Here is a 144,179-nt window from a genome sequence, read left to right as displayed (position 1 = left end):
CTTCAATACAAAACCACGAGCGGCTGCTACGGTCGCAGGTTCGAATCCTCCTTCTGGCATGGATGTGTGTGAAGTCCATAGGTTTAAGTAGTTCTAAGTCTAGGGGACTGATGATCTCAGATGTTGCCTCCCCCGACCCCTGCACAGACACACACACACACACACACACACACACACACACACACACACACACACACACACATCGTCAACTCGTTTGTAGACTGGTGCAAAGAGGCTTCTAGACGACAAATAATCTGAGCGAAACAAATATAGGCTTTGGGAAACTAAAACTGTGGAAACAAAAGGTAGGTCTGCCAGATTAGTTGATGAGAAGGAAAACAAGCTTAAGTTCCTCATATACTGTGAATGGTTCCATGTTCGGTTTGCTAAAGTAATTACAAACAAAAACCTGTACAGCTGCAAGGTTGACACTGTTAAGAAGTCAAAATGAAGCGTAATATTTTAAACATGAGTGTGTATTAAAAGTTCAAATTTGTTTTAAGAGTAAAATGAATATTGGTACACACTACCTTCTGTATTTCTTACTGTAGTTGAGGAAATTTTTAGTGATACAGTTAATGATACGATTGGTACAATTTAGAACTCCTGCTTACAAATGATATCGCTTTAAACCTTCCAACCTTTTGTGATATATATATATATATATATATATATATATATATTCCAAATTTCTGTACAGGCCGACAGCCAAACAGTTCCAGTCATTCTACCAGGAAGGAGGTACATGGCTTTTGTTGCCTGTAGTTCAACATTGTGTAGACGGTCAATACCGCGGTTCAGTTGGGTCCGCAGGGAGGGCTCTCAACAAGGGAAGTGTCCGAGCGTCTAGGAGAGAACCAAAGCGATGTTGTGCGTACATGGAGGAGATGAAGACAGACAGGAAATGTCAATGACATGTCACACTCAGGCCGCCCAAGGGCTACTACTGCAGTGTATGACCACTACCTACGGATTGTGGCTCGGAGGAACCCTGTAGGAAACGCCACCACGTTGAAAACGATTTTCATGTAGCCACAGGACTCCATGTTACGACTCAAACTGTGCGCAATAGGCTGCATGATGCACAACTTCACTCCTGACGACCATGGCGAGGTCCATCTGTCCATCTTTGCGACAACGACACCATGCAGAGCGGTACAGATGGGCCCAACAGTATGCCGAATGGACCGCTCAGGATTAGCATCACGTTCTCTTCACCGACGAATGTCCTTATACCTTCAACCAGACAATCGTCAGAGACGTGTTTGGAGGCAACCCAGGTCAGGCTGAACTCCTTACACACACTGTCCAGCTAATGCAGCAAGGTGGAGGTTCCCTGCTGTTTTGGGGTATCATTATGTGGGACCGACGAACGCAGCTGGTGGTCATGGAAGGCACCGTAAAGGATGTACGATACGTGAATGCCATCCTCCGACCGATAGTGCATCCATATCGTCAACATATTGGCGAGGCAATGGACGACGATTCGCCTCCCAGTCGTGCACGTCTTTTGAATGGCGTCCTTCAGGATAACGACGTCTCTCGACTGGAGTGGACAGTGTGTTCTCCAGACATTAACCCTATCGAATATGCCTGGAATAGATTAAAAAGGACTGTTTATGGACGACGTGACCAAGCTGGACCAACAGTGTCTTCATGAACTTGTGGATAGTTTGCCACGACGAAAACAGGCATGTATCAATGCAAGAAGACGTGCTACTGAGTATTAGAGGTACAGGTAAGTACTGCAATCAGGACCACCGCCTCTGAAGATCTCGCTGTATGATGGTACAACATCCAATGTGTTTTTCATGAGCAATAAAAAGAGCGGAAATGATGTTTATGTGATTACTATTTCAATTTTTTGTACAAGTTCCCGAACTTTCGCGGCCGAGGTGATGCAAAACTTTTTTGGTGTGTGTATTTTAAAGTGAGGACAATTTACTTTGGAAACTTTCGGTGTATAAGTGTGATAGAATAGACTAGAAATTATTGGTATCACATTCAATAAAAATATAAAAATTCCAGAAATGTTTACGAGATATTATGCTACTTCATTTCCGCATTATATGGAATCCAGAGTCTTGTAGTAGTTTTCGCTGCGCTGTTCGTGGTTTGTGCTGATGGAGCTGTCTGGCAGGTGCCGAGGCGGGCAGCGAGTGACAGCCGGGTGTCGGCGTGGGCAGCAGAGGCGAGTCCCTGCCGGCTTCTTGTGGGCGCTGCGTGTCAGCAGCCGAGGGCCGAGAACTGAGCCGTGTGGGCGGAGCGGCTGGCGCGTCACGTGGCGCCTGCAGAGCAGGCCGCACAGGCCGCTACAGTAAGAGTCGTCACACGCTGACGTGGTGGGGAAAGGAGAACTATATACCTCGTCGCACCATTTTAATAGTGCAACATCGCCTCCGATTCAGTTGTGGATTTACCGGACTCTACACGTTTTGGAGTGCGTGTGCCATCATCAGCTACTAAGCTTTGTTCCTAGCTCGCCTGCATTACCCTTCTCTGAATTTCTTTGCTTGTTGTGTGAAACTGGTAAAACTTATGTTCGAAAAATTCATTATAATTAGAGCGAGGTAACAGACGACAATGTTCCGTACCTGGGAAGGAAGTAACAAGGAAGAGACTTCTCTCTGACTGGGTTCAAGTGCGGAGTGCCACAGCGTTCTGTTTCCTGTGCGTTGTGTAACGTCTCCTGGCAAAACACATATGTGGTAAGAAAAAGGAAAAAAATAATTGAACTGTATAATTGCAATTTTATTTCTGCATGTATAATAATTGTGTGAACTATATGTAATAAAGAGAAACCATTATGTGTCATGTTTTATACTTGTACAGAAGTATGAATCGATTTTTTAACGATAATATCTGTGTCGTCGAGAACAGAAACCGCCACAGACGATAATTATTAAATATCAAACAACGATGTAAATGTAGTAAACCGAGTATAAATAGCACTGACCGATCATTAATTTCTCTATAGTCTTTTTTGAGTTACGTGAGTAGGAAGAGCCTGTGACACTATATTGTATGCTTCCGTAACATTCTTTTGTCAAGACTGAGACAAGGACGCCATTAGGCATTTATTTGTAAAGGTGTATAAGAATTTAATCTGTCTAAATGTTATGAATAGAGTTAGTTAGTGAAAACTTGAATTATGATTTGAAATAAGCTTGTCTGGTATTTTATCCCATCCTTTTAAGACATTTTCAGCTCTTTAAATATTATTCGTGGTGCAGAGTGGCTCAACGAACGAACGAGCCGCTGCCGTGGCGCATTCAGACTGCATTAAATAAAACCAATCACACCGCAATGAAGCGGACAGGTAATAGTAAACTAAAATTATTTCTTTCAGCTTTCGGGATTGAAGGGCAGAGCAGCAGATTTTATTATGTGTTTCACAGGTGGACACGGACTGCGGATGATGTTATATTATTAACGGTGCAAAAAGATGATTTACCTTCATGACATAAAAGGAATCTTGCTGTGCGTAGTTCTGGTCTGGCAAACATTATAGTAAAAACATTTTTTCTTTGACAATAGTCTAATGTCCTCGTGTTAGTCGTGCTGCTTATTGTGTTTTAATGTTAACAAAAATCAACTGCAAAATTTTGATGTTCAACAAACATCTCGTACTGTAACAATTGTATTGACAACGAAATAATTTTCAGTACCTTCTCAGTAACTGTAAAGTAAGGAAGATATGTTGAACTTTATAGCGAGTTATAGTAGCGAAACAATGTTCCTTTTACAGAAAGCTAGAACCAGAATAATAAGAACATAATACATTTTGTTTTGTTGAAAAGTAGTGATCCAAGGAAAGTCACAGCACAGCATTCCTAAAAAGTATTTCAGGGCTCTTTTCGTAACAACATATTTTATCTGATCCATGTATCAATATCAATAACAAAGAGGGCGAAAGTTGTTATTGTTGGTCATCAGTTCAGAGACGACAAAAGACGGGTCACAACAGCTGAAAGGAATGAGGAGTTGTTCAGAAAGAAGATATGCGGTGAATATCAAGCAAAATAATACCACCGGTAAGAACTAAAGCTAACGAAGTACAAAGTAGGAGAAGAAAGTACCGCAAGTGAAAATAACTAAGGATATCGAATGAAGAGATTGCAATTGCCATAGGAGATTAAAAAAATATGATTATCTACAAGCATGCGATCAAGCAAGCACGGATAAATTATGTGAAGTCACAACGTAAGGAGGATAGCCAACTCACCTAGTAAAAGTACTAAGTGAATGTAACAGTCATCGTGCATGTCTCAAAGGCCTGGTAAAGCAAAAAGACAAATATGAATGAAGGTATAAGGCAGAGTTGCAGCTAATCTTTAATGTTGTGTTCAATTTATACGAAAAGTCAGATTAGAGAATGAATGTATAAAATTTACGCATGCATTTGTATTCATCTACTTCTAGATTACTACCCCGATTTTCACTTTTAAATGCCGGGAAGAGCGTTCGCTGAACCACTTTCACACAATTACCTTATCGTTTCAGACTCGAAGACCGCGTGGGGAAATCAAGCATCTACAAGATGCCGTAATAGCTCAAATTTGTCGTATTTTATTATGATTGTCACTTCATCCTATGTAGGTGAACGTCAATATTTTCATATTTTGAGAGCAAGTTCGAGATTGAAATTTCGGGGAAATATCTGGTAGCAACGAAACCGACTTTGTCTCGATGACTGCCACCCGACCTCACGTTACATATCCGTGACACTGTATGATGTATCATGCAGCGTAACTTGCTGTGACAGTGCGAGAGAGAGAGAGAGAGACAGAGAGAGACAGAAATATATTGTTTATTACTCTGTGGCGGTCAGCGCTCACATAATTATTCTTAGCAGATAGAGCTTTTGTTCTTCTGAACAGTAAAAAATTTGGGGAAAGGAGAGCCATTCTTGTGATGTAAAAATCAATGCTATTGCGAGTTTTTGATTCACATTGTAAAATATAAGTGTATATGGAAGGAAATCAGTTAATAGAACAATAAAATATTGTTCATTTCAAGAAGGTACGTGTTGTTATAAACCCAGCGATATACTTCTATTGTGATTTACTAATAAACACCAGCATGAGAACAGTTCCGACGGGAGCGTTCAGAACTAGTGAAATAGTTCGATGTTTTCTTCGGAAAAGAAGTCACTTCATGGATCATTCAAATCCACAATAGTATCTGGACATTTCTCAGAACTGAAAGCAATCTGATTGCTATGCAACAGAGTCCCGAAGAATATTTCTCCGTACTGTGGTTACCAATTTTCAGCTCAACACGGTATCTGCAGCATGTGGATCAGATTTCTACAACAGCGGAAGCGTGTATTCGCTATCAGTTTCACACATCGCCCTGTGTACGCTGTATGTATTTACCCACAACAGTGAACATAAAATTTTTTTTACATATGTCTACCGTTAGACAGGACAGGATGCTGATACAACACTCATAGTGAATCTGCAACATAACTATGTTAGTAATTTAGTAATCAATGTTCCATTGTGTGTATATATGTCTAGTTTTATAGAGTAACTACATTATGGTCCTTTGTATGTTTCATGCTAACGGAACGTGCGGGAGTATCTTGTGAAGAAAACGAGTATGCCGTCCCAGCAGCTGAGCAGAAACTTCAAAAATGCCAGAACGCTTGAATTACTAGCTTTCTTGAGCATTTATGCATTGTAGTGACCTTCCATGTATTAATTTTCTAAGTATAAATAGTGTCGCTAGATTACTTTTACTAGAATTCCCGTATTTCAGTAGATATAGTAAGACAATATTTTATGTGTGATCTATGTACTGTGTTTGTGTCACATTGTAAAGTGTATATTAACAGCATTAGGACATTAACGTTTTTTTACGTGTGTAAAATTTAATAGTCACTTTGTAGGACTTATTTAGAGGAGAAACTGTCAATTGCTTATTTACATGATGATAAGTAGACCTATGTTCAAAGCCAATAAGGAAGCACGCATCACAATGCCAAAAATTGAATTAAATAGTGTGAATGCATCGTCAACTAGTGCCACAGAATTTAATACCGCTGTAGTTAGCGATATGTCGATTACGGCTGAACAATCAGCAGTAATTAATGGGCTCATGCTGTCGACACAAACGGTTGCTAGTTCCGACATTCATATGTCGAAAGAAGTCCAGAGAAATATGCAGCAACCAACAAACAACATGAATTTCATATCTGATACAGACGCGTGCGAAAACGAAATGACTGTACCGAAAATTGTGTCGGTACAATCCTCATTAAGCCCAGTGCAATCGTCAATTGCTGAGAATACCGATTTGTTATCCCAGCTGATGTCAAGTTTGACTGTCATAACACAAGGGATTAAAGTATTGGAAACCACACAATCCACGTTTGCAAAGGATATGAATCGCAGATTCCAGGCATTGGAAACCACGCAATCCACGTTTGCAAATGACATGAATCATAGATTCCAAATATTGGAGAGTGCGCAATTTAATTTGGCTCAGGAGCAATCTAATAAACTAAAAGAAATAAATGATAAGATTATTGAAAAATTCCAGAGTTTGGAAACAAAGCAGAGTCACTTGATGGCCAGTCAAGCACAACTCATAGTTACACAAGAACAGCAGTATCAAGAATTAACAAACAAATACAAAGACATCTTATGTCGTCAAAATACACTAAATCATGAAGTGCAAGAAGTTATTCATGTACAGAACACTATTGTGCAAGACGTGAATACAATTAAGCACGATAACGAGCAAGCTGTCACTGAGCTTACTCGGAGGATAGACACTCTCAGTCTCGAAGGCGAGAAACACATAGAGAAACTGAGAATGCAGGCTTTCTCGGCGAATCTTGAAGATAAATTCTTCTCGGGTTGACAGCCGAGTCAATGCGTTGTTCTCCAGCAACGTTTCAGCAAGTTTCTTACTTGCCATTTCAGGCGAAGTGTCGGGTTCACGTCTCGTACGGGTCTTTATAGCCGCTGGACCACGGGCATCTCTGCATCCTTGGCGCGGGTGGGCCAATCAGGCGCGAGCGGAATCGGCGCGGCGGCGCGTGGTGGTGGGGGGGGGGGGGGGGGGGGGGGGAGCCGCGGGCGCCGGGTCCTGGCGTCTCGTCTCGGTGCGGCCTGTTTATTCCATACGCCGCCACCGACCTACCTCCATCGGAGCGCTCTCGTCTCATTCTTGATAATGTTGTCAAACTCTTAACATTAATTCAGTAAAGACCAGAGAGATAGACGATTTATACTTGGATAACATTTCTTTATGCAATGTACAGAAAGTTGTGCTTTTCCCACAGACTTAGTTTCCATCGGCATCCAACAGAACTGAAAATTAAGTAAGTAATAACCGTAGGCCTTCAGGTCAACGTAGAAAGGTGCTGTTATGTATAGGACTTTATCACAGGAGAAAACTTATCAACAGGATGAGTTATTCTTATACTCTCACGATAGTTGACTGACACAATGCGGTGAATTATATACACCACTGGCCATTAAAATTGCTACACCAAGAAGATGACGTGCTACAGACGCGGAATTTAACCGACAGGAAGAAGATGCTGTGATATGCAGATGATTAGCTATTCAGAGCATTCACACAAGGTTGGCGCCGGTGGCGACACCTACAACGTGCTGACATGAGGAAAGTTTCCAACCGATTTCTCATACACAAACAGCTATTCACCGGCGTTGCCTGGTGAAATGTTGTTGTGATTACTCGTGTAAGGAGGAGAAATGCGTACCATCACGTTTCTGACGTTGATAAAGGTCGGATTGTAGCGTATCGCGATTGCGGTTTATCGTATTGCGACATTGCTGATCGCGTTAGTCGAGATCCAATGACTGTTTGCAGAATATGGAATCGGTGGGTTCAGGAGGGTAATACGGAACGCCGTGCTCGATCCCAACGGCCTCGTATCACTAGCAGTCGAGATGACAGGCATCTTATCCGCATGGCTGGAACGGATCATGCAGCCACGTCTCGATCCCTGAATCAACAGATGGGGACGTTTGCAAGACAACAACCATCTGCACGAACAGTTCGACGACGGTTGCAACAGCATGGACTATCAGCTGCCATGGTTGCAGTCACCCTTGACGCTGCATCACAGACAGGAGCGCCTGCGATGGTGTACTCGACGACGAACCTGGGTGCACGAGTGGCAAAACGTCATTTTTTCGGATGAATCCAGTTTCTGTTTACAGCATCATGATGGTCGCATCCGTGTTTGGCGACATCGCGGTGAACGCACATTGGATGCGTGTATTCGTCATCGCCATACTGGCGTATCACCCGGTGTGATGGTATGGGGTGACATTGGTTACACGTCTCGGTCACCTCTTGTTGGCACTGACGGCTCTTTGAACAGTGGACGTTATATCTCAGATCAGTTACAACCCGTGGCTCTACCCTTCATTCGATCCCTGCGAAACCCTACATATCAGCAAGATAATGCACGACCGAATGTTGCCGGACCTGTACGGGCCTTTCTGGATAGAGAAAATGCTCGACTGCTGCCCTGGCCAGGAAATTCTCCACATCTCTCACAAATTGAAAACGTCTTGTCAGTGGTGGCCGAGCAAACGGCTCATCACAATACGCCAGTCACTACTCTTGATGAACTGTGGAATCGTGTTGAAGCTGCATGGGCTGAATCTGTACCTGTACATGCCATCCAAGCTCTGTTTGACTCAATGCCCCGGCGTATCAAGGCCGTTATTAAGGTCAGAGGTGGTTGTTCTGGGGACTGATTTCTCAGGATCTATGCACCGAAATTGCGTGAAAATATAATCAGATGTCAGTTATAGTATAATATATTTGTCCAATGAATACCCGTTTGTCATTTATATTTCTTCTTGGTGTAGCAATTTTAATGGCCAGTAGAGTATGAACTTTCCAGAAAAGCGAAAGTAATATCCAAAGGAATCGCAGCAGGATCTCAGATATTCTCAATATGTATAAATGATTTATCAGGTAGGATAAGCAGTAATGTGAGTTTGCACGCTGACCTTGGTCGTTGGGCGATAGTAAGGACACAGTAATTAAATTCCCACTTTGTTTAATGAATAGCTGATCTCTATCAAACGTGATTGTAGTTTGCTTACCCTGCTGCACACACACACACACACACACACACACACACACTAAGGAACGGTCCAAACCTACATGTCGAAACGGACCTTGAAATATTTCACTTAGAAAGAACACTCCAAAAGAAATGCACTGTCAAAATGTTTGTTCTTCAAGTGCGCTGCAAGTACTTTAAAAAAAATGTTAAGACAGTTTTTCAACATGGAGAACCGCTTATAAAAGCGGTTTGTACAATCCTTCTTGCCTAGTGTCCAAGTCGGCGAATAAGCAGACGCACACGTAGCAAGAGAACGTAGCACCACGTAGCGCGAAGTCCAAAATTGCACACAAGCGGATTTTAAGCACTTAAACCATAGCAAAAATGTGTCAAATCACTAATTTTTTAACAACTTGCAGTTCATATCGACAGCTAATTTGTTGTATATGTAATTGTTAGACACGTGAATGTCAGAGGAAAGAAAATCAAGACAGTATACGTTACACTAGCGACTACGACCATTAAGCGGGACTATAATTTGAGCACATTAAATATTTTATAACAGTTCCTGTAGCACAGGTTTTATGATAATTTTTGAAGAATGTAAATTTTACTAACAATGAAACAGTTCCTTATTTATTCCCTGTAGTATTTATAAAACGCGAAGTGTTTATTGGATGGTGAAAACAAGCATGTAATTAGTAGGCTCTCCTGATAAAAGAAAAATTAATGCATTCAGGCACTTCACAGTTATTGTTGGTTTCACTTAGATACAACTGGAATGGAGTAAGTTATGGTCATGGGTCGTTGTTCTGCATATTACGATGCATACCAGGCAGACTTGACTAAATTCGTAAAATGGGATAATCCAGACTGACAATACAGAAATTACTAATTTTAACTATTCTGTACCACTCATAAACCTAAAACGACAATGAGCCATCTAGAATTATATTGTCTAACAGTGTTCTGAAAACTGATTTACTCTGTTCAAATATTTTTATTAAGAGGCTGGATCACACAGCAAAAGGTAAGAAGTCGTTTTAGATGTGACATTGAAAATTAGTCTTTCCAGATTTTGCGATATCACTTACAAGATTTTTGAAAGAAAACAGTCCTTTTCCTAATCTTTGGTCCTAATTGACCTTGGTATTACTGAAGATAGATATGAAGCTGTGAAAACAGTAATCTACTGATATCGCTAGCATTGTTGTAGACAAATGTGTCACGACATTCATCGATAGCGGTTCTGTCCTTTTTTCGTACGAAATAATGAAGTGTGGTTTCCACGCTGTTCTTGCACAAAATCTGACTGAATTTACACAAACGTTTTGTGGAATAACACGAAGCTTCGTGTTCACGTCAGCTATAAATTCCTCTACAGTATTATCCATTAATGACACCTCATCTAGACGTTTACTTGAGAGAAACTTCCTAATTCAGAGACATTCTTACATGTATTATGTTCTCAATCTGTTTAACCAGGTTGAAAAAACAGGAAATCTCAATGTTCATCTCACTTGCCATTCAGAGAGCCCAGTCTCGTAGATCGCGCTTGATATGGTACACTGAGTGCCACAAGGAATTCTAAATCCTTCGAATAGTTTTTCTTTCTCGCTTTTGTAGATTTCATTTTGGTGCATATTTCGTACTTAATGTAAATCTTTCCCGCTTTTATACAGTTCATGTTCAGATTTCATGAAACATAACCGACTTTATACACTGATAAGCATTTCCTCCATCTTCCGTTAACCAAAAGATTTGCAGACTCTTCTATGTCGCTGAAAGCTGTTATTGTGCGGTGGTGCGGTGGGCATGTTTTATTTGAGACTGGAAGGTACTATATTTTAGTTTTGAACTTTTTTTAGGACAGCAATCGTCGTTTTAACCATGATTGACAGTATTAACCATTTTATTTCGTCTTCCCGTTGTTTCCACAATTTCTAAAAGAATGGCGACATATTCTAATGAATGACAACGTAAGTATTAAGTAATGGACATGAAGGTCTTCTGGAGGAGAAGATGATTTCGATTGCATACAATGTTCTTAATATTTCATGTTTGCAGGATTTTAAACGTTACCTGGATTCCACATTTCTGTGAAACTTTGGCACCTACAAAAAGACAGATGCTAGTAGCAAGCATATTCGAAGAAACCACAAATAAAATTAACTCAGTTTTATCTCCATTGTTAACACTTTACTGATACTGCAAAGGCAATAAATAATTACTATGGATATAAATGAGTTGCAAATTCGAGCGCATATCATCTGTGAACAACTGTCAGTGAAGTCATCAACGGAAACTGAAATTCGCTTTATAAATTACGATCGTGTTGTGCCGTTATCTGTTCAAGGCTGTGCCGTCAACCAAGGACATGTGCCCACCATGTTGCGCTGTCTGTACAGCTAAGGCAGGGGTGTACATTTCTCCAGCCGCCTGGAAAGCTATGGATTTGACATTTTTCAATATTTTTAAGCACTTACAGTGTCTCAGCAGCTAAAATTTTGACCCTGTATTTCTTTTGGTGTAGAAAAAAAGAAAAAAAGGAGGAGGGCAGTTATCGATATTTCGGATTGGAATATTCTCTTGTCAGTAATGGTTATTATTTAGTAAATTACGTGAAAAAGTTTCTGTCTTTGTACAGTTACGTATCTAATCATGACAAAATACATGAGCTAGGGAAGGGTTAACGAAACTTAAAATTGGAGTTGTAATTGCTGGATAGAATTCCAGTTGAAACCTGTTCACATAAGACCGAAGTGCTTATAAAATTTCGGTACACAGCACCCTTTACCATTACCTAATTGCAGCAGAGAAGTATGGTTAGTCTCCGCACATTTCTAAGTACTGAAAGTTCATATGTGATTCTCCAAAACAATATAATGTCGTCTTACAGGGTAGGTGTCTTCAGAACGACGTAAATTACATGCGTCAGAATGAGAGCAGCGACATTCCGACGTACTCAGGCGTCGGCTGGTTATCAATGGCGAATAATTTACTTCTTGGCCAGCCGACCACTTTCCACATCATTGAGAACATGTGCTACACGCAAGTTCGACCTCCACCACACAGTAGTATTCCCGAGAACACGTTCGTCTTCCAACTATGTCAGTTGCCGAGACGTTGTTTCTCGCGACCATGAAAGTTTGCTGTACTTCTTCAGTGTGGCTATTTTGATTGCATCTTTGCCTTTATTTCTTCTCTAACTGCATTACCCAAACCGAAAGGAAAGAGTATTAGAGTTTGACGTCATGTCGACGACGTGCTCATTGGAGACGTACCACGAGCCGCGGCTGGGGAATGGTGACGATGAAAATTCCCGATGTTCTTTTCAATTGAACCTCCCGGTACTTTCTTTAAGCGATTTAGCGAACCATGGGAAACCTAATGTGGCTGACGAAGCGGTAATTGAACCGCCTCCTCCTCAGTGAGAATCCAAAGATTTACAACTGCTCCACCTCACTATGTAACCATGGTGGGACTTCTATGGGCAGTAACCAAAGTTCTTTCTTTTAACATAATGTCTGTTTCTTATAAGTTCTTTTAAAGATTCTACTTACAGTATTCGCAATAACAATATCTGAGTGCAGAAAATTTAAAAAAAATGTGCGTTAAGAAATTTTTTGTACGTGACTGCAGCCATTTTCAGCAATTGTTTCTGCCAAGGAGTACATTACGAATTCGGGGCATCTCGAGATAACTGAAGAAAATGAGGTAAACTATTACATGTATTTAACAAAAATACACTGACAGAAAAAAGAGAAGTTTAAAGACCAAAACATATTTAATGTAGAGTAATGAAATTTGCAGAACACGTTGATCTAGGTAACATATTTAAGCGATTAAGATTGCAAAATCACAGGTTTTAATGTAACCGCGAGATCAGCCACTGCAAATGTGAAATGCTGGTACATTCACAACCGCCATAATGTTGAATGCAAGTCTGCGAACGTGCATGCAATGTGTTGTGCAGCTGCCGGATGTCAGTTTGTGAGATCGAGTTCCTTGTTTCTTGCACTTGTTCAGTCAACACAGGGACACTTAATGTTGTTTGCGAATGATACTGGAGTTCTCATTCGTTTGTGTCCCATACATGATCGAGTGGAGACAGATCTTATGATCAAGGAGGCCAAGTAAAAATTGCGTCACTCTAAAGAACGTGTTAGATTACAATAGCGTTATCCTGTTGGAAAATATCCTCTGGAATGTAGTTCATGAAATGCGGCACAACAGGTCGAATCACCAGACTGATAACCACGGCAGTCTGCTACTGTCGTATGAAACGGCTTCCCTTACCATAACACCAGCTGTAGGTCCCTGGTGTCTAGCACACAGACAGGTTGGCTGAAGGTCCTCAACTGGCATCCTTATTACCATCAAACGGCTGTCACTGGATGTTAATTGTTGAGCCTAAAATACCCTAATTGACCTGCTACTGTTCTATTACGTCACTGAGGAACAGTATCAAAAGCCATCTGGAAATATAGAATAAATTTGACATCCTCTGTCATTAGCACACATTACACTATGCACGTGCATACTACCATGAGGATGCACTCTGTTCTAGACGGAATGCGGTAACATGGTCAGTCCACTCCAGAAGAGCGTCTGAGGGTGAAAATGAACCCTAGGTGATTAAAGGTGATTAAACCCCGTTTCTTTCCTTACTCTTGCAGTAGCTGTGAATTGTGCATTGAGTTGCGAGGCTGTTGCACCATCATAAATGATTCACTGGATGTGTTTGAAGCTCTGTGATACTGCTAGATTTCTATTACAGAGATATATGGAGATATATCCTAATTCAGATCATTCTCATGAAACACAATTCTGTCGACTGAGACTCTGATACCATTATGCCTTCGCATATCTGGCGTCGTGGTCTTTGAAATATGACAGTCATTCTACATCGATGAATTACAGACATATCGGATTTTCTACGTGCAGTCCTCCTATAGTAAAAGTGCAGCTGCAAGGCCTCCTTGGCCATTAAAAACCTGTATCAGGGGTAGCCATGATAGAAGGTATTATATAGATGCATAAAGATATTTATTTCTACTCGATCATTACATATGTGACTGTAAAAAGAACAGAGAAACTGATAATAGTGCTACGGCATAGTTTTCATTGTACAGTGCTTTGCGGAATACGTACTTACATGTAGGCTCCTGCCTATAGCAGGGTAGTGACGCCGGTAACCTACAGCGATTTGCAGAGGACTGTGGACTGACAGGAGTTGGAGCTGAATGTAGATGAATGTTAACTGTTGAATGCCGAATACCCGAAGAGTCCTGCTACAGTTCAATTGCGTCATTGACTACAAATTATTACAAGCAGTATCAGTCGTAAAAAATATCTGGGCGCGAGCATCCGCATAGTGGTGAACTTCTCCCTGAACGTTTGTGTAGTTATTTTTCTCGTTGTGATAGTACTCTACATAATCAGTGACGGGTAGAGGGCTTGACAGTCTCCTAACTAATGGAACAGTGCTGTCGCAACGTGATGGGATTTCGAGAGAATTAACAAGGGTCTGTGAGGATGCCTGTGGTTTTCACGAGTAACAGATCTCCTTGGCGGAGGACATCTCCCTCTTGGCGAGGGACATCTCTTACCCGCGAAATCCAGATTGATTCAAAGGATATATGTCAAAGACAGTATTCGCGAGAATATGGCAGGGAAGCGATATTCTGACAAAAGGTGAGCTCTATATCTCTTCGTTTAAATGTTGTAGGCAAACATATTACAGCCTCTCACATACGTCTCGCGAACTGACTGTAGTGAGAAAATTAGAGGCCAAATCGGAGGTTTTACTGAGAAACATTCTTTTTTTTTTTGGTAAGTGACACCTTAATGGGTAGAGTTAATTTACATCTACATCTGTATACATACTTCGCAAGCCATCGTACGGAGCGTGGCGGAGGGTATCATTTATTAATCATTTCCTTTGCTAACCCACTCGCAAATAGAGCGAGGGGAAAAGCTGTCTATAGACCTCCGTATGACCGCTAATTTCAAGTTTCTTCTGGGTCCTTACGCGCAATGTGTGTTGACGGCCGTAGAATCCTTTTGCTGCCAGCTTCAAATGTCAATTCTCTAAATTTTCGCAATAGTGTTCCTCGGAAAGGACATTGAGTTCCCTCCAGGCACTCCCATTTGATTTACCTGGCTGATTTAAGCAGACTGCATGAAAAATATTACTCACTATGCAAAGTAACTCTCACAATCAATCTAATTTATAAGTTAATGAATTTGATATCAGTGACGTACCGTCAGGCGAGTGGGAGCGTGGGCGAGATTGACATGGATATGATTCGCAAGTTGGTGCAGTAATCAGGCTATTTCTGATTGTGGCGAGGTGTTTGAACAAAATTTCGATATCCCACCTACACAGGAAGATATCTCGGTCGTAATAAAATCACCTATATTACGGAATTTATAAAGTGATATATAGTATGAAATTGATATTTACTACTCGTCTGTGCTGCTATTTGGCTTCATAGGTGATGAGGCATTTAACTACCTTAAGAGAGTTCGAAAGTGAGGAGGCAACCTGTGACAGAGGTGTTATTAGTACTCTGTCATGAGCCATGAGTGTAATATTCCAGTCCTGTTATGCAGGACGAAACAAATATTAAGTTGATATAAATATATTTTTTTACCAGGGAAGAAATACTGCATATGCCATTCTGTTATACAGGATTTTCACTCTAAGAATCAACAAGAAACGATTCTTTAGTAACGAGAAAACGCGTGTATGCTCCTATTTCCTTTGTCTTCGAAAATAACTCGTATATGATGGAGGAATTCACATTGTAATTGAGAAGTTGGAGATATGTGGACAATAACGTCTCTATTTTGTATTGGGTAAAGCAGTTTTTAAAGCTGGGAGTTTATGCTGTGGGTGGAATTACAGTTAAAGCTCTATGTCCAAGCCACGCCTGATTCTCTCACAGTGTTCTAGGAGTTCATGATGCCATTCCACAGTCAGCAGAAGACGTGGTTACGAAGGCCTGGCCGACCAGAAGCTGCGGATTAGCCTGTCATGACCTGGCAGGTACAAGCAAAGGCAATAGCCGGTCGCCTTCACACTCGGAATATGGCTCTGGACCAGACTGGAGGTGACTGGCTAGGTTTTTCGTCTGGAGATGTCACGTTCAAGTAAAATAATGAGCATTACACTCGTACAAAGCATCATACAGTGTATATGCCATTTTTCTGTGTGCTACTATGCGACTTGTGACTCGTAAATATAAGTGTCTTCCATTCCCTAGCGCTATTGCTACATGACTCCTGCATATAGAGAACAATGATTTGTAGCAGCATTGGGACAGTGGGTCGGTGTCCTAACATTTTTACCCTTCCTTTTGTCCCTCCTAACAGCAACTATTTGCTCGTAGATTGGCAGGCCACTCTTCCCATACTTCAGCCATAGCTTGCTGTACTTATTATGGCCCTCTCTTTCCACATACTGTACTGGCAGTACTGGCTGGAGCAATTCTCCAGTGATAGGCTAATAGCGAAAATAACCTCTTTGTAACCAGCACTTACTGACAAGAGTTTTTCTCCAGAGCTCAATCAATGTTAACTACCCCTCTCCAACACCCAGTTTCAAAGCCACAGCAAAAAATAGAATTTTCCCTCTTCTTTTTGAATTTCCCGCAAATTTTTGAATATTCCGCTAATAGGAGGAGGGAAGTTAGACTATCCAGAGCTCTAGGTCGAACATCTTGGACTGTAACATCACAGACTGTGTCAGTACTCCAAAGATGATGAAACAAAGGGAGCTCCCCAGATCCTTCCACATCAGAGATATGCAAGTAGAAACTTTATAAATAGTGGATATATTATTTACTATGGTTGTTATTATTATTACGTGCTATGCAGTGCACAACAATTATTTGAATTTACTGCAATATTTGCCACAGAAATTTTAATTTACAGCCGATTTTGAGTTTATGCAGATTTTACCAGATGGGAAGGGAAGCAGTAATTAACTGATCACTTTTATTAATTTTGCCACATCTGCATCAAGAGGCAGGAGGAAAGGTGGGGGAGGTTCAACCGTCTTGAATTAGTTATAAATGTGCTTCTAAAGACATTGCCTCAATATTGCTGATGTCATGATCCTGGGACATTATGACATACTGACATGCGTGAACTACAGTTGACTCTAGCCGCCAAGGAAGTGTTAATGCAGCAACTACATTGTCTATACACTAGAGTGAAGGGGGGCTCAGGGTGGGGGATGCTTCATGCAATATTTGCAAAAGTGTGGCAGGGGTCCTGCCCTCCTCTCTTCGACCTTGACAAATGACAGGATGCCATGATCTGTGGAATGGCCTTGAGTATGAGAAGTGCAATGTTGCTGTCACTAAAACATAACATGTGCAGTTGTCTCAGGTGTAATATGACCCCTTCGATAAGACAGCACTGATGATGACGTCAGCACTTTTCTGCCCAGAACAAACACAGATACCCTACTCCCCCTTTGTGTTGTTTTCGTAGTGACAGGGTTAGTGAGTGTGACATTCAGATCTGCAGTGTGTCTTTTGCAATTGTCTTCCTCTTCTTTTGTCATGAACATTCAACACACACTTCATTCAAGTTGTAATCTAACAATGACCTTTTTCTGCTTTCCATACATGCAGCGATAAACTTCGATAGGCTACCTCTTGAAACACCAAACACTTTTGCTCCCTTGGCTAAGGCAGCACCAATCATACGATTAAAAACATGTTCGAATTCACTTAGCTCCAGCATACAGTATTCACAGTTACACAGAATACTGTGACTTGCAATCCATTGAAGATACTGTGCAGGAGCCGTTCATGGTGAGATACAATAGCGCAACCTGTAGACTTGGTAATCATCTACGTGGGTGTCCAGTCCGTCCCTTATCGTAGGGCCTTCTAGCTTAACACGGTTGTGATCTCGGCTTCTGTTCTCGTTTCTCCCTCGGAGCAGCGTCTGTCTCATAGTGGGAAGGTATGACATGCATTTAGGTATCCTTGTGTTAGTCTGTGGTATTCCATTTGCTCACTCGTTACTCGTATTACTTAGGTTAATTTAATGTCACGATTTATTCCGAGCTATGTGACATACTACTAGATTTGCTTATCATGTCAGGGTTTTCATGGAAGGTGTTGGATTTGCCTGACACCTTACATATCACCACCCTTCAAACTTCATTTTTGCAGTGAATTTAGGCAATGATTGAATCGTTGTCTAAGTCAGTCATAAATTTTCTAATTTATCTAAAATTTTTTGTGTACTGTTCAGCCACGTTATTCTGTTCTATGCTAGTTTGTATTACTAATTTATATTTTCATATTCTTCCACATTATAATGAAAAATGACAAGAGAAGAGTATTTTTATGCTATTATAAATTTTTAATTATTTTCTTTCTTTATTTAAGTGTGGAGTTTGTCTTTTAAGAAGTTTGTTATCGAAAGTGAGGAGTGTTTCACATCGATTTTCTTAGAAATATTGTTTTTATAAATGTAGTAATTAAGTATCTATTCCTAACACATTTTCTAAATATCATGTACAAGTAAAATGTTTTTGTTTCTAGACACTCATTTCAACATTGTTACACTAACAAATAAGAATTATTTCCAAGAATTGCTTTGAAAAATAAATATACATACACAAGTATTGAGATATTATCCTAACAAATGGTACAAATGTTAAAAAAAAGGGAAAACATGCAACAAGATAATTTTTTATTCTTTGTTTTTATAAGGAGAAAATAAGTAAAATATGGTTATTCTTTTATTTTTATGAGGAGAAAATAGGTGGCATACTGTTTCTTTATATACTGTCAATTTCAGAACTAATGACTTATTTTTATCGATAGTCTATTTTTTACTCAAGTCTATAGTCAATGACTGTTATTTTGTAGTTTATTAGCTGTCTGGTGTGCTTAACTTATTTAGTTTTTCACATGTTTCTTTTGCACAATTCCTACATCAAATAATTTGATTTCACACATTCACACAATCCTATGAATGTTTAAGCATGAGGATGGCGAATGTTTTTGCATGAAGGTGATGGACTTGGGCGAGATGGATGTTGGCAAGTATTTGATGTATAGCTTCGTTCATCGTTCCTTGTTGGCTTTGCAAGTGTGTGTTGCTGTTGTGGAGGTCCCATGATGGAAAGGATCTGTAAGTGCAGAATCTTGTGGTTTATTGGATTTGTATACGTGAAAGTCATCGTTATGTGTCGCTGAAAGCGGTCGGTTTTCGTTGTAATACTTCGCAGACGACTAGTTTACAATAGGATAGGGATTTGGGAAGGTATGTCGTCTATTCTTCACCCATCTTCTTTCTTGGTCTCAATCTTGCGAATCTTCAAGTTCTGTTCTTCCTGCTTCTTATTTGCTTCTTGGTTCTTCTCTGGGCAGGATATGGAAATATTTATTGATAACTAGTCGATTTGAAGTTCTGCCCCTATTAACAGTTTGATAAATTGTTTGGGCGCGTCATTTGTACTTTGTGGAAGTTCTTCTTCAGTTTTGTGCATCAGCGTGCTGTTTAATAACAGTAATGTGACTTTTACACATATTTTTTGCCAGCGGTGGCTTGCCCAAGCGGTTTCCTCGTCGGGTCGTTTTTTGCTCGCTCCGCTGAGTGGGTTTACGAGCGGTGAAAATCCTGTGTCCCTGCAACGGTCCCTTCTGGCATATATCTGCAGGGTTCCCCCTAGCGGGCAAACTTATTGTCCACTTTCGCTACAAGAAGGTCACTCTGTTGGTCTCGCTGTCCTCGTGTCTTGCTAATTGCGTCCTTTTCTTTCTTGATACTTCTTGCGTTGCAACTTGTGGGTCGTTGCATCTCTTCCTTGCTGGAGTTTTTACATTGGTTCTTACAAAAAGTTTTACTTAACGTACTTGTTTTACGCCTTCTTAAAAAGCTTTACAAATTTCAGCGCCCTTTCCATGTTACAATTCTAAGATATTTGGAGTCTTAACGTCTACTCAAGAATCCTCAAATTCGTTTTTTATTTTTGTGTAGTGTCGTGGTGTGGTGTGGTATTTCAGGTTGTTAGACTATCTACGCTTTATTCCTTCACCTTAATCTATGGTACTATTGGTGTTATTATTGAAACTACTTTATTTTTCCCACCTTCCTCTCTCTTCATTCTTCTTTCTCCTGACGATCTTAGCTGCAACATAATCTTGAAATATTGTGCTGATTATTTACCAGTAATAAAATTAATCTTCAAACTTTTTGATACGGCTCACATGGCGAAGTCCTAAGGTTTTGCCTGTTTTTGGGTTCATTAGTTCCACAGCATTATCATCAGAAATTCGGCTAATTATGACAGGTCCTTTGTATGCAGCGAAAAACTTATGTATTTTGTGTTTCTGTTTGCTGGAGAGATGGTGTGTTTTTACAAATACTTTCTGGCCTACTGAGAATGTTCTTTTAATTGCTGTTATATCTCCTCTTTCTTTTGTTTTAATGGCTGCCTTTCTGATGTTGGAGAGTGCTATTGCTACGATTTGTTTGTGCTGTCTACGTGGTACAATAGGAAATCTAAAGTTTCCTCTGGTTATGTTTGGGGGTTCAATATTTTTAAGTATAGTAACTGGATGTAGTAGTGTAGTGCTATGTGGCATTTCATTTATTACCTCTCGAAAATCTTTAAGGTATATATCCCAAGTGTTGTGTCTTTTGCCTGCATATAATCGGAATAAAGTGCCTATGTCCTTCATAGATCGTTCTGCTCGATTTACGCTAGGTTTGTACTTAGATATGTAGACGGGTTTTATTTTGTGTTGTTTTAACATGTTCTGCCATTGCAGTGATTTGTATTGTGGGCCATTATCAGAAATTATTCGTTCCACTCGACCTACTTGTCTGAGAAAATCTTGTCTAAATGCTTTACTTATTGCAAGACCTGTTGCCCATTTTAATGGTGCCAAGGTAACATATTTAGAAGTAAGTTCCAAAACGACAAATATGAAAATATATACATTTTTTGTGCGTGGGAGGGGCCCCATCAAATCTGTTGCAGCTATTTGTTTTAATCGTTTAGGGATTATTCGAAACATAGGTGGTTTGGTTTGGAAAGTGACGTGTTTAGCCCTCATACATTTTTTGCGTTTGACTAATACTGTTCTAATTCGTCTTTCCATATTAGGAAAATGGCTTGTTTGTTTTATTTCTAAGAAGCATTTCTTTGGTCCAAAGTGGCCATTAAATAATGTGTATACCATATGTACTTATTAATTAGTTCATCTGGGATATAAATTAACCATTCATTCGTTGCAACATTTCGTCTAAAAAATAAAACATTGTTTCTTACGAGATAGTGCTGTCGAATGTCTGGAAAATCCTTACTTCTCCACTTGTGTTTGATTCCTAGCATTTCGGGATCCTTGTCCTGTTCTTTGCCTACTTTTTTCAATGCTGTCGTAATGTGGTTTTCGAAAGGTACTTGTTTCATATAGAACATAGTAAACTGATCTTCTGCTGCTTCCAAACCTATGTGATCGGATGCACCCTGTGGACATTGCGATAAAGTATCTGCTAATACATTCGCTGGTCCTGGTATGTGTGTAATAGTGAAGTCAAATTCTTGTAGTATTAACATCCATCTGGCTAACCTCCCATGAATTAGTTTGGCGGATAACAGATATTCTAATGCTTTGTGGTCAGTGTATACTTTTGTTTTTCTTCCGAATATGAAGTATCGAAAACGTTGGAAGCCCCATACAATGGCCAATGCTCCCAGTTCCGTGACTGAATAGTTTTTCTCGCTTTTTGTAAGTACCCGACTGGCAACGGCAATTGTCCTATATGATCTTAGCCCTGCCTGTTCGTATTCTTGGAATAAAACAACTCCTAAACCTGTTTTTGCGCTATCAGTGGCCATACAAAATTTTTGTGTTAGATGAGGATGTGCTAAAATCGGTGCTGTTGTTAGCGCGTTATTCACTTTTAAAAATTCTTCATTGGCTTGTTGATCCCATACCCATAGCGTGTTTTTTGCAGTCAATGCACATAGGCGTGGTGTTGCGAGGGAGTCGATCCAAATAAATTTTTTATAGAATCCAGTGAGACCTAGAAATCCTCTGAGAGTTTTCTTATTATATGGAGTACAGAATTCTTTGACTGCTTTTAGTTTTTCTGGGTCTGGCATTACCCCTTTCTCGGAAATTATGTGTCCTAGAAATTTGACCTCTCGCCTTCCGCATTTGGATTTTGTTATATTTACTGTGACCCCATGCTCTTTCATGATCTGTAAAAACTGATTTAATTTGTCGTTGTGATGTTTCCAAGAGGGTTATGCTATAATCACATCCTCAACATAACAAGTAATTTTTTGTAAAATTTCAGGACTGAGTATAGTATTAAATCCCCTAATAAACGCTGCTGATGATATGTTTAAACCAAATGGCAATCGCTTAAACTAGTAACATCTACCGAATACGATAAATGCTGTAAATTTTCTACATTCTGGGGCCAATTCTATTTGCCAGAAACTACTTCGTAAATCAATTGATGAAAATACCTTAGCACCGTGGAAGTTTTGTACCAATTGCTCTAATTTTTCTGGGCGATCTGTCTCAGTGATTATGATTGTGTTGATCTGTCTGGAATCAAGCACTAACCTGATGTTCCCATCTTGTTTTTGTACAATATGGAGTGGGCTGTTATATGTGGAGATGGCTGGTTCAATAATATCGTCATCTAACATTTTAGATATCTCCTGGAATACTTTATTCCTGTAGCTTAATGGGATTGTATAGGGTGGCACTCTAAATGGTTTGTGGAGTTTTACTTCAAACTTGTACTGAAAGTGTTTAATACTGCCAGTCTTAGGTAAAAATACCTCTGCTTTACCTCGTAAAATGCCCTCTAATTCTCTTTTACTGTGTTCCGAAATACCTTGAACTTCTTGCAATTTTTCGTCGATTTCTTTATGGACTTCTAACATGAGTTGAGGCGAATCCTTCTTTTGTGCATGCCATTCTAATTCTTCATCCTCTTTATCTCGCGTCATTCTTAATTGTTCGTTTATAACTGGTATTTCTTCTAATTTTAGCTTTTGCTCAAAGAGAAGTGTGACATTCCCGAATGTTACGCTATCTTTCCCCATATCTGTTATTGCACGTCTCTCATTTAAAAAATCTGCACCTATAATCAAATCTACAGTTAGTTTAGGTATAATCACGAAGTTGGCTTCGATCCTTTGACCTTGGCACGAAAGAGTTAACCTTGTTTGTCTCGTAACTTCAGCAGCATTTTTTCTAATAGGACCTCCTACTTTAATCTTACGTCTTTTCAGAACTGGCAATTCTTCATTGGCATTACACCGCATGAATAAATTTTCTGAGATCGCAGTCAATTCACTTCCGCTATCAATTACAATATTGACTGGGATATGCTTTACCATGGCCTTCACAATTGGTTGAATTTGAAAGGGTTGGTTCTGTTCTTCTTCTTCTTGCATCAACGAATACTCCACCGAATCATACATGAGTCTTTTTAGGAATTTCCCTTGTGAATTCGAGCTTTCTGTAGGATAAGCTTCGACTGTTACTTCTCTCTCTTTTATTTCCTCTTCTCTATTTCTTCTTTCATTTACGCTTTCTTCTACATCCTCTACTTTTTCCTCATCCTCGTCTATCTTCTCCTTCTTCGTCGCTACTTCCACATAATCGCATCTAAATGCTCTAATTATCGCTTCATAACTTCCTTCATTATATACATTGGGTTGTGTGCCCACTTGTAACTTATTTTCAACTTCTGTCGACTGCGTATTATCCTCATTGAATTCGCTTTCCCTGGTTTCCATCTCAAAAAGTTCTGCAATACTCATTACTTCGTCCTTTCCTCCTACATTCGTTGTGCATACCTCTGGTATTTCATCTTCTCGTCAGTATTCTCCCAATTAATTTCGTCCCAACACGATATTGTTATTTCCTTGTCTTCGGGTTCATCTGGTCCCTGCGGATTTGTTTCTTCCTTCTTCTCTTCTCGTGATAAGATTTTTACTTCTCTGTTCAAGGTGCTGCAGTTGTCCTGGATCGGTGCGTCATTCTCTTTGGCGTGGGCACTTAGCTATCAATTCGAACGTTTATCGGGGTTTGGCGGTTTTACCTCCACTTCTTCTATCTGTATTCGCTTTTCTTGTTCAGCTTGTTGATAGTGGTTTCTTTGTTGGTAATTTGTCGGTCTATTGGTTCTCCAGTACCCGTTCCAGTTGTCGTTATTCCCTCTGTAATAGTTTTTGCCGTTCCTAGGTGAATTATAGTTATTGCCATATTCTCTTCTAAATCCATTACCGGTTCTGTGTTGAAATCTATTGTCGTTTCTTGGTGCGAAGTTATCACGTGGTTCGTAATTATTGTTTCTTCGTACTGTGTCTTGTGGATTCCACTGCTTTTTGCTTTCGTTTTCACGTGCGGTTCGTCTTTTTCTTGCGTCATCTTCCGAAAATATGAACTCTAGTTACCTTAGAATACCTTTAAATGCTTCGACGTCATTGCCTCCGCGACCTACTAATGATTGCTGGTATTTGAATGGTAGCTTCATAGAGCATAATTTAATCAACTCTCCGTCACTGTATGGTACATCTAAACATTGATTTTTCTTTGCCATTAATTCGAAAAATTTCACGGGACTCTTCTCTCCTGAATTTTCACAATATGGGTTCTGTAATAATCCGTATTTCACTCTGTTCTGTGCTTCGCTGGACCAATATCGTGAGAGAAACTTCTCTCTGAACTCTTCGTACGATCGGCATGTCGCTAAAACATTCTGCATGGTTTCTGCGACTGTTCCTGACATGTGTGCACATATAAAGTCTAATTTGTGTGCTAGCGTCCAGTGTTCTGGTAATCCTACTCGGAATTGATCAATAAAAGTTCGTGGATGTAATGAGTTTCCTTCGCGAAAGTGTTGAAATTTTCTGACTGTGAGGAAATGATCGTTGTCGTACTGCGTCATAGTTCCATATGAAATTCGCGATTCTTCGCCACTTTTGTTTCTGATCATTTCTCCCGTCATTCTTTCCGGTTTTGTTAGATCCATTGGATACTATCCACTGTAACTTTCGCGTACCCGTGGTGCAGGCTGTCTGATTTCACATATGCTACTTTCCGCCTGTGACTGGAATCGCAAATGCGTAATATCTTCGTTAATTGCTTGTTTTTCCGGTGCTGTTACAGACACGGATGTGGTTGCAGACTCTGTGCTTGTTCGATCCTGTTCACTACGCTCTTCAATGGTTTGCAACAACTCTGTTCACAATTTCTGAAATTGTCACTTCGTTTGGGCTTCTATTCTGACTATGTGGTTATCATATTTTTTCAGCGCTGCTTTTGTGATACGTTTGTGTAACACACTGTTTTCAACAATCTCACGCGCTGTACCTGCTTCTTGTCTAGCAATTAAGTTTATCTGTTTCTCTAGTTTCTTGACTTCTCCCTGGATGTTGTTACGTAATGTTTTGATCTCGTCCTGAATGTCATTACGTAATGTTTGCACGTCCGCTTGTACCCTGTCAATGTCTGTTCTCAATTGGTTGTGACCTGTTATTAAGTTTCCTATCACTTCTCGAGATTCTTTTGCCTCGTCTTCAATATGACTTAGGTGTAACTGAATTTTTTTTGTTTTGTTCTTTAATCTCACGCATTTGTCTCGTGGTTTCTGCATTTTGTTTCGTCATTTCTGCATTCTGAATTCTAATTTGGTTCGAAATTTCTTTATTTTGTCTTTTCATGCTTTCCGTCACTAATTGTAATAATTCTGCCAGATTGGTGGGTCCTATTGCGTTTTCTTCCGACGTCCTACGCTCTGTGTTTTCGCCCGATTGTTGGTTTATAACCGATTGCATTGAACTGTGGTGTGACACGTTTCTGCCCGCATTCCTTGTACTCTGTGGTGAGGGTGCTCTGATTACATGTACTATGGGTTCTACGTATTCAAGACGCAAGTTAGAATCCTCATCGACTGTCTCACTACTTTCCTGCTCCTCTGTCGTATGCTGAACTAGGTTTTCTGTGCCTTGGCGTACATTGTCCTCGTTATAGTGCGTTATCTGTACTATTTCTTGCGATACTGAATCGTCTGCTGTACTGTCCTCTATTCTCTGTCCATTTTCATGCTGGGTCTCTACCTCAATTCGGTCAAGGTCTCGATCTGCCACTGCTAATCTTTCCGAATCCCTTATTTTCTGTTTTAAAAGCAATTCACGCGCCCTACTTCGCGTCTACATGCTCTCATACGATCTCACGCGTTTCATAAACTTTTTGCTCACACGACTTCACAAACCATTCACTTACTTGGTGTGTCAGAACCAACTTGTCAACGATGTATCCGCCACTTGCGCGCTTGCATTGGAGAGAAAACTAAATTCTAACAATATTAAAATTCATAACTTAATTATGCTACTGTTTCTGCTAGACTGTCTATCTATTGAATACTTTCTTACTATCTATCGCTGCAGCTACTGTTTTCGACTATGTATAACTTGGGAAAAAAAATTTTACTACGAAACTTTTTCAGCAGGATATTTTTCTGACCTAGTTAGGCATGTGGTCGACCTTCAATCATGGTATTTTACCACCCTGGCAGGGTCGCCATTTTCTAAACATTCATGGTGGTGTCTGTTTGTTCTATATCGTGTCTCCCTACCACTTTCGCGCAACGATGCTCTGAGCGTGTTTTTTAGGGAATTGACTAGTTTGAAACTGGGACCTATTGCTGGTAAGGAGACGCCAGACCACACATGACATGTAGAATTCAGAAGAGATCAGTGAGACTAGCGATGATATAACCAAATACTTAATGTTTTCAGCGTCATCTCCACTGCACTCCCTGTAAAAGAATCTTACTACTAACTAAATTTCGTGGGAGGGGTTCAAGGCTTTCCTATTTTTAGTTAGCTGGTAAAATAACGTCGAAATAGCAGTTAAGTTTACCATTGGAAATTTTATTCTACTCACAAAACATTGTTTATAAGTTGCACTATTGATAAAAGGAAGTGTTTTAATACAGGATGGTAAAAATGTGAACGAATGTTCCCTGAGTGGGTTTCCAAGTTCTACAATGGATCGAAGGATGACCTATGCCATATCACATCTATAATCAAGGTTTAAATTAAGTTTCACAAAAGAGAAAACTATCAAAATGGTCTACAGTGACCCCCAATTATCTTTAATTACTTATCTAACTTGTCGTAAATTACAGTGGATGATGTGGCTTCTCAATAACTATATAAAAGAAAAATCATCGCCTTTCAGGTCTGTTCTTCAAGTGGCAAATGTGAACACCATGAGTTTTAATTAATGATCGACACTAGTATTACGCAAAAAGGGGGTGTAAGAGATGAGACTTCTGCAGTTCTGAGTGAAGCTTTATGCGCTCAAAAATGTGGCATCGCGTGCGTTCATTACCTTGTCGGTGTTAGGCAGCGTCAGGGCGACAGCGGCCGGCGCACCAGCCATCCAGCTCGCCGTCTCGGAACTAAGTCTTCTCCTAATATCTCCTTACTACCATTTACCGGAGTTGGTTTAAAAAAACTATCTGACTGTGTTTTCATCTGACCAATCAGGGTCTCAATGTTAACCTTAAGCTCTACCTACAAAAATTCTGTCCATCCAATGAGAAACGTTATACTTTTCGTGGTGGCGCAATGTTTTTAAGGTTTGTAACGTAGCAGAGACACGAAAAAGTCTCACGCTAAAACTTGCAGCTGGTGTGGTCCTTTTAGCGTTATCGTAAGATCTATACTGTTTTCTGGAGGGCTCTAGCTTTTAACATGGGCTGGGGGGAGGGTGGGGTGGTCCTTGAAGTGACAGAGACGCGAAAAAGTCTCACGCTAAAACGTGCGGGTGGTGTGGTCTTAGCGGTAGGCTGGCGACGTGGGTGCCCAGTCCGTCCCTTGTCGTAGGGCCTTCTAGCTTAACACGGTTCTGCTCTCGGCTTCTGTTCTCGTTTCTCCCCTCGGAACTGCGTCTGTCTCACGGTGGGAAGGTATGACATGCCTTTAGGCATTCTTGTGTTAGTCTGTGGTATTCCACTTGCTCACTCGTTACTCGTATTACTTTGGTTAATTTAATGTCACTATTTATTCCGAGCTATGTGACATACTACTGGATTTGCTTATCATGTCAGGGTTTTCATGGAAGGTGTTGGATTTGCCTGACACCTTACAGTGTTTTCGTAATTTTCCCCAACCTCTGCGTTTCTCTCATTTTTGGGGTAATCTGATACACTTTTGTGGTTAGTTGACTTATTTTCTCTTCTCGAGATACAGTGGAATTTCGATTACCAAACAACATGTATTTTATGTTATGAACAAATGTTGGGGGAGCATATTCAATTTCAGAGGAGAATTACATAGGCAGAATTATGCCAACGACTCTACAAGTTCTTCTTTACAGATGTGTGTGTGTGTGTGTGTGTGTGTGTGTGTGTGTGTGTGTGCGCGCATATGTGCGTGTGTACTCTGAGCTTACAATGTCGTTGAAAATAAAATGAACATCATTGTTAAAAATGTAATATTAAATAGGTAACTGTTCTACAACAGTGATCGGACACAGGAGATGGAGACAACTGAATTTGACTATCGGCTTGGCGTAATACGATATGCGTGCTAGTTAGATGTTGTTGTTGTTGTAGTCTTCAGTCCTGAGACTGGTTTGATGCAGCTCTCCATTCTACTCTATCCTGTGCAAGCTGCTTCATCTCCAAGTACTTACTGCAACCTACATCCTTCTGAATCTGTTTAGTGTACTCATCTCTCGGTCTCCCTCTACGATTTTTACCCTCCACGCTGCCCTCCAATGCTAAATTTGTGATCCCTTGATGCCTCAAAACATGTCCTACCAACCGATCCCTTCTTCTAGTCAAGTTGTGCCACAAACTTCTCTTCTCCCCAATCCTATTCAATACCTCCTCATTAGTTACGTGATCTATCCACCTTATCTTCAGTATTCTTCTGTAGCACCACATTTCGAAAGCTTCTATTCTCTTCTTGTCCAAACTAGTTATCGTCCATGTTTCACTTCCATACATGGCTACACTCCAAACAAATACTTTCAGAAACGACTTCCTAATACATAAATCTATATTCGATGTTAACAAATTTCTCTTCTTCAGAAACGCTTTCCTTGCCATTGCCAGTCTACATTTTATATCCTCTCTACTTCGACCATCATCAGTTATTTTACTTCCTAAATAGCAAAACTCCTTTACTACTTTAAGTGTCTCATTTCCTAATCTAATTCCCTCAGCATCACCCGATTTAATTTGACTACATTCCATTATCCTCGTTTTGCTTTTGTTAATGTTCATCTTATATCCTCCTTTCAAGACATGTATGTTTGCAAACCTCAGCTCATTCTCAGAAAAGCAAAGGTGCATTTTGTTGAGTCTGCGATGCATAGCTTGCGTTCACATTGTGAAAGCATTGACTCACTGGATTATTACTTTTGATCCTTAGAATTTGCTGATCATTATTAACTCGGCTGTATATAAAGATAATATGACCACTAGTCCAAATAAGTCATTGCTGCTGTTGCTACCGGTGCTGTGTCTGCTGCTGCTGTCCCCTATACATGCAACATCACATTAGGAAAAGTGTGATATGGACAACTATAAAATAATTTCAGTTTTCCTCGTCAATTGCTTGTTATAATTCAAGAAAACAGTTATTCTTGCGCTCCATGTTATGTAACAGCAAAGGGCAAGCGTCACCAAATCTTCAGTATGAGATGTGTCTGCACGAAATTCTAAATGGCAGTGCCGGTCTGTTTGAAAGACTGCAAGATATATGCACCATCAAGATTCTTAGCTATCAGCAAATATAAACTTCACTGTTTCAACAGCAGTTTGATGCACATGGTTTGTGATCGAAGAGTTAAGAATTTGGACGAAGTTGATTTGTGAATTAGTGACATGAACAAACGTTTGTGCCTAGTAGAAAACTGTGTATATAAAAATGTAAGCTCCTAAACTAATGGTATAACAAAGCTGAAATGTAGGAGATATTAATGTTCATTCTCTAAAAGAAGATTATTGTGTAGCTGTGTCTAATTCAAAAGAGTTTTTAGTTCTCACATATAAAGGCACTGGATTTGAGTATGATGCAAACTTTTTTTTTAGAAGTGAACGTGAAAATAACACAATTGCTTGGAAGGAGCTGTTTTACAAACTCTGAACACTTTATACCTTTTGGAGTGTATGATAAGTCCAAATGTAGTTTTTTCACTAAAGTGTACCTGTTTCAGTACCACAATCTGATATACAATTTGTCCAAAAAATGTAATTCAATACCATTTCGATTTTATTAAGGCTGGTACAGCTGTCAAAACCTGATTAATTTGTGGAGACATGAAATACTCCTACTGTTTAGAATGAATGATTTTCTAAAGATGCTGAAGCTTAACTAGAGTGTGTATTAAATTCTTATTTTTCCACTGTCTCTGGTAACATAAAAGATGATTCTGATACAGTAGCCAGCCGCTGTGGCCAAGCGGTTCTAGGCCCTTCAGTCCGGAACCACGTGGCTACTATGGTCGCAGGTTCGAATCCTTGTGTGTGATGTCCTTAGGTTAGTTAGGTTAAAGTAGTTCTAAGCCTAGGGGACTGATGACCTCAGATGTTGAGTCCCATAGTACTCAGAGCCATTTGAACCATTTGATACAGTAAAGAAACTGATCGTAAAGATGGTAGAGTATTTGTTTATTACGAAAAAAATGGAGAAAAATTTACAGTCAACCAAGTGCGCAAGGAACTTTCTTTTAAATGTCATACCTTTTATAACAGAATTTGTGACTAGATAACTTTTGGCTTGAATGTTTCTCTTTCCCATTCTCTCCGTTAACATATTACAGAAACAAAGAAGGAAGTTACTGATGATCAGGCAGTACTATGGTTGTCATAAAGAGAGAGACATGAAGTAATCTGATGATGGGGCAGTTCAGTATTTGGAATAAACACCAGTGGAGAATGAAGATAAAGAGAGAGAGGGGGAGGGAGTGAGAGAGAGAAATTAAGTATGACATAACAATATTAGTGAAGTATAATACAAGGATATGAACTTTACTTATGAAGCAGTAAAGTATTTGGCTTAAATTTTTTAATGAACTATAAAAAAGGTGGCAGACAGAAATTTACTGATGCTTACATAATACAAAGACAAATATCTTTTACTTTACCGAAGGGATAGGGACATAGGTACGTGCGTGCATGTGCATGTGTGCATGTGTGTGCTCTGGATAGGAACAATTTCCACAATCACAGTTTTGTAATGCTGTCTCTCCAACTTCATCCGATTTTTACCCAAATGACTGCCTCATTACAGTCTACACTGTGACTGTCTAGAGATTTGGGGGAGACAAATGTGGAGGAAAGGATGTAGGGAGAGCAAACGGGGTTAAGTGACACTTGATGATGATGATGATGACGTCAAGGGTAAGAAGGAGAGTCGCTTGTGACATAATGACTTAGCCCCTGGTATGCTGTCTACCCACACTATCAGTTGCACAGCACTTGTATCACAAGAATTAATACCACTTGTAAGTTCAAAGTCACTGCCCTCTTGTATAATGTCATTCCTCCTGCACCCAGGCAGTCTGCAAAAACTGGCCAAACTTCCCTCACTGGGCTCTGAAGCCAAGACCTTTAGATCTGAACATATGTTCAAGTGGTGCACTGGAACATACCCTGCTAATCAGAAACTTAAAATCTACATGATTTTTTTACCACTCTGCAACACCAGGAATGTATTTTCAGATTCATGTCTCCAACCCAATTTCTCTTGCTTTCATTAAGTGGGTTCTAATTTGACAGTGCCAGAAACAGATATAGACTGTGTTGATAGTTCAGTGCAACATAAAAAAACAGAAAAAACACGAGACAGAAAGTTTACCTTCGAGACTTCTGTTGAACTGAACTAATTTTTAACTGTGACCCTGCTTGGAACAAGAAATTTGTATGTGTTCCTGGTAAAAATTATGGTGATGGAAGGCGCATCATTGAATCTTTGGTAAGGGCCGCCCTAAAATACATTTCACGAAACATACACCCACATACCACTTCTGAGTAGAATGGTTGGTTCGGAAAGTCTGAGACACCCGGTATACCGGAGAATTTAAGGCAATGGATAATGCTTAATCTGAAGAACTGTTGATAAGAAAAGCATTGATGCTGATGACTTACAGACTGTATACATGGTGTACGTCAGTGTCTCGGACAGTGTCAGCAACACTTTGGAACAGAGTGAAATGGCATTTCTGACTCCCTCAACAGTCGTAGCACTTTATACAACAAACATCAGTGCAATCACTGATCAGTCATTAAATTATAACTTTTCTTATCCGATTTGAGCAGACTAATAATCTGAGAAGGCGTAGAATGCCAGCAAACAGTACTTACCAAATATTAGTACAGAGTGTTATCCAATGATTTTAGTTATTCATTTTCTTTCCGTACAACGGCTGATACAAAATCATCTAATAAATATTTATAATGGCGTACCCAGCGGGCTAGGGAGGATCAGTTACTGCAATCCGCCTTTCCTCCCTTCCTCCTTACCCATCGATACTGAGGGGAAAATTTCTCTTCTCATCATACATACAGATATAGCATTTTCAAAAACTCCAGAACGTGTAGTAGGTATTGACTTTTAACAAGTGCAGCCAGAGTCAACTGCAGTGAAATCTCAAAACCACATCCTCGTTTGCCACTATTATCCCAGCAACTGAAAATATTAGTGGACTGTACCTTATAAAAGCTTCCTGTACCGATATATGTTTATTCGCTGTGTTGTTTCTCGTGTTATCTGCTAGTGTCAAGTGAGAGTGACATCTGAATACAGAAATTGTGTGTCTGAAAATACCTGCCTGACAATAAAACAACACGCTAGAAAATGCCTTTAATAGAAAAGTCAAACACGGTCTTGTCTAAAATAAAGAACATATTAGCAAATGGAATCGTTAGTCATTAATGCCGCACCCAGATGTGGAGGGCGGCGCTATCAACACCTCGAGAAATGAACAATTATTACGGTTTCTGATAAATAAAGATTATTCGAAAGTTTTAGTTTTATTTCGTAAGAAATTGTGTTTTGTTCCTTCCACTCTTTGGAAACCGACAGAACAAATATAAGGAGCGCAGATCGCGGATACTCTCTTGCATCTTTACAACTCAAAGGTTCTATGAAGTAAAGGCACAAATACTGTAGGTAGCCGTGAAGTACGTAGTGCCGAGATGAAAATGTCACGACTTCCTTCGTACCGACAACGATTAACAGTCACATTAAATTTCAGACAGTAGTTGCTGCCTAGAATTTCCAGAAAGACAGGACGTATCTAGTCTTCATCCATATTTCAACGCTCGACGACAGCGTCTCGATGTCGCGGCTCCCTCTCTCTCGGAGCGCTCAGCAAAGCTCTCCAAACCCGTCGTACGCCGTTTGACTTGGAAAGCCAGTGGTCGTAAAAAGCTCATTAAAAATCCACTTCATCCCGACAAAGACATTCCAGCGACGGAGTCGTCCTGCCGCTGTTGGCGGCCTGAGCGATGAGGTTTAGTTAATAGCCGTTCCTCGCAAGCCACGTGCCGTGAATGCAGATCCAGAAGAGCGACGAGGCAACAGACCCGCGAGCAGCCAGCTGAGCAGCTTCTTTGGCAGCCAGCGACGGCACACGGCTGCCGCGGAACGCTCTGCTTGACAGAGGCAGCAAGTCCGACAGCGCGCCTGATCAACCACCGTTTTTCCAAGCGACTCGTCAGCTGTCAAGCGCCAAGCGTCACACGATGCAACGAATTTCTGGTAATCATTAGCTCACAAAGGACCAACCGTTGTTCGTTTAACATTCCGGGTAGACGTATATTTTCTTTTCTTAAATGATTCGAAAGATACGGAACTCATCCCTTGGTTCTCAGGCACACATAGCGAGAGAGGCAACTAACCAAAATAGAGTGATGCAGATTCTGTTAAAGTTGAAAATAAAGAGTCACTACAACAAAATTTACACTACTGGCCACTGAAATTCCTACATCAAGAAGAAATGCAGATGATAAACGGGTATTCATTGGACAAATACACTCCTGGAAATGGAAAAAAGAACACATTGACACCGGTGTGTCAGACCCACCAAACTTGCTCCGGACACTGCGAGAGGGCTGTACAAGAAATGATCACACGCACGGCACAGCGGACACGCCAGGAACCGCGGTGTTGGCCGTCGAATGGCGCTAGCTGCGCAGCATTCGTGCACCGCCGCCGTCAGTGTCAGCCAGTTTGCCGTGGCATACGGAGCTCCATCGCAGTCTTTAACACTGGTAGCATGCCGCGACAGCGAGGACGTGAACCGTATGTGCAGTTGACGGACTTAGAGCGAGGGCGTATAGTGGGCATGCGGGAGGCCGGGTGGACGTACCGCCGAATTGCTCAACACGTGGGGCGTGAAGTCTCCACAGAACATCGATGTTGTCGCCAGTGGTCGGCGGAAGGTGCACTTGCCCGTCGACCTGGGACCGGACCGCAGCGACGCACGGATGCACGCCAAGACCGTAGGATCCTACGCAGTGCCGTAGGGGACCGCACCGCCACTTCCCAGCAAATTAGGGACACTGTTGCTCCTGGGGTATCGGCGAGGACCATTCGCAACCGTCTCCATGAAGCTGGGCTACGGTCCCGCACACCGTTAGGCCGTCTTCCGCTCACGCCCTAACATCGTGCAGCCCGCCTCCAGTGGTGTCGCGACAGGCGTGAATGGAGGGACGAATGGAGACGTGTCGTCTTCAGCGATTAGTGTCGCTTCGGCCTTGGTGCCAATGATGGTCGTATGCGTGTTTGGCGCCGTGCAGGTGAGTGCCACAATCAGGACTGCATACGACCGAGGCACACAGGGCCAACACCCGGCATCATGGTGTGGGGAGCGATCTCCTACACTGGCCGTACACCTCTGGTGATCGTCCAGGGGACACTTAATAGTGCACGGTACATGCAAACCGTCATCGAACCCATCGTTCTACCATTCCTAGACCGGCAAGGGAAATTGCTGTTCCAACAGGACAATGCACGTCCGCATGTATCCCATGCCCCCAACGTGCTCTAGAAGGTGTAAGTCAACTACCGTGGCCAGCAAGATCTCCGGATCTGTCCCCCATTGAGCATGTTTGGGACTGGATGAAGCGTCGTCTCACGCGGTCTGCACGTCCAGCACGAACGCTGGTCCAACTGAGGCGCCAGGTGGAAATGGCATGGCAAGCCGTTCCACAGGACTACATCCAGCATCTCTACGATCGTCTCCATGGGAGAATAGCAGCCTGCATTGCTGTGAAAGGTGGATATACACTGTACTAGTGCCGACATTGTGCATGCTGTGTTGCTTGTGTCTATGTGCCTGTGGTTCTGTCAGTGTGATCATGTGATGTATCTGACCCCAGGAATGTGTCAATAAAGTTTCCCCTTCCTGGGACAATGAATTCACGGTGTTCTTATTTCAATTTCCAGGAGTGTATATTACACTAGAACTGAACACGTGATTACATTTTCACGCAGTCTGGATGCATTGATCATGAGAAATCGGTACCCAGATCAACCACCCTTGGCCGTAATAACGACCTTGTTACGCCTGGGCATTGGGTCAAACAGAGCTTGGATGGCGTGTACAGGTACAGCTGCCCATGCAGCTTCAACACGTTACCACAGTTAATTAAGATTAGTGACTGGCATATTGTGACGAACCAGTTGCTCGTCCACCATTGACCAGACATTTTTAATTGGTGAGAGATCTGGAGAATGTGCTGGCCAGGGCAGCAGTCGAACATTTTCTGTATCCAGAAAGGCCCGTACAGGACCTGCAACATGCGGTCGTGCATTATCTTGCTGAAATGTAGCGTTTCGCAGGGATGGAATGAAGGGTAGAGCCACGGGTCGTAACACATCTGAAATGTAACGTCCACTGTTCAAAGCGAACAAGAGGTGACCGAGATGTTTAACCAATGGCACCCCATACCATCACGCCAGGTGATACATCCATATGGCGATGACGAATACACGATTCCAGTGTGCGTACACCGCGATGTCGCCAAACACGGATGAGACCATCATGATGCTGTAAACAAAACCTGGATTCATCCGAGAAAATGAGGTTTTGCCATTCGTGCACCCAGGTTAGTCGTTGAGTACACCATCGCGGGCGCTCATGTCTGTGATGCAGAGTCAAGGGTAACTGTAGCCATGGTCTCCGAGCTGGTAGTCCATGCTGCTGCAAACGTAGTCGAACTGTTCGTGCAGATGGTTGTTGTTTTGCAAACGTCCCCATCTGTTGACTCAGGGATCGAGACGTGGCTGCACGATCCGTTACAGCCATGCAGATAGGATGCCTGTCATTTCGACTGCTAGTGATAAGAGGCCGTTGGGATACGGCACGGCGTTCCATATTAACCTCCTGAAGCCACCGATTCCATATTCTGCTAACAGTCATTGGATGTCGACCAACGCGAGCAGCAATGTCGCGATACGATAAACCACAATCGCGATAGGCTACCAGGCAACGCCGGTCAACTGGTGTTTATGAATGAGAAATCGGTTGGAAACTTTCCTCATATCAGCAAGTTGTAGGTGTCGCCACTGGCGCCAACCTTGTGTGAATGCTCTGAAAAGTTAATCACTTGCATATCACAGCATCTTCCTACTGTCGGTTAAATTTCACGTCTGTAGCACGTCATCTTCGCGGTGTAGCAGTTTTAATGGCCAGTAATGTACTTCTGTTCTACTTGTAATGATAGTTCGTAACAGTAATTTGCTGACTGAAAGATTATTGATTCGAGTTCCTCTCTGGCATCTTACTGACACTATCATTGAAATGACTCTGTGCAATTGTTATGAGCCACTCTCAAGGAACCTCTTGACTTACCCCACCGTTCAGTAATTATAACGACTGTTAATCTGGATAGTAAATTGGCTCTACAGTTATTCATTGTGCTTTCTCGTGTGCATCATCATGCGAGGGCAGAAGGGAATATTTCCATCACAGGAAGCAACAGTGGGAAAACGGGCGTAAGAGAACAACAGATGTGGTATGAGCGCTGCTTTTGGCCAATAGCTGGTCAAACTAACTCGCTTTTGCTTGATTCCTGGTCTGCGTACAAAAATCACACTCCTTTAGAGCAAACTATAAAGTGTATGACATTGCAGTTCACACCACCTTGAACCACTGGATTTTTTTTCCATACCTATAAAACATTGCACGATCTGCAGGTACACTTTAAAGGATAGCCAGTTTCACGATAAGATCCTCGACGGAGTGTTTCGCATTCACTTGCATGCCATCGCAATCCATCACCTTTCATGACCCCGTAACACCTATATGATTCTATATAGATTTTCTAAGAGTGGATACCTATATGAAGCTTCGGCACGATTTATAACTCCCAAGGAGTTCGCCTTAGATCTTGATGGTGCGAACCTTTTTTATTACTTTGTGATCGTTGTGTTCATGGTGCAAATTAATGGTTTCTTTTGAGCTTTTCTTCACTGTCGACGATGTCCATTTTGTGAAGTGTAATGCGTGCATCCCATTGAAGGTTGATATCTGCACCTCCCTACACTCATTTTCTGTCGCCCTTTATAAAGAAAGCTAATAATTTTTGCTTGTTGATAAACGCATAGATAATTATTTGGCGCTTATAGCAAAGCTTAATTTGTAAAGTATTTATCACTGACGGACAAAAGAAAATTTACGCACTTCGTTTATTAGTTTTAGTAAAAGTCACCTTTTTTTATTCTTATGTCCTGGTGATTAGACGTATAATCGAAGTGCTCTATATATTCAAGGGACAGTGTCCTAAATAATGAAAGCAGCTTCTGAAACAATACGATTTTCTCATTTTACAATACCATGGATCCCAGCTCCTGTAGCTCTTGGACATTACAATTTTGGATGGAGAATTTAGTTGAAGGTACGATCTTCACGACGGCGCCCTTCAACAATAGAGGTGCGTGACTGTGTTCATCCCTTTCACTTCGTGGCCGCCAATGTCAATTTCACTATTTATGTCATATTTTGCAAAAACAGACATAATGTCTGCAGGGATACCGCAATCACATTTTATATAATGATATTTATAATCGGTCTTGATTGCAAAATGTTTATTCACATGACCGGTTTCGGTTGCTCTAGAACCATCTGCAGATCTGCGGTTTCGGTTACAGGAGTAACCCGTCCACACTCAGCAACCTTCACATGCTGCGTCACATTGGCGGGTTACTCCTGTAACCGAAATTGCACATCTGAAGATGGTTCTAGAGGAACCGAAACCGGTCATGTGAATAAACATTTTGCATCAAGACGGACTATAAGTAACATTATATTTAGGTCATATTTGCCGCGGCATTCAGAACCTACAATCTTTCTTTTCATTAAATTACGAAGTCCGAATACTTTCTTTTCAGGTGAATAAATGCATTTTCAACATAATTCTTTTTACCCAGGCCACGGGGAAAGATGTTAGAATGTACGTACCTCTATCCCGATCGTACGTTCGCATACAGTTAGTTATGTATACCGACGTAATTATACTTATGACCCATTTCCTTTACAGTATTAATTCTTATATTGAACCACTCATTCGAGAAAGTACGTGTCCTCTTATTTTATGTAGTCAGTCAGGTATACTCCTTAATAATGTTATTTTTAATATTCAGTGGCTTAGTTTCGACATTGCCATTGTCGCAACGGCGCTCCACGCGAAATATTTACTACGCGACATTCTTACTAACTCTCATTTCAAAATAACGACAGCGGCTGACTAAGTTTCTCACAATTCAACAGGACGGTTACAATGGCGACCGAATGCCATGACCTTCGTTTCACAAAAAAAATGTACAAATTTGAGGGTCAAATATTTAAATAATTTTTCCCATCCATTATTGTGGCAGTTGTTTCTGTTACATGTCACGCCAACTGCATAATAGATTAGAAAATTATTGCCGAAATCAGTCCATAAAATTTACAAACTCTTATCCTAAAAATTTGGAAAAGAAGAAAACTACCAAGAACACCGACCGTCAAAAGAAAATATGTAACGTTCACTTTGTCAGCCAAGGAAAACAGCAACAAAGGAGAGACAATCTATTCATGTTTTTGTAATCTATAATGTAAACAGATCGCTTCCTCATGTCCATGGAGCATCTACGCGTAAAGACACCATAACCTGTACACATAATAAAGTATTATTTCGCAGAGTAAAAGAAATTAAGATGAACAGCAAATCCAATCACGCAAAAAATAGTAGGCGTCTCTTATTAACCTTACTGTTGTTATTATCGTTTGATGTGATGGTGATTGCTCGTACAGGAATTCCATTCCTTTACATTTGGAAAATTTGCAGGAACTCTTTGATTGAAGTCAGGAATTCCTAAAATGGAATCTCAGTCAACATGTGCCGATACTTTCCATTAGATTAGATTAGATTTACTTTTCATTCCATAGACCCAAAAAATGAGATATGTTTCTAATGGGTGTGGAACGTGTCAGAAAGTATAACATAAAAACTTAAAACATTTGAATATTATACTTAATACCCTAATCATTTGTCAGGAGATTGTCGAAATAGGTGAATATAATGCAGTAAACAGGACCAGCTTATATTTACAGAATTGAAACGCTATCATAGTGAAACGTTCTTGTACACTATTAATAAATTTAACATGCACAAAATACCTCATCTTGGCTGTTGTGACCTAGTGCTGTCAAATTAACATGCACAAAATACCTAATCTTGGCTGTTGTGACCAAGTGGTGTCAAAACTGAAATCTAAAAGACATTTTTATTTCAGTGGCTTAACAGTCTCTGTTAAGATATTCATCTATAGCGTAGAAGGAGTTGTCTATAAAAAGTCTTATAAACTCTGTTTGAACCGTGCTTTATTTGAAACCAAGTTTTTAGCACGGCGTCAGCATCAGAAGGATTTCATGCATTTCAGAGATGGAAAACAACGTTCTACTCCTGACGTGGTCACTGTAATTGTAATTATCGCTGTCAAGAATTCCACATATTCACTCAGTGTATCAAAAGGATTACTATCTGTTATGTAATCCAGCACGTCTTCCCTAACGTTTCTAATTTCATGCTCTCAAGCTATCATCCGATGCGCATAAGTTCGCTCAGTATCACTTTTTTGCAGCTATGTATATAAAATATCCTCACAGATCACGATTTTATGAAAAACGAGAACCAGAAAATGAACCTTTTATCCTTCAAATTATAACTAAGCCCCAGGCTTGTAGGACTGTATTTTAGTTATGCAGTATACCCACATTGTTCATATTATTCATTTACTCGATAATATCTTCTCTACATTTGAAAACAGTATTGACATTCTTCGAGTGGAAACTGCAACGAGTATGCACTAAATGTGGCAGCCGTTTTCGTACTATTTCATCGAAGATTGCTGTTCCTTACTGAAAAGGAGCTGTAAAATCCATGAAGTCTGATGAAAAATATTCGCACATTTTTATCACTCGAGGCGGCTTTAAGCATAATCAGATTCAAACAGTGCCCATAACACTGAATGTATGAAGCATTGTAAAGTTTTTCCTTAGCAAGAGTGTGGACGCTGCGTGACGTGCCACTCACGATTGCTGTATCATCGTATGTTTGTGCAACTAGTTTGTGTGGGCAATTCCCGAAATAGTGATTTATCTACTCTATGAAGTACATTGCCAAAGTCTTGGCATCATCATACTTTTCCGGATCTTTGGCGTCCTAAAATCTTTAACCTGGCCTTCTTTAATGATGTACCTATGTGCTACAACCGTCTGAAAAACACGTGCTACATCACTGGTTTCGTCAGCTATTACAACCAAAGTCTTTCTAATTTCCTCTTGGCACACTTGAAACACACACTGAAGGAGCTATTTCTGAATGGTTTTAGAGGTGACTTTGAAAACTTATGCTTTTTATGAATGCGATTTTAATACAAAATCTAATTCTGAACTAGAATTAATCAAGTCACGAAAACTGCCAGGATTTGAAAATGATTCCATCTCATCGTGTCATTTGAGAGCGAATTCCAAAAATGTTCAAATGTGTGTGAAATCTTATGGGACTTACCAGCTATGGTCATCAGTCCCTAACCTTACACACTACTTAACCTAAATTATCCTAAGGACAAACACACAAACTCATACCCGAGGGAGGAGTCGAACCTCCGCCGGGACCAGTCGCACAGTCCATGACTGCAGCGCATCAGACCGAACGGCTAAACCCGCGCGGCCGCGACTTCAACTCACTACAGAACTGAATACAGTTAATATTTAGATTTAGTGTTTATCTACTCATATTATCGGTGACTTTTTGGTTGGTCATGCAGGTGTCGAATTTCACTGTCTCCGTGCTTAGTCCACAAAATCTCTCCAAATAATAAACAAGGAAGAAAATAAGACGTTCTCGAAATCACAACTACACAGGTATTCATGATTGCTGTATAGTTCGGAGTTCAATTTTCTACGGTATTGACGACATTTAGTTCTCACTGTACGTGAAACTGTTGAAGTATAAGATGGCGTATCTAGCGTCTTGATTTCTATTGTTCTTCAAAAATGCGTAAGTTGATGGGTTTAGAAAGCAAGGGCATTACACGTCATTATTTCTCGTATTCAACTGTTGCCTCAAAATTTTGTATAGCACACGCTGAAACAACTGACATAACGCAAGGGAGATAGGTTCGCCTGTAGCTACACGTGAACTGGTAAGGAGGCACGAGAATTCCGTCGTGTTCTAAGATCTGACAGCTCCGGTTCTTTTCGAAAGAAGAGCGGCGGGCGAGCCACTGAGACAGAGCGCTCCGTCGGGGCTAAGGGACCAGCTACGTTACACTGGTCTGACACTGTTTATTTTTTGTGGTAGAACCGCCACGTTAGCCGAGAGCGCTAATGCGTTGCTTCATGGAATCGGGTAAACGCTCCGGCCCCGGATCAAATCCGCCTGGTGCATTAACGACGACGGTCGCTGTGCCGGCCAGCCTGGATGTGGTTTTTAGGTGGTTTTCCACATCCTCCTAGGTGAATACCGGGCTGGTCCTCACGTCCCGCCTCAGTTACATAGTCCGCAGATATCATATTCCATGGATTACAGTAGTCGCAGACAGTTGGGGTACACTTATTCCGTCCTGGGGGGGGGGGGGGGGGTTGGTACAGGGAGGCAGCAGGAACAGCATCCGGCCACCCCTTACTCTAACACTGCCGAATCCGATTAACCGTGCCGACCCTGCGTACCTGCGGGGAAAAAGGCACAAGCGAAACAAGAAGAAGATTTATTTCTTGTGGTAAAAGTTGGCGTTTTATTTTGTAACTCCAAATTGTTTTTTGGAGGGTTTTAGAGTGGACACATCAAACATTCGCCTCACAACTAAGGGAAACCTCCAAAAATATCGATTGGAGCTGCTGGCATCAACACCGTTTCTTGCTGCCTGACTGCACCGAGCGCAGTCACTATAGCGCCGGAAGTTGCGACCACAAAGTGCTTCCCACTGCCAGGTGGCTGTGGTGAGTGGTTTACATACCGAAAGAAAACCACTATACGAATACAGTTTGCGAAGCACTGATCCGCATCCCTCCCCCCCAAAACTCCGCCGCCCTTCTCCCAGAGACAAACGCCTACCTAGTGCAAACCTTTTTGCTGTCAGCATATTTTCGTCCCAGTTGGCTGTTTTCGGGGCTTACAGCCCGTCCATTTCAAAAGTGATAAATGGTGCGCTACTATTTCACTTGTATAGAAAGCTCAAAAAGCAACCACATAATGACAAACGAATTCCTGGTGCTAGAGCGAACCTGAAAAACCGTGCAGGAACAGCCCCTGGTGAATAGCCCAGTCCTTTCTAGACGTCTCTTGGTACGATTTCACAAACTGCAGCATCATCAGCACAACGAGCCAGTGAACTGTGCTGCCTACTGCGACGGAGGGCAACCACTTACAGATGATTCTAGCTAAGAGCTCGTGTAGATATATTTTATGCGAAGTATAACGGACTTGCACACTTTCAACAGCAATCTCCTGTGTACGGTCAGTCTAGCACAAATAGACACTCTAGCACGTCCTAACAACCTACAGGAAGCTTGCATGCGGCATCATTCATGAGAGTCACGATATGATCATCATTCCTAATGATGATGACTGTCAATGCGTAAAATATCGGAAAGGTGAACTTAGAACTTGGTAGGGAAGTGACTGTGGACCACATTATGGAGCGTATCTAACGAGAACATGTAGGATAGAGACGGTAGAGAACATTAAATGCAGGGAGGGCAATTAATTGAAAAAAAACGATTCTAAGCAACGTTGGGAAATTTCTTCTGATGTAATCACGCCATGCTCAAGTCACTTGAGTAGCTCTGTCGAGTGCCTTATGTAGCGGTGAACGGTGACAATGGCGGGCTCTTCCGAATAAATCCTGACATTAAATTAACCAAAGTAATACGATCAACGAGTGAGCAAATGGAAAACCAAAGACTAACACAAGAACGCCTAAATGCATGTCATACCTTCCCACCGTGAAACAGACGCAGTTCCGAGGGGAGAAACGAGAACAGAAGCCGAGAGCAGAATCGTGTAGGCTAGGAGTCCCTACGATAAGGGACGGACACCCATGTTGTCAGCTGACCGCCAAAACCACCCATGTTAAAAGATAGAGCCCTCCAGAAGAACAGTATAGATCTTACGATAACACTAAAAGGGCCACACCAGCTGCAAGTTTTAGAGTGAGACTTTTTCGCGTCTCTGTTATGTTGCAAACGTTAAAAACGTTGCCCCACCACGAAAAGTATAACGTTTCTTAATGGACAGACAGAATTTTGTAGGCGGAGCTTTACGTTAACATTGAGACCCTGATTGGTCAGATGAAAACACAGCCAGATAGCTTTTTTTAAACCAACTTCGGTAAATTGTAGTAAGGAGAAGTTAAGAGAAGAGAGTTGCTTCTGAGACGGCGAGGGGGGTGGAGCTGTGCCGCCCGCCGCCCCCTGACGCTGCCTAAACATCGACAAGGTAACGAACGCACGCGATGCCGCATTTTTGAGCGCATAAGGCTTCAGTCAGAAATGCAGTAGTCTCATCTGTTACGTAATACTAGTGTCGATCGTCAATTAAATCTCATGGTTTTCACATTTGCTACGTAAGTTAAAATCTGAAATGCGATGATTTTTCTGTTATATAATTATTGAGAAGCCACATCAGCCACTGTAATTTATGACAAGTTAAATAAGTAATTAAAAATAATTGAGGGTCACTGTAGACCATTTTGATAGTGTTCTCTTTTATGAAACTTAACTTAAATCTAGATTATAGATGTGATATGGCACAGGTCATCCTTCGATCCATTGTAGAATTTGGAAACCCGTTCAAGAAATATTCGTTCACATTTTTGTTGAACGAGGTTTGTTTTTACCATCCTGTATTAAAATATTTCCTTTTATCAATAGTGCAACTTATAAACAATGTTTTGTGAGTAGAATAAAATTTCCAATGGTAAACTTAAATGCTTTTTCGATGTTATTTTACCAGCTAATTAAAAATAGGAAAGCCTTGAACCCCTTCCACTAAATTAGTATTAAGATTCTTTTACAGGAAGTGCAGTGGAGCTGACGCTGAAATCATGAAGTATTTGATTATATCATCGCTAGTCTCACTGAACTCTTCTGAACTCTACATGTCATGTGTGGTGTGGCGTCTCCTTACCAGCAACAGGTCCCAGGTTCAAACTAGTCAATTCCCTAAAGAACACGCTCAGAGCGTCGTTGCGCGAAAGTGGTACGGAGACACGACTTAGAACAAACAGACACCACGCAGAATGTTAGAACGGTACTTACCGATCATAGCTCTTCCTAAGGAACGAGGCAGGGTGGCAGAGCAGCGCCACAATGCAGCCGAATGGCCGAGTTCTGAATTACCTTTGAATAAGTAATTTTAAGTAAACTAGAATAGTCAATATCACAGTCAGAATGGGTGAGGATGACAAAGTGTTAATTTTACGGTGTAGAGAAGTTCGTTACTACTCACAAGCATATGGTAAAGAAACCGAGGATCCATCAGATGAAACTAACGAAGTGCCAGATTCGAATACACTTAAGTTTAATGAGAGTTATTTAGGAAAGCTAAATGTTGCAGTAAATATTACAGAAGTGGGATATTCAGATGTGCTAGGTCATTCTGAATGGGGAAATGCACTATTGCATCTTCACAGGTGCACTCAGAAGAATATAAATCTGGTGTGGGTGAACCAAGTGCAGCTCATCTCACGGGATCAGGAGACATTGTAACGGTTAACAGTAATAATTGCTCAGACAGCGAGGGTACCATAGCAGATGTCACAAATAGAGAGAAGGTAGTAAATGTCGCTGACAGACGGGACATTATACTGAAGTATCTAAAAATATTGAGTTATTTTCAAAAAACCATGAATAAAGAACTAAAACAATCTCAAAAGGCTATAAGTAAAATGTTTGATAAAATACTTGATGAAACAAATCGTAATATTAAAAAAAACAGATGGGATTCATGTAGAAACTCCTAACACCTTAAAAGAATATAAAAAAGACCTGGTAACAAGCTTTGTCCGCCAAACTAGACAAAAGTAACACTATTCTTGAAGGACGGGAACCTACGCTATCGACTTTAGAATCAAATCGAGTAAGAATAGTAGCCCATACAAATAATAAACCGTGAAACTGCGCTCAAGCAGCAGAACAATCAAATCGAAAAAAATGAGATAATTTATGTGGGGAGATGGAAAAAGCAACACCAACAGGTGAGCAAGAAACAGGCACTTTGCATGTGAAATTAGGAGAAAATAGCGATAGGTTGGACAATAGGCATGAATCTGAAATAAAGACAGGATATTAATCAAGTAGAAAAGGAAATCAAACAGATATTACAAGCATCGTACGATCAGAAAAAGGCTAAGGTCAAGAGTAAGGATTATATTATATCTGACGATCAGTATCTTCGCATATCAAAAGTCCATAGTTTCTCATCAGTTCCGCAATATTCAAAAAACAAATCGAGGGAGTTTCTGTGGAGAAATGGGATGACAGAAAGCAAACGGGATGTGTTATTAGCACATTAGAAGGTGGAGATGAACCAATGTTGGTCCAGTAACGTTCAGAACTGCGTAAGCCATGATATATTTGAGGAAAATAATTTCAGTGCCGTTGACTGCGAAAGCTACAAGGAAATTTTACATGATTTGTTGAAGAGAATCTGTATTTGTGCGATCCCCTTAAGGAATCGGACCTGATATCAGTCATCATAATTAAATTCCTAATGTCAGTACAGGAAAAATAAAATGGAATTTCAAAATCAGATGTCGATGCAGTTAGATTCTGTGGCAGGGAATAATCAAAATTATGAAGGTTGGCGCAGAAACTGTTGGAGAATCAAGAGATCAAACGATAAAGTAACTTTTCGTAGAAATAATGGAATGCAAGTTCCAGGATACAGACGAGAAAAGGAAGACAGGGCACTATAGGACTATGAAGATCTACGCAATTATCGTAATAATGATATTCCACGTAAAGGAGCGGTGGATTTAACAATGGAATTGGCACAGATAGAGGAAATTATAGTGGAAGCTCAAGAGAGTATAGGAGTTGTCTTGGTGAAGATGAAGAGGAGGGTACTTCAAATGAGGGAAACTCAAAGGACGCTCAGATGAGGTCTGATCGTGAACATTAGGGAAAAAGGGCTAGTAGTGAATTTCGAGGTTATGAGATCAGGGACTATATTAAAGAGGCGTTAATGAAGAAATAGCATGAAGAAGTAATTGAAGCATTTTAACCAATATTTATTTCTAAATAAATGGCGTGAACGTTATAGTAGTGGTAGATGCAGGATCAAAGATTAGGACCATGTCACAAAATTATTATAAAAATCGAGATAAGTAATAACGTATCAGAATTACCACAGATGGTACGACATGAAAATGAAGCAAAACAGGTACATTACTTAAGAGACCACAGGAGGCAAGGCGAAAATGAAGTGAACAGTGAAGGGAGAGTACGATATGAGATGGCCACGTCCCAATAAATGAACAGCAATTCCTTTGGGGAGGGCGGGGAGAGTTTCACTTAACATTTATGTATTAGAAATAAGAAAGGCTGACGTGTGAAGAAAAATCCCACGACGAAGGCAAGTGATTACAAGGAAGTTTAGACGGGATTAAAAGATAGGGAACTACTTCTTTAGGTCCCCCATTGAATAAAACTACACTTACAACGGGAAAACCATTAGCATCGCGACAGTGACCAGGTTACAATGCTATTACAAAGTCGACGAAAACACGTCATATTTCTGGTGAAACTTCAATCGGGAGCGCAAAATAATACGGCAAAGGTAAATTCAGGGATCTTGCACCATGAAAGATATGTGCCTGACGAACACAGGTCCCTGACTCGTTAATCATATTATTCCCGTTTCGTTTAATATGTAGTTAAGCCATGTTTTACTACCAATTACCTGTAATCCCTTCTGCTATCTCCACCATTGCTATCTCGTGGTATTGAACTTATCTCCTGAATTGTGACTGAAAATGTGCAGAACTAACAACACATATAATTATAAGAGAAACATCACTAGAGGTATGATAGGACGTGATGATAAAAGGTACACAACAAGACAGAAAATTTATCGTAGAATAAATGAGACAGCTACAGACTCTAAAGGTCCTTTGCTGCTATTAAACATAAAACACTAAATGCATGGAAACAGGTTATAAGGCAGAGAACAACAATATGTTGATTTATATCATGGTTAAAAGCTGGCAAGCAAAACAGGTAAGTGAACACAAGCTGGAAAGATGCTTAGAACAGCGACTAAAAGTAAACCAGGAAAGAAATGTAGCTCATAACATTAGAATAAATATAAAGGTAGGTAGCCAACGAAAGGTCTAATTTGTAATAGTATTTATGGAAAAAAGCGACAAAAATACTGAATAAAGGGTAGGCAACCAGAGAATGTTCACCAAATAATATGACAAAGTAGAATGAGTAGAGAATAAGAGGCAGTCTGGTGTCTACAGATGTACTCGTAAATATTCTGATAACATTAGAATTTCAAGTTAAAGGGGAAGTATTGCTTCAAGTGTTTCTACCAACTCCATTTTTCGATTTTCCAGTCGAGAAAGTGTTATTTTTATTATTATTTTGAAGGCCCATAAAACGATAATTAATGGGCTAGGTTAGCTTTCCACAGCAAGGGGACAAGAGATAGCGAAGTCAAAGTCCTCATCAATAGTGTGTGTTCCAGTGACCTTTGTTAAATCCCAAACACGAGTGGCACTGCTCTTGGAGATGTGTGACTTGGATGGCACAAGTTCGAATGACACGTAGTTGGTTTTCAAAAAAGCGTACTGTAGACTTTCGTCCTTTACATTCTGTCATTCTAACCACCGACAATTACAGACTCAGAACTACCGCTATATTGTGACATTATGAGTGGTTGGCTCGCAGGTTGGAAAGCGGTAGTGTTTTGCCAACTGAGACTTGCTGGCCAAGCAGGGCCGGCTACAAGCGACAGGCTCGGTGGCGGTAAGTGACGGCTAAAGCTTCTTCCCAAGCTATGGGTCGATCTAGATATCATGTAAGGTGAAGCGGCAGTATGGAAGCTACTGATGGTTGACATGAGGAAACGGGTATTAATTTTATATGAAAATTACGTTGCATAACGTAGAGACTAGCTACAGAAAAGTTAAATACGGTAGAGATATGAAGGCGGTGAGACGATTGAATTGTAGCTTTAATGCAATTCCGAAACTGATATTTTAAAACTTATGTGTTAGCTCCAATAGTTTAATAAAATCAACAACAAACGAACCCACGAAGGTCTGCCATATAAAAGATGATGGCATCAGTGGAGATCATGGCATTTTATATGAAAATTACGTGACATAACGTAGAGACCAGATACAGAAAAGTTAAATACGGTAGAGATATGAGGGCGGTGAGACGATTGAATTGTAGCTTTAATGGAATTCCGAAACTGGTATTTTAAAACTTATGTGTTAGCTCCAATAGTTTAATAAAATTAACAACAAACGAACCCACGAAGGTCTGCCATATAAAAGATGATGGCATCAGTGGAGATCATGGCATTTTATATGAAAATTACGTGACATAACGTAGAGACCAGATACAGAAAAGTTAAATACGGTAGAGATATGAGGGCGGTGAGACGATTGAATTGTAGCTTTAATGGAATTCCGAAACTGGTATTTTAAAACTTATGTGTTAGCTCCAACAGTTTAATAAAATTAACAACAAACGAACCCACGAAGGTCTGCCATATAAAAGATGATGGCATCAGTGGAGATCATGGCATTTTATATGAAAATTACGTGACATAACGTAGAGACCAGATACAGAAAAGTTAAATACGGTAGAGATATGAGGGCGGTGAGACGATTGAATTGTAGCTTTAATGCAATTCCGAAACTGATATTTTAAAACTTATGTGTTAGCTCCAACAGTTTAATAAAATTAACAACAAACGAACCCACGAAGGTCTGCCATATAAAAGATGATGGCATCAGTGGAGATCATGGCATTTTATATGAAAATTACGTGACATAACGTAGAGACCAGATACAGAAAAGTTAAATACGGTAGAGATATGAGGGCGGTGAGACGATTGAATTGTAGCTTTAATGGAATTCCGAAACTGGTATTTTAAAACTTATGTGTTAGCTCCAACAGTTTAATAAAATTAACAACAAACGAACCCACGAAGGTCTGCCATATAAAAGATGATGGCATCAGTGGAGATCATGGCATTTTATATGAAAATTACGTGACATAACGTAGAGACCAGATACAGAAAAGTTAAATACGGTAGAGATATGAGGGCGGTGAGACGATTGAATTGTAGCTTTAATGGAATTCCGAAACTGGTATTTTAAAACTTATGTGTTAGCTCCAACAGTTTAATAAAATTAACAACAAACGAACCCACGAAGGTCTGCCATATAAAAGATGATGGCATCAGTGGAGATCATGGCATTTTATATGAAAATTACGTGACATAACGTAGAGACCAGATACAGAAAAGTTAAATACGGTAGAGATATGAGGGCGGTGAGACGATTGAATTGTAGCTTTAATGCAATTCCGAAACTGGTATTTTAAAACTTATGTGTTTGCTCCAACAGTTTAATAAAATTAACAACAAACGAACCCACGAAGGGCTGCCATATAAAAGATGATGGCATCAGTAATCACCACAATAAACTACATTTGAAATCAGAGACATGTGAAACAAATATAGAAGAGTTACTAAATTGATATGCAAATTGTGTTATTATTAGAAAGTTCTCCAGAGAAATGCGGTATATCAAAGCAGGATAAGTAACGCAGACGCTTGTACAATGCTCTTAGTCAATGGCCAACGACAATCTCTTATTTGATACGTATTTGTACTGATTCATAGATCAAAACATGTTGAAAGGCTGCTTGCAGGTGTGCATTCATGAACTGTATTGATAGCTTATTGAATACTTTGTCGACGTTTTAATGAGAGCTCGCAAAGTGACCACAGTGCATGGTGTGACGCTGATACTGGGTGGTACTTCATAGTGTGAGCAATGGAGTGATGGGCTGGTGGGGCGGTGGAGAGAATTATTTTAATAGACTTCAGTTAGATATCTCGTCATTGACAGGTAGTTACACCCCAGTCAGTCGGTGCGAATCAGTGATGGCCAGTGGACAGCTGGCTTCCGCCCTAATGTAGAGGTCCACATTTCAGTACCCCCCAATGTGGATGTCAGGTCGACAGCAACCCAGTGGTCGATAAGTCTGCCAAGGCCCTGTTGTCTGCGGCTCCTCTTATTGGTAAGTAGCCACTGCATTCTGCAGCAGAATGCTCACACTTAAGCGACTCAGACCCTGTCTGTGTCCACTGTGGTGATGAGGAAAGACTGTCACGCACAGTACAAGTCCTGCTGCTCTCTGGCAGGAGTCCAGCGGCGAGAAGCATAGACAGAATGTAGGCAGTACTTTGGCACTTAGGTGCAAGGGGCGGCTGCCCTCACCCAGTTTCGAACCCATAGATACAGCAGGCAGTTCCCAATTGTTTTAGCGTGTGGCAGAGCCCTGGAATTTTTATGATGCTGCCAAACTCCAAATGAATCTCCCTCAACATTCACAGTTACTCATACGCATCTGGTGTCCATTGGTTGCACTATTATTTAGCCCCAGTCACATGGCTCATATCAGGGTTCTTGCCCTGATGTCGTCACATTATACTGGTAGCTCTGGTTATTACTGCTGTGAGGTGCAGGTTTCGCCGAGTACAGCTCGTCCATATTATATTCCATTAGTGTACAAGCTGCTGCAACATATATGTAGCCACGCATACGAGGGTAATCCCAAAAGTAAGGTCTCCTATTTTTTATAAGCACATATACCTGTTTATTTCTACAATGGTTTACATCAGTTTACAGCTTGAACATTTAGCTATATTTCGACAAAATCGACATTTCCGTCGATGTATTTTTCTAGACGCTGTGGCAGTTTTGGTATGCCCATGTCATACCAGCTCGCCGCCATGCTGTTCAGAAAGTTATGAACCTCTTCCTTCACCTCGTCGTCGGAGCTGAATCGGTTGCCGGCCAAACGATCTTTTAACCGGTCGAGAAAGTTGTCCTGTTCGGCTGCAACGCGGTGAAGAAATGCGCGGGAAGCATCAACTCGTTGCTGCATGTGGTCTTCAGTCAGCAAGCGTGGCAGCCATCTTGCGCACACCTTCCGGTAGTTCAATGTCTCCGTTAAAATTCTGTGAGCGTTGCTTCGGGAAACCTTAGGAACCAACGTGCAGAGATTACCCAAGGTGATCCGCCGATCTTCACGCATGCTTTGCTCAAACTTCAACACTGTCTCCTCAGAAGTTGACGGTCTCCTGCTCCTTTGTTCGTCGCGAATTTCGGTCCGACCGGCTGCAAAATCTCTACACCACTTACGGAAATTTTGGACATTCGTGCACGACTCACCATACAGTTCCGTCAATTGGCGGTGGGTTTCAATAGGCGCAGTGCTCTTTGCGTTCAAAAACAGAATAACTGCGCGCAATTCTCACTTGGTGGTAACATCGAACGGGAGCTCCATTCTCAATGGCTGGCAAGCCAAGACTGAGCGCCTATGAGCGGCCTGCACGTGGTTACACACAGCGGGTGAAGCACGCTTCATAACAGTGTGACCAACTGCCATACAAACAGAGTTCTGTACTTACAAAAAAAAAAAAAATTCGGAGGCTTTACTTTAGGGATTACCTCGTATCTTGCCATCCAGTTGAATGACGCAATACTCGGCAGAGTGTTTCTTACAAATTCCCACAAGTTTCATTTAAAACCACATAGTGACACTACATTACCCCCTTCACAGGGAAGACTTAGAGCTTTACGTCATGCTCAGGACCAGTTCATCAGACTGTGACTACATTCACCATTTATTTACAATGTAAGTGACATAATCTCAAGATCATACAACATACAACATATTCTACATTACATTAAACTTTACGGCTACTGCCTTGCCATCTCCAATCTCTTCAGCACATTTGTCATCTACCTGTCTGTGACTTGCTTCTACAAGGCTTCCTCCATGTTGCCATTGCTCCTTAAGCTCTTACATATTTACTCTCCATCTCTCTCTGGAGTCTTTATGAACTGCTTGTCGTCTCAGATAATTGAAAGCTACACAATACAAAACCATTGTCACTATGGCGCAAAGAACTGTGATCCACTATGTTACCATTACTCGTTGTCTACTATCTCAACACTGTTCAACAAGCTGCTGCTCTAGCTGCTCCATAGTAATCCAACATACCTGTCTGGCTATTATCCGACTCAGAGAATGAACTACACTTGGTTCCGAGGTATCACTCTACAAGATAAGGTTTTGTTTAGGTAAAAGTCTCTTATGGTTCATCCAGCCAATGCAGCTATTGATTATGTTGATTAAAAAACCTCCTATTACTGGAGCTCGTAAATGGAACATTGATCCCGCAATATCACACGTTTCCATTAATTAACAACCCATGGCCCCTTAATGCCAGGCATTTTGCTCCCACGATGTTATCTTGTTCATTGCAACTTGCTACCACTATTATATGGTCATATACTGGTATGCCCAGACCCGTTCAATGGAAGCACGACTTTCATTCTATCATTTCCTTTCGACATGGTCGACCCTCTCCCTTCCCCATCAACAATTATATAGCACATGCTTTTCTTCCCACCTATATCTCTCGAGATGACCATTCGTGACTATCTCAGTTTCATATTCCAGTAGCTCTCCCTCGATCATTACTACATACTGATCTCCATCTTTTGCTATCAGTAACACACCATCATTTTTTTATCTGAAGGAACTTCTCGTTTCCAGTGTCAAAGGATATTGTTTATACAATGTGTGCTTCGCCACCACCAGTACTGTCACTGACACATACAACTATGTGCTAAACATTTCTATTTCTGTAGTTGGTCCATGGTAGTGGAAAAGCAGGTTCTGCTAGGTCTGCTACTAACTGTAATTAAGATGGTAATCCCTTCTGCACCTTCCTCAAACACTACATAGGTTATATTGCTCAGGTAACAATGGTGTCTTTGTAATGCCTAGTGATCCACTTTCTGTCAAACCTGTTAACTCCACGTTTGCATCTCAGTTACTATCTCCAGGTAACTGCAACACTCTTGTTAGCGTTATCCTTGCATGCCATACTCTCATGCATGCTTGACTTACATCTAAATTCTGGTACAGAGTCCTAGCTGATGCTCTGGTATAATCCGTTACCTCCGAAGTGAGTTTCTGGAGCCTGTGTATGTTTTATAAATAGTGACTGACTGAAGGTCTATTTCTAGCCAAAGCTGAGGCCGAGTAACTGGCTATCACCTTGACTGTTGGCCGAGGCTGAAGGCGAACGTTTAATAACCCCAAGAAATTCTGTTCAAGACTGGCCAAATGTAAATGAAATTATGTTTAAATATAATATAAGCAATTTAATAGGATGATTAAAATGATCTTGAAACTTGTCAGAAGGAACAACACTTTGAAGTAAAGTCAGTCAAGAATTAGTAATCAAACTGAAACACTCTTGTGTCATTAGCTAACATAATAATTTGTTCACATTTTCACCAATTAAATTAGATCGCTTGTTCGCATATATCTGCCCACTGAGCTAATTTTTCACTAAGAACACTAGTAGGAGGAGCAGATAAATATTTGATTACAATTGGGTGTAGATAAGTGTATGGACTATAAGCCCAATATTCACAAACCTCAGGAGTCCTCAGAAGTTTCTATTAAAAAACGTGTTAGAGGTTCTTCAAAAGGACGATAGTGATGTTCCAAATTCAATTCATTACTGCTTGCGACAGGTAATGCAAGTTTATCATGTGAATCCCATAAATCATCATCATCTTTGAGGATGCATTTTCGGTATCAGCATCTGACGTTGAACAGTAAGGTCTACGCTCATCAACATTCACGTCCACGTGGGCTATTTGACTCGACTGAGACCCATCCTATCGTAGAACTGCTGTGTTCATTAATGTTATTATTACCTTTGGTACTAAATTTACAAATACCTATTTTTATGCTCGTATGGTGAACATGTTTAGGAAAGTAATCTAGGCTGCCATACTCGGTGCAACTGCTGAGTGGCTCAAAGACGTCCATTTAAAGTTTAAGGAAACTACTTGTGTGTAACTGATTATAAGATAAATTTATTTACAGTATTCCTCCTGACTGCTGTAAACAGTGGTAGTTTCCATGAAATTAGAAACACTAATTAAAGCGATGATTACTTGTTACATAATTGCTAAGAATTTCTTCATTAAAATTTCAAGAATACAACAACAACAGCAAGATGCTTCAGTCACATCCTCCTCATTACAAACATGACTCGCCTGTCGACTGCACATCTTCTTCAGCGCTCCCATTACATCCTGCTGTGAAGCATATAAACAAATACAGGAAACTGAATGCTTAGCAGTAAGATGCGAGAATGGCAGACATTTTTTCCCCAAATACCTGCAGTGTACATCCTCACAAATGTTATAACTGTCAAGATGCAAACACGGCAAGAGAGCACTGTGCACACACTGTGATTGTTGTGTTCGGATGAGGGCTGAGGTGGCATCCCTTCGCTCACAGCTGCAGGCGGCGCTGACTTCGGTCACACAGCTTGAGACTGTTGCCAATGGGCACCACTGTGAGGAGCCGGACCTGGGTATCACGGGGACGTCAACCTCGTCCGTCTGTCCCTAGATCGGTCTGCCGCTGTGGTAGCTCCAGTTGCTGCCCGCAGTGGGGCTGAGCCCTCGCGTGTGGTTGATTGGGAGGTCATTCCAAGGCAAGGCAGACAGCGAAAGACGTCCCCGGAGACTAATCAGAAAGCCTTCCCAGTGCGTCTGACAAACAGGTTTGAGGTACTATCTCTGGCTGAGCCAGCTGCAGCTACCTGCCCTGTTTCAGAGGATGATTCTCAGCCTTTGAGGTCCAGGCAGTCACAGAGGGTGGGCTTATTGGTAGTTGGTAGCTCCAATGTTAGGCGCGTAATGGGGCCCCTTACAGATATGGCGGCTAAGGAGAGGAAGAAATCCAGTGTGCACTCCGGGTGGAGTCATTCCTGATGTGGAAAGGGTCCTTCCAGATATCATGAAGAGCACAGGGTGCAGCCAGCTGCAGGTGGTGGCACATGTCGGCACTAATGATTTGTGTCGTTTTGGATCTGAGGAAATTCTCTCTGGATTCCAGCGGCTATCGGATTTGGTGAAGGCTTACGAGATGAAGGCAGAGGTCACCATCTGCAGCATCATTGGCAGAAATGACTGCGGACCTTAAGTGAAGAGCCGGGTGGAAGGTCTGAATCAGAGGTTCAGACGGTTTTGCGGCGGTGTTGGCTGCGGATTCCTTGACTTGCGCCATAGGGTGGTGGGGTTTCGGGTTCCGCTGAATAGGTCAGGAGTTCACTACACTCAGCTGGCGGCTACACGGGTAGCGGAGGCTGTGTGGAGTGGACTGAGCGGTTTTTTTGGTTAGAAGGCCTCGGGAAAGAACAGGGTGGGCTGCAATCTCAAAGGGTGCATGGAAAATACAGGACATGGTTGGATCAAGGAACAGCCGAAATTGTAGTTGTAAATTGTTGCAGTTGTGCTGGGAAAGTCCCTGAGCTTCAAGCGCTAATAGGAAGCACAGAAGCTGAAATCGTTATAGGTACAGAAAGCTAAAGCCTGAAATACGTTCTGCAGAAATTTCTACGAATTCTCAGACGGTGTTCAGGAAAGATAGATTAGACAGAATTGGTGGTGGATTGTTTGTGTCTGTCAGTAGAGGTTTATCTTGTGAAGCCGAAGTAGATACTCCATGCGAATTGGTATGGGTGGAGGTTATGCTTAACAGCCAAACTATGTTAATAATAGGATCCTTCTACCGACCCCCAGACCCCGATGATATAGTCGCTGAACAGTTCAGAGAAAATTTGAGTCTCGTAACAAATAAATACCCCACTCATACGGTTATAGTTGGTGGGAACTTCAACCTTCCCTCGATATGTTGGCAAAAATACTTGTTCAAAACCGGTGGTAGGCAGACAACATCTTTCTAGATTGTTTTAATTGCTTTCTCCGAACATTATTTCGAGCAGTTAGTACACGAACCCACGCGATTTTAAATGGTTGCGAAAACACACTTTACCTCTTAGCCACAAACAATCCAGAGCTAACAGAGAGCATCATGACTGATACAGGGATTAGTGATCACAAGGTCGTTGTAGCTAGGCTCAATACCGTTTATTCCAAATCCACCAGAAACAAACGCAAAATAATTTTATTTAAAAAGGCGGATAAAGTGTCACTAGAAGCCTTCCTAAGAGACAATCCCCATTCCTTCCCAACTGATTATGCAAAAGTAGACGAGATGTGGCTCAAATTCAAAGATATAGTAGCAACAGCAAATGAGAGATTCATACCTCATAAATTGGTAAGAGATGGGACTGATCCCCCATGGTACACAAAACAGGTCCGAACGCTGTTGCAGAGGCAACGGAAAAATCATGCAAAGTTCAGAAGAACGCGAAATCCCTAAGATTGGCTAAAATTTACAGACGCGCGAAATTTGGCCCGGACTTCAATGCGAGATGGCTTTAATAGGTTCCACAACGAAACATTGCCTCGAAATTTGGTAGAAAATTCGAAGAAATTCTGGTCACATGTAAAGTACACAAACGGCCAGACGCAGTCAATACCCTCGCTGCGCAGTGCCGATGGTACTGTTACCAACGACTGCGCCGCTAAAGCGGAGTTATTGAACGCAGTTTACCGAAATTCCTTCACCAAGGAAGACGAATGGAATATTCCAGAATTTGAAACACGAACAGCTGCTAGCATGAGTTTCTTAGAAGTAGCTTCCTTAGGAGTTGCGAAGCAACTCAAATCGCTTGATACGGGCAAGTCTTCAGGTCCAGATTGTATACCGATTATGTTCGTTTTAGATTACGCTGATACAATAGCTCCCTACTAAGCAATCATATACAACCGCTCGCTCACCGATAGATCTGTACCTACAGATTGGAAAATTTCGCAGGTCGCACCAGTGTTTAAGAAGGGTAGTAGGAGTAATCCATCGAACTACAGACCTATATTATTTACGTTGGTTTCCAGTAGCGTTTTGGAGCATATACTGTATTCAAACATTATGAATCACCTCGAATGGAACGATCTATTGATGCGTAATCAGCATGGTTTCAGAAACATCTTTCTTGTGCAACGCAGCTAGCTCTTTATTCGCACGAAGTAATGGCCGCTATCGACAGGGGATCTCAAGTTGACTCCGTATTTCTAGATTTCCGGAAAGCTTTAGAAACCGTTCCTCACAAGCGACTTCTAATGAAGCTGCGGGCCTATGGGGTATCGTCTCAGTTGTGCGACTGGATTCGTGATTTCCTGTCAGGAAGGTCTCAGTTCGTAGTAATAGACGGCAAATCATCGAGTAAAACTGAAGCCATATCTGATGTTCTCCAGGGAAGCGTCCTGGGACCTCTGCTGTTCCTGATCTATATAAATGGCATGGGTGACAATCTGAGCAGTTCTCTTAGGTTGTTCGCAGATGATGCTGTAATTTACCGTCTAGTAAGGTCATCCGAAGACCAGTATCAGTTGCAAATCGATTTAGAAAAGATTGCTGTGTGGTGTGGCAGGTGGCGCTAAATAACGAAAGGTGTGAGGTGATCCACATGAGTTCCTAAAGAAATCGGTTGGAATTTGATTACTCGATAAATAGTACAATTCTCAAGGCAGTCAATTCAACTAAGTACCAGGGTGTTAAAATTACGAACAACTTCAGTTGGAAAGACCACATAGATAATATTGTGGGGAAGGTGAGTCAAAGGTTGCGTTTCATTTGCAGGACACTTAGAAGATGCAAGAAGTCCACTAAAGAGACAGGTTACACTACACTCATTTGTCCTCTGTTAGAATATTGCTGCGCGGTGTGGGATCCTTACCAGGTGGGATTGACGGAGGACATCGAAAGGGTGCAAAAAACTGCAGCTTGTTTTGTATTATCACGTAGTAGGGGAGAGAGTGTGGCAGATATGATACGCGATCTTGGATGGAAGTCATTAAAGCAAAAACGTTTTTCGTCGCGGCAGAATCTATTTACGAAATTTTAGTCGCCAACTTTCTCTTCCGAATGCGAAAATATTTTGTTGAGCGCAACCTACATAAGTACGAATGATCATCAAAATAAGCTCGAAGAGAAAGGTTTAGGTGTTCGTTTTTCCCGCGCGCTGTTCGGGAGTCTAATAGTAGAGAGATAGTATGATTGTGGTTCGATGAACCCTCTGCCAAGCACTTAAATGTGAATTGCAGAGTAATCATGTAGATGTAGATGTAGATATTTAGAACCTATAACCTGTTGCTGCTGTGAACACATCTACTTGACCTTCAATACCAACCAAAAAATAAATTGTTTGCTTAACGTCATACAGTCAAAACAATGATATTAATTATATATAGATGTATACTTACTGCATTAGTTGGTGTTTTTTGATTGGTGAGAGACCAGATAAGCATTTTAAGAAGGGTACACAATTCCAACTAATGCAGCATGCCATACTGGCTGGCACTATCAAGTAATGCATCTTCCTGTCGTTTTGTTGCGTTGCCATTATTTCTTGAAGAATATTCCTCCGTCCACAGTCACATACTTGTCTGTTATTATGACTTTCCATTCTTGATGCACAATGCTGTGAGTACATTTCTCTCACAGATTTTCACAACAAGTAGACTTCTCAAATACTTCTTTGCTCACCACAAGCGTCTCCTCAATTCAATGGAACTCAGAGGTTCCTACTGGCAGTTTAAAAATGATAGTGCTTACATTGGCGTAATGCATTTTTATGTATTAAATAATCTCGTGATGTCACAATCACAGACTTCTCTGCTGCACCATATGAGAATTATAAAATTTGCTCAAAAGATGGGGAACCTGCTCACACCCCAAGTGAGATCGCGTGGTGGTCAAGGTGACACTCCCCTCGCATTAAATATACTTGGCGTATGATTGGATGTGATGATGCTATTGTCATTATTCCTTATGGCTTCAGGGTAAGAAAGTGATGATTATGATGTCAGTGGACTATGACATGCACAGTTATATCAGTCGTTACATGACATCACAGATAAGAAAGAGTTGATGCTGATATCAGCGAAATTCCTGTCAGAAACTACAATTCCCCATTACCCCAGTCAACTTCCGTTGCATTGAAAACTGTCTGTAATAGATGCCTCTCATACTATGTATGTACATCATGCAGCACTTGCTTGTCTGCTAGAGAAGCCTTATCTTTAGTTCAGAACCATAGGGGCACGTCTTAACCAAGTCACTTAAACTCTGACAGTGGCCAGACAGTTAACGAGGCCTTGCGTGGCTTTGTAAGCGAAGGGGGGACCTGTTTGATTCCACCTGCTGCCATGAACACGCTCACATTTGATCCTTGACCATTTAATATGAACACCTGTGCTGTGGTACTGCAATGGACACATTAAAACAGCATCATTCAGGTATATTGTGAAATGATTGGTTGACACCATAGCCTTTATGTAAATATCTGTTACATGGTTTTTCAAATTTATTCACATGAAATACTTCGAATTTGTATTTGTGTCAGCCATGTTAACTTCCTTATATGAATTTTTTTATTGCTTTTGTGAGTGCATTGCCTGTGGAGTCACATGAGTAGAGGTTCACTACCAGCACAAGGCTAGAAACAGCATTAGCATTCCTTGAACTGATGAAAAAATCATGGACTTTTCCTATAATCCCTGATGCCATTATCCACCACTCATTAAATGACATTACTCCCAGAATTCCCACCTCTCTCCCATTCTCTCCCTCCTCCTCTTGTCAACGGCGTTATGCTATTTGTGAAACCATGAAGGAGCCCAAGGGCACCAATGGCATCCAAGGTCAGGCCACCACCCCTATAGCAATTTCATTTTTAGCTAGATTAGGCAGGTGTTGTAATTTCTCATCTTTACATCTGTCCAGTATGAAGCGCCCCCAGCAGCAGCAGAAGCAGCAGCAGTTGGAGTGATCAGGTGTTAAGAAGAAGCCAATCAGCAAGTACTTGTCAGTTTGTTTTGTTGTAACAACATGGTTATTATTAGCAAAACCCACTAATTAGGATGTGCACATTAAGCTCTACAATACACTGTGACTCCAGAAGGTAACGTTATATTGCTTCCATGTATGCATAACTTACAAATGCAGTGACATGTTTTGTTGAATTAATAAATTTTTACAATTTTTTTTTTACTATAACAGATCAAGACGCACAGACGTTCCTGTGTCAATCACAGCAGCAGCACCAGCGACTGACCACAGGATGTCTTCCCAAATTTTGCACCTGGTACCATTTGATTAAGTCATAGCTAGTCACCAGAGCAACACTCACTGTCCACAGGATTTCTTCCAGACCTTTTGGACCTGGTTTCTTTTAACTACTCAGCACCACAGCCACAGCTGGAATTACAACAGCTCACGGAGCTGCAGGCAGACCTCACAGGTGTACTGCTGCTGGCAAGTGTCTCCAAGAGGATCTAGGTGTGTGAATGTAGGCCTAGAAACTCAGAAACACGTCGATGTGATGACTGAGAGAAAGAATGTTCAAAATCATCGCACTAGAGAGCAGTATTCATGGTGTGAATGGGACTATGTGTGTAGAATGCTAGATCATACAGAGAAAGATGACGACTGAACGCTTTATATCGCATAATACTATCAACATTAGCTTGTTGAAGGGTGAAACATCATTTATCGGTAAGTGGTTGAAGTGAAATCCGAAGGTTTGGTCTCATACATTAAACACTGAAATGTGGTGAATTTGGACAACTTGTCCAGTGCTTTACTGACAGCAGCACACAGACAGAGCTGTTGGCGTCCTTATATGAGAGTGCATGTTGTGACTTTGTGGATTATTTGCGTGTGCACAGCGTAAATTTAAACCACTTACAAATAATTGGCTAGTTTCATCCAACACAGAGGTATGCATCTGAAAACCCTTATTTGCATACAGAGAGTTTCATATATTGGGTGAAAGGCTGCATTCCATATGTTGTAATTACGTACAATCCCAAGGAATTCAACATGTCTGCATATATGACCAATAATCTCTGCAGCGTAACACATTGAACGTGGTTATTGGGTTGATGGTAGATGATAGAAAGTCATTGCAAATTGTGAAGTTGGTGGGGCTCAGATCAAAGATGTAATCATACCATATAGATGCAGGTGTCACCCAAGCATGGACACTGTGAAACCTCACAGGCTCTAGTTAATTGAAGATTATAAGCAGTGCCTGCAAGATGTTAATGCAGTTCCACATTGGTATGCCAAATAGACTTTCAGCTGCAAGAACATGAAGCACATACTGTACTGTAACTGAAAGCTGGATTGTTGCACCATATCAAACCCTTTATCTGTGCAAATGGAATTGAGACACTCTCATTCTCACACTGTTTGCTCAAGAATGATTGGGTGGGTCTGTGTATAATCCTGTGTACTTGCATTCATGTCTGTAGAATAGATAGATGTAGCATTTCTCATAGTTGTGTGTATGTGTACATTCATATGAATAGTGACACTATATTCAGGCCAAATTCAAGGCATTATACGAGGGTCGGTCAAAAAGTAATGCCTCCCATTTTTTTTCTACTTAAAAAAATTAAGTTAAGTGAAAAATTTGAATTTGGCGCCATTCCTCAAACCTTCTTCTGCAATCCACTGCAGTAGTAACTTTCTGTGTCAACAGGTGGCAGCACAGCAGAAGTTTGTAAGATGGCCGACATCGATGTTCGTTTGAGACAGCGTTGTGTGATTGAATTCTTGAATGCAGAAGGTGAAACGCCCATACGCATTCATGAAAGACTGAAGAAGGTGTATGGTGTTGTGACAGTGGATGTCAGCACTGTTAGACGATGGGTTCGTCGTTGTAAGGAAGCTGAAGGGCAAACACCGTTGACTGACGAAAAGCGGAGTGGCAGGCCGGTGAGTGCAGTGACTCCACACAACATTCAGCAAGTTGATGACATCATTCGTGGTGACCGTCGGGTGACTGCAGATGAAGTGTGTCGCATTATTTCTCTTAGTAAAGGCAGTGTGATCACGATTATTAAACAATTGGGGTACTCAAAAGTTTGTGCACGGTGGGTTCCAAGAATGTTAACCGATCAGAATAAAGAGGCAAGGAAAACAATAGCCTCCCAACACTTGCAGCGCTTCCGTTTGGAGGGAGATGAGGTTCTGAAAGAAATTGTGACCGGGGACGAAACATGGGTGCATTTTTTTGAACCCGAATCAAAGAGGCAGTCAATGGAGTGGCGTCACACAAGCTCGCCGAGGAAGAAAAAATTCAAAACTGTGCGATCGGCAGGGAAAGTTATGGCAACAGTTTTCTGGGATACAGAGGGTGTGATTCTGGTTGATTTTTTGGAGCAGGGATGCACAATAAATTCTGTTCAATACGTCACAACCCTCAGAAAACTTAAAGCACGTCTTCAGCGAGTTCGCCCAACAAAATCAATGGCAGATGTTCTTCTTTTGCATGACAATGCAAGACCACACACCAGTCGTCACACCTCTGACGAGATTGTCAAAATTGGATGGGAAGTTTTGCCTCATCCCCCATACAGCCCTGACTTGGCACCATCAGACTTCCATCTGTTCGGGCCACTAAAAGAAGCTCATCATGGGATTCATTTTGACGATGAGGAGGCCGTCAAAACATCCGTGTGTCAATGGCTTAGGAAGCAGAGCTGTGATGTTTACAGTGCTGGGATACATGCCCTTGTTCAAAGATGGACCAAAACTGTAGAGATGGGCGGAGATTACATTGAAAAATGATCCTCAATGTTGTGGTTTTCAACGTATGTAATTGCATTTAAATTTCCTGACAATTAAACGTAGAAAAAAAAATAGGAGGCATTACTTTTTGACTGACCCTCGTATATATATATATATATATATATATATATATATATATATATATATATATATATATACTCCTGGAAATTGAAATAACAACACGTGAATTCATTGTCCCAGGAAGGGGAAACTTTATTGACACATTCCTGGGGTCAGATACCTCACATGATCACACTGACAGAACCACAGGCACATAGACACAGGCAACAGAGCATGCACAATGTCGGCACTAGTACAGTGTATATCCACCTTTCGCAGCAATGCAGGCTGCTATTCTCCCATGGAGACGATCGTAGAGATGCTGGATGTAGTCCTGTGGAACGGCTTGCCATGCCATTTCCACCTGGCACCTCAGTTGGACCAGTGTTCGTGCTGGACGTGCAGACCGCGTGAGAAGACGCTTCATCCAGTCCCAAACATGCTCAATGGGGGACAGATCTGGAGATCTTGCTGGCCAGGGTAGTTGACTTACACCTTCTAGAGCACGTTGGGTGGCACGGGATACATGCGGACGTGCATTGTCCTGTTGGAACAGCAAGTTCCCTTGCCGTCTAGGAATGGTAGAATGATGGGTTCGATGACGCTTTGGATGTACCGTGCACTATTCAGTGTCCCCTCGACGATCACCAGAGGTGTACGGCCAGTGTAGGAGATCGCTCCCCACACCATGATGCCGGGTGTTGGCCCTGTGTGCCTCAGTCGTATGCAGTCTTGATTGTGGCGCTCACCTGCACGGTGCCAAACACGCATACGACCATCATTGGCACCAAGGCAGAAGCGACTCTCATCACTGAAGACAACACGTCTCCATTCGTCCCTCCATCCACGCCTGCCGCGACACCACTGAAGGCGGGCTGCACGATGTTGGGGCGTGAGCGGAAGACGGCCTAACGGTGTGCGGGACCGTAGCCAAGCTTCATGGAGACGGTTGCGAATGGTCCTCGCCGATACCCCAGGAGCAACAGTGTCCCTAATTTGCTGGGAAGTGGCGGTGCGGTCCCCTATGGCACTGCGTACCATCCTACGGTCTTGGCGTGCATCCGTGCGTCACCGCGGTCCGGTCCCAGGTTGACGGGCACGTGCACCTTCCGCCGACCACTGGCGACAACATCGATGTACTGTGGAGACCTCACGCCCCACGTGTTGAGCAATTCGGCGGTACGTCCACCCGGCAACCCGCATGCCCACTATACACCCTTGCTCAAAGTCCGTCACCTGCACATACGGTTCACGTCCACACTGTCGCGGCATGCTACCAGTGTTAAAGACTGCGATGGAGCTCCGTATGCCACGGCAAACTGGCTGACACTGACGGCGGCGGTGCACGAATGCTGCGCAGCTAGCGTTATTCGACAGCCAATACCATGGTTCCTGGTATGTCCGCTGTGCCGTGCATGTGATCATTGCTTGTACAGCCCTCTCGCAGTGTCCAGAGCAAGTATGGTGGGTCTGACACACCAATGTCTATGTGTTCTTTTTTCCATTTCCAGGAGTGTATATATATATATATATATATATATATATATATATATATATATATATATATATATATATAATGCCTAGGATTTGGCCTGAATATATCCACATATCCAGACCTATAAGTACAGTTACAAGTGTAGACATTACTTTACTACATGCAGCCTCCACAGATTTTATACTGACAGAGTTTTCAGACACATAACTTGGTGTTGGATACAAATAGCCATTTATATACTGTCCTAAGTGATTTATGTTTATGTTGTGCACACACAAATAGTCAATAAAGTCACGACATGCACTGTAATGTAAGAACGCCAGCAGCTCTGTCTGTGTGCTGCCATCAGTAAAGCACTGGGCAGTTAGTTCACATTCACCACACTTAAATTTTAATGTACAAGACCACATATTCAGATTTCAGTTCAAACACTATATCTCCATACCTATCTATAAATGATGCCTCACCCTTTAACAAGCTAATGTTGATAGTATTATGCGATATGAAGTGATCAGTGTCACCTTTTCCTCTACGAGCTTTATCATTCTATACAGATAGTCCCATTCACTCTATGAACACTGGTTCCTAGTTCCAATATTTTGAATATTCTCCCTCCCATTCACCACAGCAAAGTGTATGTCAGGTTTTAGGCCTACATTCACACGCTTAGATCCAGTAGGAGGCACTTGTCAAGAGCAGTACACATGTGAGGATTCCCTGCAGCTCGGTGAGCTGTTGTATTTCCAGCTGTGGCTTTGGTGCTGAATAGTGTAACAAAACCAGGTTAAAACGTTTGGAAGAAATCCTGTGGACAGCGACTGCTCCTGTGGAGACTGTGCTGTGACTTAATTGAATGACACTAGGTCCAAAATTTGGGAATACATCCTGTGGTCAGTCACAGTTGCTGCTGCTGCTGTTGTGGTTTACACAGAAACTTCTGTGTGTCTTCAACTGTTACAGTAACAAAAAATAAAAATAAAATATAAATGAAAAAACAAGTTTCAAAAGTTATTAATTCATCACAGTAAGTCAGCACATTTGTAACTTATGCACACATGGAAGCAATATAAGTTTAAGTGCTGGGTGCACAGCGTGTTATAGTGCTTAATGTGCACACCCAAATTAATAGGTTTTGCTAATAATAGCAATGTTGTTACAACAAAATGAACTGACAGATACTTAGTGATAGCCTTCTTCTTCCAGTCGACCACTCCCACTGTAGCTGCTGTTTGTAGTGCATTATACTGGACAGATGTACCGATAGTAAGTGACATTACTTGCATAATCTGACTATAAAGATGAAAATTTCTCAAGGGGTGGTGGTCTGACCTTGCACACCATTGGGGTCCTGGTGTTCCTCCATTGTTCCACAAAATGTATAACGCCATTGATCACAAGGGGAAGAAGAGAGGGGAAGTGGGAGGGAATTATGGGAATAATGTCACTGCCTGAATGCTTGATGCTGGCGTGAGCGATTCTAGGAAAGGCTGATGCTGATGTCATCAGTTCAGATATGCTGATGCTGATGTCAGCGATTTTTGGCGTGGAGCTGGCAGTGACCCTCTACTCATCTAACTATATGGGCAAACGATTCACAAAAGGCAGAAAGAAATCATATATCAAAGTTAGCTTTGCTGACACAAATATAATATCGAAGTATTTCATATGAATAAATTTGAAAAACCATGTAACAGATAATTGTACAAAGGCCACGCTGTTAACCAACTATTTCACAATATACCTGAATGCTGTTTCAGTGTGCCGATTTCAGTATCACAATATAGGCGTTCATATTAAATGGTCAAGCAGTGAATGTGAGTGTGTTCATGGCAGCAGGTGGAATGAAAGAGGTTCGCCTTTGTCTACAAGCCATTCAAGGCCTCGTAATCTGTTTCTCAGTAGCTAACGGTCTGGCCACTCTCATAGTTAATGTGACTTGTGATTGTGAACTAAAGATAAGTTTTCTCTAGCAGATGGAAGATTGATTACATGCCCTTTGGGACAAGCAGCTGCTGATTGATACACATACATAGTATGAGAGGCGTCTACAGCAGCCAGTTTTTTGAAGTTGGCGGGAGTAATGGGGCAGTGCTGTTTCTGTCAGGAATTTCTCTGATACCAGCATCAGCACTTTCTTGTCTGTGGTGACGTATTACAATTGAGTCAGTTGTGCATCTCGTATTCCGCTGGCATCAGAATCAACACTTTGTTACCTAGAAGGCAATTCTGGGAATAATGACAATTGCATCATCGCATTCAGTCATATAACAGGTACATTTAAGGGGAGGTGATTGTCATCCTGGCCACCACGGCCTCAGCCAACACGCGACCACAATTGGGGTGCTATCAGGCACCCCACCCTTCGAGCATATTTTATAATTTTCATACAGTGCAGCAGAGAGGTCTTTGATAGTGACATCACGAGCTTAATTTAATACTTAAAAAAACGCATAACGCCGATATAAGCTCTATGAACTGTCAGTATGAACCTCTAGGTTCCATTCAATTGATAATCAGAGAAATATAGTCACAGTTTTGAGCATCAAGAATGGAAAGGCATGGTAGGAGACAAACATGTGAAAGTAGACAGAGGAGTATTCTTCAACAAATAATAACAATGCAACAGAATGACAGGAAGATGCATTACTTGATAGAGCCAGCCAGTACAACGTGTTGCATTATTTTCGAATTGTATACTCCTCTTAAAATGCCTATCTTGTCTCCTCCCAAACAAAAAACTCCATCGACTGCAGTAAGTACACATTTATGCGTAATTAATATCATTGGTATGTGTGACGTTATGCAAAGAATTTATTTTTCCGTTGCTATTACGTGTCTAGTAGATGTGTTCACAGCAGCAAAAGGTTGTAGGTTTCAAATATCTACGCACATTGCTCTCTAGCTGCATTTGCATCTTAACAATTACGATGGTTGTTGAAGATTTCCACTGCAAGTATTTGGAAAAGGAATGTCTACCATTCTCACATCACACTACTATGCTTTCAGTTTTCTGTATTTGCTTATTTCTTCTACAGCACGAAGTGACTGGAGCGCTGAAGATGATCGACAGGTGACAGGAGAGTTAAGTTTGCAATAATGAGGATGTGATTGAAGCATCCTGCTGTTCTTGTTATATTCTAGAAATCCTAATGAGAATAGTTTCAGCAATTATGTAACAAGTAATTATTGCTTCAATACGCCTCTATAATTTCATGGAAGGTACCGGTGTTCACAACAGTCAGGAGGTACACTCTAGATAAATTTTTCCTATTATCAACTACACACCTGTAGTTTTCTTAAACTTTAAATGTAGATCTCCGAGGCACTCACTAGTTGTACAGAGTATGTTGGCCTAGATAACTACCCTAAGTATTACCACGAGTAATTTTACAGGCATAGGCATAGGTATCTGTAAATTCAGTACCGAAGGTAATAATAACCTTAATGAATATAGCATAGACCTGTATGTTCAAAGCGATCCATCGATCTTTAAGTAGCTCACCTACCATTAAAGGGCAAGGATGTGAAGATGTATGTCAACACTACCTGCTGTGATGCAGTGTAAGTATTAATGTTGTGACAGTAGACGAAAAGGAAAGCAAATATGAATAATTAATAATTCCTATTTCCTAGCAGGTGAGGTTATATCTTTGCAGCAGCCACAGGTGGCTGTTCAATCAAATTTATTGTTTGAGCACGAGTGGCTGTGAGCATGTCAGTGCCGGTATGATTCCACGTCAGGAGTTGTAGCCAGTGGTAGTAGTTGTAAATCAGCGATTTTGTAGTACCAGCCATTGATGAATGGTGTCAAATATGTGAAATGTCAATGCTGATCACGGTCGTGTTCCAAGGCGATCGTAAAATCTCTGCAGGGGACTTCCCAGGACCTATTAAAAATATTAGACGACTGAGAGTGCATACTGTGGTGTCACCGTCACACACCACACTTACTAGGTGGCAGCCTTCAAACCGGTCGCGGTCCAGTAGTATACAGCGGACCGCGTGTCGCCACTATCGGTGATTGCAGACCGAGCGCCGCCACACGGCAGGTCTAGAGAGACTTCCTAGAACTCGCCCAGTTGTACAGCCGACTTTGCTAGCGATGGTTCACTGACTTCTACGCTCTCATTTGCCGAGACGACAGTTTAGCATAGCCTTCAGCTACGTCATTTGCTACGACCTAGCAAGGCGCCATTATCAGTTATTACTGATAGTGAATTATGTACCGTCAATACCATCGTTCACCATTAATGGATTAAAGTTAAGTATTCCACCAGCTACGTCCGTTTCTCTGAAGTCTAATTTCCTTTTCCTGTTCTAGACCTCACTCCAGCCTGCATGAGCTAAAACGCGTGCCTTTCGGTCTCCTCTAGTAACACGGTGTTGGCTCTCCTGCCAACCACAACACATACTTCTACAGGTGCAAACTTTTCACAGTTTAATGCATTTCAGATATATAATACTGCATGAGCTGAACTGTTGACAAAGGTGACAGTCATAAGTTCAACGATTTTATGGCCCGTTGTGGACTAATCTGATGGAGTTTAACTCGCCAATCTCTCCACTTATCAGAAGAAACCATAGCCCAACTTTACGATACATGCAGTGCATTGATGGTGGTGGAAGCATATGATTCAGCTTTTCCAGATGTGGGTACAGAACTACGATCTTATCTAAGTTTTTTTATGTGCCATACATGTGTTATCCATTTCCCTATAACCAACAGCCCCCCCCCCCCCTACCCCAGCTAACAATCCTGTAACATAGTTCCATAGGAAGGAAACATGAATGAATAACTGATGAAACTGAGAGTTACTAGTTATCTAACCAACAACGGACTTTGGAATCAACACAGTGTTCCTGCAAACCACAGCACCGTTACTGCAGTCATGGACAACTCCCATGAAATAATTAAAAATTTGGAGACAAACAAAAGTGTAGTAGGAATCAATTTAGATTTGTCTAAAGCCTTTGATGCCGTTTTCCATGAAATCATCGTTAATAACCTAGAATGAGTAGTCGTTAGAGGAACAGCTAAAATCTGGTTTCAGTTATTTCTCAAAAACAGATCTCAGATTGTAGAGCTCACCGATGTTAATTCAAATTTTTAAAAAATGCGGTTAGTTTCAGAAGCAAAAGAAGTTCCTTGAGGAGTATCCCAGGGAAGCATCTTAGAGCCACTGCTCTTTCTGATATACGTGAATAATTGGCAGTTACACTATGATCGTAAAAAGTATTAAGACTTAGTCGTATGCAAATAAGCTTGAACTGAATGCAAAGAAAACAAATTACATACAGTTTGCAAAATTATTCAGGATGAAGACATTAATCTACACCTGGATGACAGACTAATTGGTAGGATGCAGTTTGCAAAACTGTTTGAAGGCATATATATGAAGGTGTAAACTAGAAACACCATGTAAGATTTTTGTACACACACTTAAGTCACCTTACTTTGAACTGATAATTATCTCAAATTTTGCGCTTTACAAGACATTTCAATGGCATACTTTGGATGTTTTCATTCCATTGCCTCATGCGGAACAGCATTGTGCACCAGCTCATAATTTAATTTAAAAGAAATTTTTATCTGACAGAAACGGGCTGTCTTAATAATTACTCACAGCCCTATACAAACTAACTGCAGACACCTGTCCAGGAAATTAGGAATACTTATTCTGCCCTCACTCTATGTCTTTAAATGTGTACTCATGACCAAAGGGAATCAAAACAGCCTCAGCACTAATGCTAACTGCCACAAGGTTCAGGAATGATCTCCATATTGAACAAATAAAAGGAACATGAACTCAGAAACATGAAGCCTATACGGGTATTAAGCTCACTATGCACTACACCACTGCATTACAGATTTAAAGGATGATCTAAATTTTAAATTGAAACCTGAAAATTTTTTAACTGATCACCATTGGTACTCAGTAAAAGAAATCTCGAAGCTCAAGAAAATTATTTTATACACTAACCTCCAATATGGGTAATGCTGTTGTGTGAGAGATCCTGTGAGAAGTTTCTATATTTGTATTTTTCAGGCTATACTACACTACTTTACTATCTGTAATACTATAGATTCTAAATAGCTATTACTTGGAAACAAATTACTATACACCATTCATATGCAAAGAAATTGTGAATTTAGTGATACGTGGTACATGTCATAGGGTGTTCATTTTGTACATTCCATATGTTTCATTTCTATGTATGACCACTCCAGAGTCATTTGTACGATGACATGTTCGCTAAATAAATAAATAAATAAACTGTGAAAAGCTGTACTGGGCTCTGGTCACAGCCAGCATCAAACAACCCGATGATATGCGAGCAAATTGGTTAAATATCGTTCCATGTCGCATTAATAATGGATTAAATCTGATAGAAACAAACTGTGGGTGGATCTTCAACACTATAAACTGGGCCATATGCGACTAATCGTGAAGAATGGTGAGGTGACAGCCTGTTTCATCAGCCACGTTGCAGTGTTGGCGGTGCTCATCTGGCAGTTATGTTTATGTCTTCACACTCTTATGAGGCAAAGACACTGCATGTCATGCATCGAAGGAGTTGGAAGCCTATTTTTAGCAGTTGTGAGCATGGAACAATGATCGTATTTCAGTACGTTTGTATACCATGTGTGGTGTGAATACTGTAAGACCTTCAGTACACACACCATCAGATTATTTGACTTGTCGCTCTAACGAAGTAGGCGAGTGTCAGCAATATGTCTCGTGATCTTATTGTGGCGTGTTTATCTTCTGCCGTTAGGTCAGACGATAGAAATGCCACTTGCATGCTTAGAGTAGCAGATTGATGGTGACCAACTTTAAACAGAACTTGATTCGTTTTCACACACCTCTATTAAAATAGCAACAAGCATAAACCTTACGTAACTTGATTCTGAATGCTACAGTATTTAACTGACAATCTGAAGTTCCTTTGGCCTTGGTACGTTAATCTTATTCTCACATATCTCGGATACTTGACAAAGTGTCTATATATTTATCTTCATGGTTATGTACAGGAGTATGATAATCTTATTAGGCGCAGATTGAATCGTGACTATAGACTGGTACAGAGTAATGTAGACTCGTACAGACTAATGTAGACTGACTAATCGGAGGTCTGTAAACTCGTTATAATACCTTGCGCGTTCAGGTATCACTGCGCGAGTGTGATCCATGAGGAGAAAAGGTTCTACGTTAGCAGCAATCTCATTGGCTGCGTTACATATTAATACGCAGATCGACGGAAGCAGAATTTGGTCCGTCTCTAAGGCAGATGGACGACACTGCGTCTGCGTTGTTGAGCTTAGCAGGCCGCACTCTAGTGGGAAAGTTGTGTATGTGCTGACTATGCGGAACTATGTACACAACACCATGCTATATGAATGAGTCTATAAAATTTAAGAGTCATATCTGTAACTAGTTTCTCTATAAAACTCCCATGTGTCCTAATTTAAATAAACAGTTACCTTCTTGACTGAGTGGATGAAACAATCTGATCACAAAAGGCTTCTAGTAGGCGATTTTTCCTGCAATGATGAGTAAGATGAATGGATCATTACTTCCCAATAATGTATGAGCTTCGATTATAGGACCTTCTGGTTGTGGGAAGACTAATCTTGTTCTAGCCCATTTAACACATCTTGAAGGAGTCCGTTTCGAGCACGTATATATATTTTTCGAAGAACCTGTTTCAGCCAAAATATCGGCTATTACAGGAGATTTTGCATGCGCTTTGATGGAGTAGCGTACGGACTTTCAGCGAAAGCAGCGGTATTCCACCACATGAAAAAGTAAAGCCAAACAGCGTATTCGTATTTGACGATGACACAGTGGAAAATCAGGATGAGATCTGTGGATGTATCTGTTTTGGCCACCATACGCAAGCCGATACGTTTTATTTGAGCGAAACATGCTCAATAATTCAGGCGCAGCTGGTCTGGTATTATGTGAACCTTGTTATTGATTTCAAATAGGGCACTCTTACGGTAGAGCAAATTTTCCAAACACTTGCAGGAACCGACTTTTTATTCAATTAGTTCGTTCTGTACGCGTGGGTTGATGTAATAACATCTACATCTACATCTACATGACTACTCTGCAATTCACATTTAAGTGCTTGGCAGAGGGTTCATCGAACCACAATCATACTATCTCTCTACTATTCCACTCCCGAACAGCGAGCGGGAAAAACGAACACCTAAACCTTTCTGTTCGAGCTCTGATTTCTCTTATTTTATTTTGATGATCATTCCTACCTATGTAGGTTGGGCTCAACAAAATATTTTCGCATTCGGAAGAGAAAGTTGGTGACTGAAATTTCGTAAAAAGCTCTCGCCGCGACGAAAAACGTCTATGCTGTAATGACTTCCATCCCAACTCGTGTATCATATCTGCCACACTCTCTCGCCTATAACGTGATAATACAAAACGAGCTGCCCTTCTTTGCACCCTCTCGATGTCCTCCGTCAATCCCACCTGGTAAGGATCCCACACCGCGCAGCAATATTCTAACAGAGGACGAACGAGTGTAGTGTAAGCTGTCTCTTTAGTGGACTTGTTGCATCTTCTAAGTGTCCTGCCAATGAAACGCAGTTTGACTTTTTAGTTAAAGATAAAAGTAGGAAACTCAATGCGGGTCGATATAGATGAAACTCTGTTGAGATTTTACATAAAACACATTGCAGCAAAATATAACAGTGTCAGTATACTTTAGGCTATGGATAAATTTGTACATAATTCGTACACATGTTCTGAGAGTGCAAAACATGTTGTGTATAGCGTCAACAACCTTCAGGTAAGAAGGCATTACTGACCTGTACATTGTGCACCCATTATACAGCCGTGATTGCATGGAGACCCCTCTAAAACAGGAATAGACATACCCTATCTGCTCTCCAAGACATGTAGCTAAGACACATCAACGTTTTCACTGCCTTCTGCGCCCTTGCCTTCGTGTCCTTGAAGTGTGGCAGCCACGACAGTTCTGAATCGAAAATGTGGCCCAAAAGCCTTACAGAATCTTTGAAAGGAAGAATGGTGACCCACATATGCAATTGAGGGAAATTAAACATACGACTAAAACGTTTAAAATAGAGACACATTGAAACCTGGTAGTTAAGGAGGGCACGATTCGGTTACGATTGAGGACGGGGCTGTAATCAGCTACTATTGGTCCACTTATGCAATTACACACATTTATTTTAAGATGATAATTCCAGACTCAGCAATAAATAAAAAGTATCACACCTTAATAATAAGGAATAAACAAGTGTGTAGTTGATAGTACTTTCAGTACGTTAAAATTTACCAAATGAGCATAAAATACAGACACAGCAAATATTGTTTCGAAACCAAGCCAATGTGATCACAATACGAATTTTAAGGCAAGTTACCACAGTCACGGTTGAAGGCTTCACCAAACGGATGAGACAAAACGACAGTAAACTTGGTAGCACAACCATTTAAACCTAATGTAACGCCAAGAATGGCAAATATATATAAAAAAATAGGAACATACAATAAAACAGCAAATATAATAAGAAAAGTTAATTCAAAAAGGACAAGAAACTGATCACCAAACAAGTGAGACAAATGATAGTAACTTCGTAGTACAATAATAAAATAAGAACACAATAATAAAACACAAGGGCCAGTCACAGACGGTGCTGCAGGAATCGGCTTCTGAGTAGGTCCGGCAAAAAAAAACTTTTGCGAGCGATGAGGTAGGCAGCCAAGAGGTGCATTCACAAGATGGTAACTCAGACTAGTGGCAGTCTAACGAATGACTAATGATAATCTTGCTGAGGCTACCTGACGTCCAGTAAACCAAGTGCTAAGACGTAAAAATACGCCTAAGCCGGATCCGGCGGTCTGGACTAGGCGCAGGCAGAATACTGTGCTTAGACAGCCCGGAACAAGAAAGGAATGATTACCACCAAAGTAGAATCGCCAACCAACACTGACCTACAATCAAGAAAGCTGTAAAAACTACACGCTTCACCGGACAGCAGCGGCAAGGCGAAGAAACGCACACTGCCGTTACATACACAAACCCCCAGGGCAGGTAACTGGAGCGTTAGCAGCAGGAAAATACCGCTGGTTGAACAAATTATAACAAGCTGAAGGTAGTTAACAGTAATTACAAACCCAGGAAAGCTAATCAGATCCGCCTTCTCCAAGACTCCACTCGCTGCTCTTCGCCTCAGCGACACTACGAGCAGCAATACGAACCCAAGTCACTGGAGAATCGCTACATCTCACAATGGTGGAGGTTTCTCTACTCGAACTGAAATGCACTCAACTTAAAACTTAAAGGATCCGGCTTATGACCAGGTCATGCACCCTTGTGACCGCAGCCCTTCGATACGGTAGCTAGTCAATGCGCGCCGCCATTGGTCCCGGCGTGTTCTCGCTTTGCGCGGACCTGGCTCCTCCTCCGTCCCCAACCGTACTGCCACACTCACACGACACGGACCAACCAAACGATGCCTCCCCAAAGATAGGGCAACAGTTATTACACATCGGTATCCGCCGCTGCTGACACTAACGGACAGGCAACGCTTGCGAAACTGAGTGGCGCCAGTCAACACGAGAAGAACAGAAACAACGCTACGGTCTGGCCACCAACAGAGAGCGGAAACCTACCAACAGCACCAACACGAGTCGCAGTACGGCTCACACATACCCTTCTTCTGCAGAAAATTTAAAACCAATCTTAACAACCCAAGCACTCTTCTCTACGAAAATGTAAAATCTGTCTTAGCAGCCCACTCCTCCAACTTCTTCACCACGAGTTGAAACTGACGACTTGCTGCTAAGGTATTGGACTGAAAAATCATCCACAAATAAGGAACATTGGACAGATCTCTTGTGGACATTATACTGTTAAGCGTGACACTTAAAACACTACCCATTCTTCTGCATGCAACTGTCTGACGGCATATCACCGACTCCGTACTGGAAAAAGCGAATTCACAAGAAGAACGGAATAAAGATGTGGAGGTGCTCACAAAAGCTGACTCAGAATAATTGATGTGCTTCACTTACTGCAAAATATTTCGAGCAGAATTCAAAGGCGTGTCAAATGTTTCTGTAATCTGTTTTATTTCTTGCTTCCAGACTTATTTCACAAAATATCTGAGAGCTTTCTTCTTCGAATAATTTTTCATTCAGATATTGGATACTTGCTTATGTTTCTGTGTGTGTTTTGCTATATGACAGCAAGTTCTCTATAGTAGGTTTTATGTCTGTAATTAGCATAGAGATGCACTTGGTCCCTGTGGCAAAGAATGTGGCACACATGAAACTTCATGACAGAGTAAAACTGTGTGCCGGACCGAGACTCGACCATTTGCCAATCGCCGCCAAGTGCTCCACCAACTGAGCTACCCAAGCACGACTCACGCCCCCTCCTCACAGCTTCAATTCCGCCAGTACCTCCTCTCCTACCTTGCAAACTTCACAGAAGCCATTCTGCGAACCTTGCAGAACTAGCACTCCTGGAATAGAGTATACTGCGGAGACATAGCTTAGCCACAGCCTGGGGGTATTTCCAGAATTAGATTATTCACTCCGCAGCGGAGTGTGCAGTGATATTAAACTTCCTGTCAGATTATAAGTGTGTGCCGGGCCGAGACTCGAACTCGGGGCGTTTGCCTGGATGTGGCAAACACTTATATAATATTTAGTCTCAGAAACAGAAAACTAAAGGGAGCTAGAAACTGGTTATTGCCTTAATTAGAGTATTTACATGTGCAATGAGAAGCGAAAACTAAACGAAAAGCCAGTGAGGAAGTCTGTAGCGTCTATTGTAGTGTCATATGTTTTACTGATGTTAAAAAATACCCATATAAATGTATTTTTTGGTCAGAGAGCTTGCTGGAATTCCGCCTTTAGCAGGGTCAGCTTGTCGGCAGCTGACCTATATCTCCTGAATTCATACTGAAAGAGGCTAACGAGCTGCCTGGTCCATAATGTCCAGACCAGACGATATCTGACGACGTTGACTAGGGGCTCTCTTGTATCTATAGGTAACCGATTGCCTTTGCCAGAAATCTTTCTAATCCCTTCTCGTAGTTTTGTAGAACACACCGGACAGCTGACAGACTCCAGGAAAGCTTACCATGCTTTATGATTGTCTCCTTCATAATGCGTCGAGTCTTGGTCCCTTCTCAATCGAAAGGAAGCAATGTTATCTCCCAGAGGGTGGCACTTAAACCATCGTGGAGCCGCGTTCCTGACATGGATTACTGAACAGCATTCATCAGTCCACCAAGGAACATATTGTCTCCGATTATGACCAGAGCACTTAGAGATGGATAAGTCAGCTGCATGGTGGATCATTTGTGTGAGTGGTCCACCAGCTCCTGGATGCTGGCGTGCATTCAGACACAGATATCTGGCTGAACAGCAGCCAGTTAGCTCCGCTGATAAGCCATCATGGCTGTGTCTTTCATGGAGAGTTGCATCCAGTAGGTAAATCTGGAGTGGGAAGTAGACATTGGAGTGAAAGTCATCAGTGACTTCCCACTGAACAGGGTGCGCGAGGGCATTAGAGCTGAAAGAGAGATCGATGGCTGAGGGTGACGCAGTAGCAGTACAGAAATACATTTTAGTGCCTGTGTTGGTGCACAGATCGAGAAAACTAATGCGGCTCTCCAAAATTCGACCCTGAGAGCTAGTAGAGGTCGAGCCCATGATGGACATACATGATGGGCATTGAAGTCTTACAGCTGGATATATCGTCGAGGACCTATTCTGAGAGATCTGTGAGAGCTTCAGTGTCTATTGCATCCTGTGGAGATAAATAAAACGAGCAAACGGCGATTCTCTGACACATATGAATTTCAGCTGCAATTGCTTGCAGATCAGTAGCTATGGAGTGAGCAGAGGAGTCGTTTAAAATGCGTTTTCTCCAAACACAATCACAGGGTACTTTCCTGTGCAATGTGAAAAATCCCCACATGTGTCCTGGACCCATTAGTGTTCCATTGCAGTGGGGTAGCACTTTCAACCTATCTCTCCAGTCGGGAGGAAGTCCTGTAATGTGTGGAGGTCAGTCTTGGGGAGAGAAGAGTTTCGCAAGATTGAGCCTGACATCAAGCTCCACTGGCCCTAAAGATGAACCATGAGATACGAGAGATGCAATGACATTAACATTGTCAGACTGCATATTTCAGTCCTACATCAGCGGTTACTGTTGGTCTCCGATTTTTGGCCTGTGGAAGCTTCAGAGCCACAATTTCAGCGCTGGGTAGTGGGCCAGACTAAACCATTGGAGTTGCACGGAACTCCATAACATCAGCAACCACATCCTTTTCTGATATTTTGGAAGGAGGTATAGGCTTCGACATAACTGCAGCAGTACAAATACATTGACAAGTGCAGTTAACAGCACTGACACTAGCAAGCTTCTTTTTTGTAGTAACAAACAAGATTTTTAAGAGCTGACGCATGATGCCTGACGGATGATGCCTGTTACGATCTCTTTCCCTGTGCAGCCTTTCAGCAGCGAGACCATTGCAACGTATTTCCTCACACACAAGGTGCATGTTAGTGAGTTCTGCGAAACTGCACTGGTACTGTACTGTACGTCTCTGAATAGTACTGAGTAATGAGTGGATCTGTCGGTGATTCATAACACGTCCTGTCATTGGACAGTGTAAATACGATACCACAGGACCACCTTATGGACAAGTGAAGTAGACAAAACGTGTACCGTGACTTCGTAGTAATCAGGCTCGTCCTCCTTGTTTCCTTGCAGAAAATGAAGAATGTAAATAAACAGCACAGTACGTGTAAACTTGTATGCACTTTAGTAGTAAATAAGCTGGAAAACAGTAATGCTAGACAAAGCTGGGCTCTCCGACCCCACGTTCCCTACCTCAAATTGTTCAGTGGAGCATCCTCTCTGTCCTGTTATACTCTTGCACGCTCTTGCGGAAACACAGTTAATAGTGAGCAGTACAAATCTAGTTTTTACACTAACAGTAAAATGTTGTGTGACACACATCTGTTCCAAAATCATCTAAAACACACTTACACACAAACATGTGTGACACAATGAGGAGGTTTTTTCTGATCTCCCTCATTTTAGCCAGCTGTTTGGCTTAGGGAAGAATGCAGAACATATAGTACAATGTCTCATATGGAATGACCTTGAGATGGATCTGGTAATGCTATATTTACACTGGGTCTCTCCATAAACACATTTGAATAACGTAACAAATTACTCGTTTAGTCTGCACATTGTTTACTACTTAAATATGACGATCATCTTACTTTATTTACTACTTCCTCCTTTATATATTTTGCTACGGTCGCAGGTTCGAATCCTGCCTCGGGCATGGATGTGTGTGATGTCCTTAAGTTAGTTAGGTTTAAGTAGTTCTAAGTTCTAGTGGACTGATAACCACAGTAGTTAAGTCCCATAGTGCTCAGAGCCATTTGAACCTTTATATTTGTAGCAGTAGTCACTTATGGTTGGAGCCTATTTAAGACGCAGGACTCCTTACTTGTAAGTTCAAATTTTAGGTCTTAACAGTATTTACCAAAATCAATGTCTGTTCTTACTAATTTTACCTTTACTTCTATTCATCACTGACTAATCTGATTTCCCAGTGAAGAGGACAATATTAGCCTTTCTCCCATGAACGAATACTGTACATAAGTTACTTACGTGCTAGAAGCCGCTTGCCGTTTCACACTGTGCAATCTGGTTCCTATTGGTTCCAGTATTGTTATAGATGCTGACGGACAAGGTGAAAATTTCCAAATCTTCAGGTATCCTTATACACAAACTAGTAGAGATTACGGTAACCACACCAGTGGCAGTATAATCATGGTTGAAATATTTTCTACATATTCAATCAGTGCAGATTGTTATACAGTGTAGACTGTGACAGGTAGTACTGCTGTAATATAGCTCATTCCGAATGTCAAGCCTATTATCATATTTAATTAGGTTGAACAGTTGTTCACAGTCTCCAGTACATTCCTTGTCTGCCATTTCTATGTATAATACAGCTTTAGTTAGTTTTCCTGGGTGGAAGTGGATGGTCAATTTTATCGTCCGCTCCATCCCTGTGAAGAACTGGACGATGCCAGTTCTGATTCTTTTTTTTTTCCTGTGGTCGATTTTTCCATTGTTAATGGCTCTTGTGGTTCATAAAGCCCAAATTCTACTAGTTTAGCATATGCCAATTGAAGCGACAGTTATGAGTTTGTTGGTTTTATCACTATTACTGTACTATTCTCGTGACACATTGTGTGGTCTGGTATGAATTGCATGATGGTTTGCCCTGTGTGGTGGTGGTAATCCTAGTAGTAGTTTTTATTGTTATTAAATTACATTCTGCAACATGGGTTTTACATCTTTGTGGGTTAAATATGTTGACACTTCAACAGACATGAACTTCTCAGTGTTCAATTTCAATTCATTTGTCAACCATTTTTGTCATTAATATCCTCAGTACCTCCCCATGCAACATAAGATTGGCCCAGTAACATGTCTTTTGTGAAAACGTCTCACAATCCGTTCGTAGGAGGCTCTGACATGCTTCGAAAGGCTCCAGATTGAAAAGTTCTAATGTAGTCATTCCTACAATTAGACCGACTAGTTTTCATATAAAATTTTTGAATTAGTTATTCATTCTATAGTATTCTGCTGTCCCTGTGACCCATAATGGGGCATCTCCCTCGGTATATCTACTGATGGATGTTATTCTTTGAGCAACAGACCACAACTGTGACATTGCTCCAAGAAATGTTCGGGTGAATACAACAGGACGAACAATCTTCGTGTCTAGGAAAAATAGTCGACGCTGCCTGTGTTATATTAGACTTCCCTCTACTATCATAGAAGGGAATAATGTTACAGTCTTGATATAATACGACAAAGTGGGCAATAATGGAGTTAACAGCTGTGATTGGCCTTGCATCATCTTGTTCATCTTAAAAAAGATAAAATGGATACCTCATGATCAGTCCCTGAAGACGATGTGATAGTCGACTAACCACAGTATCATCCTCAGCTATTCATCATTGGATGCGGTATGGAGGGCATGTGATCAGCACACCATACTCCCGGGCATTGTTGACGTTTCTACCTCAGAGCCACTATCTCTCAATCAGGTAGCTCCTCAATAAGCATTACGAGACTGACTGCATCCCCAGTTCAGTCCTCCCACCAAGGAAAATTCCCTGGCAGTTCCAGAAATCTAGCCTTAGTCCCTCGCACGAGAGTCTGTCACGTTGACCACTCAGCAACATAGGCGGATCTTTATCATCCGAGGTAAAGGAATGAAAATTTCCTGGGAATCATATATAACTGATTTGTCATCACGTAATCTCTCTTTCACACCATCTAATTCTTTCATAACGCTTTCTAATTCTAAGGTAACAGCTTTCCACCACAGTGACAAATTCTGATCAAGTTTTCCTGTTGTTTTACTCAACTTAGTCTCCATCTGACCATTGGAACGACTATGTTCTGCCATCATTACTAAAAGTTCTGGGAAGATCTCTTTGGAATTTCGTGTGACGTCATTAAAAATGTTGTGCCCTTTTCTGATGCCATAGACTCCACATCTTTTGCTAACGATTTTCTATGCCATTCTAACTGATAATGTATCTCCTGTTCAGCTACAATATTGTTCACCCTTGGGCAGCTGCTGATCAAATTTTAGACAAACTAGACTGCGATCATTACACTTCACGTGTTTCTTACGGTAGCCTCTGCACAGAGTCCTGTACCGGGTGCAGCGCGGTAAATTGCTTTTTTTAGAATTCACATTGCGGTGACACTGTTGATCGAACAGAGCTAGAATGGGAGTGGTTTATAGTGACCGGCGGGAGTTTTGTATTCTATTGTTGTTAAGTTGCGTTAATACGGTGTACACGTGAGGAGCGCTTATTTTGTGCTGAAGTGTATTTCTCGAATTCCCACTCGGTCACTGCAGTGCAGCGTGCTTTTCGTTCGCGATTTGCAGTACCCCACGAGGTCGTGTTCCTGGACGGCAACCAATTTTAAATTGGGTAAATGCATTCAGAACAACAGGGAATGTGTCACCTGTACGAAGAGGACCTGAGAGAAGCGTTACAACACGACAACATGTCGAACGAGTTAGAGCAGCAGTATTGTAACCTCCGAAACGCTCAGCTCGGAAACACACACTTGCTCTTCGCATTTCAAGACGTTCTCTCCACCGGACTCTTCAGCTTAATGTTCACCTATATAAAATGTGCGTGGTCCAGAAATTGTCAGTAGGAATCACGTAACACGAAGAACATCTTGTGAAGACATGCTTGCAACCACTCCTCGTGACGTAATTCTGTTCTTTTCTGATAAGGTACATTTTCACCACAGAGGGTGTGTAAACAAACGGAATATGCGATACTGGAGCAACACGAACGTCAAGCAAATTCGCTAGAAACCCCTGCATTCAGACTGCATCACTGCAAGGTGCGCCATATCGTGAGTAGGCATCATAGGCCCTTACTTTTTCTAGGAAAATCGTCGTGCTGTAACTGTGAATTCGGATCCTTACTTAGCTCTGCTGCAAGAGTTACTCCTACCGGCTTTGGAGGCATTGCAGTTACAGGATAATTGGTACCAACAAGACGGTACCTCTGCACACAAAGTGGGCATACATGATTCTTTTAGGCAAAGGCTACCTGGAAGGCTTATCTCTTGGATGGGGATCTCAACCGGCCCGCACGATCACCAGAATTAGCCCCATGAGATATTTTTCTGTGGGGTTACCTGAAATCAAAGTTGTCTTAACAACCTGGAAGACCTACAGAACAACATCGAGGCAGAAATTTCAACAATACCACAAGACTTGCTTGAACGAGTGCACGAAAATAAAAAAAAGCGACTGCAGCAGTGTGTGGATTCTGAAGGTAGAGACACTGTTTAAACCATGTAAGTAGAAACTTCCATTAGGCCTACTTTCCAGTATGAGAAAAATTAAAATGTAAGTTTCTAAGTGTTCATTATTTTTATATTTCATTCTCAAATCAGCAATTTACCGCACTTCACTCTGTATACGGACCTGTATTAATTATAAAGTTCATTTTCTAAGATAAATTTTCGCCAATGTATGATGCTTTGTGGAATGTTTCGAAATCTCTGGGCAAGGGAGGCCTGTGTTTTAGTAATATCGTCCAGTTTAATTACAAATTCAGATGATATAAGATCCTTTTTTCTCTAAATTTCAGTGTGCATTGCATACATAACCATTTGATTCCGAAATTTCACCTACTTGGTTCAATAAAACAGACATCGTAGAACACATCACTTGTAGTCCTCTAAATGCTGCTGTTAATGGATCTATCGAGTGATTCCCCTGAGCGGCAGTTCCTTCTATTTCAGGGCTCAGTCTCACTCCATTTTCTTTATATCCATCAGTAGTTAACATTTGTGCTCATTTTCTTAGCATAACATGAAATTAATAAATAACTCAAAACTGTAGTTTTTTTCTCTTAATAGGATAACTATGGCCAGTATTTAATGACACATCCATCAACTTGCAATAATGAAGGCTGCATTGTCATAAGACTTCTAAAAAAACAGTGAGTGGCATTAACGTGATCGTTCTACAGACACACACATTTCACCTTCCAACAGCTCAAACTTACTAATTGCCAAATAAAACCATTATGAAATTTCCTTAAAGCTACCACGCCAAATTTTGCCCCATTCCAGTTCAGAACTTGATACAAGGAGGCAATTACGAACCTATGTAAATTATAACTTTCAGTTTATGCTCCACCAACGAAAATCCTTGTCCCCTCTGTGTGCTGTAGTTATTTACCTTCAGTGGCTTTTCAGTGGGTTGCTTTTTCCTCTCAGATTTAGTTAGTATATATTTCACGGAACAAAAAGTATTCCACATACTTTAGTCAAAAAATTTGTTAACTGTCTACAATTAGTGCTGTCACCTTTCGACAGTTATGTGTAATTCGTTCGACAAGGAGAATAAATTGTAGTAGACTTTTTTTGTTCGATCTGATGGTCTGTGGCACAAAAAAATTTGACTTTATTGTAAGCAAAAATTTATTTTAATCTTTGATAATTATAAAGAATTTCCAGGTCCGAATTCTCGCCATAAAATAAGCGTGTATATACCATTTCAGTTACTAAACCTGCTAGATCGAAATTTAAACGGATCACACACTATAAGATACTATTCTTGCATAAATCTCTCTCTGAATAATGAAAATTATTTCTTGAGTATTGCACATGAAAATTATTGACCAAAATTTTAATTTAAATAGTGAACACTGTGTTACTTATTTTTACTAAGTAAAAGCTGCTTACAAGAGCAGTAACTTCTCATAGTTTCCTGTGAAGATAAACAACAGAGACAAAATGACAATCGAAAATTGTTATTCATCATTTTTGTTATTTTTTCACACGAGCGAGAGGGATAAGAAAACCGACACAGACTTTCAAAGTTTCCGCCCACTTAATGCCTCTGGATTTTTAGGTGAATGTAACAGAGATAAAAAAAGTCGTAAAACACGTGATACCACTACATCTGATATTGCCTGAACTACTTAGGACACGCATTTCAATTTTCTGCGAGACCACCCTCCAGACACACACCTTTCGAAAAGTCTTCCTAACATTTAAATTTATATCTTAAGTTAATAAATTCGTCTTTTTCAGAAACGCTTTTCTTGTTGTTATCAGTTACATGTTACATAGTCACTAGTTCTGGTATTATCGATTATTTTGAGCGCCATATAGGGTATAACGCATTTACTACTTCTATTGCCTCATTATCTAATCTAACGCCATCAGCATCTCTGTTTTCATTTGATTACATTTCATGGCCCTTTTTGCTCTTTTGTTGATGTCTGACTCAAAACAGCACCTAAGACAGAGCTATGTCATCTGCAAATATCAAACATCTTTTTGTTGTTCCTGAAATTTAAACCTTTCCAAATTTTTATTGGTTCCTTTTACCGCATGTTCAGTGTACATATTGAATAACATGTGGGAAAGTCTCACTCGCTTCTCAACCACTCCTTCCATTTCATGCCCTCCAACATCGACAGCCTTTTGTCCAAACGACAATGGCCCACTAAGTGCTAGAGACAATTATACCAAAATATTTACGCTTGAACAACCTATGTAAGTTTGTATATGGCAGTCATGTTAATCCAGTCAGAAACATCTATATCCATATTGTGCACACTTTTGTAAAGTGCCTCGCGGAGAGTACATTCCATTACATCAGCTTTTAGTATTTCTTACTGTTCTATTCTCATACAGAGCACTTTGTTTAAATGCCTCTGTGCACCTTCTAATTAGTCTAATCTTCTACTTGTGATCACTACAGAAGCGATACATAAGGTATTGCAATACACACCTAGGTTCATCACTTAAAGCTGGTTTTTGAAACTTTGTAAGCTTTCTTTCTTAGAGCATGTCAGTTTCTTCGCATCTCCATGATATTCCCGTGGGTCAAAGAAATCAGTGGCCATTAGTGCTGCCCCTCTTTGCATACATTTAATATCCTCTGTTAGTCCTTTTGGTACACATTCCACACAGCTGAGCAATGTTCTAAGATGGGTCGCATGAGTAATTCGCAAGCAACCTCCTTTGAAGACTGAATGTGTTTCCCTTTTATTCTACGAAGTCTGTCATCCGCTTTACACAGAACTGTTTTAACTGATATCCCTACAAAGTATCAGTGAACTGATTTCAGTTGTAATTCGTTGATATTGTTGTCACAGTATCCTACGTATCTTTGTGTTGTAAAGTGCACAGGCCTACGTTTCAGATCCTCTAATGAATGCCGACAATCTTTGTATCACTTTTAAATCTTAAGAAGATACGACGGAATATTTGTGTAGCTTCTTTCAAACAGTATTTCATTACAGATAACTGCATCATCTTGAAACGTCTGAGATAACTAAAAATATGGCCTGTGACGTAATTAATATACAACATGAACAAAAAGGTACCCAACACACTTCCCTGTGTACACCTGAAGCAACTTCTAAATCTGTCTGTGACGCTCCATCCAAGACAACATGTACCGCCCTTCCTGCCAGGATATCATCAATGCATTCACGAGCTGTTTGGCAGCTCGTACGATCGTGATAACTATAGGTCTCGTGCCAACTCAGATGCTTTTTAGAAGTCAAGAAATAGGCCTAATGCACTTGTACGGCTGCCTCGATCCATAGATTTATGGATGTCACGTAAGACCAGCGATAATAGCGAAGAACCAGGGAGAAAATTAGATTTTTTAGTTTAAAATTTTGAGACATTCTGTGACACAGCGTGGAATGAGAGTAGTTCCTGGGGCAGGCTCTTCATTAGCTGACAGACACACGGCCGCCACGGTAGGTGACATGTTTACGGCCAAAGAAGAGGAAAGAGAGGCGCAGCACGTCAAGAGGCACACGGCAGAGACTGTCCTGCCAGATCTGACCAGACCAGTTTTGGGCTGCACTGAGCTGGCAGCCGGCAACAAGAACTGTCACCAGGGAGACAGGTTACTCTGCCGGCACCAGCGCTGGCCGCTCTCCGCTGCCCGCTAGTCAATCTTTTGCGGCCCGGGGCCCAGGCGGACCGGCCGGCTACCAGGAGAGATGCATGTGGGCAGGAAGAGCGCCATTAGCGGCACGTGCGGCGCCGGAAGACCAAGGCCGCGCCACATCGGGCCCTGGCTAATAGCAGTCTGCCGGCTTCTGTTACTAATCCGATTAAAAGACAGTCCCTGTCAAACTACGAAACAGATAATGTCTATTTTCAGCGATAGGTGTCGATCAACGTTGCTTGAGAGAGTCTGGCTCAGATTCTAGGTGACGGGAGGGGGAGGAAGAGGAACATGACCACCCTCCCCGCTCGCCGCCAAGCCCTGAATAACACAGTTCCGCAAAACCGTTTATATTTTTATACACTACTGGCCACTAAAATTGCTCCGCCAAGAAGAAATGCAGATGATAAACTGGTATTGGACAAATGTATCAAACTAGAACTGACATGTGATTACATTTTCTCGCAATTTGGATGCATACGTCCTGAGGAATCAGTACCCAGAACAACCACCTCTGGCCGTAATAACGGCCTTCATACGTCTGGGCATTGAGTCAAACAGAGCTTGGATGGCGTGTACAGGTACAGCTGCCCATGCAGCTTCAACACGATACCGCAGTTCATCGACAGTAGTGCCTGGCGTATTGTGACGAGTCAGTTGCTCGGCCGCCATTGACCGGACGTTTTCAATTGATGAGAGATCAGGAGACTGTCCTGGCCAGGGCAGCGGTCGAACATTTTCTGTATCCAGAAAGGCCCGTACAGGATATATAACATGCGGTCGTGCGTTATCCAGCTGAAATATAGGGTTTCGCAGGGATCGAATGAAGGGTGGAGCCACGGGTCATAACACTGTTCAAAGTGCCGTCAATGCGAACAAGAGGTGTCCGAGACGTGTAACCAATGACACCCCATACCATCACGCCGGGTAATACGCCAGTATGACGATGACGAATACGCGCTTCCGATGTGCGTTCACCGAGATATCGCCAAACATGGATGCCACCATCATGATGCTGTTAACAGAACCTGGATTCATCCGAAAAAATCACGTTTTGCCATTCGTGCACCCAGGTTCATCGTGGAGTACACCATAGCAGGCGCTCCTGTCTGTGGTGCAGCGTCAATGGTAACCACAGCCATGGTCTCCGAGCTGATAGTCCATACTGCTGCTAACGTCGAATTGTTCGTGCAGATGGTTGTTGTCTTGCAAACGTGCCCATCTGTTAACTCAGGGATCGAGACGTGGCTGCACGATCCGTTACAGGCATGCGGATAAGATGCCTGTCATCCTGACTGCTAGTGATACGAGGTCGTTGGGATCCAGCATGGCGTTCCGTATTACCCTCCTGAACCCACCGATTCCATATTCTGCCAACAGTCATTGAATCTCGGCCAACGTAAGCAGAAATGTCGCGATACGATAAACCGCAATCGCGATAGGCTACAATCCGACAATCGGAAACGTGATGGTACGCATTTCTCCTCCTTACTCGAGGCATCACAACTACGTTTCACCAGCCAACGCCGGTCAACTGGTGTTTGTGTATGAGAAATCGGTTGGAAACTTTCCTCATGTCAGCACGTTGTAGGTGTCGCCACCGGCGCCAACCTTGTGTGAATGCTCTGAAAAGCACATCACAGCATCTCCTTCCTGTCGGTTAAAATTCGCGTCTGTAGCACGTCATCTCCGTGGTGTACCCATTATAATGACCAGCAGCGTATGTATCAATTTCTCAATTTTCTAAACAAATGTTTGGAGAATATTGTAGCATGAAAGCAAAGGTTCTCGAAAATGGCAAAGAATTTGTAAAAGTCGTGGCATGCTAAAACTATGTACTGAAAAGAATTCTAACCCAGAACCTTTGCCTTTCACTGCCAGTTACTCTAATGACAGACGTGTTAGTGTATTGAATGCATTGAATTACAATGCTGCATACAAATTGAAGCAAAACCTAAGCAATATCAACACAACTCTCAAATTACCTACATTAAGGTAAAAATTAACTAATTAGAGCTATAATGTTAGTTTTAGGATACGTTTTTATTTAAAACCATGCGTTTCCCAGAGACAAGTTCAGTCTCTGTCTACTCTGAAAGCCAGTATACAGGAACAGATTCTACCAGAACGTCTGCGAACAACTGTTGATCACGTCGTTTTACGGATCCAGCATCTCATCGACTTCTTCCGTGCGTGTACTGAACAAATTGTGTGAGTGGCGCTTAACGATAAAACTAACATTATGCCCTTCTCGCTTCTTCGACCTTTCCTGTCTACATATCGTTCCCAACCCATTATATATGGAAACCTTTGTATACATTTTTCTTGCATTCACAGCGATAAGTTTTAATCTGTTGGCCAAAACTGGAAACACTTTTCTCCAGCATAAATCGGTTCTCGGTTAACTCATTAACATATATACCAAGTTTCACTGCCACACGATAATTACTGTCCACTATGGACGTCTGTAAGTAGTTGCACATTAAAAAAGTCGTTATCTCCGCTAATAGCCATACTTTTTAACACGCCATTAACTGGTCTGCTAGCAAGAACAAAATTTTACTTGTGGGATCCATGTATAATGTGTTAGAAATGTTTATATAAAAGTGTTACTTCTTTAGACATGAGCATGGAAAATTTGTGATTATTCTGATTCATTCGACTTTGAACAATATGAATAGGAGCGAATTCACTTAGTACGAATTTTCCCGTGATTACGAGATAGGCCTACATAACATTTAGGCTTCTTCAACACAAACTGCGGCTCACAAACCGTGGTAACAGTTTGGGTGACTGGTTAGTCAATGAATATAACAAATATGTCGATGTAACTTGATAGGTTATTGGGAATCACGCCTGATAGTATTGCAAGAACCTCACAATATTTCAGCGAGACAACTGCCCGCCATCTTCAGATACTGTTGTCACGCTGCAGACAGCCTAGCCAATTTGTATGTTGGCTTTCTAGAACAGCGCAGGCGCCAGCGGGGAAATAGCGTCATCGAAGACCAATCGTAAACGGCGTTGACTACCAGAGCCCTCTTCTGGAGAAACGGGGCGTGGTCTGCGACCGGGAGCGACGGATTCCGTTCGCGCGCCATTTAAGCATCTGCGCTAAAGGCTTCCCATCTGCGTTGTCTCGGTGCAGTCGCAAATCTGCGGCAGACGATTCCTTAGTGCCGCCAAGGCTGGCTCCCAGGCTTTGCTCAGGTGAAACCCTGTGTCTCTGTTTATTAGGTCACTGCTTATTCGTATTTCGTCCGCCTCTTTGATGATGAAGTCCCAGTATGTGGAAGCATACGAGTGGATCTTGGTTTCTTCATAGTTCATGCCGTGTCCCGTGTAAAGGCAGCGTTCAGAAACGGCAGATTTCTCTGGCTGACCCAACCTCGTGTGACGTTTATGTTCGTCGCATCTGTCTTTAACCGTACGACACGTCTGGCCCACATAAGACTTCCCACAGTGAAATGTGATTTTATATATTCCTGGTCTCCTCAGGCCGAGGTTGTCTTTAACAGAGCCCAGCAATGATTGCACTCGTGACACATTTAATCCGGTATTTCTTGAAAATTCTGCCTATCTTAACAGACACGCCACCGACATACGGTAGAAAAACCAACCCCGTGGTGTTCTCTGATTCTTCAGGCTGTTCTTAAGGTTTCGAGCGTGCTGGTCGAAATGCATTCCGGATCTGCTTCCCGGAGTACCCGTTCTGGGCAAACACCGAGCTGAGATGGCTAAGCTCGGCGATAAGCTGTCCTGATTTGATGATCACCATATTCATTAGAGATGCCTGCGAGAATTTATGTTGCTTGTTAGCAGAAATGTGAAACCTATTTGAGGCTTCTTTTTTAGGTTCCACAGATTGGCAAAACTTGCATGTTTGTCGATTGCTTACCTTATATTGCTGCTCCGTATTACAACTACATTTCGTGGTTTACTTATGATTCTACTGACTGGGTCAGACGCGTTTGTTACTCGCGGGTCTCCTCGCGTCGAACTGAGGCTACAGAGAGTCAAGTTGTTGAGTCAAGTCGCAATTTGTTGTTTACTCTTTAGAACACACGTACAATAATCGCTGTGTGAGTAAGAAAAACTATCCAGCTGTAATGACAGAAGATACTACGCTGGGGCCGCGCGAGATTAGCCGAGCGGTCTTAGGCCCTGCAATCATGGACTGTGTGGATGGTCCCGGTGGAGGTTCGAGTCCTCCTTCGGGCATGGGGGTGTGTTTTTATCCTTAGAATAATTTAGGTTAAGTAGTGTGTAAGCTTAGGGATTGATGACCTTAGCAGTTAAGTCCCATAAGATTTTCACACACACACATGAACCATGGACCTTGCCGTTGTTGGGGAGGCTTGCGTGCCTCAGCGATACAGATAGCCGTACCGCAGGTACAACCACAACGGAGGGGTATCTGTTGAGAGGCCAGACAAATGTGTGGTTCCTGAAGAGGGGCAGCAGCCTTTTCAGTAGTTGCAGGGGCAACAGTCTGGATGATTGACTGATCTGGCCTTGTAACACTAACCAAAACGGCCTTGCTGTGCTGGTACTGCGAACGGCTGAAAGCAAGGGGAAACTACGTCCGTAATTTTTCCCGAGGGCATGCAGTTTTACTGTATGATTAAATGATGATGGCGTCCTCTTGGCTAAAATATTCCGGAGGTAAAATAGTCCCCCATTCGGATCTCTCCGGGCGGGGATTACTCAAGAGGAAGTCGTTATCAGGAGAAAGAAAACTGGTGTTCTACGGATCGGAGCGTGGAATGTCAGATCCCTTAATCGAGCAGGTAGGTTAGAAAACTTAAAAAGGGAAATGGACAGGTTAAAGTTAGATATAATGGGAATTAGTGAAGTTCGGTGGCAGGAGGAACAAGACCTTTGGTCAGGTGACTACAGGGTTATAAACACAAAATCAAATAGGGGTAATGCAGGAGTAGGTTTAATAATGAATAGGAAAATAGGAATGCAGATAAGCTACTACAAACAGCATAGTGAACGCATTATTGTGGCCAAGATAGATACGAAGCCCACACCTACTACAGTAGTACAAGTTTATATGCCAACTAGCTCTGCAGATGACAAAAAAATTGAAGAAATGTATGATGAGATCAAAGAAATTATTCAGATAGTGAAGGGAGATGAAACTTTAATAGTCATGGGTGACTGGAATTCGGTAGTAGGAAAATGGAGAGAAGGAAACGTAGTAGGTGAAAATGGACTGGGGCAAAGAAATGAAAGAGGAAGCCGCCTGGTAGAATTTTGCACAGAGCATAACTTAATCGTAGGTAACACTTGGTTCAAGAATCATAAAAGAAGGCTGTATACATGGAAGAAGCCTGGGGATACTAAAAGGTATCAGATAGATTATATAATCGTAAGACAGAGATTTAGGAACCAGGTTTTAAATTGTAAGACATTTCCAGTGGCAGATGTGGACTCTGACCACAATCTATTGGTTATGACCTGTAGATTTAAACTGAAGAAAGTGCAAAAAGGTGGGAATTGAAGGAGATGGGACCTGGATAAACTGAAAGAACCAGAGGTTGTACAGAGTTTCAGGGAGAGTATAAGGGAACAATTGTCAGGAATGGGGGAAAGAAATACAGTAGAAGAAGAATGGGTAGCTTTGAGGGATGAAGTAGTGAAGGCAGCAGAGGAGCAAGTAGATAAAAAGATGAGGGCTAGTAGAAATCCTTGGGTAACAGAAGAAATATTGAATTGATGAGAGGAGAAAACATAAAAATGCAGTAAATAAAGCGGGCAAAAAGGAATACAAACGTCTCCAAAATGAGACCGACAGGAAGAGCAAAATGGCTAAGCAGGGATGGCTAGAGGACAAATGTAAGGATGTAGAGGCCTATCTCACTAGGGGTAAGATAGATACTGCCTACAGGAAAATTACAGAGACCTTTGGAGATAAGAGAACCGCTTGTATGAATATCAAGAGCTCAGATGGAAACCCAGTTCTAACCAAAGAAGGGAAAGCAGAAAGTTGGACGGAGTGTATAGAGGGTCTATACAAGGTCGATGTACTTGAGGACAATATTATGGAAATGGAAGAGGATGTAGATGAAGATTAAATGGGAGATACGATACTGCGTGAAGAGTTTGACAGAGCACTGAAAGACCTGAGTCGAAACAAGGCCCCCGGAGTAGACAACATTCCATTGGAACTACTGACGGCCTTGGGAGAGCCAGTCCTGACAAAACTCTACCATCTGGTGAGCAAGATGTATGAGACAGGTGAAATACCCTCAGACTTCAAGAAGAATATAATAATTCCAATCCCAAAGAAAGCAGGTGTTGCCAGATCTGAAAATTACCAAACAATCAGTTTAATAAGCCATAGCTGCAAAATACTAACACGAATTCCTTACAGACGAATGGAAAAACTAGTAGAAGCCGACCTCGGGGAAGACCAGTTTGGATTCCGTAGAAATACTGGAACACGTGAGGCAATACTGACCTTACGACTTATCTTAGAAAAAAGATTAAGGAGAGGCAAACCTACGTTTCTAGCATTTGTAGACTTAGAGAAAACTTTTGACAATGTTGACTGGAATACTCTGTTTCAGATTCGGAAGGTGGCAGGGGTAAAATACGGGGAGCGAAAGTCTATTTACAATTTGTACAGAAACCAGATGGCAGTTATAAGAGTCGAGGGGCATGAAAGGGAAGCAGTGGTTGGGAAGGGAGTGAGACAGGGTTGAAGCGTCTCCCCGATGTTATTCAATCTGTATATTGAGCAAGCAGTAAAGGAAACAAAAGAAAAATTCGGAGTAGGTATTAAAATCCATGGAGAAGAAATAAAAACTTTGAGGTTCGCCGATGACATTGTAATTCTGTCACAGACAGCAAGGGACTTGGAAGAGCAGTTGAATGGAATGGACAGTGTCTTGAGAGGAGTATATAAGATGATCATCAACAAAAGCAAAACAAGGATAATTGAATGTAGTCGAATTAAATCGGGTGATGCTGAGGGAATTAGATTAGGAAATGAGACACTTAAAGTAGTAAAAGAGTTTTGCTATTTGGGGAGCAAAATAACTGATGATCGTCGAAGTAGAGAGGATATAAAATGTAGACTGGCAATGGCAAGGAAAGCGTTTCTGAAGAAGAGAAATTTGTTAACATCGAGTATAGATTTAAGTGTCAGGAAGTCATTTCTGAAAGTATTTGTATGGAGTGTAGCCATGTATGGAAGTGAAACATGGACGATAAATAGTTTAGACAAGAAGAGAATAGAAGCTTTCGAAATGTGGTGCTTCGGAAGAATACTGAAGATTAGATGGGTAGATCACATAACTAATGAGGAAGTATTGAATAGGATTGGAGAGAAGAGAAGTTTGTGGCACAACTTGACCAGAAGAAGGGTTCGGTTGGTAGGACATGTTCTGAGGCATCAAGGTATCACCAATTTAGTATTGAAGGGCAGCGTGGAGGGTAAAAATCATAGAGGGAGACCAAGAGATGAATACACCAAGCAGGATGTAGGTTGCAGTAGGTACTGGGAGATGAAGAAGCTTGCACAGGATAGGGTAGCATGGAGAGCTGCATCAAACCAGTCTCGGGACTGAAGACCACAACAACAATAACACACACACACACACACACACACACACACTACGCTGAGGCTTTGCCGCGGGACAGTCTGTGGCTCAAGAAAGAAAAGAAAGGAATAACTAAAACGGAAAGGAAAAGTTGCAAGATCAGTAATAATTAGGAGGCAAATATATATAAGTCATTTACTTTCCTTATTCAGGCCAAACGTCTATCTGGTTACAACTCGAACAGCAGTTAATTGCATCTGTAGTACGAAAAGCGCTGTATGTGAGTAAATGTTGCAGCCAGCGCTATGACGGAGCTTGTATCGTGAGTGGCGGATAGAATAGTAGGCAGTACCTCAAGTCAAGTTTAAATTTAGTCCTTATAGGCGCTGTAGACGCTAATCAAGAAGGGAGTCGGGACGCCGCAGCAATCAAGATTGTCTACAAAGTTTTGCGCTAAAGTGGAAGGATTTACAAATTTGCTTTCAGGATAATGCAAAGGCACTAAACCCAACACGTTGAGCTGGAACATACGACATCTATGCATTGTAGAGAGATTCATTGGCGTTGTCTCCCCCAAGAAATATTACGATGGAAACGTCGCAATAGACCTTAAAATATCATAGAATCCGAAAATTTAGTATTATAATGAAACTTGATAGAAAGAATCAATATATAACCTGGGTATAAGACTTGGGAAACTAAGAGTATGAGCGTTGCTGCTACAGTGACGTTGGAGCTGCCAGAAAGGATCTTTCGACAAACTGAAAAGTAAAAACAAAAATTGCGATTGATTGCTCACATTTCCTAAAGATTCGTTTAAATAAAATTCAACAAACGTTTTGTAAAAAAAAAAAAAAAAAAAAAAAAAGTGGGGGGGGCGGGCAATTTAGCAGCTCGCACGGGGTGGCACTTGGGCTTGCACCGGCCCTGACGTAAAGTTTCCATTACGGCAGAAAGAAGTTCAGACCCTAACATTTGGATAAAATGGCTGCGAGAGTGACATGAGTGACTGTGATAGCGATTATGTAGCATCAGAGAATCATAGCTCTGAGACAGAACAGGAGGCAACTGACTTTGAAGAGAGTGGTGAGGACTGTAATATAGAGGAGTTTGTAGGTATTGATGGAAGAACTAAATGGAGCAAAAAAGTGCCCCAGCAAAATTTGAAAAGTCCATTACATATTACAATAAGCCGGTTACCGGACCAAAAGACAGAGCTAAATATGCTAAAACAGAAATAGATGCATTGCGACTTTTTGTTTGTGACAGAATTATCAGCATAATTAGAAAAGATACATATCTGTATATTCAGCAAATTAAGAATAATTTTTTTCAGAGACATGGATGCTCGTCTCACATATGAAATTGAAATTAGTGCCCTGACTGGAATTATTTTCCTTATTGGTTCACGCCGTTGTAGCTAAAAAAGTACTAAAAAAATGTGGGGTAACTCCAAAGGATGTGGGACAGAAACTTGCTATTTATCAATGAGTGAACATAGATTTCGTTTTCTGATGCGTTGCCTCCGCTTTCATGACTATAGCTCGAGAGCAGACAGAAGAAAATCAGATAAGCTAGTGCCAATTCGTGATCTTATCGAACAATTTATAAAGAATTTTCAGCGTTATTTCACATCAGGCGAATACCTCACGGTTGATGAACAACTGCTTGCTTTTAGGGGGAAGTGTTCCTTCCAGCAGTTTATTCCAAGCAAACCTGCCAAATACTGAATAACGGTGTTCGCACCTGTAGATTGTAGAATGATGTATATGATGAATTTAAAAGTTTACTGTGGAAAATCTTGAACCAGGCCCTCATTTAGTCAGCAGTGTTGGAAAAGATGTTGTCCTTCCCCTTGCCAAACCAATTTATAGCTCTAATAGGAATATCACTGGTGATAATTGGTTTTCCAGTATTCCTGTGGTGGAAGAATTACTTGAAAAAAAATTATTACTTTTGTTGGGACACTGAAAAATATAAAAGGGAGCTGCCAAAAGCTTTCCTACCAAATAAAAAGAAGCAACTGAATACTTCTGTTTTTGGTTTTCCAAAAATAAGACTCTTGTTTGGAATACCCAAAGAAAAAACAAATTCACGATTCTGGTATCATGACTGTACGAGGATGATTCAATTGATCTATCAACTGGAGACAAAAGAAAACCCGAAATCGTCACTTTTTACAATAATACAAAAGTTGGTGTCGATGTAGTAGAACAGCTTTGCGCAAACTATTTGGTGGCGAGGAACACAAGGAGATGGCCTGCCGTTATTTTCTTCGACCTTCTGAATTTTTCTGGGATAAACATGAAGTGCATAATGGCTATAAAGCAGACGAGATGATTTTATAGAATCATTTTGCTGGGCACTGATTTCACCCAAAACTGGGTGTGCCCATATCATTGTTTCGACGTGTGTAACGATTGTTTTAAATGATTTTATTTTCGTTCATTAAATTTCTCAAATGGAATTGGTATATGGTCAAAATTACATTTTTAAAGTACGTTGTAAAAGTTTAAGAAGTTTGCGTATTTCATGTTTTGTATTTGTACTTATTTTGATACAAACTAAGAATCATAATTAACAATAAGCCATTTTAACGTATATTTCGCTTTTTTGAACTCACCTTATGGTAATAATACATATTAATAGAAATAAAAAAATATATAATCGTATGAAATAGAGAAACGCAGTCGATGACTATTATCATACACGTGACCTATTGTGTAAGTTTTTTAGACGTGGCCACTGGAGGGTTAAGGAAACAGGGTACTTATAAATGATGGAAATATCGAAAAAAATTTATTCGTGACCTATTGTGTAAGTTTTTTAGACGTGGCCACTGGAGGGTTAAGGAAACAGGGTACTTATAAATGATGGAAATATCGAAAAAAATTTATTTCACTATATTCTATAGTCTTTCTTGATTACATTGAGATATGCATTATAGGGTTCGAAATGAAAAATGGCCGATATACACCAAATTTTACAGTTAAGGATATGTATGCCACAACACCCTCTTTATTTCTGTTACAGAAACCAGTATTATTTCGAAAACAACTCTGAACTTCCTGTTTCCAGCGATTATACGTATGATACATTGTATATGTTGGTAACAATGCAGGTTTCTAGTCTCCGTAAATGATTATCTTTGCTAATATTTACTTTTCATTTCCTGACGCAGTTTATTCACTTGCAACTGAATGTTTTTGCCCAAGTAGTAGTAGTAGTAGCAGCAGGCTTCTAAGGGAGTCGAAGGTCTCGTCCCAATCTCACATGATTCCTCCAGATTCCCATTTATTTATTCCCAGTCTTTCGCATATGCAATCAATTTCATTGCGCCAAGTGCTCCTGGGTCTCCCCCTTGATCATTTGCCATATGGCTTCTCCCTGTATATTCTTAATGTAATTTCGTCTTGTTTCATTCTCATCAGATGTCCAGCCCATTGCAATCTTACAGAATTTATTATGTTTACTATCGTTGGTTGTTGTAATAGAACATGGATTCCCATGTTGTGTCTTCTCTTCCAGCAGTGGGATTCATTGTCATTATGTAGACCAAAGATTTTTCTAAAAAATTTATTAAACACTTGTAAATTACGGTCTTCTGTTTTCAATAGCCTCCATGTTCCTGCCCCATAGATTAGAACTGGTTTAATGATCGTATTACATAACTTTATTTTAGATTTCCTAGTCAGCAGTTTGGACCCTAAGAGATTTTGTATTTCATAATAGGCTCGGTTAGCATTTTGCAGTCTCACTTTTATTTATACCTGTCTCTGATTTTGTTCATCTATAACTGATCGCAGAAATTTGAACTGTTCACCATGCTCGAATTTCTGTTCAACAACTATTAGATGTGATTGGTTATCCCATTGATCCCTACATCTTTGAACCATCATATATTTTGTTTTCTCGTCATTTACTTTCAGGTCAAGGCTTGACGCTTCTGTTGCAAGCTCCACAAATACTTGCCTAATCTCTTTTTCACTGTTTCCAGTAGCACTATGTCATCTACATATGCTGACACGTTAATTTTACTTTCTTGGAGGATCTCAGCAGATACCAGATTTGGGTTTCCTTTACAACTCTTTCTTAAGCTATATTGAAGAGAAGGGGGGACAAATCATCTCCTTGTATTAACCCAGTTTAATTTTTAAAGTTATAAGACTTTAATCCATTTAGTAAAACGTTGCTTGTGTTTTCATCCACACATACTTTGCAGAGATTTATCAGTTTAATTGGAAAATCAAATTCAGTCATTACATTCCACAAGTTTTATCTGTAGATGGAGTTTTTTCCCAAGTTCTACATATATTTGTGGAAGAACACATCCTTTAGTGTGCAATAAATATGAACTATGCCACGCATCAAGAAATTCAATAAAAGGAAATTCAGTAGTAATCAGTTCACAAACAAAGCAATCCACACTGTTGAAACTATGTATCAGTTATTAAGGGAAGAAAATCCAACATGACACACCTCCTGGTGATTCTAATTTATGTGTTAATAATTGCACTATTTGTAGTGGATTTGTTGTTGCTAATGTGGGCATCTTATCTTCTTTGATAAAGGAAGTGGCGAAATGTAAATAATGTGATGGTGTAGGCAGTCTGGAAGTAACTGAACAACAAAGTAGCCGGAAGGGTTTAGCGTCAAAATTAGTTGTTCTGTGTAGATTTTGCAATACATCTACCTCGAAAATCTCTTCGAACCTCGTGCACAATTCATATGATGTGAGTTTGAAGTTAGTGTATGCAACGTGTGCAATAGAAAAAGGTAAAAAGGCTGCTCAAACGTTTTGTGGTTTGATGGAGATTCCTCCTCCTCTCAGTAGATTCAGCAAGTACTTAAAAATACTTTCAGGTGCCTCGACAGTTGTGTCTATGAAACATGCTGTAGAAGAAACGGTAAATATTAGTGGAACCAGGGACATTGCTGTTGCACTTGATAGAACATGGCACCATTGAGGACATCGTTCCTTGAATGGGGTTGCAAGTGCCACGTCTCTGGAGAATGGAAAAGTTGTTGATGCTGAGGGCTTATCTAAGTACTGCACACCTTCCATGGTAAAACTGAAGGACATATTGAACATCACTGTTCTAAGAATAAAGATGGTTATAGTGGAGGTATGGAGTGTGATGAAACTCTAAAAGTATTTCTGAGATCGGCACCTTTTTATAAAGTTAGATACACAAAGTACCTAGGCAATGGGAACTCTAAAGCTTTCAGTAAAATTAGTGAGTTCAATGTTTATGTCGATGTCTTGGTAACAAAACTGGAGCGTTGTGGACATATGCAAAACAGGATGGGGGGCTAAATTGAGGAAGCTGCGAAAAGAAATGAAAGGGAAGTTGCTATCTGATGGGAAATCTTTGTCTGGCCGAGGCAGATACACAGAAACTGAAATAGACCTATTGCAGAGTTATTATGGACTGCCCATTAGACGAACTGCACCGTTGGATGACATTACAACAATGGGAAAAGCAGAATGGGCCACCTACTTTCATAAATTGTCAACAGATGGCCATCCTGTTCATGGACTTTGCCCTAAACGAGTAGATCCTTGGTGTGGTTGCCAAAAAGCAAAAGAAAGTGGTCAAATATACAATTATATTCACTCTCTTCCTGAGCCTGTTACGAGCGAAACAAAACCAATTTTTAGAGACCTGAGTGACCCTATTCTGCTTAGTAAATGTCTACATGGGGGCACTCAGAACACAAATGAAAGTTTCAGACCTTGCATATGGGAAAGATTACCCAAGAATACTTTTGTAGGACCAAATACACTCCTGAAAATTGAAATGAGAACACCGTGAATTCATTGTCCCAGGAAGGGGAAACTTTATTGACACATTCCTGGGGTTAGATACATCACATGATCACATTGACAGAACCACAGGCACATAGACACAGGCAAAAGAGCATGCACAATGTCGGCACTAATACAGTGTATATCCACCTTTCGCAGCAATGCAGGCTGCTATTCTCCCATGGAGACGATCGTAGAGATGCTGGATGTAGTCCTGTGGAACGGCTTGCCATGCCATTTCCACCTGGCGCCTCAGTTGGACCAGCGTTTGTGCTGGACGTGCAGACCGCGTGAGACGACGCTTCATCCAGTCCCAAACATGCTCAATGGGGGACAGATCCGGAGATCTTGCTGGCCAGGGTAGTTGACTTACACCTTCTAGAGCACGTTGGGTGGCACGGGATACATGCGGACGTGCATTGTCCTGTTGGAACAGCAAGTTCCCTTGCCGGTCTAGGAATGGTAGAACGATGGGTTCGCTGACGGTTTGGATGTACCGTGCACTATTCAGTGTCCCCTCGACGATCACCAGAGGTGTACGGCCAGTGTAGGAGATCGCTCCCCACACCATGATGCCGGGTGTTGGCCCTGTGTGCCTCGGTCGTATGCAGTCCTGATTGTGGCGCTCACCTGCACGGCGCCAAACACGCATACGACCATCATTGGCACCAAGGCAGAAGCGACTCTCATCGCTGAAGACGACACGTCTCCATTCGTCCCTCGATTCACGCCTGTCGCGACACCACTGGAGGCGGGCTGCACGATGTTGGGGCGTGAGTGGAAGACGGTCCCCTACGGTACTGCGTAGGATCCTATGGTCTTGGCGTGCATCCATGCGTCGCTGCGGTCCGGTCCCAGTTCGACGGGCACGTGCACCTTCCGCCGACCACTGGCGACAACATCGATGTACTGTGGAGACCTCACGCCCCACGTGTTGAGCAATTAGGCGGTACGTCAATCCGGCCTTCCGCATGCCCACTATACGCCCTCGCTCAAAGTCCGTCAACTGCACATACGGTTCACGTCCACGCTGTCGCGGCATGCTACCAGTGTTAAAGACTGCGATGGAGCTCCGTATGCCACGGCAAACTGGCTGACACTGACGGCGGCGGTGCACAAATGCTGCGCAGCTAGCGCCATTCGACGGCCAACACCGCGGTTCCTGGTGTGTCCGATGTGCCGTGCGTGTGATCATTGCTTGTACAGCCCTCTCGCAGTGTCCGGAGCAAGTACGGTGGGTCTGACATACCGGTGTCAATGTGTTCTTTTTTCCATTTCCAGGAGGGTACATTAAAAGTTGGTGTACTAGATGCACTGATATATGTCAATGATGTGACAGGAAGTTTGGAAGTCATGAGAAATTTAGACATAAAATGTGGCTCTAATATGGAGGATCAATTTCTTGCGTGTGACAGACAATGGGTGCATGAAGCTGAAAGATTCACTCTTCAAGTTACCACAGAAGCAAGAAGTGCTACAAAGAATGCCAAGAGGAAGCTTGAAGATCTAAGATTTATTGCAGAATCAACTAAATTACAGAAAAAATAACATTTTTATTTGGAAAAATTATAAAAATTGAAATATAATATGTGATATTTTTTATCCTTGTAATATACATAATAGGTAGAATTAAATAGGTTTAGTACCTCGGCCATCATATCATGCATATCCAATAAAAATTTGGTCTCCTTGAAATGTGTAACATTGCAGTAAATGGTACCTCAATTTCAAAAAGCATTTTGGGGAAAAAAATCCATCAATTTCTTTGTAATCTTTTTCATAACCCTAAGCAGGTTCAAAAATATTCAAAACAGTTCTAATTTGTTTATAAAGTGTGCTGCATTACCCTGAACAGTGGCGTGTGGTATCACCACTTACAGTGATTAACATGCTGTGAACCAGCTGTATTGCCATGCTCACACATTATGTTGAAGGGAGAGGCTTGGTGACGGAACAACTAAAGCACTTTTGGTCATGACACATTTATTCTTCAGAAGTCTTACTCTACGTTACAAATGCAAATCCTGACTACCTCCACTAACCTAAGAAAATTGTAGGAAAATAGGTCACTTGGGCTACCTCCACTAACCTAAGTCACCCAACTGCTACCTCTTCCCAGGAATTTGCATGAAAAGGACTCAGCCTGCGCTAGATAGGATGGTAGTACGTACAATTACAGGCAGTACTGCCATCAAGTGTGTTCACCCCGAAGTCGGGAGTCCAACTGATCTAGTACACAAGCATGCTACCAGACATCCCTTCCTTGACATAATCCAAGATGGTGGTCTGTGGAGGAAAAATTGGCCGGAAAAGGGCTCAGCCTGTGCTGGATAGGATGGCAGTAAGTCTTTATTTTGCATGCAGTGTTTATTTAAACAATTAGAGGCAGTACCTCCATCCAGTATGTTCACCACGAGGTCCAGGGTCCAACTGACGTAGTGCTCAGTACTGCCACCAGAGGACACTGTTGTCCCTCCCATGACGTAATCCAAGATATGAGAGTCTGGGGGGGGGGAGGGCAGGAAAATGACTCAGCGTGTATTGGGATGCTGGAGAGAGAAAGGGGGGTATTTTAATTATTTTCGAGCAAGTTATTTAGGGACGGATTTCACGAATTTTATGTATTACACTCATATAAAATACAAGCACTGACATACTTGAAGTCACACCACACAGCCAACAGACTTGCAAACTACTCGTAAATTACAGAAATAACGCGTGTTATACACTATGCAGAAGAGCAAACAACTCCTAAATTACCAAAACAATACAGTACACACACACACACAAAGACATGGAAACTACTTGTAAATAACGCAGTATATATATGTGCAGACACGAAATTAACTTGTAGCTTGTTAACATAATGTAGTACACAGTATACAGATATGCAAACTACTCGTAAATCACCGAAATAATGAAGTTCACTGATGTGCAGACATGCATACAACTCGTAAATGACGGAAGTAATGCAGTACGCAGCATACAGACCTGCAAACTACTCCTAAATCACAAATAATGTAATGTACAATAACTCATTGCACATAAAATCGCTTTCGAACTATCGTCAACATGTTAGAGGCTCAAAGAGAGCACGTGCATCACCACCACCACGAGCCATCGCCGGATGCAACCCAGTGTGAGCCACTGCTCTCACGCCGCTGCCGCCTACAGCAAGCAGGTGTAAGTCGCGTCTATTTTCGGGTATACAGTTACAGTTCTTCGAGTGTCGTACTGATGTCACAGAACTCTCAGGAGATCTCACACCAGTCCCATAAGTGAGGCGCCTCTGGCAGCACGTGTGTTTACTGTTGCTGACTTCATACCTGTGGATACTGACGTCACAGGTAGCGCTATATAATCTGTTCCAGAATAGCACAGGGCGCATTGTTCCTAGCAACTCTAATGGGCCATGTGAGTTGCATCTAGCCATGCACACGTACCCAGCGTGGCTGACGCATCACCACAAAATGTTCTTCCTGCTGTCAACATACATCTCAGAAACGCTAAATGTTCTCACCATTAAATGCCTTCATCATGTCCATGCACGCTCGCAGAAATGCCGTTAGTCATAAAAGCGTTCTTGTTGTTTGGAAAGAGTGCAATATGTAAGCACAGACGGAGAGAAATCAGAACAATTTCACAAACAGAATTAGAAGAACTGTCATAAAGAAGAGAGAAAGGGTTGAAAATTTCGGCATCCTACAGCTACAGGTCTGAGATGGATGGTCTGCTTCAACATGTCTTTGAACACTTCCTTTCTCAGAACTTTCTGTAGATACCTTGCCTCCATCTTGTTCGAATCAGTTTATAGACACTCCTGTGTCCCAGCACAAAGGATGTCTTGTTAATGAATGGAACTTTACCATTGTATTTTGTACAGATCATCATATTGCACCAACAATAAAATCCTCCAAATTGACCTACAGATCGTCAAATATAGAAAGATTTTTACTCAATTACTCTACTCTGCCACTGAGGATGGGAGCTTCAATATGTCGATGTAATTAACATACAATTCATATCCTGCGCCATACAAAATCGTCCTTTTACATCATTCGTATATATACCAAGAATACAGACAACATAGGCACGTGCATCGTAGGTATACTCCTCACTGTACTAGATATTTCCCGCGAGGTCGGGTGGTCATCCTCGGGTGGTCATGCACCCCTGACGTGTGACCAGAGAGCTCTCAGTGGATTGAAGTGAGTCTCAGAACTGTTGTACCCAGTCTGGGTCGGGTCCTCTCAGTACAAAGTCGTTACTATTTGTGGTCCTGACACGTTTTGATCCATTGCTTCTCACAGAACAATAGACGTCGCATGGTATAAGTCATTGTTGCTGCTGATACCACAACACACCACACACAGTGGATGATTTTACATAAAACCCAGTTACAACTTAACGAAACTTGGAAGATGTGTTTCCAAACTGCAGTCCGATGGTGATTGACAACATGTACATTTAAAACTCATCTGTCATAGTGACAGAACAGCTGATGGTTCTGCATTTCTTTTCGACTGATTCTTTACGTTGCAGTCATGTACATGATCACTGTTTTGGTGCTATCCATACACAGAAGATGTTACCCCTCCACCAAAACTCTTTCTCCAACTCAAACAACCGTTGTCAGTCAATCATTATTGGGTAACCAACATTGTACCAGTGGGCGGATGGGAAAGACACCATCTCTGTACTGGAATAATAAGCATCACAGTTGATAGCGTGAACAATTTTAGCAATTTTACAGTAATTTCAACACTGACCAATGATGCAATAGCACGTTTCCCCAGTTTCAGCAATGGAGCTCTACTTTGCGAGTATCATTCTAAATGTAGATAGATGACTGTGGAGTACATCCATTCATTGTTAATGCTTGAACACATACATCAGCGAAGTATATCAGATAGCACTCTACATTTTTCTAACACCTCAAGCGTAGTGAATAATTTACAACTTATCTCTATGTGTATGTGAGAGCATTCTCGCAGTCTTAGGATAAATTTAGAGACTGAAAGACCCTCTCGCACTGTCTTTGACCAACCCGCCCTGCAGCACCATTACCAAATACATCTACAGGCGACCAGAAGTCGACCGCTACATTCCACGTCTCATGAATGAATGCAGCTTACCGAGCCCTCTCCCGTCCTAGTGCACAAGATTTCTCCTCATGCGAGGTTAGCACTCCTTATCGAAGTATAGTAATAGATTTGAAAGTGTTGTGATGTAATAGAAGACAGTGCAGAAGAACAAGATACAGGTGACTTTTACGCATGATGGAGCTTGTAACGTTCCCTCTTTCTGTTTATTTAGGTTTGATTTGTTTGATTGTTATTCTTTATTTCTATTATTCGGAATCCTTTTTTTTTATTAAATTGAGCCTGAAACTTACGTAATAAATACTTCGGGTGAAGTACGATTTGCAGCATAAACAAAAATTAATTTCGGAAATGTAATCCACTGAATATTAAAAGTAAAGCTTTTGAACAACGCGCGTGACTGACTAGATACATTCAGAGGGTACGTACATTCGCGTGCGAGTGGTTGCGGTCTGATGAGAAATTTTCATTGTGAAATAATTTCGTCGTAACACACTCGGAGATTGCGAACGTACATTCAGAGTAGAGGCACGTACGTTCTATCATTCCCCGTGGCCTGGGTAAAAGAATGGCAATTATTTAAATCTAAGAGTATTTCTTTTGCATCGGACTAGTATTTTTATAAGAAAAAGAAGATTGCAGGTTCTGAATGTCTCGGCAAAACGAATCAGAAGTAATTTTAGCGGCCACGAAAGGAAAGTAGAGAGCACAATCACGTACCTCTATTGTTGAGCAGCGCCGTTTTGAAGATCTTCGGTTCCATCTAAAACTCGCCTTCTCTGCTTAACATAAATACTCCATAGGCATGGGAATAAGGCTTGTTGTGCGATGAAAATAATATAAAACACATCTTGCGTCTTTTAACTCATTCATTTACCACACACACACACACTAGTAATTAGACAGTACGACATCCCACCAGCCCATCAGAACAAAAAGTAGTCGTTCATACAAGAAATAAAAAACGAAGGGCGAAATTGTTCCTACGTCTCTCAAAGATAAAAAGTTTACCAGATATTTCTCTGGTGTGTCACTGGAACAATTTTTCAGCACCTCTGCGATTAAATCACAACATTTTCAGTTCCTTTACAAGCTCCAGACGGATGGAGTTCGAAGCATTTTGCGTAAATCAGCTATATCAATTTTAAAGCATTATTATTGTGTCTGAGAACGGTACCAGGAGGGTATTGGTAAGAGACAACGTAAACACGTGCACTCCTAAGGCTACAAAGTCCTGCACTTAAAACAGGCTGTAACATTAGATAGCTTCAGTTTCCGATGTATCAGTCAAGTGGAATGCAGCGCTGTTAATATTCCACTGTAAGAAAAATATTTCCAGCGCATGACATACATCCTTCTTGCAGGTTTCTCTACGATAATCTATGTTATCGAACTGTAAAACGAAAAAACTACTTCCTGAAAACAGTGCTCAGTGTAAACCATACACAATATAGAAATGTACAGCGTCCACTGTTCGCATCCAATCACGGTTCAGAAACTATACTATGCCCACACCAGTCCTATATAAAATGGTCGTTAGCAACGGCGAATACCTCTTGCAAGGAAACAGATGAATGCACTCCAGCAGCATCTGACATGTGAAATTACAAGTCATCCGCCGCTAACTCTGTAAACAGCACATCTTTCAAGCAAGTGTATACATGGGGATTGCTAACTTATTTATGAACAGAATTCTCGGTTTTATACCCAAGATGCGACAAGGAATAGACTACATTGCATAAATCTTCGTTCTATTTGCGGAATGTGTCACGTTTCACCATACGTAAGATGGAAGTCCTCTGATGACAGAGAAGTTTACTGTTAACGACTGCAAGTAGACAGTGCTCTAAGTCAAATACAGAACACATGATTGTATACGAGTTGAGCACAGGCTATGTCACACAAAATTGATCCATCCTGACAACTATTCGTGCAGGGGTAACACTTTCTGGGGATGGCTAGCACTGAAACAGTGATCACGTACATGGCTACAGTATGAGGAATCAGTCGAAACGGAACGCAGAGCCACTAGCTATTTCGTCAGTGTGCCAAATGAGTTTAAATATAGAGGTCATCAATCGCCTTCTGACTGCAGTTTGGAAACTCTCCACAATGCTGCCAAACTCTTCCGGTCCTCAAGTTGTAAGTGTCTTTTATTTAAAATCATACAGTGCATGTGGTGTGTTATGGTAGCAGCAGCATCAATGACTTACACCGTGTGACGTCTAGTTTTCTGTGAGAAGTAATGGATCAAAACGTGTTAATGTCAGATTATAACCTGACACAGTTTTTGAAGTCATGGCGAAAAAATAAAAAAAAGGAAGGCAGTACATGAGGTGTGTTACAGCAGACAAAAACAATGTTTAAATCAATGACACGGAGTCACAGGGAGGGTCTCTTCAACTTATAGTATAGTTTGTGGGCTACAGTCAGCCTCCTACAGTACACACAATGAAACTTTAAACTGGTTTGTGCAGTGGGTCAATACCTGTATATTTTATAGGATCATCACATGTGCTCGATGGTCGCACGTGTATGGTGTTTGTTTTCAATATATGACAGGAGAGAGATGCAGTAAAATCTTATCGAGTTCTTTATTGGATGAAGTTAGTGGAGCTTTTATAGTTCGTAATTTTTCTCTTTTGGATGGTACAGAGTAACAAAGATACCATGGTGGGCAGATAGGCGTGAATGGGCCCTGAAGGATGTGGATCTGCTTCGGACTGTAGCATGTGTGTGTAGTTACAGGACACACAACAATGCAGGAGCAACATCCTCGTCCATCTCCCAGTTCCCATCTGTCTTTCATACTATCTAGTGCTGACCTTACACGCCGTACACTGTTGGCAGAGTTTCGACAACTTGCACCCATTTCCACTTAATTGTCAAAACACGATATTGTTGCACTAAATCAGGTCACTCTGTTCCTACACAGGTTACCGAAGGTGGTGGATATGGCTCTCTCCGCCATCTACTCAGTTCCGACTTAAATTGGAACGATCACATGCACCAAGCTGAAGAAATGGAAGCAGTTGCAACAAGATGTGTAGGGACTACTTAAAATCACGTTGGAATTTTACTGTAGCAGATAGTTTCGAGTATTATCCACTTGTTTCTGTAATCATTAAAGGACTTCTGCGTGGTTGAATTGAAAGACTTGATTCCAAATCATAGACATGATATCTACCAAAAACATAGCACTGGAGTTCTGAAAAGCTAGCGTACATTTCTTATAACCTCAGCCAGCAAACCATCTACTACTGTTTGTGATCCTTCTCAATCAACCATCGCCTATAACTCAGTGGTTATATCGCAGAACTTCTGACATGGCATCGAGAGAGAATGCATTACAAATACTTGAGAAATATCTAGAGGTAGCATGAGGGAGTAGCAAATACCAGTTTCATACCAAGCTCCTTAACCGAATTACTTTCAAAATTCGATCATTTTATTACGAGCGAGCACCGTTGGCGACGTGTAACCGCACTGCTGGTATGACAATATACCCTTCTATGTTCCTACGATCACCGTCTATATTCAATGTCGCGGTATTTGTCGGGAAAAAACACGTCATTCGGAGGTAATGCCATACCTCGATTTATAAAGCCGGTATAGCTTTTAACATGGATACTGGTGTGCAACTGTTGCACCAAGATCTCTTGTGACAGTACCATACAGTAGTTATTGCGATCGACTTTTTAACATCTGGCAGTTTGTAAGATGATTACGCCTCACTTTCTAAAACATAGTGGTAGCACTCGCAAGAAAAACTTATGTGACATGTCCAACCATCGCTGTTTTTTTCTCAGTATTGTTTCATATCATCTGCAATCAGTTATTGGCGAAGTATTATACTTAGTAGTTGGGGGAGCATGATAGGTTCAGTTTGACCATTAGGCTTATAAAGTATGTGTTCGTGTTCCAACATGTGCAAAGGAAATGACTATGTCTGGTCGTAAGGAAAGTATGTATTTGATGAGGAATACTGCAATAGCAAATGGAAGAGTGTGTCAGGTCATAAGAATGGTACAGATATTTCTATTTCCATAAGTACAGTTGTCAGCATGGTGTATATTCGGTACTTTGCTCATTTTCGAATGTCAGGGATAAAATACATATGAGGCCAGTTTTTTTTTCCTCCAGGACGATTCTGTCCATGTGTGCTTGGCATGCCGTGCCGGTGACCTGTGGCGGGAATGTTTCGTGACTTAGGTTAGTGGCGGTAGCCCAAGTGACCTACCTTCTCTCCAAAATTTGAACTTCTCCCTATGGTGCCATTGCGACATTGCCAAATCTATAGCTGCCATCTTGGATCCACCATCTAGAATAAATTTGGCAACAATGGAGAGTGGGTTGGCACATACTTTGCACGACTGGTAACGATATCTGCCCAGTATCGATCATTGCAGGCTGCAGTGAGGATCTTTGATTGCAGGTACTGTGCTGATATTTCGTCTGGAAATACCGGACTCGAAAGCACGGGGGGTGGTTGGACAGTGAAGTAGTTTTGGAGCATTCATTCTGGGGAGTGCAATTTGAGCTATGTGTTCGAGTTACAAGCGAGAGAATAGAAATGGGCCATCAATATTTCTTGCACGAAGGCAGATGCTGATTTTGTAGTTACTATTGGTGACTGATGGAATGGTTTCTGGAATTAAGTGCACCTTGGTTCGTCTAAATTCGTAGATGGCGAAAAAGGACGCTGTGAACAAATACGATAGGTGAGCAAAATTGAAATTGTCACTCTTGATATTGTGCACTACACACCTGTTAATCAATGTAAGGTACCAGGTTGTTTCTGCGTATTGAAAGTCTGACATTACGTTTCTGGAAGTCAGTTGAATGTAAACGTTTTAATATGTCTCCTTGCTCAAGCGGATTTTGTGACTGTATTTTGAGAATGGCAAATGTGTAAATAGTTATTTGTTTTGCGAGTTCTGTTATGGGCGTGACTCCATTTGAAAAGAAAAAAGAAGGTTTCTTGTGATGAATGACTTTGTCTAAACTTTTCCATCTGGGTAACTTGTACATCAACGGCTTTTCTGTTTAGTTCAAAAATAGTTCAAATGGCTGTTAGCACTATGGGGACTTAACATCCGAGGTCATCAGCCCCCTAGAACTTAGAACTACTTAAACCTAACTAAAATAAGGGCATCACACGTCCATGTCAGAGGCAGGATTCGAACCTGCGACCGTAGCTGTCGCGCAGTTCCAGGCTGCAGCGCCTAGAACCGCTCGGCCACAGTGGTCGGCTATCTGTTCAGTAAAACATGGGGTCAGAGATTAACTGAAATTATAAGCATTCTGAAACCATGTACTTGATTATAATTTACTGTTCTAAGCAACCCATGTAAGTAGCTTGGTTGTGAGTTCGGGCTCCCGCCTTTATCTCAGACTCACTCAAGCTGTTGTCTATTTTTCATTCTTCGCTACGTGACTGTTGGATTTAATCATTCATTGTTTATCTTTTACTGGTGTTATAATAAACTACCGTGAAAGAACTCTGAGAAAATGTCTCTTTACACTTTGGGGCCGAGTCCTCCTGCTTTGCAGACGATTGTGCTGGCGCCAAGCCAGCGTAAGATTTCATCATGCATCAGAATACGCAATGGAGCCTCCTTCAGTACCTACGTTTTCTGAAATTACCTTACAGTTTTAGTTTTAAGATGAAATGTTTGCTAACCGTGTATATATCTGGCGCAAATATAAACATTAGGAGACGTTACAGGTCTGTCTTTGACATTCACATTTGTCGGCTTCAACAATTCTCTACTAAACTGTCGTCTTTCAACCCATCCTTGACCTTTGGCTTTGATGGGAAGCATAAAATATCTGTAGCCTGTTAGGTATAACAACAATTGTCTAATTTTTCACAATTCATATTGGCTTCTGGTTTCATTTCTTCGACTACAACTGAGTTAATACATACAGAGTGTTTCAAAAATGACCGGTATATTTGAAGCGGCAATACAAACTAAACGAGCAGCGATAGAAATACACCGTTTGTTGCAATATGCTTGGGACAACAGTACATTTTCTGGCAGACAACCTTTCGAAATTACAGTAGTTACAATTGTCAACAACAGATGGCGCTGCGGTCTGGGAAACTCTCTAGTACGATATTTTCCACATATCCACCATGCGTAGCAATAATATGGCGTAGTCTCTGAATGAAATTACCCGAAACCTTTGACAACGTGGCTTCACATGCAGATGAGATGTACTGCTTCAGCTGTTCAGTTGTTTCTGGATTCTGGCGGTACACCTGGTCTTTCAAGTGTCCCCACAGATAGAAGTCACAGGGGTTCATGTCTGGCGAATAGGGAGGCCAATCCACGCCGCCTCCTGTATATTTCGGATAGCCCAAAGCAATCACACGATCATCGAAATATTCATTCAGGAAATTAAAGACGTCGGCCGTGCGATGTGGCCGGGCACCATCTTGCATAAACCACGAGGTGTTCGCAGTGTCGTCTAAGGCAATTTGTACCGCCACAAATTCACGAAGAATGTCCAGACAGCATGATGCAGTAATCGTTTTGGATCTGAAAAATGGGCCTATGATTCCTTTGGAAGAAATGGGCGCCCAGACCAGTACTTTTTGAGGATGCAGGGACGATGGGACTGCAACATGGGGCTTTTTGGTTCCCCATATGCGCCAGTTCTGTTTATTGACGAAGCCGTCCAGGTAAAAATAAGCTTCGTCAGTAAACCAAATGCTGCCCACATGCATATCGCCGTCATCAATCCTGTGCACTATACCGTTAGCGAATGTCTCTCATGCAGCAATGGTAGCGGCGCTGAGGGGTTGCCCCGTTTGAATTTTGTATGGATAGAGGTGTAAACTCTGGCGCATGAGACGATACGTGGACGTTGGCATCATTTGGATTGCAGCTGCAACACGGCGAACAGAAACCCGAGGCCGCTGTTGGATCACCTGCTGCACTAGCTGCGCGTTGCCCTCTGTGGTTGCCGTACGCTGTCGCCCTACCTTTCCAGCACATTCATCCGTCACATTCCTAGTCCGTTGAAATTTTTCAAACAGATCCTTTATTGTATCGCTTTTCGGTCCTTTGGTTACATTAAACCTCTGTTGAAAACTTCGTCTTGTTGCAACAACACTGTGTTCTAGGTGGTGGAATTCCAACACCAGAAAAATCCTCTGTTCTAAGGAATAAACCATATTGTCCACAGCACACTTGCGCGTTGTGAACAGCACACGCTTACAGCAGAAAGACGACGTACAGAATGGCGCACCCACAGACTGCGTTGTCTTCTATATCTTTCACATCACTTGCAGCGCCATCTGTTGTTGAAAATTGTAACTACTGTAATTTCGAAAGTTTGTCCGCCTGAAAATGTACTGTTGTCCTAAGCATATTGCAGCAAACTGTGTATTTCTATCGCTGCTCGTTTAGTTTTTATTGCCGTTTCAAATATACCGGTCATTTTTGAAACACCCTGTATGTAGTGCAAAGAAAGGTTTCTTAGAAAGTAGTAGAACTTTGGCCAACAGACGGCACGTGGCGCTGAATGTTAAATACTACCACAGTCTGTAGTCGCGACACTCCCTGCTGTGAAAACTGGCACTGCTTGACAGCTACAACGACACTCTCGTTCCTAACGGCGAGAAAGCATCCGTAATGTTAACGTTTCTATTTAATAATTTTTCTACTTAATTAATGAAATAATTACGATTTTTGCCTTCGAAGAATTAGTAAATGATCGAGATACATGAATTACCTGAAATGAACATGAAAACAGCCAAATCTCTCTGATTCAGTGCCGTGAGCTACAATGTGAAACTGCTGCACTACGCTGGGAAAAAGGACGTCCAACACGACATTAGAAGGTGTTGCATGACTTTCGTCATCGCAGTGTATATTGTTTCAAAGTATAAACTCAGAACTGACTGTCAATTCAATGAATCAACGATAAGAGGATGGGCGTAACACAGGGCTTCAGTGGAGAAATAGACTTCAAAGACTCAACATGATGGCGGACATGCTTTAACCGACGTCTATGCTCGGCACAGTTAACGCCATTTCCCGTTTATCCTAACGTTCTTGGTTGCCACTTCTGACTTCTAGTTGCCACTGAAATCACAGCCAGATTCTGTAAAGTCATTATTGTGATATGAGTGACTTATCAGTCACTGTGATTTGTAACATATGCACAATTTCTTACACAACTCTAGTTGACAATACTACAAGCAGACGCGGGAAATATAGGACACAGTAGCAACCAGGAAACAGTGAAATAATGGCGGCAACTGGTTTTGGAGAAAAAGTGTATTTGCTGCTAAATTTTGTTCGTTATTATGTTAAAATAAGGGATAGGTAAGTAAGAGACAGTGGGTGTGGTGTTGAGAAACACGTGGTAGAGATTAAAAGCGAACCTTGCGAAGACAATATATTTGAAGATGGGGAGCAAGAACTAAAATTTGGATTGACTCTTGGGTGAAATTAGAGGACTCTACCTTTTATGACAAAGGAAAAGCCAGTCACATTATTGACGAATTATCTGGGACATCACTTGCAGAACTTTTGAATGCCAACGATGAGAAAAGTGATTTCAAACCAAGGAGACAGGATGGTGAAGATAGACTAATGAAAATGATGGATGAGATGGGTAAATGTATTTTTAACTTAAATTCAGAAATGGACATACAGAGTAGTGACATTAAAAAGGAATTTAAGAGCAAAATTAGCAATTTAACTTACATGCCAAAATGGAATCTCTGAAAACATGTTAACAACATAAATTGGAAATGGCTACTAAAGATATAAATGTAAGACTAATTGCTGATAGTAAAGATTGTGAAGCTAAAAAAAGACCAAATTGTGTAATATCATGAAAAAGAGTAGATGCAGTTGTTAATTTTGTCAGAAACATAGTGTTAAGAAAACCTGTATTGAAAATAGGGACAAGCTAGAAACTCAAGGTTAACAAACTAAAACAGATCAAATAGTGAAATTGAAATTGTAGGCAACGAATTATATAATACAGGCATATTAACTCCTGAGGAGAAAACAGAAGATGTAGAATCTCAGTTTGCTGGAATCACAAACAATGTTACTAACGTTCAGAATGTAAACTGGATTGTATACAGGGACAATTGGTGCTTCTTCCTTTACTTGTAATAAATTTTAGAGAACTCTGGGGTAGTGACTGACACAATACTAGAAGGGAACTATTAAAGATTTTTGTCGACACTGGATTAACAAAAGTAGATGCTTAGATCCATAATAATTGGATTAAAACACAAGTGTCTGCAGAGAATAAGAGAATCACTTTTTATTGCACCCAGAACTAACATTTAAGATTTTTTGACCCATGTGGTAAACGTACAGAGGGTTAAAAACACAGCTGTAGAGAATGTGATGAATTCTAAGGCTAGAAATCAACCAATTAGAGGTTAGCAATGGAACAAAGTGAGTAGTGCTGCTTCAACAGAAAATGTAATGGAAATCCCAGGAACAATTAGGAGGTAAATTGTGCAAACTGAAATACGAGTGACAGGAAGAACCCTAATTACAAAACTATCGTGAATAATAATTGTAGAAGTAACCAGAGAAGTTTAGGCTTGCATAAGTTGAGTCTGGCACTTGAGATTTAAAAAAAACTAATAAATAAACCAAATCTAACATTAAATGGTCCAAGAGCAATCAGTGACATCAGCAAATGTGGAAAATCTAAATCGCATCTATTGCTACACAAACATCTTTCCTGTGCAAGTAATATTGCTGAGCGAGAAGAATACATGAACAAACAACTCTAGAGAATTTTCAACTATTCACACCAGGAAGTATTATAAAAAGGGTTTCTAGGATGCCATGAAGAGGTGTAGCACACGTAGTGAACAGTAATTCACATCCATACAATCCATACAAACACATACAGACTACTGTGACGAACTCTTTATCTACCTATTAGAAACACTCACACTCACACAAACGCGCATGCGTTAATGCATGAAAAAAAATAAAAAAAGAAAATCACTCAAGAAAATAACGTGAAGAGGGGAGAGTCCTGCTCTCACCAACACATATTTAATGTGTCATCATGGTGGGCCAGACTGACGTTCAGTTACAGTGCAGCATGCTCCTCATGGCCCCGTGACCAAAAAACTACATGCAGCACTACATAACTAGATACATCACCAGCAAAGAGACACTCCTGGTTTTCTTAGATCGTAAGAGCCTCTAAGGCCACATAATGCACAACCTTAGCCCGTCTCTGGGTGGCACCTTCATCTGCACATTACGCATATATCTTCGAACTGAGCCCTAAAGGCTTTCATCAAGCTGATAAGCTTCTTGTTCTAAGGCGCTATGTCATAAGGATTATCTGCCACATATCCAGATACGTCAAATTCCTAACGATTTTACCTAATTACTTCGTACAGATTGCAGGCATTGAGCCAGTAGATGAAACTATCTGTATCCATATGAAGTAAATTGATATTAACAGAATTTGGTTTTGCAGAATTGTAGTGGAATCGATACAAATGGAGTTTGGAGACGTCCAGAACACACATTATGGGATAGGCAGGCTTTGTAAACTTCGCTGAAACCTTAGCCATCTCCACACCAAGTAGTCATTCAATGAAAGATTGTGGGTCGCTATAAATTTGGCCTTGTGATGTAATCTCTCTGCACGATAACGCGCATCCCAATGATAGAGTAAATGAATTTTCGAACGGTTTCTACCATTCCCCCATGGTTTTGTCAGAATCTGAATCATTTATTCATTTATAAAACTCTTTTTCAGATGGAGAAGCTGCGAGAGCCCTCTGTTTGAAATTAACATCAATGTACTCCTTGAGCCAGGGACGCTGATTAAAGGAGATGCCATGGGTGATTCAAAGCAGTTGCATCCCACACCTCAGAAACTGCTCGATATTTCTGTGGTGTAGAATGAATATCTGCATATATCCCAGCGTTGTCATCAGCTTATGGACAGAACCATTTTGTGGGACTAGGTGCTTCAGACAAGTAAAAGAGTCCATCATGCAGTTTGGGGGGATATTCCACGTCTGCCCCCAGGATATATCCTCTACCAGCATCAGCAGCCACATCATGGATTTTATCCCTCAGTCCAAAGACTTCTTCTTTAGACAGCCATCCAAACCCTCCAAATGGCAGAGTTTGTTGCATAGCATATCCATAAGGATTTTTTACATCGAAGTAAACGATATAACTCAAATCATCAGATGGCCTGTACTCTTCCTCACTTATTCGCAGGATATTCACGTTGGCCTACCAGTGGATGCAGTGGCAACGTCCCATGTGAGTACTGAGTTTGGAAAAAACGCAACATATCATCATCAGTCCACAGTCTGATACTGATATGCATTTTTAACAATAGCTTTGACATTGTGTAATAGAAGGCATGTTCAAGAGTATATATGCTCAGGTACCCACTCCGGAATTTCCCAGAAATGTCTATGAGCAACTAGACCTTTCTCTCCAAGTAGGCTACTATTTAGCATATTCCTCTAAATCATAGGTGCTGAACTCCTGCCACAAATTTGTCACATGCCTATTCTCTGCATTCATTATGGCAATGCCTGTGAGTTTGCCACTGAATGCAGTTGTATTGGCTAACGTCGTTCTACAGAGTCTCTCCACTGAACCAAGGTCCTGATACAGGAAGACTTCCTTCTTTGTTACAAGCTGAAATTTTCCATTGTTGTGAAGTTCAACTTGAGTGATAAACGTATTCTCTTACTGCATTGTCTCAGCAAGTTTCTTAAGAGATGTCTGCATAAATTGTAGTGAATCCAGGAAACAGAACGCTATTCTTGCCGTCATTTGCTTGGAGGATGAAATGTATATTTCTACATTGTCAGTTATAATACTGACCCTGTAATTTTCTAACCCAGAATCACCAAAGTTCTCAACAAGAAAATTAGCATCTTATTTGCTCAAATTACGGAAGCAGACAGATATGCGTCTTGGTAGTTTGCATATCAAGTTGCATGCACTGCTTGCTGCACCACAGAACATTCCCCTTAGAAAATAGTGGCTATGTGAGGAGTTTTGTCTTATGATCCAAATGGAGGTCACAGATACAACATTTAACTGACTGTTGGTATAAGACACAATTCTCTGGTGTGAGAGGCTTTGGGATCACCTTCACAGTACGCCATTGGAATTAGCATTCACTCATAGTTATCATATACAATAAAGGTACTTCGCTCCTGATGGTTGGATTCTTGAACTTTAAGAACTCTTTATCCTTGGTGGGCATTTCCACATGTACTGACTCATGACTTGAGCAATCAATCGGGTGTCTACCTAAATACTCACTCTTAGTGAAAGAGTTGAGACTTCTGGGGGCAAATGTCCTGTTTATGCTAATTTGTAATCATTCTGGCTAAAAATTGGTGGGGCAACTTTTTTGATTTTAATGCAGTGATGATTCTCGCCTTCAGAGAAAAACTATATATCTACATGCTGAGGGTGCTGGCTTGCTGCTTCAGAAAAGTAGAGGACTCAAACAATTTTATGCTTCACATCATCTGGCTTGTTTTCTTTTTTCTCATCTTCATGGAGACTATAAATATGAATCACGTAATTAATGATCAGCCTCTTGAATTCTGCTAGATCTAGGATTGTGCTAGGGAATGAGATTCCTTTGAAGCTATAATGTTCACAGGCATTAGACATCCTGTGTATATGTGTAAGATTCACAAATTTAAGGTAATTTCTTTTGCAAGCCAGAAGAGACTATGTGAAACAATACATATATTTCTCATCAATCTCGACACTGATACATCCTTTTTAACGGCAGTATCTGGAGGAAGTGGGGTGTAACTGGACCCCCCCCCCCCCCACAATTAAATGAATCAAAAACCTATAAGTACACATCAATGTGGAATACAAGGCTGAGCGACTGTCTAGACCCACTTTCCTTTCTACCACAAAAACACTTCAGTACAACACTCTCAACAAAAGTTCCGTTCTGCCATTGATATATCCTTTCCCTAAAGGAAGAAAGTGGTTTCCACCACAGCATCATTACTACCATCTTTAGGGAGGAAGCAAGACAAGGGGCATCAGCTCAGAGTGGAGAACAATCTTGTATTTCATGGTGGGATACTGCTGGGTGTTGATTTCAGGGAGTTCCCTTTACAAACCTACATGGCATGCATGAAGAAATGTGCCTGGACCTTGAAATCCAGTACTGATGTTATCAATGTAGGACAGCAACATTCTTTTCCTGAAAGGAACAGCAATCACATAACAGTCTAAAATGGCTGTGTGATTTGCTTGCTGTTGGTGAACAAGGGGGTCTGTGGAGCTGCTGCTGCTGCTCTACTGATGGCTAGGTGACATGGATGTTGATGGTACTGCCTTGCAACTGCTCGACTGGGGCAGCAGCCATATGGCTCTAGATGAGTTGATGCAGACATCAATGGTACTGTGCAGCTACTGACAGGCTGGGATTGGCAGGGAGATGGCCCTGAATGAAATGACATGAGTGTTGGTGGCTGAATTATTGATGGGTCTGAAGGCAGTGCTGCTAGCCCACCTCCAGACACATCTGCAGTAAGGGGTCATCAAGTAACTCTCAAATGTATGGCTGCAGTATGAGTTTGCCAAGTAATTCTGAAACATATGTCTGACAGTCTATAACTCACTTGTCAAATCACGCACGGACACACACACACACACACACACACACACACACACACACACACACACACACACACACACACAAACACACGTACACACACACACACACACAAACAATGAAGTATATCTGCACAGATGGTTATTAGAAAACTCTGCCTCACCTCGAGGTGATGACATCAACACTACCATCCTGCTACCATTAGATTTGTGGCAGTAGCCAGACACATCCAGCAGTGGTGTGTTATGCCAGACTCCATATGTTGCCAATACCTCTACAAAAAAAGGATGGCCTGATAAGTATCATGCACATATACTTGAAACAGACATATACATTCATCATTAATAATAATGCTTGATACATCATGGTTCACTGACAATAAGTGATTTCAACCATTCATTAACTTCATCATTTGGTAAACTACAAGCACATTTTGATATTTCAATCTGTGATTCAGCATTGAGCGTATCTGCAACAACTTTCCTGGTAGTGAGAGGACTCATCTGCACACATTACTATAATAGCATTTTTTGTGGAGTAACAGTCATCTGTAGTTAACAGACACATGCAGTGCATGAGTAGTCCACCCCTGGAAATAGTGAGAAACTCAGTTTTGTGTCCAGTTGCCAGAAAGGATGGTTAAGTTAGTGTATTTTATTGATTTTTGATGGAAAGATGTAGTAAATATATATCATACTTACATGTCTACATGCTTAGTGCAACTCAATGAGCACTAAAAATCCCAAAGCCACTCAAAATTGATTATGTACATACATGCATACATTAATCCTTACTCCATAGATCATGAATACAAAATTTCATAATGATGTGGAATGTGTCAATTTAGTGTAAGATTTCTTTACACAAAATAATTAATTAATTTTGTTTTTACAGTTACATTTCATATCTGAGAATTCATCTGTTGAGTAGGAGCAGTTGTCTTTCAGAAATTATTTTCATTTGCTTTTAGATGTTGGTTGTCTATCTGTCAGACTTTTAATACTATTTGGCAAATGACCAAAGATTTTTGTGGCAGCATAATTCACCCTTTTCTGAGCCAAAGTGAGACTTAATCAAGGTTAGTGAATATCATCTTTCTTCTAGTGTTGTAGCTATGCTCTTCACTGTTATTTTTGAATTGTGATGGGTTGTTAATGACGCATTTCATAAGTGAATATATGTTTCGCAAAGGTACTGTGAATATCACAGTTTCCTTAAATAAATGCCGTCAAGGTGATCTTGGGTGGGCTCCAGATATTATTCTGATTACACATTTTTGTGCAATGAATACTTTTTCTTTTAATGACAAATTGCCCCAAAATATTACTGGTACTGCGAACGGCTGAAAGCAAGGGGAAACTACAGCCGTAATTTTTCCCGAGGGCATGTAGCTTTACTGTGTGGTTAAATGATGATGGTATCCTCTTGGGTAAAATATTCCAGAGGTAAAATAGTCCCCCATTCGGATCTCCGGGCAGGAACTACTCAAGAGGACATCGTTATCAGGAGGAAGAAAACTGGCGTTCTATGGATCGGAGCGTGGAATGTCAGATCCATTAACCAGGCAGGTAGGTTACAAAATTTAAAAAGGGAAATGTATAGGTTAAAGTTAGATATAGTGGGAATTAGTTAAATTCAGTGGCAAAAGGAACAAGACTTTTGGTCAGGCAAATACAGGATTATAAATACAAAATCAAATAGGGGTAATGCAGGAGTAGGTTTAACAATGAATAAAAAAATGGTAGTGCGCATAAGCTACTACAACAGCATAGTGAATGTATTATTGTGGCCAAGATAGACACAAAACCCACGCCTACTACAGTAGTACAAGTTTATATGCCAACTAGCTCTGCAGATGACGAAGAAATTGAAGAAATGAATGATGAAATAAAAGAAATTATTCAGATAGTGAAGGGAGACGAAAATTTAATAGTCATGGGTGACTGTAGCTTGATAGTAGGAAAAGGAAGACAAGGAAACATAATAGGTGAATATGGAATGGGGGTAAGGAATGAAAGAGGAAGCCGCCTGGTAGGATGTTGCACAGAGCATAACTTAACCATAGCTAACATTTGTTTCAAGAATCATGAAAGAATGCTGTAAACATGGCAGAAGCCTGGAGATACTGACAAGTTTCTGATAGATTATATAATGGTAAGACAGAGATTTAGGAACCAGGTTTTAAATTGTAAGACATTTCCAGGGACAGATGTGGACTCAAACCACAATCTATTGGTTATCAACTGTAAATTAAAACTGAAGAAACTGCAAAAAGGTGGGAATTTAAAGATATGTGACCTGAATAAACTGACGAAACCAGAGGTTGTATAGAGTTTCAGGGAGAGCATAAGGGAAAAATTGACAGGAATGGGGGAAAGAAATACAGTAGAAGAAGAATGGATAGCTTTGAGGGATGAAGTAGTGAAGGCAGCAGAGGAGCAAGTAGGTAAAAAGACGAGGCCTAGTAGAAATCCTTGGGTAACAGAAAAAATATTGAATTGATGAAAGGAGAAAACATAAAAATGCAGTAAATGAAGCAGGCAAAAAGGAATACAAACACCTCAAAATGAGATCGACATAAAGTGCAAAATGGCTAAGCAGGGATGGCTAGAGTACAAATGTAAGGATGTAGAGTCTTATCTCACTAGGGATGAGATAGATTCAGCCTATTTAAAATTAAAGAACCCTTGGAGAAAAGAGAACAACTTGTATGAATATCGAGAGCTCAGATGGAAACCCAGTTCTAAGCAAAGAAGGGAAAGCAGAAAGGTGGAAGGAGTGTATAGAGGGTCTATACAAGGGTGATGTACTTGAGAACAATATTATGGAAATGGAAGAGGATGTAGATGAAGATGAAATGGGAGATATGATACTGCGTGAACAGTTTGACAGAGCACTGAAAGACCTGAGTCAAAACGAGGACTGGGTAGGAGACAACATTCCATTATAACTACTGTCATCCTTGGGAAAGCCAGTCCTGACAAAACTCTACCATCTGGTGAGCAAGATGTATGAGACAGGAGAAATATCCTCAGAGTTCAAGAGGAGTATAATAATTCCAATCCCAAAGTAAGCACGTGTTTACAGATGTGAAAATCACCAAACAATCAGTTTAATAAGCCATAGCTGCAAAATACTAATGCGAAATCTTTACAGAAGAATGGAAAACCTAGTAGAAACCGACCTTGGGGAAGACTGGTTTGGATTCCATAGAAATATTGGAACATGTGAGGCAATACTGACCTTATGACTTACCTTAGAAGCTAGATTAAGACAAGGCAAACCTATGTTTCTAGCATTTGTAGACTTAGAGAAAGCTTTTGATAATGTCAAGTGGAATACCCTCTTTCAAATTATAAAGGTGGCAGGGGTTAAATACAGGGAGCGAAAGGTTATTTAGAATTTGTACAGAAACCAGATGGCATTTATAAGAGTAGAGAGACATGAAAGGGAAGCAGTGGTTTGGAAGGGAGTGAGACAGGATTGTAGCCTATCCCCGATGTTATGCAATCTGTATATGGAGCAAGCAGTGAAGGAAACAAAAGAAAAATTCAGAGTAGGTATTAAAATCCATGGAGAAGAAATAAAAACTTTGAGGTTTGCCTATTACATTGTAATTCTGTCAGAGACAGCAAAGGGCTCAGAAGAGCAGTTGAATGGAATTGATAGTGTCTTGAAAGGAGGATATAAGATGAACATCAACAAAAACAAAGCGAGGATAATGGAATGTAGTCGAATTAAGTTGGGTGATGCTGAGGGAATTAGATTAGGAAATGAGACACTTAAAGTAGTAAAGGAGTTTTGCTATTTGGGGAGCAAAATAACTGATGATGGTCGAAGTAGAGAGGATATAAAATGTAGACTGGCATTGGCAAGGAAAGTGTTTCTGAAGAAGAGAAATTTGTTAACATTGAGTATAGGTTTAAGTGTCAGGAAGTCTTTTCTGAAAGTAGTTGTATGGAGTGTAGACATTAAGGAAGTGAAACATGGACGATAAATAGTTTGGACAAGAAGAGAATAGAGGCTTTCAAAATATGGTGCTACAGAATAATGCTGAAGATTATATGTGTAGATAACATAACTAATGAGGAGGTATTGAATAGGACTGGGGAAAAGAGATGTTTGTGGCACAACTTGATTGGTTGGTAGGACATGTTCTAAGACATCAAGGCATCACCAATTTAGTGTTGGAGGGCAGCATGGAGGGTAAAAATCATAGAAGGGGACCAATATACTAAGGAGATTCAAAAGGATGTAGGTTGCAGTAGGTACTGGAAGATGAAGAAGCTTGTACATGATAGTGTAGCATGGAGAGCTGCATCAAACCAGTCTCACGACTGAAGACCACAACAACAAACAACAACAACATGTTGCCATATAAAAGCAGTGAATGAAAATAAGCATAGTAAGCTAATTTACTTAATGTTTATCACCAAAATTTGCAATAACCCTAATAGCATAAGTAGCTGAACCTGTTTCCGCAGATTATCAATGTGTTTCTCCCAGTTCAATTTGTCATCAATGCACACACCCAGAAGTTTTGATTATTCTGCATCAGCAACAGACTTCCATTCATAGTCTATATTTATTGGTCATGTTATGCCATTTACTGTACAGAATTGAGTAAACTGTGTTTCCTCAAAATTTAGTGACACTCCATTTGCAGAGAACCACTTAATAATTTTCTGAAAGATATTATTTGCAATTTCCTAAGCCACAGTGGTGGGTGGGGGACAGCATTCCACCTGTCTAAACTAGAGGAACATGGGTGGAATTTAAAGTTCAGCTGTTACTATGGCAGACAGATTAATCACTTTTTCTGGAGTCCTGTTCACATGAGACATTCCAACCACTTAGATGAAGCATGCTATTTCTGACCTACATCCACCCCCTATGCCTCTACTGCTGAAAGGTCAAACAGGTATATTTTCTGGGATGGCTTCTTACAGTTTCTTCCAACATACAGTCATTATCAAGGGTCTGCATGTCACATTCCTATAGAAGTGGGAAGAGTCTGTGACACAGTAGCTGCCAAAAGGTGGATTTCCAATGAGGTGGTGAACAGATGTTTGTAATTGTAAGAAAATAAACAAAAACTATAGGAAAAGAACTGTAGACCAGGCAGCTACTGTCATATTCCTGACAGATGCTCCATCAGAACAGCAATTTTTAATGTAAGCCATTTCAACTTACCTGATTTGATCATGAGCCTTCAGATGCTTCCTTGCTGTTGTTATCTAGTATTGATACTGCCATAAAATCATCTTCTCCATGTAGAAAACATGGTTTCTCAACCCTGATGGAGTCTAACTTGAGAAATTTACCACAAAGATAGCTGCCAAAGGCACCACAAACATTTGAAAGTGTTAGTTGGACCCCATTCCTACCAAGGAGTTGAAGACTCCTAGACTCTTTAGAGCCAAACAAACAGACATGAGAAATCACAGACAACTCTTACATACAGATGATACAGCACAATAAGTGGGTGGTAGAGAGTAGTACATTAGCAGAAAGTGGTTTCGATCAGATTGGTGCAGTGCACTATCTACCTGTAGACTATAGTGCAATACTGTACATGGCTTTGCACCGTGTGGTGCAGCACACTAGCCAGCCAGTGGAAATAGAGCTGTACCCAGACACAGTTTCAGGTGGGTAGTACAGTGCGTATGACAGATGGTATAGTGTAGCAGCATTCCTGGATGCAGTATGCGATTATGCAGTATTGGGCAGGGTGAGGCTCATGAGGGCAGTCCCTCCTTCCCTCCTTCCCTCCCTGCTGTAAACATCATGTGTGTGTGTTTTTCACTTGTTTGTAATATACATGTACCTGATTGGTCATGTTTGCTTGTTCTGTTCTGCAGTGTCTAGGAGCCTTTAACTCTTTCGTGGAATGGAGAGTCCTACTGATAAGCACTTTTTAGTTCGTTTCTGTAATGGCTACTAAACCATGTCTCCTACACAGGGGTGACAGTGGGATGTCAGTAGAAACACTAGGTAACAAAAAGAATTTGCCTTTTAAGCTCTGATTCAAAATTATGGAACTGGACTGGTTACATTTGATTGTGTCTAAATGCTAGAGGTACAGAACTGTATTTCAAACATCCATATTAGATTTATGTGGTGCAGAAGATTGTAGCTTTAATGGAACATTTATTAATTATGGAATGGAGTACCTTTCACGGTGTCACTGTACTTAAATAGCCCTGATAGTCATTTCAGACCTATATCACATGTAACTCATTCCAGTTCATTGTCAGATTACTGGGAACTTTTCTTCTTCATAGACAAATTACACTTCGAAATTAGAATGCAGTCTATATGCATATATAAAACATGGAAGACTCTAGCTTTAATGGAACATTTCTTAAAGGCGAGAGGGAGTGTCATACACAGCATCACTATACTTAAATAGGTCTTACAGACATTTGGAGATTACATTATGCACATCTCTTTCCATTGCACCTCTAGGTTACTGCACAGATTACGTTTCAAAATAAGGATGGAGTCTATATGCATAGCCACGTCATGGAAGACTCTTGTTATAATAGAATATTTGTTAATGGTTGGAGGGAGAACCACACATAACATCACTTCATCTTCAGGCCACGAGTGGCCTACCGGAACCAACTGACCGCCATGTCATTCTCAGAGGAGGATGCGGATAGGAGGGGCGTGGGGTCAGCACACCGCTCTCCCGGTCGTTATAATTGTATTCTTGACTGAAGCCACTACTATTCGGTCGAGTAGCTCCTCAATTGGCATCACGGGGCTGAGTGCACCCCAAAAAATTGCAATAGCGCATGGCAGCCTGGATGGTCACCCATCCAAGTGCTGACCATGCGCGACAGCACTTAACTTCGGTGATCGTATGAAAACCAGCGTAGCCACTGCAGCAAGGACACTTAACATCACTGTACATAAGTAACACTGACTGACATTTGGTAACAGTCTAACAGTATTTTGCTAAGAACTTTTATCGTATGCCTTGAATCCACATAATTGCATGCAACATCTGTTGGAATAGGAACACCATCTTGCAATCAGCTTTTGTTGATATTTGGATGATTGAGTGACTTAAATCATGAACAGCACATCTCAACTCTATGCTGACACTATCTCAAGCAAAACAGTATCACAGATATATTCTCACTCCACTGCGGCATATACACTTCCTTCAGACCATGTATGTGCTCAGCACTTTGTTGCTTTAGAAAGACGTCCTGCGATGCCTCTCGAGCTGTAAATTTTACTGCAGCAACACCAAGCACAGTCGGTAATTTCTGCACTACCTCTTTTGCTGTGAAAGAAGGGAATGCTGACACAGATCTTGTCTTACTTAGCCATCAACTGCTCCTAGATATAAATTTCAGTTTGACACAAAGCTACCCCGACTGTATTTCAATGAACCTGACCTTTGTAACTCACTATACTTTCTCAATTTGCACTATAACTATGAAGTCATTGTCAGCTGCTATCTTGACATTAACATCCCTAGACAGTTATATTGTTAAGACAGCTTGGAACTGAATAGTTGCTGTCTACCCATCCTGTGATCCCACATCTGTTCGCATTACATAACTGATCTTCGAAGCAGAAGTGGGGCACTTTAGTTGTATGGATGTATTGAAGTGGTGCAGCACAGTAGTTAATTACTTTAATTAAAGGTGCTTGACTGTAAATGCTGATATGGGTACAGTCACATAGACTTACTTGCCTTTTGCTGCACTGCTCTAGAATCAGTTGTGTTAAAAGCTGTCTGATACTTGCTACAGGTAAGTGATGAGTTTTGTGTTCAGTGACTACCTCATAAATTGTCACCTCTTTGTGTGAATTAGATAATGCTGGCAGTAGAAAAAATGTTCACAACTGGTTGTTATTCAGCCATCTTCTTTACCTTATTCCTCCCTTTATTTATGGTTAAGAAACAAAACAGGGAATTCAGCCTGTTGTTGACTTCTGGAAACTGAATAAGTAAATTATTTTATGTTCTGTGCACCCAACTCTTCTCCAACCTGGTTTTGCATTGTTTAGGGGAGCTAAAGTTTTCAGTACCTTAGACCTAAACCACGCATACTATTAAATACACCTTGTAGAGCTGTCTAAGTTAACTGCCTTTAATACAGATTGGAATTTACATGAGTTTATCCAGGATCCATTTCACTTTTCAGCCAGTGCTCCTGTATTGTCTCAACTTCTGGATAGAGCCTATAAAGAGAATAAGTCTGAATTTCTTTCTGGTCTTTCAGCTGGTGCCACAGTATTCTCTCAACTTCTGGACAGAATCTTCAGAGGGATTACATTTGAATTTCCTTCTGGATAAAGCCTTTGAAGGGATTAAATTTGAATTTTCATTGGACCTTTCAATTGGTGCAACTGCATTGTTTCAACTTCTGGACAGATTCTTCAAAGGGATGAAGCTTTAATTGCTTTATCATTACTTGGATGACATGTAGTGTGTCTGCAGAAGAGCATCTTTGACATGGGTAACAGTTTTTGAGAGTTTATGTAAGGCAGGCCATATGGTGAATTCTTACACTGTTAAGTTTGTTTGCCCATTGATACAGTTTCCTTGACACTGTGTGTCTGTGGATGGTATCACTATACTCAGTGAAAAGATTAGGTTGATTATAAAGTTTCCTATTCCTGGTGATTTATAGGCATGATCAGTTTTTTAAGAAGGTTATTCCTGAGTTTGAATGTGGTGAGGAAAAAAAGGGAGTGAAATTCCAGGGGAATGAGTCTCAAGAAGCTGCCTTTCTCTTTCTTAAAGAAGTGTTTCAGGTGGCTCTGTTGTTAGTATTGTTGGAATTCAATAACACGTTTACTTTACACCAGATACTTAACAGGCATGTGTAGGGGCCATCCTCAGACAAGAAGACAAAAAAGGGTGTTGTCCAGTTGCCTTTGATTCATGTTCCCTCAATCACTTGAAGCAGCAGTATTCTGTATACAGATCTGAAGCCTTGGCAGTCTCATTTGCTCAGAAAAAGTTTAAGACATATTTGTAGCACTAGACTGATAATCAAGATCTTAGTTGGATGCTAGGGCAGAAGAGAAGATCTGCATGGGTAACCTGATGAGCAATGTGAATATTGGCTTTTCAACTTGGTATAAGTCATATCGAGGATGTGGAAAATAAGGTCACAGATGCCTTGAGTCAAATATTTAAGGACTAGGACCTGGATGAACAATGTCTGGAGGAAAATGGTCAGTTGCCTTATGACAGTAATGCTATATTGGTCAAACATCCCAAATTGTTTGACAGAATTGAGAATTATCAGAAGTGGGAGTCTTAAAGGTGATTAGGGATAAGACAAACAAGGGTGAGGAGAGGTATTGCTACTTATTGAAGAAAGGGGCTTTCTGTTGTCAGATACAATCTCAGGCAAGATTTGTGGTCTCAGCTGCTTTGTTAGCTTCCCCTTTACAATAATTTCACATATCTCAGATGGGTGCCCACAGTGCATTCTTTAAAAACAGGGAGAAGGTTAAAGAACATTTTGTTTGGGTTGTCATGGACAAGAATATAAAAAGTATTATCATAGAATGTCAAGAGTGTGCTTGTAGCAAGAGTACCTTGGCTGGATATACAGCCAAAAAACCTAGCAAAGACAATATGGAAACAATATTGATAGATTTTGTTGTCCATTGTCACATTCGAAGAAAGGAACTATTTATATATTTGAAGTTGTGGATGCCTTCTCCAGGTTAACTTGGCTAATTCCCATTAGCAGACCTACTGCATGGGCAGCTGTGGAGGCTCTGAAAAGTATATTTGGGATATTTGCTCCCAGCCAAGTGTTGATATCTGATAATGTCACTGCTTTCACCTCTCAGGAATTTAACAACTTTTGTTTTGATATGGGGATGAAACATTATCAGACCATGCCATATTATTCCAATCCCTTGCTTGCTCAAAAGTTCAACAGAAATCTCTGGGCAGCATTTATTGCTGTCAGTCAGAAGAATCAGTCAAAGAGTGATAAAACATTGAGTTGGTTAGGTTACACCTTTAATATGGCAAGACACAAGAAACATTTGAATACATCAGTCCAACAAATGTTTGCTTATGTTCAGAATTCGCCAGTGAGTAACTTTTGGAGAAATTGGGACTTATTATTTGAAAGGTTTTCACCTATCAACGTCAGAGAATACTAGTGTAAGTCCTGGAGAAATATTTGCAGGACACACCATGAACAAGAGGTCTGTCACAATCAGAACAGACAATCTTGCAACTACTGAATGGGCTATATAGTAGTCTTCAAGAATTTTGCAGCAATGGATAAAAACCAGTGAAAAAGTTTGTAAGTTATTGCTGCTCCAGTATAAGGGTTCCTTCATCATTCAAGGGTTTGTTACTCCCGTCATGGGAAAGTTGTAAGATACTTAGAATGGTAAGATCCTTTATGCACATGGCTCAAAGCACTAGCTATCTGATCTGTAGACATTATCCATGAAATAAATCTAACCCTTCCAGGTAGCATTAAGTTTTGGAGGGGAGAGGGGGAGTGAGGGAGAGAGGTTCCACCAATTGGTCTCCTCCTCTGGCAATTTGTAATTCATGCCATCTTACAATATTGTGCATTTCCTATGTATTCCATGAAGTCTTTGACATCCTAGGTGCACGTGTTGTGGTGCAGTGGCACTAGCATCATCCACTGTGGCTGCAATGTGCAGCACATACTTAGGGCCAGCTTTCGGTTCTTGACTACCTGTGTTTATGAGTGTGGCATTAGATAGTGTGCTATGGGAATGAGGCAGAGTTCATTTTGGTCATGGTTGTGGGTTTCATTAGCTCAGCTGTAATTTGGTGATAAGTTCTGTGGTCTATTGTTACTAACCATGTTGTTGTATCTGGAGTATAACTTTGTAGCTCACTAGTTCTGGTTATTACATTGGTGACAGTCAAGATACAGGCTTATGTGCCGTGTAGCTAATAGTGGTGGCTATTCAGTGGTCAGTCACCCTCTGTTCTATGTAGCTTCACCATTGTCAGCAAGGTGGTAGTGATGCCTTAGAGCAGTGAAACAAGACTTGAAAATGTTTAGTTGACGTTATAAGAAAACAAACGCCGATACAACACACTGCCATCAAGAAGCTGTCTGCTGCTGCCATTGTAAATTACTTTAAGGACTGGCTACAACAGCAGTGTTGACTGTATAAACCTATTATTTGTGAAGGAGTGTTGTAACACACACCTGCCATTGTGAAGTGACAGAAATGACCCTTACTGAGTCAGTGGTCATCTCTGAAGAGTATGATATGCAACAGTTTTCTCTGCCTTGTTGTTGTTATCAGTTTAACGAATAAGGGTAGTACTGGTCAGCTGCTACCTTTTTATGTTTCGCAAAACTGACATGTCCTGGTAGTGTGTTGCCACTTGGTCAGACTGTTCAAGACAGAACAATGCACTGTGAGATCAACTGACCTGTGTGTGACTGTGTGACAAAGCAAGCTGCAATATTTTTACTTCCTCTCTTGTTTTGACAGCTGCCTCCTTAAAATTGTTTTTTTTTTTATTTCTAACTAATTACCATTAATGAATGTGAGTAAAAATCAGCATTTTCATAAAACAGAAGGGTTAGCCCTCAGTTTTACAGCATATAACACAAGGTCTAATTTTGTGCTTAGTTTTATGTACAAAATTAATTTCGTAATTGATTTCAGTTATGCCTAGTTAGTATCTTTTGTTATAGGATGAAATAAGCAACTGTTTTGTAACTTAAATTCTACTATTGACTTGTAATCAAATTTAAATTCTACAATAAATGTAAGTGTTTGGAAGATGAAACCCTAGCATTCTGTGAGTATTTATATGTCAGCAAAGCCAGCCCTTAATTAATGCCAAAGTAATTAACATTTTTGTCAAAAGTATTGTTTGTGTAACGAAATCATTTTTTTCATCATTTAAACAAATAATTCAGCTTAACACTTGTAGTAGAAGAAACTCTTAAAAAGACCCAATTTTTTGATATACAGGTAGTCAGTTAATGAAATGAGTTAAGTTTTAATTGTAATTTCTGTAAATTTAACTTCAAACAATGTATAGTTTCAGCAACTACTATTGTGAGGATATATAAGGGCTCAAGAGACAGTCAGTCCATGGCTGAGTTTCAGACAACAAACCTGTGCTGGTTAGATCAACATCAGTGCATCTGTGAAATAAGTGTAACACAATAAGGCCATGTGTTAAAACAATGACAGTGTGTGTTTCCATACATACCTTTTTATTCTTCAAGGACTGTGTGGTTAGGATTTTACTGCTCATAGATATTCAACAGTAAACCATTGTAGAAGTATGTGGACATTTGCCTGAAAACTATTAATAAGGATTGTCGAAGTTTAAACAATAGTGCAAGGGCCATATTAAATGTGTATGGGAGGTGGGAGAAGGGGGGAGGGGGAGGGGTTGTGAAAAGTGAAAATAAACAACTGTGGAAAGCAAATGTGTACCTATTGGCTACAGCAATTACAGTAGTCTGTGTTGTACTTCCACACCCAATTTTTCAGCCAGTTTAGCAACACTGTAAGTCTACACTGAGGATGATCAACTAAGAAATAAAGCAGGGAATGTCATCACGTGTGGTGCCCCAGGTGAGGGTTATTGTGTGTGGGCCCAATAAACTAGAACTCACAAAATTTGACATTGAAGTGTGTACTCATGTGGTTTACAGTACAGTTTTAAATGCAACAGATGATACAGCCAATCAGCGCTGGGGTTTCATAATGAAGAAGGTGCAGCAGCCAATTTGAAGGCAGGTTCTATGGAAGCAGCCACTGAGTACAGGAGCAGCCAATCAGCACACAGATGGACACAGCTGACCGGAGATAAGCCAGACACCTTGCAGAGAGAATTACAACTTGCGGCAGCCATGCAGATCCACATGACAACTACAAGAACCACACAGAACAGCAGCAGATAAGTGATTAAAAACAAGGTAATTCATTGCAAAAGCTGTTTGATATTAAGTGGTACATAATGAGTGGCCTTAATGAACAAGTTAGTGTGATGGGAGACAAGGCACAACAGAGGCCTGGTTCAGCAGACAGTGCTTATCAGTCTGGCATGAATGTAACTTTGAATGATGGAGGCGAAAGTCCTGTTGTAGATGAAATGATAAAAGCATCATCTACGTTGTATGGTGAGGTGAGTGAAATGGATGAAAACAGTACTGAAGTATACGAGATCGTTAAAGTTAAGAAGGAGGAACCTAGTAGCAAAAATCAGCATGGACAAAAGTTTATGGCAAAAGAAAAAGTGGAAGCAATATTAAGGCAAATTATGAGTAGTTTGAATAGTATGGAAAGTAGTATGAAAGTAGACATTAGTAGTATTAAAACTGACATGACTAGCTTAAAAGATGAACTGAAGAAAGAAATTAAAAAGGAAATTGAGGTAGTTAGCACTAATTTTGCAGAATTAAATAAGAAGTTTGATGCAGTACTTAATGATTGTGATAATACTAGCGACAAATTAACATTGAGTCATAAATGTGTGGAAGAGAAAGAAGCTATGTGATGACAATAGTAGGAAGGTGGAGGTTTCCAAGAAACAATGTTTTTAAAATAGGATTAAACTTGAGAACCCAATGGGTCACATTAAAAATGATTTAGAAACTGAGGTAGTAATGAAGTGTCCACTAGTGATAGAGGAAAAACTGGTAAAAGTAAATAAAAATGTAGATTCAAAATAGGCTGCAACGGAGAAAAAGATGTAAGAGGCACAAAATCTAAAGCAAAGAGAATGTGAAAATGGGTCTGATTCTGAAATCAGTTGTAATGATGATATCAATGATGAATCAAATAGTGATGAGGATGAGGTATTTGAATATATAATTGATAATGATGGCCATGTGGTAAGTAAACAAACAATAAAAGATGATATTATTAAGCCTAATGAAGAGTTAGAGTTTGAAAGTGGTAATGAAGAAGAGGTCCATGCTATCTGTCATTTGACTGTGTCTGATAGTCAATTTGATAAAAAGTATGTTAGTTTTTCTAGGAAACATATTAATGAGGATTTGTTGTATGAACAAAATCACACAATAAGTAAAAAGGATGTTTTTCAACCTGTAATAACAGCAAGTGTATAATCTATACATGTTAAGTGTTTACAGTGCTAGTGATGTGAATGGCATTTCACAGGTATTTGCTGAATCTATTAAGAATGCAGAGGGAATAGTAGTGGTACATGTTTTGGGAATAAAAATTGGTGCTACTGGTACGCTATCAAAGAATGTGAAACGAGCGGTACTATTAACTGTGAAATTGGCAGGACAGCTATTGGAGTGCAATATGTTGGTGATTCAAAATCTCAGCATTGATGTAATATTTGACACTAATATCCTGTGCAAATAGCAAGTAGGGAGTTCAACATTCTTTATTGGATTCATTATGTGGCAATAATGGTTATGCCAGCTATCTGTCTCATTTTTTGTGTTTCCTGAGGCAGTCAAACTCTTCTCTTATCCTATCTATAATTAAGAGTGAATCAGAATTATTCTATCTTCTAGTTTCATGTAATTTTGTACAGTAGGGTGCTTTAGTATAGGGGTATGTTTAACAAACTGGTTTCTCCAGTGTTTTCTATAAGTGTATATATTGATTATGTTGTGTTAGTTATAAGTAATAGAATCATAAGAGGATGGAAGAAAATAAATTGGTATCACAGTTAACGAGTTTCTGTCAAATACAGAGGTAAGGTAAACTGAAAAAAATGGTGTCAGCATATGTGGAGGAGAAGGTGATCTTATCTGAAAACATTACCATCTGAACGAATCACCTCATTGGTGTAGCAGCAGAGCCTATATGCAGTAAAAACCATCTTAAATTTGAGATCTTAATATTAATTGTGGTGTAATAGAAGTTTTTGTGTTCAGTGCAATCAGTGTATGGAGATAACTATCTATCGTGTCATGGTACAGCCTTTTCTAACATTAAGGAATTACAACTTTGAACATTGCTGCCTGGAGTAATGTGTGGAAAGAATACACAAAATTTGTATGTATATCACCCTTCAGGCTAGAATCTCAAGCAATTAGATGGAATACAGTGAAGTAGTAATTTTTGTAAGTGATAATTTTGTCAGATTGGATCTGAGGATTAAATTTGCCTTAGCATAAGGATTGGTTACTGTGAAGTGTTTTTCAGTAGAATCAGTTTTGCATTAGATAAGTAGAGCAAGTGTTTATTTATTGGATAATGAAGCAATAAGGAAGCAATAATAAAACAATGCATAATGTTTGGGTCTTAATGTATAGGGAACCTCTCTATGCAGTGGGGATAATTTTTGAGAATGCACTCCTCTAGATAAAGAGGTAAGAAAGGTCAGTAAAATAATGGAGCTGACAGACATGCTTTAGTAATGGAAAAGATGACTGTATACAAACAAATGTGGCGTAACTATATTGATGATCTAATTATGAAATAGGCAACATTGGATACCATTTATATTATGCAATTCATGACACTGCATATGGAATGAGAGCTTAACAGAAAGAGCAATATCTACAAGTCATATAATGCTGCATCATGAAATCTATAGGTTATCTGAAAACACCTGTGTTTGTTATGAACTTATGAGCCTAAAGCAGTAATACTGGAATGAAGACAGTAATTGTGCTGATTAACTGATAACTGTGGTGCTAGGCTTACATGAATGTTCTGACAGGTCAACTATTTGGTAACATTTTGTGAGGATTCAATTTTCTGGTTGAGCAAGAGTAGTGCTCAGAGTTGAGTAGAGAAATGGGGCAGTGATTTGGTATAATTTCCATCCCCTTAATTTTGATTTGAGTAATAATTAAGTTATGTGATAGTGACTGTTGTTTTTTCATAATGTAATTATTAGTAAATCTATGCTACTGCACATCTTGAGTTTTTCCTAGAGGGAATGTACATATTCTAGACACTAAGGTGATATTTTGCAAATGGGTAAGAAACAAAAGTCTTTCAAGTTTAATCAGTTCCAGACAGTTATGACTTAGAGTAATATTCTGTAGTGCAATGTGTACTTGATTTTAAATTTTTACTAGTCCACATCTTTCATACTGTAGTCAGTTTTGGTGCAAATTATTGTAAATTTATGAGAACTATATATTATATTTATTTATAAAGCAATGGGCATTATTTTCCACTTGTGTTAAACATTTTTAGGCATAAGTTAGAAGTAAAAGTAAGGGTACTAAAGTAGGATATATATAAAACAAAGTTTCCAAGACTTACCAAGCGGGAAAGCGCCGGCAGACAGGCACATGAACAAAACACACAAACACACACACAGAATTACTAGCTTTCGCAACCGATGGTTGCTTCTTCAGGAAGGAGAGGGAAAGACAAAAGGATGTGGGTTTTAAGGGAGAGGGTAAGGAGTCATTCCAATCCCGGGAGCGGAAAGACTTCCCTTAGGGGAAAAAAAGGACAGGTGTACACTCGCACACACACACATATCCATCCGCACATACACAGACACAAGGCCTTTAAATATGTCTGCTTGTGTCTGTGTATGTGCGGATGGATATGTGTGTGTGTGCGAGTGTACACCTGTCCTTTTTTTCCCCTAAGGGAAGTCTTTCCGCTCCCGGGATTGGAATGACTCCTTACCCTCTCCCTTAAAACCCACATCCTTTCGTCTTTCCCTCTCCTTCCTGAAGAAGCAGCCATTGGTTGCGAAAGCTAGTAATTCTGTGTGTGTGTTTGTGTGTTTTGTTCATGTGCCTGTCTGCCGGCGCTTTCCCGCTTGGTAAGTCTTGGAATCTTTATATATATATATATATATATATATATATATATATATATATATATATATATATATATATATATATATATATATATATATATATATATTCGTGTACTGTGGCAGAGGGGAACCAATTTCAGCAAGACAGGACTTGTACAAAGTAATCCATATCTTAGACTATAATCTTCAATTATGGGGACTTTTTCATTGCCAGTTCATACAAGTTAAAATTTGAAAAAAAAAGAAACATGTATTTATAAGATTTCTTACATAATATTTATTTGTGTTTAGATTTTAAACCTACTTGTAGTCACTGAATTGCCCAGTAAGCTATTTACAATACTGGTATCTATCTGGTCAGTCTAATAACGGTGTGAAGTGATGAAGCAAGGCGCGATATTTTTACTTCCTCTTTTGTTTTGCCAGCTGCCTCCTTAAAATTATTTTTTCATTGCTAACTAATAACATTTCATGCATATGAGTAAAATCAGTATTTTCTAAAAGAGAAAGGTTAGCCCCCACTTTTAAAGAACATAACACAAGATCGAATTTTGTGCTTAGTGTTATGTATGAAATAGATTTTCTTATTTATGTCGATTGTGCCTTGTTAGTATCTTTTGTCATAGGGTGAAATCAATAATTGTTATATAACTTAAATTTTACTGTTGACTTGTAAACAAGTATGAATTATACAATAAATATAAATGTTTGGAAAATGAAATCCTAGCATCCTTTAAGTAATTATTTGGTGAAATAAATCTCAGGTGAACAGCCTGATATGAGTGTGCATAGGAACCAATATTTCGGCAATCCACCACTTTGCTACCATCAGATGCACTGATGTACTGACCGGTGGTGGGCCGGCGCCAGTATGTATAAGACAAGCCCCCTCCTACTCCACCCTCAGATGCTTCCTATGAGTTGGGGCGATCCATGCCCCGCACGTGGTCCAGGTATAGCATCTGTTCTCTCACTGAACAGCACCGACTCATAGGAAATACCTGAGGGAGGAGCAGAAGGGGGATTGTTCTATATATACTGGCGCCGGCCCACTGCCAGTCAGCACATCAGTGCACCTGATGATGGCAATGTGGTCGATTGCCGAAATATTGTGTCCTATGCACACTCATACCAGGCTGTTCACCCAAGATTTATTTCGTCATAAAATACGCCTGGAGAAATTGAAGAATCACATTATTTATTTGGCTCTGTTTGAAAACATGTTAGCAAAGCCAGCCCTTAATTAATTCCAAAGTAATTAACAGTTTTGTCAACAATATTGTTTGTATAATGATATCGGTTAATTTCATCATTTAAATAAATAATTCTGCTTAACCCTTGTAGTAGAAGAATTTTTGATGTATCAGTATTCAGATAATTTAATAAGTTAAGTTTTAATTGTATTTTCTGTAAATTTAACTTTAAACATTGTATAGTTTCAGCACCTATTATTGTGAGGATATATAAGGGCTCGATTTTTGGTCCCGAGACAGTCATTCCATGACCAAGTTTCAGACAAGAAACCTGTGTTGGTCAGATCAAAAACAATGTATACACGAAATAAGTGTAACACAAGTAGACCATGTGTTAAAACAATAACAATGCCTGTCTGCCTATGCACCTTTTTATTCTTCAAGAACTGTATGGTTTGGCTTTTACTGCTCATAGATTTTCAAAAGTAAACTATTATAGCAGTATGTTGATATTCACATGAAAACTATTAATGAGGCTTATTGAAGGTTAAAAAATAGTGGAAGGGCCATATCAAATGTGTAAGGAAAGAGGGGGGGTTTTCAAAAGTGAAAATAAACAACTGTGCAAAGCAAATGAATACCTGTTGGCTACAACATTTACAGTAGTCTGTGTTGTACTTCCACAACCCATTTTCCAGCCAGTGTAACAACACTCTAAGTCTACACCAAGGAAGATCAATGAAGAAATAAGGCAGGGTATTTTATCACAGCTGGTTTTGATTTTGTTGAATTAATTTTAAAGGTCTTTATAGTGTTTTCTTCATCTTCTGTGGCATTAGTGATTACAAATCATGTTTGTTTGAAGCAGGGTGCTTTACTTGTGTAGAATAGTGAAGTGGTGCACCAAAATATTTAATTATTTCATTAAGGGTGCTTGACCATAAGTAATGATTATGGTACATTTGCACTGTCCTACAAAATGGTAGATATTGAAATAGATGACAGAGGGATAGAGAAACAATTAAAATCGCTGAAACGAGGAAAGGACACAGGACCTGATGGGATAACAGTTCGATTTTACACAGAGTACGTGAAGGAACTTGCCCCCTTCTTGCAACGGTGTACCGTAGGTCTCTAGAAGTGTGTAGTATTCCAAAGGATTGGAAAATGGAACAGCTCATCCCCATTTTCAAAAAGGGACATTGAACAGATGTGCAAAACTATAGACCTATATCTCTAATGCTGATCTGTTGTAAAATTTTGCAACACGTATTATGTTTGAGTATATTGACTTTTCTGGAGACTAGAAAGTATAGAAATCTACTCTGTAGGAATCAGCATGGGTTTCGAAAAAGGCGGTCACGTGAAACCCAGCTTGTGCTATTTGTCCACGAGACTCAGAGGGCCATATACACGGGTTCCTAGGTAGATGCCATGTTTCTTGATTTCCGCAAGGCATTTGATACAGGTCCCCACAGTTGTTTAATGAACAAAGTAAGAGCATGTGAACTATCATACCAATTGTGTGATTGAATTGAAGAGTTCCTAGATAACAGAACACAGCATGTCATTCTCAATGGAGAGAAGTCTTCCGAAGTAAGAGTGATTTCAAGTGTGCTGCAGGGGAGTGTCATTAGACTGTTGCTATTCACAATATATATAAATGTATTTGAACTAAGAAAGTGATCTTTTGTCTTTGAACTACTTACTAATTCTTCCAAAACAGGGTCAGTCAATGATGTAATCACCATAATGCCACAATTCAGATTGGTCATGAACAACAGAGTATACAAACTAAGCAAAAACAAGGGATAATTCAAACAGTTGACAGATAGTAATGACAAGTCCATTGTTGTAAATGCAGATTCTTATTGACTTGTTGAATGTTGAGAGTAAGTATGATTAATGAAAGTCATCACAAGTATAAAATATGAGACAACCAGAAACTATTGGACTTTAGAGTAATCATATTGTCAGGTCACATTGGCCCAATTATGGCCAGATAGTATGTAGCATTATATATAAATGACCTTGTGGATGACATCAGAATTTCACTGAGGCTTTTTGCAGATGATGCTGTGGTATATCAAGAGGTTGTAACAATGGAAAATTGTACTGAAATGTAGGAGAACTGCAGCAAATTGACGCATGGTGCAGGGAATTGCAATTGAATCGCAATGTAGACAAGTGTAAGGTGCTGTGAATACATAGAAAGAAAAATCCCTTATCATTTAGCTACAATATAGCAGGTCAGCAACTGGAAGCAGTTAATTCCATAAATTATCTGGGAGTACGCATTACGAGTGATTTAAAATGGAATGATCATATAAAGTTGATCGTCAGTAAATCAGATGCCAGACTGAGATTCATTGGAAGAATCCTAAGGAATTGCAGTCCGAAAACAAAGGAAGTAGGTTACTGTACGCTTGGTCGCCCACTCCTTGAATACTGCTTAGCAGTGTGGGATCCATACCAGATAGGGTTGATAGAAGAGATATAGAAGTCCAACAAAGAGCAGCGCACTTCATTACAGAATCATTTAGTAATCACGAAAGTGTTATGGAGATGATGGATAAACTCCAGTAGAAGACTCTGCAGGAGAGATGATCAGTAGCTCGGTATGGGCTTTTGTTTAAGTTTCGAGTACATACCTTCACCAAGGGAGTCAAGCAATATATTGCTCCCTCCTACGTATATCTCTCAAAGAGACCATGAGGATAAAATCAGAGAGATTAGAGCCCACACAGAGGCATACCGACAACCCTTCTGTCCATGAACAATACGAGACTGTAATAGAAGGTAGAACCGATGGAGATGCTCAAGGTACCCTCTGCCACACACCGTCAGGTGGCTTGTGGAGTATGGATGTAGATGCAGAGTTTAAAAAATTACGCTTCTTAAAATTCCTTTGCTCATTGATAATGGTTCAGCTCATTGTCCTACAATAAACTGTGATATGTTCTCTCTGAAGGCCATGTATTTAGCAGGTTTCAGAACAACATATTTTCACCAATGTCAGTGATTCATTATAATGCATTCATCAAAGAATTACATCAATAATGAGGCATTGAGCACTTTAAAAAAAGAAAAAGAGACTTGATAAGGTAGTGTGGTGCCTCTGGTGTAAAGTGCCATATCTTTGGACCCAAGGATCTTTGACTTACTTTTGTCTCTGTCTTCAGCACATACTACGTTTGTATGGCCATGTTTCATTCACCTCATTCGGTGCTTAAATAAATTTTCATTCAACAGCTAAAGTGTGTTATTACCAATCTACAAGGTGTAATATCCACAGTGGTGATGTCGGCAGCATCAGCAGGTGAGGCGAGTGATGAGAGGAGTAGATCACTGATGAGGTCTGGATGAGCATGGAGATGGCTCACCTGGTAGTTGAAACATGCATCATAATCTGAAATCCCATGGATATTCAGTAGATGATCCACCAATGTGAACCAAGCTACAGGGTTGTCCTTTTGCAACAGAGGCAGCTTAGGAAACCTGCTGTGTAACACACGTTGATGCAACACTGGGAAGTGAAGATCTGTGTGAGTGGGGTAGGAATCCCCTGACACAGGAGTGCAGTAGTGCTGGATGATGTGTCGTCCAAGGTCTGTGTGGGGAGGAGGTGGGGGGCGGCTTCAAGCAGCACATGATGTGGAGTGAGCTGGTGCAACTGACGGCATGATGTGTCTCAACTACAGGTCTGAAGGCAAATGCAGCGTGGGTGTATCAGCTGGCCTCGTTAGAGAAGGCAGTCATGGTGCAGTCACCAGGCGGCTGATCCAGTAACCAGCTTGGGTGGAACAGCCACTGCCATTACATAAACAGGCAGAAGGTGACTGCAGTGTGACCATGGAGTGATGGGTGCAGAAATCAGTGTGGTCAAGGTGACTGGCATCACTGACACAGTGTGTGGTGGGGTGGTAGAGGGGGGGGGGGGGAGTGCTGTGATGCCAGCCATGTAAGAATGTGTGACCCCGTGCACTTTGCACTTGATTGTTCAAATTACTGTTCTCAAACTTTGTTGGACATCAAACCAAACCAAAGGGAAGCTGAGGGGTGAAACACAACGTCCTTCACTCGATTATCATTCACATTGTCACTAAGTGGCATGCAGTGTCCATGAAGCAGCCATCGCTGCATAATTGCACTCAATGGTAGCCATGTTGAGCTGTTTAAGGTGAGTGCTGGCATGGCTGGACATAGTTAATTGTTCACTTTTAACCAGATGCACGTTAGGTACACTTGTATGTTCATGATCAGAAGTAAAGACAATTAGTATCTGAACTCAAACGTTTCAGCAGATCCTCAGTGTGTTTTTTCCAGTTCAACCCCTCATCAATGCATACACTTATAAATTTTCAATATTCTACCTTAGCTACCGATTTCTACCTATTTCTGATCGAAGTCTATATTTATGAATCGTGTCATTCTATTTACTGTGTGTAACTGTATATTTTGTGTTTTGTCAAAGTTTAATGAGAGCCCATTTGCAGAGAACCACTTAACGATTTTCTGAAAAACATCAGTTACAATTTCACCAGTTAATTCTTGTCTGTTGGGTGTGAAAGCTATACTTTTATCATTTGCAAAAAGTACCACCTTTGCATCTTCATGAATATAGAATGACAAAGTCATTTGTTTTCTCAAAAATCTGAAAACGGAGATTTTAATGGAAAACCCATTTTCAATTACTCTTCTTACTCTACACAGTCTATAATTGTAAATATGTTGCCAACTATTTTTGTGATGCAGACCTGTAAATGGTTTAATGATTTTTTTTTTCCAAGCCAAAGGCTTCATCAGCTACAAAGACATATGACACAAGCCTATTCCTACCAGGACAGGAGCTGGTGGTGATATTTTTAGAGTTTCCTCCTCCATCTTACCACAAAATGTAATGCCTTTAAGTATGCCATCATCTGAAACGCACCCTTGTGTGCCAACATCAAGACCAAATTATTTTATAATTAGCATCAGCAATTCCCAGCAAAAAAAAATGGTGAAGCATTGTTTAAAATTTAGATAACCTGTTCCAGTATTGGATGGTGCCACAATATCAATATGCCTCTCACGTGTAGCTCCTAAGCACCTGAGGAAATTCCATTTTTCTTCACACCCTTTGGCAACTTCCAGCCATTTGTTTTCACTCAAAGGAAGCCTGGCAGTAAAATGTTTTAGTTTGATTTACACATGGACTCTTGCAATGAGAATTTCTGAATACATTACGGTTATCTTAAATATAATATGTAACTCACTTTTTCTTGAAAATATGTTATATTTTTTAAAGGTCTTTAAAGCCTCACCCTCAGAAGGCAAAGAAATTAACTGTCATTTGTAACATTAGGAATAAATTATTGAAACTGGAACATTTCTGCAAAAATAGATGTTATAGGTATATCACATCATTGGTTCAGGACTATACCCAGATCAGAAACAATATAGTGATTGATGTCTAGATGTTTACAGGGCTGCTAACATAGCAACAGCCAATCAATGAACATTCTTTGCCACGCCTCCTGTTTCATTCACCAACATCAAATCTCTCTGCTGCAGCAGGTAGGACCTACCATAGCCAGCTGCAGATGACACTTGATGTTGGTAAGATAAACAGTTGTGGCCCATTTCATTGTGTGTTTTGTTGCTCTGTGTGGCAAGTTTATTTTGTGCTACAGAATGTCCAAAACTTCTAGTCAGAGTGTACAAAATGTCTGCCTGCCAAATGGAAAGTTTAGTTGTCTGCCCATGTTTTGCATGGTCGGAAACATTAGGTTGTCCGCTCATTGTCAAAATACTTCAAGAAGAAGAGATAGACTGGAGTAACTTTATTGCCTCTAATGAAGGTAGTTGAAATTACTGTAGACACTTTGAAGATAAATAAAAATACTGTCATCCAAATTTGTAAGAAGAAATACTGTGCAGAAGGGGGAGAGCCTGGTTCATCCAAACTGCAGACTCCTAGTAGAAAGAAAAGAACAGAATCACTCATAGTGAACTTGGTCTGTATTCAATAAGATGCTATTCATCACCACATATATGGGTATTATGAGAGAAAAGAACTTCCAACAATGAAAAAGCTTTGTGTATCTCCTCATTAGGTGAAGTTATTCAGTAGTAGTGAGATGCATTTGTTAGCGGTTGTCAGAGAGCTCAGTTTTTTGTACAAAACATTAATGGACAAAAAATTTTAATAGAGAGTGGCGACATTGTAGCATGGCAGTGTCGATTTTTAACCCTGTAAGCACTGAAGATGTAAAATCTTGCAGGGCTCCAGTTTTAAGTAGGGGCTGTGGACGTTGTTAGCTGCTGAAATGGATTTCCCATGGGCGCTGCAGACGGCATTCACCGTCATGGCTTGGCCAGTACCTGAGTCCTAATAATGGCATTTACCATCAGCTGGTTCCATTGTCTATGGTCCTGAGGATGTCTTTAGCTCTTCAGCAACATTTCCATTGGATTTCACAACTCATGTTTGACATTCATGCCAGGTGGTTTTTGTTATCAGCTGCATTCTGTTTCTGTGGTGTCGTTTAGCTTTCTATCCATTCATCAGGATTTTTAGAGTGCTATCACTTTTGAGCTCTCCAAACAAATGGCATGTCAGCATGATTGAATTGCTGAAGAAATACTGAAGATACTCACAAGGAGTGGCACTCACATTGATGTGGCATCTTCAATGACTGTAGTGATAATGATGATTCTTCAGACTGTAATGAAGCTGCCATGTGTTGTCAACTATGATGCAAGTGTGGATGCAGTAGGCTGCTCTGTCATGCTATTAAGCTCAGTTTGATCTTTGTGTAAGTCTGTTGCACTAGCCACCAGAATGATCGAGGGAATCGCACATCGGCACAGCGTGTCACGGACGGTTGTTGCTGCAAGTAGAGTCCCGTCCACCAGAGGGCACGCAAGAATTCAGACGTGACCTCTGCCGGCATAACAACAACGACAACAACAACAACTCAGGCAGCATGGGCCGTGCCCAGTCAGTTAACCTCGGGCATGCCTAGGACACAGTCCCGATTTACGCTAAGTGAAGTGCGACATAAACGTGAACAGTGTTACTACATCTGTTGAAAGGTACAAAAAGTTTTTTTGTGTTGTGGACTTTTGTGTATTGAATGCTCACACCCTCCACAGATCAGTGACAGGGAGAAAAATACCATTAGCAGTTTTTCGTTTATACCTGGTACACGAACTTTTGGAAAAATTTGCCACAGAATGGAGAATAAAGAGGAAAAGAAGATGCTTTGATGATGAAAATCCTCTGTGCCTTACTGGAAGGCACTTCCCAAATGTCATTTCAAGTGACAATACAGACTATGCTATGGCGGACTATGGCACAGAGGTGCAGTGTGCTTGATACAGACTGTGCACCGAGAAATTAAAATAAATGCAAAAGCATGCAACATACCCTTGAGTGTTGTGCCATGTTTTGAAACATACCACACAAGGAAGAACTTTTAACCAAATTGGTATATCTGGAAAATGAAATTAAGCCATTACTTCTGAAAATAAGAAA

This window comes from Schistocerca gregaria, chromosome 7, assembly GCF_023897955.1.
Source record: "Schistocerca gregaria isolate iqSchGreg1 chromosome 7, iqSchGreg1.2, whole genome shotgun sequence".
NCBI classification, from domain to species: domain Eukaryota; kingdom Metazoa; phylum Arthropoda; class Insecta; order Orthoptera; family Acrididae; genus Schistocerca; species Schistocerca gregaria.
This window is presented reverse-complemented; position numbering follows the sequence as displayed.